Source organism: Myxocyprinus asiaticus, chromosome 21 (genome assembly GCF_019703515.2).
Source record: "Myxocyprinus asiaticus isolate MX2 ecotype Aquarium Trade chromosome 21, UBuf_Myxa_2, whole genome shotgun sequence".
NCBI lineage: Eukaryota > Metazoa > Chordata > Actinopteri > Cypriniformes > Catostomidae > Myxocyprinus > Myxocyprinus asiaticus.
This window is the reverse complement of record NC_059364.1, coordinates 22,747,577-22,872,500: the sequence shown is the minus strand read 5'-3', so window position 1 is coordinate 22,872,500 and position 124,924 is coordinate 22,747,577. Positions and strand designations below refer to the sequence as shown.

General features: G+C 40.9%; 1 protein-coding gene across 5 annotated transcripts; it reads left to right on the top strand.

The window, feature by feature from the left end:
• The first annotated feature begins 3,626 nt into the window (after positions 1–3,626).
• LOC127412079 (B-cell lymphoma/leukemia 11A-like) lies at positions 3,627–66,893 on the top strand. Of its 5 annotated transcripts, none has more exons than XM_051648126.1 (3): positions 3,627–3,960; positions 7,540–7,875; positions 61,505–66,893. In XM_051648126.1, the coding sequence occupies exons 1-3, from the start codon at positions 3,906–3,908 to the stop codon at positions 63,565–63,567; spliced, it is 2,454 nt and encodes an 817-aa protein (XP_051504086.1). In that variant the 5' UTR covers positions 3,627–3,905; the 3' UTR covers positions 63,568–66,893. The 5 variants fall into 5 exon arrangements, with proteins under 5 accessions (XP_051504086.1, XP_051504085.1, XP_051504087.1 ...); XM_051648125.1 differs by lacking the exon at positions 3,627–3,960 and adding an exon at positions 4,119–4,320; XM_051648127.1 differs by lacking the exon at positions 3,627–3,960 and adding an exon at positions 4,601–4,767.
• The last annotated feature ends 58,031 nt before the right edge of the window (positions 66,894–124,924 follow it).

Below are 124,924 nucleotides of genomic sequence, written 5' to 3'. Positions count from 1 at the left end.
TGCGATTTGTGAACTACATTGGACGTAGCTTGGTTAAATGTTACGTAAATTATAATAGACAGATAATAATAAGTTATTAAGAACATTGTGGGAAAATACTTTGCAATAATAGCACACAAATAACTTTGACCGAATACTTTATTCATACATTATCTAGCAGGAAAATGCACAAAGTGTTTTCTCTGTTCTGCATATTGGTTTGTTTAACCAAAGCTCTAATGAACTCACATTGCATAGCTATTTGTGTTAGACCAAGTATTATGTGTACCAGACGCGCTGTTGAAGAAATTGCAATTAAAGAGCCGACAGGCGCTCTTTGATGTAGGCCTAGGCTAGTCAAAGCACGAAAACATTTGGCGAAAAAAGCTGGCATAAAATTGGCCAAATAATGTAATGCAACTGGAATAAATGCGGAAAGTTTTCGCGCTTTTATAAAGAAAGGAAAAACAAAAGTAGATACAAATAATGATCGTCTTCATATACCAGCACATACCAGCGACGTGTCTTTCAGTGCTAATCCTGCTGCTGGTAAAACCAAAAATGTCAATAAAACTCCTCTTTTAACATGACATCAGCGCTGGACAACAGTTGCAAGAAAACAGATCTGCTGATGAATTGCCAGAGCCAGCGGGAAAATGAAAGGAGTGAAGCATGAACAGGGCGTTGGGCGTTGATTTATTGCATAAGCCCTCGGTCATTTCCATATATTAAAATACGCCCAAGGGGCCAGTCAGTCAATTTCCTTGAGCCACTACCCATGGAAGGCATGACCAAGATACATTTCTTTCTTTCTTTCGATCGATCGATCAATAACTGTGTAAGAGTTCCCTCTGACATATGGCCCAATATTCATTTTCAGTGGCCATAATAACCTACTATTTACATGGTGGTAGCATTTTAATAAAGTGATAGAACCAGTGATCTTACAGCAACAGTCTTTGTATTTCAATAGGCTTGGTAATAAGGTTTTTGTGTCATCCACAGGGCCTCGCGCACTGAGCTGAAATGCTATTTTAAGCATGAATCTGTCAACGCACCTTCCCCTCACTCTCATTTCCAATTCCTTCTTCTATCTGTCACTCTCTCACACACAAAAAGCACTTTTTTTTCTGTTCGAGAGAGCGGCTGAAGCGTGCCTGACCGTGCATTGGAGAGATGGATATTGCAATGCATTTAACGTCTGGCTGATTTATGATGGGATCAGTCACATTGTCATTTGCATATTAAGATTCTGTTTGTAGGCTATACGCTGGGGTTTGCTGCTGCCTGATAGCTTACATTCCTAAAGGAGGTGTAAACGCTCGATTTGCTCCTATCAATGTCCGCCTATGGAGCAGAGACAGACTTTCAGGAAAGTAAAAATAAAAAAATAAAAAAAGAAAGAAAAACGTTGCACCAGCCAATAGGGTGAGTGGGTAGGGGACGTGGTTAGTGTCCTGTTATTGAAATGCATGAACATCACTCAAGATTTTACAGTGTTAATAAACATATATATATATATATATATATATATATATATATATATATATATATATATATATATATATATATATATATTCTTTTTTATTATTTTTATTTTTTTTCATAAAATGTAAGCGCAACTCACTGTTTATGAATTTACACATTTCGTTCAGTCAAAAGTCGCTCTTTCCCCAGTTTCGTCGTAATCTGATTACCAATAATTGCTATTCACGCATGGGGAAATACTTCGTCGGATTTTATAAGGACTGGTCCGTGCAAAACTGGTATATCCAAGTTTTCATAATGGATTCAGATTAGAATGCAAAACCAGAATGCATTTTATTTCGTTAAAAAATATTGTTACATACATGGAAATATTTCGAATGGCACATTTCTGCGGGGATAAATAGGGATGCGCGAATACAGAGCATAACCTCCTTCAAGAGGTCCTAATAGAATCAGTGGTTTAATTTTGTCTATTCTCCGCAAAATCTTAGAAACACTAACCCGCTGACTTTCCACACGCAACACTTAAAAGTGCTGTTAAATGTAGCTGGTTCGCAGCTGGCCATTCCCTTTGTGCATACAGAGAATAGTAAGAATTCTGTAGTGCGATACGTTGACGTTAAATGAATAGCTTGACATTGCCAAAACACATTTAAAATCGATGCGATGCTTTTCATTATATGCTCTGTTATATTATAATGACCTAAAACATCAGCACAGTTTTGTAGTCAAATCCATTTGCATTCCCAGACAGCGCAAAGCTGACCTTTTGCCCAGCGAAACCCAACTCACGAGCGTCTAACTTGCGCAAAAGACTTGACACATCACACTGAAAAAAAACATTCACCATCACATCGATCAGTCTTGCTCCAGAAATAAAGATGTCAGCGTATAGCCTGTAAACAGTTGCACTCACTCACTCACTGGTCACGAATTATCTCCAGCACTCGACTTCAATGTCCGATCTGTTTCTTACGGGTTCCCTATTGAATTGTGCCTTTCCAGCAGACTGCCACTTCTTCACGCATGCAGCCTCTGCTTTGAGTCTCTGGAGCAGTCGCTTAGTCTAGTCGTACTTTCACTTGTTCGCAGGGGTGTCTCTCTCTTCCTCCCACCTCATGCATGGAACTACGCTTGCCATCGGGCTTTGTTATACGGATGATGTCTCTGTGTCATTATTTCGAATGCATCTGCGCTGTTTACAGCATCTTTATATATTTCTAAATCCACGCGGTGCTTTACTGACACCCCCTCTCCTCCCCAGTCGCCATTCTTTATAATCTGAACACATCTGAAACTTATTACCCCGTCCCCTCTCTATAGTGGGCTGCTCCCGCGATCTATTCGTCAGTGTGTTGTTATATTTTTAAAATTACACTCTTGTAGTATTTAAGTCCCACCTACATCAGTCGCAAAGAGTTTGAGCTTGTATGTCATTTTTATGTGATGTCCCTCAGGCATTATTTGGACTTCTGGAGGAATGTGCCATCATCACGCGCCCTTGTGATCAGCGGCGCACGAGGCGGTTGAACCCTCATGCCCTATATAGCGCGGAACCTGTCTGTCCTGTTCATGCAACCCGATCGTCTTTCGCTTACTGTTCTGCTTCAGAAGCAACTTCACCCTATCAGCCCTCGCACTGCGTGTAGTAGGCTACCTCTGACTGTTTGACCAGGACTTGAGTGATTCAAGCACAGTGTCTTCTCCAGAAGCCCCGATCAATGTCCACTACGAAACCTTATATCTGGGGCTCCTCTCCCCCTCCCTTTGTATATATAGCATGTCCGGCCCCCTTGAATCTCCTGTCCATTGGCTTTTCGTGGTCTGTTTTACTGCGTCCACCCCCAGCACACACTCACACCGCACCGCACATTGCTTTCATTAAACAAATCTCTCTCTCTCTCTCTCTCTCTCTCTCTCTCTCTCTCTCTCTCTCTCTCTCTCTCTCTCTGTGTGTGTGTGTGAGTCTCTCTCTCTCGCCTCTTGTCCGGCCCCCTGATCTTTCTGTCCATTGGCTTCTTCGGGTCTATTTTTCATGTCCAGCCCCTAATGAGTGTCCATTGGTTTTGTTATTTCCACTCCCTCCTCCCACTCCACGGTTCTGCCCTGCCCATGTTCTGTATGTCTGTGTCCATCCATCTCCTGACGTTCAAGTTCGCAGGGACGTCACGTCCGCACTTGAACTTGCAGCTCAGGGGGGCTTTTGCCATTTTTTCATCTCTCTCTCTCTCTCTCTCTCTCTCTCTCTCTCTCTCTCTCTCTCTCTTTTCAAAAAAGCCATGACGGCTATCCCACAATCCATCTTCCCTGCGCCATCTTTGTATTATTTCTAATTTATTTTGGATGTCAAAGGCATTGATGAAGATATTTTCTCTGGAGTCTCCCTTCTAACCCGGCTCTCCCGATGTGAACCGAGCTGAAAGCCACCACCAACCACCATGTCTCGCCGCAAGCAAGGCAAACCCCAGCACTTAAGCAAACGGGATTTTTCGCGTAAGTAAAGACAAATATATTCTCTACCCTTTCCTTTACCTGTTTTTGGGTCCATTCTGTAGTACTGAGTTAACAGGAGAAAGCAGTGAAGAGGAGCGTAATTCTCAGAGAAGACACACACTGGACACAGCGCAGATCGTGGTCAAGTGGACTTTAGAGAAGAGAGTGTTCCCATCTATGAAATACCTTTACGCGCACCTTCCTCCGCTGCGATGCCAGAAAAGTTTGCTTTCCATTGCGATACTTTCCATGCAATGTGAAGAAGTTCATGCCAAATCGGTCTTTAGGCGCGTATGTCTTGGCTCTCGTGCCCTCGTCGCTTTGACCACTTAAGAGCAAGCGTTCAGATACCGGACTGTGGTGGGTACACGCTTTCATGCTTTAGCTCGGTTATTTAGACTCTCATCTCGTGGAATGTCCCGTAACGCTGCCTGTCTGTGATTCTGGGCAGGATTTCCCCCCTCTCGCACTATTTTTGGAAGATTTTCAAAGCGTGGAAGTGAATTTTGATTGGGAAAAATCTCGTGTCCGACTGTTTACAAGCGCCGCGTGCGCGTACTACCCACTGCCAGCAAACAGAGAAGGAAAGTCGCCTATCTGAGACTAACATTGCACAGAAAACTATCCACATATAAAATGTATTCGATACATTTGAATGTTAAACTCAAGCTTTTCTTGCATTTTAGGCTAAACGTAATTCTGGTCTACACTCGCGTGGGCTTTCGTTTAAGGCAATAGGAGAAGCTTTAAAGCAACACTGTTTACGCTTCGCGTGAATATACCAAACAAGGATAAAATCTATTTCAGGTAGGCCTGAATGTGTTTTAAATGTCGACGACAAAGGTAAGACAAATCCTAAATTCAATGCAAATATTTCGAGATAACTGTAGACTATCGAAACCAGTCATGTCTGTTCATGGATACAGTGTTATCTTTTCGAACTATTCCTCGAATATTTAGGTCGAGTTATTATTATAAATGTTTTTTATTTATTTATTTATTTATTTTTTTACTCTATGTGTCGTGAATGGTTGTGGTTAGTTGCCTTGTTGTAAATACAAGTCTATTTCGTATATTATGGATCGAAATGTTTTCAGGAGCAAGTGGGAACGAAAACATCATCTCTTAATCTCTTTTTGATATCCCATACTTCAAGCTCCACACAGTATTAGGCTACGTTTTATTAGATAAACATGTTTGACACAAATCCCGCGTTGTTGTAACATTGTCACGTATCGTGTAACATTACAGGGTTTCCACAAACAGGCTTTGGGTTCTCCGCGCGCGGGTTGCTTCGTGTGTTCGCCGCTGTACGTGTCAGAAGTCCGCCACTAGGGGGCAGAGTACGATCATAAACTGGACGTGAACCCGATCAGTTTCACCGCTATCTTTATCTATATTTGACCATATGTTAACAAGAGAGAAACGTATTGTAGGCGATATGAACTCGTAACTGTTTTTACCTCGTCCTTTTCCGACCTGGCATGAAATGTTGAATTTTTATGCCGTGTAGACTATATAGTAATAGCTCTTTTTAGTTCGAGTAAATCCTTGGAAAACTAGCAAAGGAGGTTCAGGCAATACAAATGGACTAATGTCGAGGGCAGTTATTTCGACAGTGAGAGAGATATTCGAACGAACTGTTTTTACTTACAGGTCCAGCTTTTATCCTTTTATTCAAAACCGGCTTCAATTGTTCGCCTTTATACAAAACAGAGACTTTTCAGAGGAGAACAATTAAAACATTTCATTTTCATTTTTTGGGGGTTTAATCTGCTTTTTATGTCAGACACAGTAGTCGATGTGAAATGCCAAAATATTTTCTAAATAAATGAAAATAAATGTCATATGCTCGTCTCGTCAGCGCTGAGTGCAGTGGGATTTTTAAAAGGATTGGGAAAACTCTTATGTCCAGTTTGCACTGTTTTTAGTTGTTTGAAACACGTAATCTGAGCCATCTTCATTTGTTTTTGTTTAATTCCCTGGATTATCGAATATTCTTTTGCAACATAATGATCGGACCTTCATTTATTTATACAAGGTCAATTGTATAGAGATTCTTTGATAGCTATAATTTAAAAATACGCTTGTATACTGTACGTGTGCGCTTATGTTAAGATGTCAGACGTGATAATAAAATATAAATGAATAATTATTGTAGCTAACTCAAGAGTTCAATCTAGACTATTGTTTTATGTGATGTAACCTTTTTTATTGTACCAAACATAAAAATCGAAATATCTGTTTTGCCAACATTATAAGTAGCTACTCGCTTGGTATTATTATTAAATCAAGACTGAAGTCTTGCGTTTATTGATTATCTCTGTGTTTCATCACAATCAAACATAATTGGAAGCTCTACAGCTGTTATCACTGGGAAACGATCACCACTGGTGCATAGAGAAGTGAAAATCAGAATCACTCTGTGTCTAGGAATCAAATGTAAAATAGTTTGTGTGGACTTTAAATCGGTTAGGCTCTCTTTTATTTATTTGCATGGAGCAGTTAAACTCGAAAAAATAAATAAATGCTGAAGCAGTGTAAAAGCAGAAAAGTGGATGTTTCACACCATAAATTTATATGGTATTTCAAGAGCACATCTGCCCCAGACTGGGCTGAAGCAAATTTAACCACGGTGCACATGATCCCAACACATTTTTAACAAAATCTGTACCAATCATCACCCACTAAAATTAAAATCTATTTTTTGATTCTCTGTGGTTTTAGGTTAATTAAAGCATGAAATTGGCAGCTTATAAAGAAGGTCAAGATGCCTAACCATCATCAGGAAGCTGACATAGTATTGTAAAAGATTTCACTAAACAATCATTAAAAAGAACAAAACAGTACACACGTCACTAGAGCAAAGTATGTGAACCTTATAGCTAACTTTATCATGAGGGCTATTGTGTGAAGCATTTATTGTTGCAGCTTTGAGCAGTAGTTTGTTATCAGGCAAATAATAGTCACTGTGTTGAGTTTGCTTGATATCTTGAGATCCGAATCTACACGTGTTGTCCATGCAGTCATTTCATGATCCAGATGTGTGTATGGTCAAGTGAAACAAAGAGTCAGAATCAGACAAATTTAGTTCAGACACAGATGTTAACTTTGCTAAATAAACATCTCGAAATTATGTTAGTTTTACTGATATTCTATGATATCATAATAATTCAAACACTAATAAGTTATTATGCCACTGCTATTACAGTTATGGAAATGTTATGTTGGTATTGTTAATTGAAGTTTAACCCACTCAGAAAGTTATTGATTTTTAAATTATTATTATTATTTTACTTTTAAGAGATTTATGGATCTGAAATGAAAACAAATAAGTATCTCTATGCCAGAAAATGCAAAGGTGACAGTTTGATGCGGAACAGCCAATTCACAAGTTAATATAGAGAAACAGTTTTGTCAAATGAAAATAGCAAAAGTATTCCTGTGTGAAGCAATGCATGCTTTTTTCCCTAGTATCTGCTTCCTCATCTTGGCTGCGTTCATTACAGCACCCAGTCTCTAATATTTCCTCTGCTTTTCATTCCCTCTGTGTCGCATATGGATTCTTTCCGCGTGCAGCCGAGCCCCTGTCAGCCGTGGTCTCGGAGGAGAGGCAGGAACAGCGCGGGCTGGTACAGGTAGCTCCAGAGGGAGACCAGGACCTGCTCACCTGTGGCCAATGTCAGATGAACTTCCCTTTGGGAGACATCCTTATTTTCATTGAGCACAAAAGGAAGCAGTGCAATGGCACTTTGTGCATGGACAAAGCAGTGGATAAGCCCCCCTCACCCTCGTGCAGTGAGCTAAGGAGAGCCTCCAACCCTGTGGAGGTGGGTGTCCAGGTCACACCGGAGGATGATGACTGCTTATCGACGTCTTCACCAGGAATCTGTCCCAAACAGGAAAACATTACAGGTAACCTCTTCCCAAAAGCCATTTGTTTATATAAAAATGATAGCAAGGCAGTATGTGTGTGTGCGTGTGAGTAGAACATTTGTGATGCCTTCTTTTAACTCTCATCGGAGCTGAGTTTTTGTGTGGGCCACATATCGTAGACACATGTCCTTTCTTTGTGGTGCGTCTCGTTCACGGCTCTGGAGACATATCAGAGTGCTGAATATTTAAAAGCTGTGGGGCAGGAAGGGGAAGGGGGTATATTCAATCAAAACTCAGAGTGAGAAGCCATTATGAAGACCAAAAGAGGATCTGGCATTACTTCACAGCAGGGCTCTGTTAGATTACAAAGATAAAAAAATAAAACAAAAAAACATTAAGTATCTAATTTAGTATCTAGAGATCATCGCTGTTTGGAATCAGTGACCCTGTGGGATAATTAAGCTCAGATTAGATCACACATTCCCACCACTGGCTGTATGCTTTGGTTTAGCACATTTGCATTAACATGAGGTTAAACTGGTTGTTATAGGATTCACTCTGGTTTAACGCAGTAGTCCCCCCCCCCCCCCACAGTAGTCGATTGAGGCCCGGTGTCAAAGTGGCACAGCTGACTTTGACTAAGTTGTTATTTTGTTACTGGCCGAAGTAGAGTGCAGCGGGTGTGTCTTTATGGCACAGAGGACTGCTCAGCTGTACAGGGAGAAAGAGAGAGTGAGAGGGGGAATTTTTGGCGCTGGAGGGGCGGTTTGAGGAGCCCTTGGTGTGACAGGAGAGGCCAGCCCCCTTGGTGTGTGTCCACAGGCTCATGGGAAATGCCTCTCTGTGCTGCACAACCTCTCTCATGTGGTCTCGACAGATGTATCTTGATTTCATTGTGGGTTTTCACACAGCCACATCTTATCCGTATAATGCACGCCTGCACATTTTCACTTCTGTCAAAAAAGGGAAAGGAAATGGAAGTTATTTTGGTTTGTCAAGGAACAATAACACAACGCTAATTATTTGTTTTAGTTTTGCGGATGTGCATTTTTATTAGGGTTAGCTTATAGTGGTTGACTTTGTGCACTAAATAAAACATGGGAAATAAATAAATAATAATAATTTAAAAAAAGCAAGATACTCCAGTGGGTAAACAACTTAAGAAAAATCTCAGGGATTTGAAAATGTTAAAATGCGACCTAATGTAGTCAGAAGCGTTAACTTAAATTCACTTCAAGTTCTCAGTGCAGTTATTAGATACGAGCACTCCGTCATGTCCATGTGTGTCTTGGGCTGGTTAGATGATTTAGACTGACTTTTTTTTAATGTAGAAAAATGTGAGAGTGAGACTTTCCAGTCTGTGTTTTTTTTTCTGCCCAGCCTTTAAATTTGGCCATTCTCTAGTCTGTCTCAAAGATCAGGTTCCAGGAAGCGTCTGGGTCCGGTTAGCCCCATCAACAGTCCTTTGGACTTGACCCATTGCTCTGGGCTAATTATTGACTGCTGAGTTCAAGTATCAAGTTGTTTTCCAAGACTTCTAACTTGCATTATGGAGACAGTACAATTTAAGAAAACAAAATATGAATCCTAGTTTATGTGCATATGTGCACATTATGTAAAAAATATCTAAAAGTATCACGTGGTCTGCAGTGGAACATATTGTTATGGTATTATACATTTAATCAGATATGAAGGCTGAACAAGGTCATTTGCATCTGCTTACCCTGTTTTTTAGTTTTAAGCATGTTCATACAGTTTCAGGACAAATTATACTACCTTTATGCAAGCCGGCTATCTCTTGTTTCTGTCAGCCGCTAAACTGGTTTATTAAACTCATTTACATCATAATGGATCAGGGTTCAACTGATAGCGTTGGGTCATTGGTATTATGTGTGCTTGTTATTATTATTATTATTTTTAACAATTTTGTGGGAAGGACCATAATAGATTCTCAGCATGTTACTGAATCTGCTGCCATGGCAGGTCAGACAGGGAAGAGATATTAATTAGCCATATTATAGATGATTTTAGACATAACATCTTCAAGGATAGTTTTGACTGCAGATTACCATGAATATGTAAACTAAAATACTTAGTGATTATGCATGTGCATGTGTGTGTTTGCGTTAGAGATGGGCTAAAATGTCAAAAAGCTGCATTTCAAAGGGTGAAGAAAAGGTAATAGTTGAACAACAGGTTTTTGGAACAACATATATTATTATTATTATTAATTTTATAGGAATCATTAGGCTGTAGTTCTGAACACCAAATAAGGAAGTTTCTAAGTGTGATGTAACAAATCAGTTTCCATATAGAGTAGCACAGTGTGACGAAAGGCAGGACTTGCCACAGAGGAATGGACTTGCTGTGTGTGCATAGAAAAAGGTAATACAGATGTGTGTGTGTGTGTGGCTGTGTACTACCCCAAATAGTATGTATCCTGGTGAGTAAGTATCACCCTGACGGAGAGGATGGGGTAATTGAGAGCTCCGCTCCTCTCCTCTCCTCTCCTCTCTTTCATGTTATGTAGATACAGACAGTGATATAATAAAGACGCGAGTCCTTTAAAGCACATTGTAAGACATCTGCTGAAATGCAAAAATTATGCAGAGTAACATCTTATGATCTTCTGTTTTGCAATGTGTTGTCAAAAAACATGTTGATTGAACAGACTGAATTTGCTTTGGCTCATGATATGGGGCCATTTGGATAACTGAACTTATGAAGCGGTTTTGAAGACTCTGTCTTTTGCCACAGCAGCCCTTCAGAAGTTATGACTGCTCTCCAATAAATCGGCAGATTAGATCGGACTAACACTGCTGCCATGCAGAATGGGCCTCAATACAGATAATTGTTTTTTAAATGGCCTTTGCTGGGTGGGTTTTAATGCCTCTAACTCTCTAGCGCTCTCTCTCTCTCTCTCATCCATGTTGTCACTCTCTCCCTTTCTGCTATGCATATGTCTGTAGCAGTCAATGTAAATCAGGGGCATCCAATTAATATTGAATCAATTACACTGTGTGCGATTGTCTGGCATGTGAGGTGCCTGCAATTTTCTGTGCCAAAATGTGACCCAAATGAGTAGCTCAACAAAGACCCCAGCAATTTAAGCTTTTTTCTTCTTCTTTTTTTTTTCTATCTCCCTTTTAAACCACATATTATCTGGAGCTTGACGATCTGTCATGATCATAATTATCATTAAAAGCGCCTTTATGGAGTTCAGCGGTGAGGGAGAGAGTGTACTGACACTGATCGTTTTTTAAGAGGACTTGAAGTCTTTAGTAATGTGAGGAGCAGCATTAACTGAAGTTTGGTCATCACTGAGAGCTGATTGTACTATGATGTCTGTCTTCAGTTGTTTTTATTTTCTGAACCACCCTATGCTGCATGTGAGTGTGTGTGTTTACGTATTATTGTCAGAGTGTGTGCATGCTTTCTTGAGAAGCACATGTGGAAATTTTCATGTGTACAGAGGCAGCTCAAATCATTTTAATTGTGCAGTTCAGAGGTGTGTGTGTGTTCTCACAGCTTAATATGGGCCGACACCCATGCATTCTCCAATCTGTCCTGTTTTTGTTACAATCAGGAAAATGAATTATCAGGAAGCGACAAAGAGACGTGTCTTACCCGAGCAGTGATGGCACCCTGGAAGTGGCTCTTTATGAATATAAATTCAATTGGGGAGGGTTTCACCTCTAATTTTCAAAAGGTTTTTATTTCATTTCACAGGCAGGATTTCTTCACTCATCGGGGCTTCACAAACAAGACCTGTCCCCTTTTTCAAAGAACACCAAGCTATCACATGCTAGTGTATGCCCATGTGTGTTTGTGTAGGCATCTAGTCCCTGCTGTACCTGCGAATGTGTACTAACTTGTATCTGATTGTAGAAAAAATAGCAATTCCATGCATGTGTGAGAGGTGTGCAGAGCTTTCCACGGGGATGAGGTGTAATAATAGCTCAGAATGATATTTAATTCTCTTGGAGCTGTTAGCTGCATGCGGAGATGTGTCTCACAGCATCCCTCACAGAAACATTGTGAAATTCTGCATCCTCGGGCTTGATTTGCATGATACAGTCGGCTCAGTGCTGTGGGGGTGGACGGCTTCCTTTCATTCGCTATTCTCATCTAATGGGCTATAGCGCACACTTTTGTCGGATTGGGAATTTTGTGTTGCCTGGGAAAAAAAGAAATGCCTGTGCTCTTTATCCAAAAACAAAAGAAATGAGGAAAGCAGACTTGAGTCAGGACATATTTTTTTCGGTTGTGCTATAACCTTTTTTTTTTTTAATATTTGATTGAAATTACATTGAGGGATATTATTTGGAAAGATGTGTGCATTGCAAATATGTGGATTTATTTTAAAGGGATAGTTCACCCAAAAATGAACATTCTGTCATCATTTACTTACCCTCATATTGTTCCAAACCTGTATGATTTTCTTTATACTGTGGATCACAAAATTTAGGCAGAATGTTAGCCTCATTCATTCATGTTCATTGTACGGAAAGAACATTAAATGAAAGTGAATGGTGACTGAGGCTAACATTCTGCCTAACATCTCCTTTTGTGTTCCATGGAAGAATGAAAGTCTTGCAGGTCTGCAACAACAAGAGAATGAGTAGCCTAAATTATGACAGAATTTTCATTTTTGGGTGAACTATTCCTTTATGTCTTCAAAAAATCATGGACAAGTAAACGTTTTTACCTGTTTTTGCAGCAGAGCCAGCTTGCGGGAAACAAAGGTATTTAGCTGCCAGACGGGCACTGCCTGGCATGGTGCCACCCGCTCCGTCTCAGTTCTCCCACCCCCGCACCCTTTCATACGCTCTTAGCACCCAATAACGCTCTCACCCCCCCATGCCTCTCTCCTGCAGACATCACCTCCTCCATCACAAGAGGAGAAATATGCCTGTTCTCATCTCCATAGTGCCACCTGATCACGCGTCTAGTTGATGTAAAAACCACCGGGAGGAAGAGTTCTTGCTTTCCATAGATAAATATGCAGTTTCTGTTGTTACGTGCATGTAAATGCAGGTGTAAAAGGGTGTACTGTTTGAATTTGGGTCCGTGAGCAGTGCGATTATGCCTCTGGAGCCATTAACTGTTCTGTGGAGAGATTTCTCTTTATTTTACAGATATCTAAGATCCCCTCTCGTCTGATCTGCTTGTTTTATTTGTGCGAACATGCATGTGTTTGTATGTGAGTGGATTTGCATAGGCCCACTGGGTACTGTCATATTGCAGCTCACAAATTATGTCAGATGTTTTAAAAATGTGTCCATAAAAATGTTTATGTACTACAAAGCATATTTATAAGTCTCAGTGGATTACAGACTGGGCTTCTATAAACATGAGAGGAATGGTACAGAATTACTGGGCCGTGTGTGAGTGTGTTTGTGTGGCTGAGAGAGGCCCGTGCATTTGTTTTTGGTTTCCATGCATGTAAGGTGTGTGTGTACATGAAAGGGTGTGTGAGTTGGCAGTGGTGCTGCAGGACATCCCTCAGTGGTCAATGCCAAAGAGAAGTTGGCACAGTGAAGGGCTGGAGGCATCGGGTGGGCTTCAGGAGGGGTGTCCTCCACTACTCTGTTTACTTTCACTACACACACACACACACACACACACACACACACACACACACACACACACTTTGGAACAGCAGTCGCTGACTGTCAGATACATGCAATGGCCTCATCACTGCATGCTAGGCTGGTCTATTTCCATCATCCATTTTTTCACCTTTGTCTTCTCTCCGTCTTTTATTTTGCTCCATCTCTCCTGGTATCACCAGGCGGACACAACTCCACTATGAGGTCACCTTGACCAGCAATGCCCCTGCACCAGCCAGGGCGCTCAATACGATCAATTCATCTGGGCTCTAATGGTTACAGATGGCAGGACTTGAGTCTCTGCAGACACATTCAGTGCTCTGTTTTTTTCCTTTCTTCCCCTTTCTGTTTTTTTCTTTCCTGCTATCATTCTGTCTCTCCTAATCCCAGTACTCTCAGTGTCACGGATTGGGGTGTTTGAAGGAAGGACCCAAGCGCAGATAGGCAACAATGAGCTTTTATTAAATAAAACAGAAAACATACAAAACCAAAACTCTCACGATGGAGAAAACAAAACAAAACAAAACCAAACTAGAATAAACTAACAGGGAAGGTAGACAGCGAACATGGACACACGATGACAGGAGCGAACGAATGAAGTGAAACAATCCAGCACAGGACAGCATACACAAGAAGCTAATAAACTGAAACAGGTTAACACGGGACAGGTGAAACCAATGAACTAATAATGAGGAGACAAGGAGGCGGGGTGTGACGCAAGACTGAAAGACACGTGGCAATACAGAAACAAAACAAAGCCACGCGCTCTCACAGACACAAACACCCAAATGACACAAGTGCATATCGCCAGAGACAAAGGCAACATGCGCTCATGCCAAACGACAGACAAGACAGGGACATTTGTGCGAGGGTGACAACATGACAACTGATCACGACCCGGATGCACAACGCAAAACGAGTGCAACGCGAAGCGCGCCCGAAGTCGCAAGAGACAATTGACATGAGTGCATGCCGCAAGGATGACGTAAGAGCAGTGCACTCGTTCGAATATCCAACAAGACAAGAGAATGCATGACAACGCCAAAAGGGCGAGCCATGCATTCTCACATAGACTAGACAAAACTCTAAACAGGGGAGTCAGAGCCCAGCCACAAAGACAATAAAAACACAACCAACATAAGTGGCTGAACTCTGATACTCAGATAGAGATCCACCGATATTGTTTTTTTTAATGACGATTCAAATACTGATTATTTTTGTGTTAAGTTTCTGATAACCGATATGCATAACCAGTTTTTAATTATTGCTTGAATTTAGCTTTTAGGCACAATCACAACTTATTCATTGATCACTAACCTCTGAGGGTGAACAGTCTGCTTAATGAGATTAATATAGCGTACAGTCTACAAATAAATAATGTAACACCTTTTATTTGTAATATACACTTGTTCAAGGCTCCTTAATTAAATTATTATAAAAAAATGTAGTCTTGTGTCAAACTTTACTGGTGAACCCAATATTAAAGAACTGATAACTGATTAAAGGAATTTAATCAGTAATTATACAAGTTAAGCTCAATTTCGACTCGTCCCTCCTTTTCTTAAAACATTGAGGTTACAGTGAGGCACTTACAGCGGAAGTAAATGGGGCCAATGTTTGGAGGGTTTAAAGGCAGAAATGTGAAGCTTATAATTTTATGAAAGCTCTTGCATTAATTCTTCTGTTAAAACTCATGTATTATTTGAGCTACAAAGTTGTTTAAGTCATTATTTTTAGAGTCATATTAGGGTATGTTGACATTACATCATCTTGGCAACAAAGCTGTAAAATTGGTTATAATTTTATACAGAAAAAGATAGTAAGCAATTTTATCACACTAAAATCATGTTAACTTGCATATTGTTTATGTCTTGTGGCTATATGTTTGAAACAGTGAGTATTTAAATGTTCACAGATTGGCCCCATTTACTTCCATTGCCTCACTGGAACCAAGATTTTTGCTTTTTTTTTTAAAGAAAAGGAGGGGCAAGTCGAAATTAATTTTTGTGGTAATCAATATGTCACAAATTCTGTCGACTGAGCTTAACTTGTATTGAACCCAGAATATTCCTTAAAGTGTAAATATCGGTTATAAATATGAGTTGAACCGATTGGTCAATCTCTATGCTCAGATTTTTCACTCAGGTGGAGACAGGTACATGATTTCACTGATCTGGTTATGTAAAATAAAAACATAAAAAGACACAAAGACAGGTAGTCTCTTGCCAACACATCAGTGAACCTGGTGGTTTAGTGGATCTATGTTAAAAACTTTCACTCAGACCAAGACAGGGTTTTTACTTGAGGTCAATCCTCACCTGTCACCAATGTGAAGTCATCGAGAGCGTGCGTGCCGCGACTGGAGCTGATGTCCATAACTCCTTGTCCGTGTTTGTGTGTAATTTGGGTGGTTGCCTGCTCTGTTCATGTTGGTATTGGGCGCCTGCCTAGTTTTAGTGGGCTGTAGTGTGTGTGCGGGTGTGTTTGCATGTGTGTTTGTGTGCGTGTATGTGGTTAAACTCTGCAGCAGTGATGGTATGCAGACATGATGCGTGACGAGGGCTCGGATCTTTCAAAGAAAGAGAGAAAAATGATGGTAGATAAATGATGGTAGATAACACAAAGGAAATTTCGAAGATTTGTTTTTGTTCATAATTTTATGAACTCTCCCTAGTGACATTTCTGCAAATATCTGTTAGATATATATGTTAAGTTGAGCAGATGAAAACATTAGTAGATTAACAATAGATTAAATAATATAAAAATATTGTAAATGTTTTTTCAGGTAGCTCAAAAATATGCTTCATGTGCTAACATCTAAATTAACTCAAAATAGCATTTTAATATGACTGAATTAACCTAACCACCTTAGGTTATTAGTAGATCTAGTAGAATCAACCACTTAAGATAAAAACAGCATGTATCTGCTTTTTATGGTGAGATAAATAGTTTGTTTTGTTTATATGATTTTTTTTATTGTTGCTGTACATATGGACTCCTGGATATTCAAATAGTGCAATAAGCTCACCGTGGCCGTGTATGCCTGTATGTGTGTTTGCGTTTGTGTGTATACTGTATATAGATTTCATGTGAATGTGCAGAAATGTCTTGAACAGTCAGATCCGTGAGGATGAGTGGTGACTATGCTCTGTATCTTTTTACTGCAGTAGAGACCTGTGTGGGTCACAACCCCTCACCCAGAGCAGGACAGCCTGTCACACTGCATGGCAATAGTTGTAGATGATACCTGTCAGTTCAAATAAGAATAATTCAGTTTCTCTTTTCAGATATGGCTACTTGTAGGTCTTGAATAGGTTTAATTGTATTGTGCTTAATAACCTAGCTGTATTTAGCCATTTGTATTCAGTGTTGGAATCAGAGATTGTTTTCCCCCTCTCTTCACTCTTCTTTTGCACAAAAGATGTCTTATGATAAATTCAGTTGTCTTGTATTTATTTATTGCTTTGATTTATCATATAATAACTTGAATTACATATGCACACATATCTGCTTGAACTGATTTGAACATATCATTGCAGCTGTAGTTGTTGGTAAATCATTACAAAGCTATTTTAACAAATTATTATGTCTGCACTATATCTAGTTCTACTATTACTTCTTTCACTGTTCAACCTCTGGCATCTCCTCAGACATCTAAAACCACAATTATTGAATTCCTTTTCCAATGATCATTTACTCATTATCTCCAAACTGGCAATTAAACATTTCATAATTTTTTTTTTATGAATGAACTGAACTGATCTGAATAAAAGAGGAGGAAGGAAGACAAATAAAGATTCAGAATATCTTTATGTTGAGTTAAGCCGAGACCCAGCTTTGTTAACCAGCCATTATTGTGTTGATTGGTCTCTTAGCTCACACCTAGACACCTAGAGCCTTTGCCAGACCCGTAGGGCCTATTGAGCTCTCTCTTTTGCTCTTTCTCTCTAACACACACACACACACACACACAACACACACACACACACACACACACACACACACACACACACACACACACACACACACACACACACACAAAGCCTCTACTTCCTGACTGAATCTTATTGATATTTTGCTCAGGCTCATTTGAATTTTAAGCACTTCTTTAATCTTCAAAGCCTAAATTGCTTTATGAATATGCATGGTGTGGGCAGACTTTAGTTCATTACCTAGTTGTAAATTCTAATGACCATTAGGTTTTCTCAGTAATTGCCAATTGTTTTGCATTTTTGATTGGCCTATTACCATACGCATTCTGAACACATCAGCACGGCCTGTCAGACCTTCTGCAGGGAGCTGCGTACGAGAAAGCGAGAGCGTGTGTGTGTGCATGCTTACACAGGGGAGGGGGTCCTGTGAAAAAACCCTGCAAAGGTATAAATTGCTTCTGTGGTTTGCTTTTTTTCATCCTGGATTTTAAGGGTGAAATGGAGGATGTAAATGAAAGCAACGTTTTGTATGTGAAGATTGAAAGTTCACCGGGAGATTTGACATATTTAATTTACTTGATGACTCCGCACACCCTCATTAATGCACTTTGCATACAGCAGTGTACTTAATCACTGTTGATCAGACCCGGCTCAGCCTGAACGCTGTAACACACTGCAGAGATAGTGGAGAAAGCCGCATCTAACCACTCAAATTATGCACACACGCACACATGCGCTCACTCACACACACACACACACACACACACACACACACACACACACACACACACAGAGGATGACTGTGCCCTGTGCATTTTAATGATTTTCTCAGGCTGGTACATGTGCGCAACTCAGCAGACTGCCCTGGCATTTTTTATGTTCCAAGCCCTCTGTAAACCCCTTTTCCCAACAAGCAAGCAGATGTTGAACACCTACTCCCAAACACACACCAACACACACAAACACTTTTGCTGGGATTCTACTGCTAGTGCCACTTTCTGTGAGTGATTTGTCTTACTAAGTGAGGCTCTGTGTTAACATGCTGAGGGAAATTAATTAAATCTTTGAGCACGTTGCGTGTGTCCCTCTGCATGTGGACATGTGGCTGTAATGATTCCAGATCTCAAACATGCGCTTGTAGAGTTGGACCCATATGGAAACACATACGTAGAAACACACACACACACACACACACACACACACACACACACACACACTTGCCCCATATTAATGTGTGCATTTCCCAAAAGAGAGGGACTGTCATATGTAATTGATTCAGAAAGAGAATGAGAGTAGGCTTCTGAAAAAAATGTCAATCAAATAAATTAATACAGATATTATAATGAGATCAGACAATTAGATAAATAGAGCTGAAACAAAAAATAAATAAAAATAAAACAAAAATAAAACAAAAAGCAAACAAACAAAAATTTTACAAAACAAACAAACAAACAAACAAACAAACCCACGAGTTTTTCCCTCTTTTGGTTCTCTGTTGTTGTTTTTTCCCCCTTCTCTTCTAGCCAGTTTTCACCAAAAATGCTTCAAGGGAGCGCTGAAACCTACATTGTGATAAAAAAGAAATCTTAATCAGGGAAAAAGTAAGTTGCATATGGCACTGAGCAGCACAGTTCGCTCCTTGAACGGACATGCTGGTTTCAGGAGAGGAGAGGAGGACAGGGGAGGGGTGAGGAGGAGAATGCATTGGCTGGTGGGACTCGAGCAGGCGCTGTTTTCCTCAGGACTCTTTTAGCCCTACCCTGGTTGTGAGCACGCTTCAAAGTTGTTAATATTCAGCTGGGAAACCGTATCCAGAACACAAATAAATTATTAAGTGCATGAACTTTTTTGGCAGTAAGATGAACTGATGGGGCACATCTGTGAGATCCAGGGTCTTTTTATTTGTGTGTGTGTAGTGTGGTGTAGTATGGGTTTCTTTTGCATGTGTGTGTGTGTGTGTACGCACATATGTACAGAGTGGATCTGCCCTTTCCGACTTCCCAGCCTCTGGTCTCCGGCCAAGGGCATGCATAATTGATTCCACACGCGCTATCATTTTCTTGATGTAATTGCCTTTGTAAGATATGATGAAATTTAATGGATAATTTATAGTCTCAAAATGGGTTAAGAAAGACGGAAATGGTGGTGGATGTTTAGGGGGTTTCAGACACAAACTGTGGGGGAAAGAGCGCTTGACTGTCATTTTGACTCTGTCCCTGCTTTGCCTCTCTGATCTCTATAATATGGGCTGATAGTCCTCTTTTCTCCGTAATTAGCAGACTTAAAAAGCAAACCACCTTTCATACACACTTTATCATTTTGTATCTCTGTCCTTAGGTTGTTTCATTGGCCAACTGTGTCTAATTCTGTCTTTCAGTCTTGTATTTATCTCTAAGCTTGTTTTCTCTGGGTCTTTCTTTCCTACCTGTTTTTGTATCTGTAGTAGAGAGAGTGTTGTCATCCTTTGGGATTTATAATGGCTGTTTTATTGAGATATCTTGCTTCAGACTGCTTGTAGTCAGCTTGTGTGATCTGTTGTATGCAGAATGCCCTTGCTTGTGTGTGTGTGTGTAAGTGAGAGATGAGATCCTGGCAGACGCTCTGGACTGTTTGTTTCACAGTGGGGGTTGTGAACCATGTCTGTTTGTGCTCTGAACAGGAACCTATCCCCGATGGGTGCTGCTGTCTCTAGTCTGTTGCCTGAGCTCATACAACACACACACATGCAAGCATCAACAAGCAGTGGGGCTTTACCTGCACATTTTCAAGGTGGATTTGGACCATGCATGATACATAGACCTGCTCATGTTGTGTCTGCTTTAATCCTTGTTTCAGTTATCAGCTGAAGCCATTGTAATGCCTTGTAAACTTGTGCCTGTTTCAGTGTGTAGCATTAGTCAATGTCTCTGGTTGTGAAGAGGCTTCTCTCTGTGGAAACTTCATATTTCCTTTACATAAGCCACATTATTTATCAAATGCATAGAGAAATGGACAATATGATAAATGTAAAACCCGACTGAGGAAAAGCATGAAAAGAATATATAATGCCGTCTGTGATTATGAGACAAAAAGTGAGTAAAATCGCCCTCTATTTCAAAATCCCCGCAAGCAAGGACTAAAATAAATTCTCTAAAATAAACCCTCTCCTGTGCTCTCTCTCTCTCTCTCTGCCTTCCTTGTTCTTTTATACTTTTCTTCCCTCTCTTGAGTTTCATTCTCTCAGTTGCATGTCATTTCAGGGAAAATCCAGGAAACGCATGTGTCTCGACACGTCTGAGACTAGTACTAACAATTCTTTTTATCTATCTATCTATCTATCATACACTTTTTTGTTTTCATTTCTAATTCTCCTGCTTCATCTCATGTCCTCTTTCCTCCTTATTTGCAGTATACATCAATCTGTATTAAACAGTAAACAGTTATTATACAATGGCCACAAAAATTATTTGGATGCTTAAGTCACACTTAAAGGAATATTCTAAGTTCAATACAAGTCAATCGACAGCATTTGTGGCATAATGATTACCACAAAAATTAATCTTTTACCCCAGCTTTTCTTTAAAAAAAATTTAAAAAATAAAAAAGAAGCAAAAATATGCATTACAGTGTGGCACTTACAATGGAAGTAAATGGAGCCAATCCGTAAACATTAAATACTCACTATTTCAAAAGTATAGCCACAAGACGTAAACAATATGCATGTTACCATGATTTTAGTGGGATAAAATTGCTAACTAACCTTTTCTATGTAAAGTTGTAGCCAATTTTACAGCTTTGTTGCAAGGACGATGTAATGTCTACAAACACTAAAACCTTAAAATGACTGTAAAAATGATGATTTAAACAACTTTACAGCTCAAATAATACATGAGTTTTAAAGGAATTAATGTAAGTACTTTTATAAAATTAGAAGCTTCACATTTCTGCCTTTAAACCCTTCAAAAATTGGCCCCGTTCACTTCCTTTGTAAATGCCCCACTGTAATATCAATGTTTGCTTTTTTTTTAAGAAAAGGATGGACGAGTCAAAATAATTATTTGTGGTAATCAACATTATGCCACAAGTGCTGTTGACTGAGCTTATCTTGTATTGAACCCGGAATATTCATTTAAAAAATGTAGCCTATGAATGTCATTGCATTACATATCAAATATCAAACCAAATGGTACAATAACTAACTTGAAAAAAAGAAAAAGGTAATTTGAATGGTATATGAAGTCAATTTCCTCATCACATTAACTATGGACTTGTTCCACAAAGTTAGACAACCAGAAAGTGTCCAAACACTTAATTTAGAAGAATATATCAATTGTTCTATAATTTTATATTTTTTTTCTTAAAAATGTTTTGGTTGAAAAGTGTGTTTGCACTATATTTCTTTAAAATAAATGCCATTGGGTTGATATTTTGTTATATAATACAGATTTTCATACATTTTAAGTTTGGATTAAGTGCCCAAATAATTTTCAAGGCCACAGTATATGTAATAATACAGAGGAAGGGGTTGATCCAGGTCTAAGAGGGACTGGTCAAGCACATCTGAGCCTGTGAGGGGGCATTGGAACAGGGGTGGCAGAACAGAGTGGGCTGCCACACAAAGACAAAATTGTCCAGTGGGTCTATTAGCCTCACTGGGCTAAGTGTGGTCAAACTGGCTCAGCCAGACAGGATGATAGATTGTTTTGTCAGAGTCCCAGGGTGAGCACTGAACCTCAAGTACTTTGTTTATCTCCACAAAAATGGGAAAGGCTTTGGAATAATCTACATTTATTTCTTTTTCAGAGAAAAAAGAGCGGGGAGGTGGTAAGGGAGGTGTTGGGTGCAGGAGGAGGGGTTTGGCCCTATGGTGATTGTCCATTAACAGATGAACTTGGCCGAGGTCCAGCTGTTTGATGAGACAGTGTCATAGCCCGCACTCACTGTAGCCTTTACTATTTCTCTCACCCTCCTCTCTTGCAGCCCTCTGTTGCTCTGTCTGCGTGTTTTTTTCCTTTCATTTCATCCCCACTTTCTCTCTTTCTCTCTATTTCTTTTCCTCTCTTACACTGTACTTGCTGAGGATACTTCAAATGCTTCCAGGTTCCTTTTTCGCTAAAGGCGAAAACAACGCAAATTTTCTCTTCACCAGCTACACCCCTGAAGGCCTTCAGAGCCATGTGTGCTTAGCTGGACAGGGTCACATATTGAGTAAACCAGAGCAAGGGCATTTCCTCAGTGGAGTCTGACACTGTCCACCCAGCTGCGCTGTGTCCGCCTGCCTGATCTCCACTTGCTAAGCAGCTTGCTGTACCCTGGGTCCCCTGATGTATGACCCACTTACCCTCTGCCAATGGAGGACACCATCGATTTGTCCCTCTTCTCTGAGAGATGGCCAGAGAACCCCAGGCCAACACTGACCAAGGGACAGCAATTCATCAGTTGGATTGTGCTTTATGACTCAGTATTTGCTTCCTAGTCTCAGACTTTGAGATTTGATTTGATACTCTGTTCTGTGATTGTTTTTGTCATGTCCTGTTTTCCTCTAGTAAACACATGAACCTCCTCTTGCCTTTTAATTAAGTTTGATGCTTTGACCTCTGTTGGAACTACACTCCCTGAGCACTTCATTGGGAACATCTTTACACCTACTTAGTCATGCGATTATCTAATCAGCCAATCGTGTGGCAGCAGTGCAATGCATAAAATCATGTAGATACAGGTCAGGAGCTTCAGTTAATGTTCACATCAACCATTAGTATGGGGAAAAAATGTGATCTCAGTGATTTCGATTGTTGGTGCCAGACGGGCTGGTTTGAGTATTTCTGTATCTCCTGGGATTTTCACAGTGTCTAGAGTTTACTCAGAATGGTCCCAAAAACAAAAAACATCCAGTGAGCGGCAGTTATTGTGTTCCTAATAAAGTATTGCTTATATTCACTCTTGCTTGGGTGTTATTGCTTAAAATCTTTCCTTCAAGAACGATATGTCATAAAAGTGTTTCCTCTTATCTTAACCACACCCCGTTTTCCTACCTTGTACTGGCTGCCATAACAAAGGTGAGCTTGGAGACAGGGAACAGAGGTCAGTGCTGGCCTGCAAACTGTGAATCAGCCATGCCACACACACACCTGCCTCATAGACTGGGCCTGTCTCTAAAACAGCTGCATCAGTTATCCAGTGGATCACACTGCTGGCTGCCAACTGTCAGTCACATTTTGGCTGAGGGTGTGAAGGATATTTAGTAAGAAGTGCTGATCTGTGCAGAGCATGGGTGCCACGATGGAGATGGCTCTAGCTTTGTGTTTTGATTCTTTTTGTTTAAATGACAGATGCCATAGGGTCTAATTCACCAATAATTGTTGTTAATTATGTGTGTGGAAAAGGACCTCATGCAGAATTTCCCCTGGATTCACAACAGGTGCTTGCACAGCACTTTCTTCTTACCCTCGTTCTAGTGTTGATGAATCAAAAAGACTCTTTGAATTTTGCATATGTGTGGTTGGAGATAGACAAAATGTAAGTGCAAACTTACTGATGAATAATGACACACAAATATGAGCGATCGCATAGTGTATGAACTTACAATTCTTTAGATTCTTCCAGACCAAGAAAATGAAATCTATTTTCCTTTTATAAAGCTTTGTTTGTGTGATTATTCACATATCACAAAACTATAATTTTCTGCTGTGCTCCTCATAGCATTCTGCATGTCACCATATGTTGATGACATAATCTCAAGTATTAATTTTTATGCATTTTTATTAACCTGTATCAGTTTTAGTGGAATGATTTCCTGGTGATTTTTTTTTTCTCTCAAAAATGTGCTTGCCGGAGGGCAGTCACAATTATTTGTGTGTGTGCATGTGTTTGTGTGGCTGACCTGAATAGTCAGTTTAGAAGTTCTGTTCAATTTATCCTTAGGAACCGGTTCTGTATTTCTCCACTTCTTCCCCTGAAGTTACAGGGACATGCAGACCAACAAATTTAAAACTGTGTTCTGTCAAATGTTGGATGTGTATGTGTGTGTTAGCTGTTTGTGTGCACTATTAGAAAACTACATTTTCATACCCATTTTTCTATTATTGAGCAAACCAACAGGCGTTCAGCACCCTAAGCAATGTTTTGGTGGCAGATACACAGGTCACAGTATGTGCGCCACATGAGGTGGCTAGCATTTCAGAGTGTGTTCATGATACTGCTCATGTATGAGTGTGGAAGAGATGGGCTGTGCTAAATGTAACTCGACGGGGGTCAGAAAACTGAACCCCAGATGTAACCACAGGCCGGATACAGCTCAACCCTGGACCAGACTGAAAGGCCGGCTGGACATAGAGAGGCCAGATCGCTACGTATAAGAGGACAGGCTCAACATATACATCATGGAATTCATTTCAACCTGCCCACAATCTTAGCTGGCTTGGATTTCTAAGGATAGATGTGATCTGGCTATGCATGTATTAAATGGCACAGAGCAAGCTCGATACTATTTCTTGCAACTTTGGCCAACAGGTTATTTATGGCCACGGTGAACATGCAGTCACACAAAGTCCAAAAGACTGCAAGCACGCATCTATCTCGTAATGTGCTTTATTTGATATTATCATTTCACTTCCTACACAAACAGGAGCCTTCAAAAACAAAATTCCCTTGACACCATCTGAAACAATAAACTCCTCTACTTCCTTCTCTGGCCTTTTAACTGTCTTTCCCTCCACACATTCACTTGTCTAGCGTTTATCATCACTCTTTTTTTTTTAAAGGAATAGTTCTCCCAAAAATGAAAATTCTGTCATCATTTACCCATTCAGATGATTCCAAATTTGTATGACTTTCAAACAACTTAAATTCCAGTCTGTTTCTCACACAAATATGAAAAGAGCAGTTACCAGTGCATTCTTTAAAATTTCTCCATTTGTGTTCCACAGAAGAAAGAAAGTCATACAGGTTTGGAATGACATGAGGGTAAGGGTAGTTCCTTTTTGGGTGAACTATCCCTTTTAACAAAAGCAGAAGATGCTGGGACACATGAGGATTTTAAAACTTGTCTTACCTACCCAGATTTTCATCCATGGCTCTGAAATTCAGCTGCTTCTGTTCACGTCATTGCAGAGAGAACAGGCTAATGGGGTCATTGGAGTTGGAGTTTGATGTATGGATTATTTACCGTGGCATATTTTGTTTGTGTGCGGGGGCCATAAGATTGGGCCGTGTGATGAATGGACATGCCCTCCAGATTCACATCAGCACCTGCGCACCCTTCTTTCCCTCCATCCTGAACATCGTAGCCAAAACTGCCCCCTCACACCCCCCATGCACCACCATTTATGGGGCTATAATTGGCTTGAATTAAAAAAAAAGTGACAAAGAGGCTGCAGCATTTTTTTTCTAAATTATGTTTATATAACCCGTTTCTGTTGTTTACTGTCAGTGCCATGAAAAGATATAGCAGTGTTTATCTTGGATACAGGTTCACCCACTGTTAGATGTTTCTTTTTAGTTATGCAAACGTGAAGTCTCTCTGCTTACAAGGGCCAGAGTATCTACGATGTTTGCTTTTGGGCTGTGCGGAGCCTTGTTAAAGTGCCTTTTATTAACAGTTCGCCTGAACAAGAGCTCTCTGGCACTAAGGCGGAGAGTGAAAGTGAGTGTGTGTGTGTGAGCAAGACAGAGAAAGAAAGAGAGAGAGAGAGAGAGAGAGAGAGAGAGAGAGAGAGAAGAGAGAGAGAGAATTTCCACAGCTATTACTTCTTCAGAAGGACCATCAAAAGCCACATCAGTGCTCTTAATGGGACCCAGTCCACATCTGATCACTTCAATGTGTCCAACAAAACTATAATCTTGAATACTGAAATAACCAGACAGTTTTATGTTCGTAATTCATTAGGATATTGAACATGGAATATATGGACCCTGCTAATTTCCATGCTGGTCTATGCTGGTTTAAGCTGGTTAGTGGTGGGTTAACTAGCTGAACCAGCAAGACATCTTTGGTCCGTGAGCTTCACCAGAAAGACCATGCTGGTTTACCCACATTTTTCTGCTAGAAAACAGCATAGCTAACATTCTGCCTAGCATTGTTTGGAACAACACAAGGGTGAGTTAACGATAACAGAATTTTCATTTTTGGGAGAACTATCCCTTTAAGAAGCCTTTTTGGGACACCAGCATCCCATGCCAGGGACCAGCATCTAAAACATAACTTATGCTGGTGACCAGCAATGCTGATCTTTTTAATAGGGGAGAAACTAATCTATGCAGTTGTAAAATGTGGGTGTTTTGTTTAAATTCTGAAATATGGTGGAGTTTTTGGCGCAGGCTCTGTGGTTTGCATAAGAGCAGAGGCCGGTGGTACTCTGTGTGGGGTGCAGAGGTGAGCATGTGAGTTTGATCTGCTCCATTGTCTTCTGTCTTCACAAACTGTTCTCCAGTGAGAAGTAATCAATAGCAGCAGTGGCTGACTCTCTGCCTTTGTCTGCGTCTCTCTACAGCTGCTGAGAGACAGTTCTGACATCTCGACATGCCGCGGGCAAACTCTTACCCTCTCTCTTTTTTTTATGTACACACACACAACATGCCAGCCCGGCTGCTCTTTGTTCACTCTTTTACGGCTCTGCCTTTCCGGCACACACAGGGGCTTGTGTAGGAGTGTATCTCTCTCTTTCTATCTCTCTCTTTTTTAAACATTCCATTTGTATAACTCTGCGCTGTTAAACACATTACACCGATTCCATAAGCCACACTGTTCTGCTCTGGAGAGCTGACGCTGTGCACTCTGACCTCTGCCAGACTTAATAGCCTTTTAACAAAAAGTTGTTAATGCCTTTGATAAGTTGCGGGTCGGCTGCATGTGCGAGAGAGCGTGCGTGGATGGGCCGTGGGGGAGGAGACTGTGTGTGACCTCACTGCTGGAGCTGAGGCTGTATCAATAGCCAGAGTCACTGGCTCTTCAGTTATTTTTAACAGTACAGTAGTTTTTGCACAGGAAAGGAGGGAGCTGTACTTGTAACTGCACTGTAAAAATGCAGTTTTACTCTGCTGTGATGAGACCGGGGTGGCTTGCATTTTGTGATTCTGGTGTTGCAGGTTCTTGTTGCTGATCAGTGCCTGGATGAATGTTTGTTTGAGTTGTTTGAGGCCAAATGTGGTGGGAGTGCAGATATTCTTTCATGTTTTTAAAGCTGAAGTTTGTAATTTTTTCTATGTTAAAATATTTTCTCCTTTTCTTGCTTAATATGCAGACACAATAGGGAACTATAACTACTAACTGTAAGTAAGCTATTTGTTGGTTGATTTCCTCAAAAACTGTAAACACCCTAAGGCAGTGGTTCTCAAACTTTTCAACTTGCGACCCCCAAAAGACATCGAAGTAAAGTTGCGACCCCCCCATAAAAAACAAAACAAAACACACACAAGCATATATATACACTATATTGCCAAAAGTATTCGCTCATCTGCCTTTAGACGCATATGAACTTAAGTGACATCCCATTCTTAATCCATAGGGTTTAATATGACGTCGGCCCACCCTTTGCAGCTATAACAGCTTCAACTCTTCTGGGAAGGCTTTCCACAAGGTTTAGGAGTGTGTTTATGGGAATTTTTGACCATTCTTCCAGAAGCGCATTTGTGAGGTCAGACACTGATGTTGGACGAGAAGGCCTGGCTCGCAGTCTTCGCTCTAATTCATCCCAAAGGTGCTCTATTGGGTTGAGGTCAGGACTCTGTGCAGGCCAGTCAAGTTCTTCCACACCAAACTCGCTCATCCATGTCTTTATGGACCTTGCTTTGTGCACTGGTGTGCAGTCATGTTGGAACAGGAAGGGGCCATCCCCAAACTGTTCCCACAAAGTTGGGAGCATGGAATTGTCCAAAATCTCTTGGTATGCTGAAGCATTCAGAGTTCCTTTCACTGGAACTAAGGGGCCAAGCCCAGCTCCTGAAAAACAACCCCACACCATAATCCCCCCTCCACCAAACTTCAAAGTTGGCACAATGCAGTCAGACAAGTACCGTTCTCCTGGCAACTGCCAAACCCAGACTCGTCCATCAGATTGCCAGATGGAGAAGCGTGATTCGTCACTCCAGAGAACGCGTCTCCACTGCTTTAGAGTCCAGTGGCGGCGTGCTTTACACCACTGCATCCGACGCTTTGCATTGCACTTGGTGATGTATGGCTTGGATACAGCTGCTCGGCCATGGAAACCCATTCCATGAAGCTCTCTACGCACTGTTCTTGAGCTAATCTGAAGGCCACATGAACTTTGGAGGTCTGTAGCGATTGACTCTGCAGAAAGTTGGCGACCTCTGCGCACTATGTGCCTCAGCATCCGCTGACCCCGCTCTGTCATTTTATGTGGCCTACCACTTCGTGGCTGAGTTGCTGTCATTCCCAATCGCTTCCACTTTGTTATAATACCACTGACAGTTGACTGTGGAATATTTAGTAGCGAGGAAATTTCACAACTGGACTTGTTGCACAGGTGGCATCCTATCACAGTACCATGCTGGAATTCACTGAGCTCCTGAGAGCGGCCCATTCTTCCACAAATGTTTGTAGAAGCAGTCTGCATGCCTAGGTGCTTCATTTTATACACCTGTGGCCATGGAAGTGATTGGAACACCTGAATTCAATTATTTGGATGGGTGAGCGAATACTTTTGGCAATATAGTGTATATTATTATTTTCAATGCTTTATTTTAGCTACAGTCTTGCAACCCCTTCAAATCACCCCCCCGTGAGGTCCCCAAACCCCTGGTTTGAGAACACTGCTCTATAGCTCTATCAAAACATTCTTGCATTTGTTTAATTATCCCGACTAGCGAGACACAGCAACATTGGCTAATGTAGTGTTTAGTAGGGAAGTGCACAAGTAATCGATTAATCGAGTACTCGTTCAGCTTTAAATATTCGACCAATAACACTACTCGACATATTGCTATTTGATATTCCTTTGTGCTTTTGCCTGCCATGTGCAACATTGAAACTGCTTCTCTCACCTAAATCTTGCCATTTGTTCTCCAAAAAAGAATATTCAGCCATTATTTAAAGTGATTGTATTGCTTCAGAACACTTTGGAAGTATGTTTCTATGTGTGAGAGCAAAAAAAAAAATGTTAATATGCATAGTGCAAATTTTTTCATAAGAAAACAGGTTCAAATGTTGAAGGTTGAACTTAAATTCTAAATTTCAAGTAATCTATTACTTGTTTTTTTTGTGTTATAGTACTTGACTACAAAATTAATCGAATTGCCCATCCCTAGTGCCTAGGTGCAGAGAGTATACACTTCAGCATTAAAGGCTGACTCTCCAAGGCCTAAGTTTGTTCCAGACAGAGGGCTGAAAGACCTGCTGTGAGTGCAAGCTGCAATTGACACTAGTGTCCAAAAGCAGCTCCAACGGCAAGTCACAGAGCTTAAAATCTGACCCTCTTGCCTTGTTCGGTCTGTTAAGTGCATATTAATTTTTTCGAAGGGTTCATATTTAGTTTAATGCCCATGGGCTTTTGGGTTTTGTCTGTATTTGTATGACACACACTCAAGCAGGCAAACACATGCATAGATACACATCGCTTCACTCACACCTACAGCTGCACAGGATGCAGTACATGCTTGATTCATGATGACCGCTGGAATTTCACTCATCCTGTGTGCGTCTCTCTCTCTTTTTCTCTCTTGCTCTCTCCCCTGTTTTGTGTTCCTGTTTTCCTGTCTTGGCCCCTGTGACCAGACACAGATGTCTTTTTCTGCTTGACCAGACAGTGCTGTGTGAGACCTGTTAACAGTTAACAGTGGTGACCCCACTGCCCTGCAGACTAAACTGTGTACCAGTTCATCTGTCTTACATCCCCTTGTACCTTTTATTTATTTATATTTTACACTGAAAAAAAGAGGTTTACTCTCTGACACTGAGTGCTCACAGGCCCTGGTGGAGGTGAGTATTTAAAAGACAGAGAGAGAGTTAACTGTGCAGCATTTGTTGTCTTTTTTGTAGCGATTTACAAAATATTATTATTATTATTATTATTTTGCAAACTAATATAATAATAAATGCTGCTGTTTATTACGATGTATTCAATATGATGGATCAACTGTTTCCAATGTGATAAATCAATATCTGTGATCCATGTCCCCACTGACCTTCAGAGCTAGATGACCCCTCACACACAGATCTAACCAGGACAGCAGTCTGGCCAATCAGTCACAGAAAGACAACCCGGCCACTCCAAACACCTCTCAATAGACACACACATACAGTAGAGCCGTTATAGCCTCAAAGGACAGGCACAGTTCAGGATTGATTTTCTGTGGATATATGTGTGTGTTTGTAAGTTTGTGTGTTTATTTGAAAGAGTATTCTCCTGACCACATGAACGGCTGCATCTCTGCGCAGATACCCCGCTTTTTATTGGCTGTGCACTCTATGCATAATTTAGATGGAGACCTTAGCCACACAAATTAGATATGGGCCTCCGTTATCATTCATAATTCTCATCTGATAACCACTAATAACAGCCTTCTCCCTCCTCCGATGATGCTTGCTGCATAATGGACCTAACAGCCTTAACCAAATTACCTCCAATACGTAAATGCCACAAGGCTAATAAAGCAAAATAAATGGATCACAGGCTGGGTAGCCCAGTGCCTTGTAATGGACATAAATCCACACTGGCTGGCTCTCATTACCCTGTGTGTGTAGCGGAGGCTAAATCCTGCCTCTATCATGTCCTACTCCCCCAGTGACCACTAGCTGCCAAGTCAGGGAGGCAAGCTGCCAGTAATCAGTGCGTGATTCCCCTCGCTTGTCTGCGTGCGCCAAAGGGCCGCCACTGTCGTGGCCTAGTCCGAAGAGCAACGCTCTCAGTGGAGATGAGGGCGATTCATTTGCCTGACTGGTCACTTTCCCACCATCATGCTTACTGTACAAGAGCAAAACTCACTATATTTAAAACTGACACACACAGCACAGTTCTAATAATGTCACAGACTTCAGAACTTGGGGTTGTTTTTGGGTAGTTCTCATGAAACCGGTCAAGAAAATGTCCTGGTCTAATTTTTACAAATTAGAAACAAATTAGAAATTATACTTTGCATGAAAGCCATTTTTATGGCCTTTAAGATTTTAACATTTTGACATTATTTTCAGGACAGTTTAAAGCACATTTTACCCCCCAATTCTCACTATGGCAATGTACTGTACCACTGTAATACAGTAAAAAAGTTGTGTTGCAGTAATGATAATTATCATTGAAAATGATGGGAATAGTAAAAGTAAAATGTCTGGATATGATACGTTAATGAGAACTGGGGGGTCAAATATGCTTAAGTGTTCTAAAAATCATGTGATAATACAACAAATCTTAATGGTCCTAAAGGCTTCATGTAGTGACTTTATTTCATTTAGATACCTGGTGGAAATATCGGAATGAGAAAGGTGGGGTTTTTCAAAGACTATGGAAGTAATCACTTCAAGATCACAGGAAGACAGACTATAGGACCTCAGAAAGGTGGTTACTAAAGGCCATGGAAGTGGCCGTTTCAATATCATTGGGTGATCGACCTACAGAACCCAGGGGCACCTGTTCAGCGTTTCCACTCAAGGGGCGCCCTAACTAAGTTTTAAAGTCTTATGTCTTACTTTTTATTCATATTTTAATTTTATTGTTCTTTAGTGATTTTAAAATGAACTTTTATGTATAATTTCCATGTAAAGCACTTTGAGTTACCACTGTGTATGAAATGTGCTACATAAGGAAACTTGCCTTGCCTTGCCTGATATATGACCAGGATATTTGCTTGACAGGTTTTATGAAAATCACTCTTTGAAGTTTTGCAAAATTGATAAGTAACACACTGATTAATCAGCCAATGAGGACAATCTCATAACGCACAAATATTGTCCGATTAATCGGCCTGTCTTGGTTGATTTACAGAGTTAAAGAGTTAGCGATTTAAAGAGTTAGTTCCACCTTGTGTCATTTCCAAAAATCCATATCAGTTGACCACAAGAATGCAGTAGTTACATGAGGTGATGCAGTTGTTTCGTTTTGGGCACATGTGGACACAGTTAGGTGTGTTATTGTTTGTGTGTATATTTGGTGCAGAACATCTGGACATGACATGAATGCAGAAGTGACCCCCCCCTTTATGTCATTATCAGAGGTTGTGAGAGGCCCCCTGTCCACTCTTCTATTTTCTCTCTCTCTGTCCATCTCTCTCCAGCCTGTTTACGAGCATTTATAGATGCTTGTTGTGTCTGACTAAACTGTTTGCATCTAAACCTCATTAACGTAGTTTATTGGAACTTCAAACCCAAACCAATTCATTCCTCTGTAACTTCATTTCTGTTTTTTACCCTGTCTCTCTCTCTGGGGTGAGGTTTTCCTGTCACATGTGTCCACTCCAGACGGCTTCACCTCTCCACACCTGAGTAAAGGAGAGCAGAAAACAGGTAGTGAAAAACAAAACTGAGAGTGCAGTGTCTGAGAAGCCACTGAGCTGGAAAGCTTTTTTATGTTGCCTCCATTTTTTACAGTGAATCTGTTTATTTTTCAGTCAAAGGGTGTTTCCTACTCTCTATAAATACTGTGTATGAGAGAAAGAAAGAGGCATGATGTGTCCGTTGGGCTTTTGGCTCTTAAACACACACACACACACACACACACACACACATACACACACACACACAGTTGTTTCAGTGTGGCACTCTGTTGCTCCGATCTCAGCCCCTACCTGCCAGGCCCTGTCTCAGATTCCCATGAAGGGCGTGTTGAGAACTTGTGTAATGACACAGTAAAACAGAAGCTGCTCAACCTGTCCCCCCTTCTTCTCCTCCTCCAGTTTCCCCCTTATTCCATGCGCTAATCTTCTGCTCCTTGACCGGTTCCAAACTGTCACAGTTTGACGGACCTGAGACCGGAGAGTCAAGTCTCCATTCAAATAAATGGGGCTTAGGTTGAAAAGGGGACATTTTTATATCACCTATAAATCTTCTTGTCTCATTCTGTACCCCCCTCCCTCTTTCCTCTGCCCTCTCTTTCTATGTCTCATTCTCCGCTTTCACCTCCTTGCCTCTTACTTGTCCCCAGACTTTCAGACAAAAGCATGCAGGCCCATTGTTGTAGGGCTGAAAAAAGAGAAAGCGGGTCATTGGTGGGTTTAGAATTGGCTAATCAGGGCAAGGGAGGGTTGGAGTTTGATTGGGGTTGGGGGTATGCGTACTGGCTGGTTACGCTGGTGTGAGATGATCCCACCCATCAGGGGAGCTTGGAAGGTCCTCTCCCTTGTTTCCCAGGCACCCGGTGTCTTTCTACAGTTACACAAAATGTCTACCGTGGCTCCCCTGTTGCCAGGGTCTATTATTAGCAAGTGTCAGTCAGTTATCTGAGAGTAGTGCTTTTAGCTGCCATTTAAGTGGCTGACACTCAGGTTTTGCAGCAGATTAAATGAAATTTTAGGCGCAGTTTGGCTTGGCTGCGAGCGGACAAAGGAGGGAGCTGTTGTTGGAAATGTAATCGGGCACCAAAGGGAAAAGGGTGCCATAGCTGATGCTGCCCACCTCAATCTATTTGCTGCCTTATTTCCAACAGAGCCAAAAAAACAAAACAAAAAACAAAGTAGGCCCTCCATCTTCTTTAACCACCTTTAGCACATTGATTTGAAGAACCAGTGGTTTCTTTTCACTGTTTTTCTGTTTTTTCAGAATTGGACAAACTGTGAGTTACGACCCACACCCTGTTAATGAGTGATTCAGTCAAAACACATCTTTTTTTTTAATCTTTTCTTCTGAAAAGTTTAATATACCCATTTTTTATGCTCTCTTCTGTCAGTGTTCTTGTGTTTCCCTTAGATTAGGGGGTCACCCTTATGTTCAAGTGAGAAAGTGCAGACAGCAGAAGAAGCTTTGTGCCTTTATGAAAGTGTGTTTGTGTGTGTGTGTGTTTGTGTGTGTGTGTGTGTGTGTGTGTGTGTGTGTGGAGTACTGAAGGTCAGAGGGGATTTCCTGGTCTGCTTTACTGTACCGTGACTGTACCATACAATATCACCACACCCTGCCCAGAACTGCTTATCAAGTGGCATGCCAAAGTTTCTTGAAGCCTTGTTTTTCTTCAAGCTCTTTCTGTGTCTTTTTGCTGTCTTTGAGCACTTGATGTGTAAAATGTGTGTAAACGCACAAGTCAGAGTCAATATTGTTTACTATACATATAGCTCAGATGAATATAAAGAAATTGGACACTTTAGTTCCCTTAAGTCACACTTTTATAAATTGATAAATTTGTAAATTTGAATAAAATTTGTAAGACATTTTGTAATGGCTTTTAAGCAACAGGAGTCAAGGTGATTTTTAGTGGATATATGAAGTCAATTCACAGGTTCACATACACTCACTTAGCACTTTATTAGGAACAATTTATTCATGCGATTATCTAATCAGCCAATCGTGTGGCAGCAGTGTAGTGCATAAAATCAGGCAGATACGGGTCAGGAGCTTCAGTTAATGTTTACATCAACTATCAGAATGGGGAAAAAATTTGATCTTAGTGATTTTGACTATGACATTTTTGGTGCCAGACAGGCTGGTTTGAGTATTTCTGTAACTGCTGATCTCCTGGGATTTTCATGCACAACAGTCTCTAGAGTTTACACATAATAGTGCCAAAAACAAAAAACATCTAATGAGCGGCAGTTCTGGGGACGGAAATGCCTTGTTGATGAGAGAGGTCAACGGAAAATGGCCAGACTGGTTTGAGCTGACAGAAAGGCTATGGCTACTCAGATAACCAGTCTGTACAATTGTAGTGAGCAGAATAGCATTTCAGAATGCACAACACGTCGAACATTGAGGCAGATGGGCTACAACAGCAGAAGACCAAGTCGGGCACTTTATTAGGACCATAGTGTTGTAGGTAGCAAAGCAACCACAGGTGTAGTTCATCACTTTAACTATGGACATGTTCTACAAATGTTTGACAACCAGAAATTGTTCAAACATCTTTTGACTTAATTTTAAACACAATATTTTTTTTTTCTTTTTCTAAATGATAAAAAAAAACAACATAACAATCTTTTTTTGTTTTGCTTGAAAAGTGTGTTTGTGCTGTCTTTGTTTTAAATAAATGACACTTTCTTTGATATTTTGAAATATAATGCCTTAAGTGTCCAAATACTTTTTGGGGCCACTGTACGCGTGTATGTGCATGATTTTTGCGTGGGGCTGCGCTCTTATCATTGCAGCCCTGGCCTAGTCCAGCCCAAATGAAAAACGTGAAAAGTGACAGATGCATCAATTTTAGCCTGCCTCCTCACGCTTCTGCGGGGCAGAGAGTATTGATGTCAGCCGTTGTTTGAAGCCTGTCTGCGCTAAGTGCTCTGTTCTGTGACTGGAATCTGATTGTCTGTTTTTAATTAAATGGATTAGTTCCACTTGTCCACTGTGAAACAACATTATTTTGCACCATTCAAACTAACTTCTAAAATCAGCCTGAAACTGTACAGAGCTATAGTATTTACAAATACAGACCTAGTTTGTACCGCAGCCTGAATATACATTACCTGTTTGTCTGGTAGCCACAGAGGGCAGAAACTGTGCAGCCTGCACTTTGCTCTACTTACATACCATTATATAACTTTGTGTTCCATAATGCAACTTGGGGTCGAGGACCAAGCTGAGGAGTGCAAGGTTGGTAAAAATGTGGAAGATCATATGCACATAGAGAAGTGTCGCCTACACACTCATAAAGAGAGAGACCAGTGTCCTTTAGAATCAGAATCAGAATCAGAATGAGCTTTATTGCCAAGTATGCTTACATATACAAGGAATTTGTCTTGGTGACAGAAGCTTCCAGTACACAACAATACAAAACAGCAACAAGACTTTTAAAAAATTATAAAAAATTGAATAAAAAAAATTAATATTGAAAAGAAAAAAGTATATATAATACACACACATATACATACATACACATTCACACATACACACACACATACACATACGTAGTGGAAATCTAAACTACTGGAAAAAGCCTGTAGTCAAGGTCTCTTACTCAGATGGGTAGTGTTAGATTTTCAAGAAACGGTACATACATACATATATACATATACATACATACATACATACACACACACACATATATACACACACAGACACACACATACATACATACATACACACATACACATACGTAGTGCGAATCTAAACTACTGGAAAAAGCCTGTAGTCAAGATCTCTTGCTCAGATGGGTAGTGTTAGATAGATTTTCAAGAAACGGTAAACACACTGCATCATAATAAATATCAGAAGCACACACCTCTCTCTTTTCTAAAGGCGGTTTTAGAAAACGCTGTGGGTAAATTTTTTGGAAGTCCAGGCACTTGAGATAAGCATCTGAGATATGTTCCATCAACCCAAGTAACCTTACAGAAAGCTCTTCCCCCCTTCGCTCTCTTCTCTTCCTTGTACCCTGCTTCACGCCACCCCTATTAGATCTCTGATCTATAGGACCCCGGACACATTTTTGGCAGAGCACGCAGGTAATGTTCCAGCATGCTTTGAGTTGTGGCTCCTTGCCGTGTTAAAACCTGATTTATTGACTTTAGCCGTTGAAGAGGGCTTGCAGGTACAGCTGCGGTAATTAAGATTTTTATTTCAGTTGTGTAAGCGTCCCTGGCTAGAACAGGTCACATTTTTGCTTCATACATGAAAAGGCCCTCACGCTGAGCTCAAAGCTTTTGCTTTGTGTCCAACTCATACCACTAACTCTGTCTCCAAGCAGAAAAATGGACGGAGATGAAACAAATGGTAATATGTTCATTTCTGCTCGGACTGTGGCCGTACATTCTGGTTGTTAGAGGCCGTGTTTGCAGCCCCAGCGCTGAGCTGTCAGCAGTAACGTATGATGATATGGATTAGAACACTTGTATTAAATTATCTGTGGGACTGAGAATTAGACTGAGCTGCAAAAGCCACAGACCTGCATGCACAGCATCCATCTTACCGCCTCTTTATTGGTGGTAAATGTTATACTGTAGTATTAACTGCTTCTTTCCACAACGTACTAATGCATGTCCCCCGAACCCTTCAAACACACACACACACACACACACACACACACACACACACACACACACGTGTTGGTGCGGATATCCTTATGAGGACTTTCCATAGACATAATGATTTTTATATTATATGAACTATAGATTCTATCCCCTAACCCTAAACCTAACACTCACCAAAAACTTACATTTACATTTTCAAAAAAACATCGTTTAGTATATGTTTTAAGGGATTTGAATTATGGGGACACTAGAAATGTCCTCATAAACCACATTTATAGCATAATACCCTTGTATTTACCAGTTTGTAGCCTAAACAAAGTCCACGCCAACCACCCAAACTCACCCACCCACCCACCCACACACACACACACACACACACACACAAACACACACACAAACAGATACACACACAAAGAAATTATGTGAGAGACATACAGTATTTGCTGTGTTTTTTTTTAGACTGTCATATGTAGCAGACAAATGAGGGTGCAGGGTCAGAAATTAACCAGGGATTGGGCAAAAATGCCCCACAATATTTAACATTTGGGCGCTAAAATGCTGTTGTAGTAAATTCCTCTGTTTTTATAACATTTGATATATCTTAAAATATTCTATTTTAGGTCTATGTAGTTATCAATATTAAAAAATGCCCCTTAAGTGCATTCATCAGTTTATCTGGTATCAAACATTTTATATATTTCATAATACAAATAATATTTATTATTTTAGGTCTGTCTTGTTATGGGGTTAGTGCCTCTCCAGACACCTTAGTAACCTTTTGTCAGATATCTGTATTTGCTATTTCAGAGCCGAGTGTTTTAACCTCCTGAGACCCCCGCGTGACTGCTGTGTGCATTTTCCATTTTTCATTTCCCTTTTTGATTTGTAACTAGTAGCACCTAATAAACAAGCAAAACAATTTTTTTCATCAAATTGTTTATAATGTTTCCAGGAGTGTTGGTTATTCATGTTTTTGAGATGTTACTGACAGCTGATTTTCTGTAAAGCTGAATAAATCATTCTTATTCTACGTAATGTCCAGCATCATCCAATCACTGCCAACCATTTTAAAATAAAATATTGCATTATAAAATTGCATTATAAAAATCCACCCCCATGAAAATCAATTCCAGGGGCAAATATATCTCCTTAATAATAAAAAAAAGTTGATTTCTTACACTGTGGGGAAGGTTATCTGGTGTCAAAAAACCCTAAAGGTCTCTCTTTCTGTCTCTCTCTATCTCCTTTCCTTCTGTCTAGTCTTCTCTGTCTCTCTTTCTGCTAATGGCTGTGGCCTGCTAAAGGAAGCAGTGGAAGGGTCAACCTGAATTTTTTATCCTGATAAAGTGCAGGGCGGCAGAGTGGCTTTGAGTCATGCGCTCAGTCCTGCATGAATAACACACACTCACAAACACACACACACACACACACACACACACACACACACACACACACACACACACACACACACACACACACCATGGGCATCTGATGGGCCTTATCAGTGTATTGATGCATGGCTCAAATTGATTTATGAGGGTTTGGAAGATGTTTGTTTCCTGATTTGAGCTTTGATGTCTTTCTCATTATCATTTTCACACCCACCTCCTTGTCCCAGTTCTGCTTTCTTACTTTTATACACCTCTATGGCCTTGGCCCTTGGCACTGATGGACAAGCAAGTCAGCCCTATACCACCTCTCTAGCACTAACATGTACACGTACGCATGCTGTTAATGAGGATACTGAAAGCAAGTGAAGATTTCAAGCCCAAAGGTTAATGTGAAATGAGAGACAGAGAGATAGACATTGGGACACTGGTGTGGTTTAGATGGAGGCACACTTTCTCCTTCACTTTCATTTTATTTTATTATTTTATATTATTTTAAAATTAGTAGCATATTATATCCTGCTACTTTTTGTTTGTGTGTGTATATACATTGATGCTTTGGTAATATACTGTATGTGGAAAAAATCATTGCAATAAATTACTTTGAAATTGATAGACATAGAGAGGGAGATTATGGCAGGGTTATTCATTCATGCTCCACGAACTGTGCGAGAGGCTGGTCTACCTCGCTGCCACTCTGGACACTTGTATGTTATCCTAAATAACTCTATTTATGTGGTGCAGTTCACAGGGTATACCTCTTTGTCTTAAGATCAGGAAGCGATTTATTATAATTTCAGTTGTGGTGTATTTGTGAGAAGCTTTAAATGAACATGTAATTTGATGGTATTTGCTCCAATATTACCGTCCAGGCTGCCAAAACATGCATCTCAGGGCAGAGAGAGAGAGCGAGAGAGAAAGAGAGCAGACTTGGTGTGTACAAGTGATCGAGATGAGGGCAGGTCTGCAGGCCGTCTGCCATGCACCAGCCATAAGGAATGAGACAGCCCTGCCTTGACTGCTCTTGAAACAGTGATCTGTTTGTGTGTGGCCCCATGTCCCCCTGCGCTGGATAGAAATGCTGAGTGCTCTCTCTTAAAGGCACATGTCACATGTTCTCCCCAGATCCAGTGGACATGTCACACAGCTTGGGGCGGCAGTCAGGAGGATAGTGTGATGTATCAGGTCACTGGATTTCTGTAGGGTTTGGTGCTCTCTCTTAGACAGATGTACTATAGCTGTGAAGTGTTGAAGTTCAAAAGTGTAGGTGAGTTGTACATTTTCATCAATCATAAACCTTACAAATTATCTCATGAATATAAATTATATGACGTAACATTTGCCCCGTAATCCTAACTGATTTACTGAAAGGCAGGTAGGCTAAGTGGGTGCTAGCCAAAGTAGGATTACCACTTACCGTTTACACATTCTTTCAGTCCGGATCTTAAAGTGTGTAATTTTTTGTGCTAAGCAAAACGAAACTCTCAAAATATAATGATTATTTCACAAAAAGTATGGAGGGTGAACTTAAAGATTTCTAAAAATGGAGGACACGCCCCTCCAAGTTTTAATAGTTGTTATGTCCCTGATCTTGACCCTTCTTTACTCCAATCCACACATTTTTGAAATTAGTCACTGTGGTTTCTGTGCCAAATGTGAGGCATGTATGTTATGGCTACGCTGAGAGGTTTGAAGTGAACTGGGGTCTAGCTGAAGGGTGAGTCAAACAGTTCCTTTGGGAGTGAGATAGGGAGTGTTTGTTGAGTTTGACATGGTTGCTGGGTTTCGCTCTCTCTGGCCTTGGCTGACATTACCTCTAGTTCTTGCCCCGGCAGATCCAGCCTGTTTGTCCTGCCCGCCGCCCTCCTCCAGGCCTTAATGAAAGCAGAGAAGGCAAGAGCAACAAAGAAACCGAGATAGTGAACACTGAGGGGATTCTTGGAGTGTACTGTGGGGACGGCAAATACAAAAACAGGTTAGGAGAAATATGAGAACAGGAATCCCTGTGAAACCTTAAATCACTTTAACAGAAAAGTTCCGTCAACTGATGTTATTTATGCGATCATACTCGAGGCTATTTTCCAGAAGAGTGGCATCTTGCCGTAGCCTGTTTAGCAGCGATAGGCCACACACTATTAGCATCCTACCGGTATCTGAGGCCGGGTGAATTTATGTGAATAGCAATTTAATCTCCTGGTTTTAATGGGATATAAAAACCCCTTCCCGGACAACTGTCCTCTAATAGGTCTTAAAAGTTGTTTGTTGGTGTTGAGATGGGGGTAATTAGTGGACCCATAGCTTTGGGAGAGGGCGTCAGTGGTCGGGCCTTGGCTCTTCTGTGCGGCCGTACGATCTTTTGGGCCTGGCTAAAAGGCACTGGCCACTCCTTAAAGAGAAGCATTTGGAGGGCTTGTGACCACCGCACTCAAGGGGGTGGAAGGGAAATGAATGGCACAGCACTTAGAGTATCTCTGATGGGAGCATTAGCCACATTAGACTGCTCTCAAAACGCCCTAATGGAGCACTCACACTCAAAGCGCACACACACCACTAAAAAAAGCATTGCAAATAGTTTTCTGGAACTTTTTAATGTGTGATTTATATATTTTTGTAATTTGCCAGCTGCCCTATCCCTTCCCTAAAACTAAAACCAGGACAGCCAGGAAATTTCTCTGGATGAGAATGATGATAAGAGAAAGCAGTAAAGCTCTTCAACACCTCTCAATCGCCTTACATGCACAGTCTTTAAATCAACATAAAAAAACTCGATATGTAGGGGAGACCGGGGTGAGTTGTCATATGGGGAAGTTGTCACAAGGGCTATATCCCAATAACTTTAAGGTTTGAAGTACAAAGTCGATAATTGCATACTTTCTGGGATGAGTCAACTATAACGAAGTTAGATTTAAACTGAAAGTTTGTCATTTGTTTTCAGGGGTATTTTTCTAAAAATATCAAGTTGTTACATTATTATCAGGGCAAGTTGTCATGTTTTAAATGTTATGAATTTATACAATTTGTTAATTACAGTACTTGTTAACCAAAACAATCATTTGATATTTTTAATGTTACGTTTAATTTTTTTACTGTTTTTTTAATTGTTTTGTGTTTCATAATTGTTCACTCTCAGAAAAAAAAGGTACTGTATAAGGTACAAGGGCCGTCACTGGGGTGGTTCCCTCAAGGGGACCCTTTTTGTACTTATCACTCATTTTAGGTACATAATTGTACCTTAAGGACCTATTGTGTACCTTTAAAGGTACATTTATCTGTTTTGTTCCTCTGGGAACTAAAAACGTAGCTTTTTTTGTCTCCTTAAGGGTACAAATATATACAGTATGTACCCAAAACAAGGGTACCACACCAGTGGTGGCCTTGTACCTTAAATGGTACCATTTTTTTCAGAGGGTGTTTAACTGGTTAAATTCAGCTAAAAAAAGCCAATAATAGGCTGCTTTCAGGCAGGTTAAATTGTGAAAACATATCCCATATTAGGTGACAACATGCCATGCTATTGGTCAGTGTGTGTTAAATGAGCTGTATCTTTTTTACTGGGCAATAACAGTGGAAATGTTCAGTATCTTTTTTGTAGCCAAGACATTAATGTACTGGATGTGCTTATACAGAAACTGAACTTTAAAAATATATATACCCTGAACATTTTTCACTGGAGTATAAAGTGTGACAACTAGCCCCAGTGTTCTTACAGTAAAAATCTCACTGGCATCCGTTGCTTCCTCTTTTTTCTCTGTCTGCTTCTGATACAGCATGCAAGGAGCTACTCTGGGCTTCCTTTAAAGGCAGTGTCTGTGTGTATGTGTTTTGGGGGTGTTTGTTTGGTGCTAGTGGCGGGGTCTTGGTGTTTGTGTAAATGTCAGGGGCTGTGTCGTTATTGACTGCTCTGTAACGGCTGTGTGCCTCTGTGTTCTCCTACACAACTAGCCCCAGGCAGCCTGCTGCTGCAATACTGCCTTTCTTCTGACGTTCATCAAACTGCTACTTCTCTCTCTCTCTCTCTCTCTCTCTCTCTCTCTCTCGCTTTCTCCCGTTTTCTCCCTTTCAACCCCTGCCACCCCCTCTTTTACTCTCTCACTCTCTGGAAGTATTGTTTTTAGGGCAGTGCACAGAAGATGTGTGGTTGTCCACTCTGAATAATTTAGAGACATTTTTGTCCTCTTCTCAGAGACAGGCCTAGGCCATAAGGCAGAGTGAGTGATCTGCTGTATCTGTTTGGGTCTTTTCTCCTCCTTTTTCATTTTCAACAAGCCTTGCTTTCACAAACATCTCCCTGTGTTCTAACAGTCTCTGATGTTTTATTTTTATTGGTCACACTTATTACTGTTACAGTTCATGTTACTGTGTATTTACATAAGTGCTGTGTGTTATACTAATGAAGTACATGTACTCACAGTGTAATGATTTTTGTGGGGCTTCTGTGTAATTCCGCAGATTATTGTTACTGTAGTAATTAAATAGTAACATGTAATATGTGTAACAGGCAGTGTAAAATTAAGTGCTACCTTTTTATTTTTTATTTATTTATTTTGACAGGGAAAAGTCTGTATTATTCATAATTTTTTTATGTTTTTTATTGTGTGTGAAATGCATATATGGTACAACATTATTGCCACACATTTTGTTTGGCCCTTTCTATTAAATTAAGTAAACAATAGTTAGTTCTGGTCCACTAATTTGATTGGACAAGCAGCTGATGTTTCATAAAACAGCACTGGAATGTTGTATCAGTCTGCTTGTCCACTCAATCCTGATTCAGATTTTTCTCTTTTTTGTAACTATTTGCATTGGCAGAGCAAACTAAATAGCTGGCTTTCAGTATATATTGTAGCTTATGTATGGCATATTATACATGAAATTTCATTTACTCTATATGAACTTCTTGTTTCTAGAACTGTTTCAATCATGCAATGTCACTCTTGAAATCATCTTTATTTAAAATATTCAAGACTTGCAGGCAGTGACACATAGGCCTATTCTTAGAAATAATTTGCATAGCTCCATACAGAAATCTCCGTACAATGTTGGGTTTTCATGTTTTACGAGGACTCTCCATAAACATAATGGTTTTTATACTGTACAAATTTTATATTCTGTCCCCTAACCCTACCCCTAAACCTAACCCTCACAGAAAACGCATTTTTACATTTTCAAAAAAACATCGTTTAGTATGTTTGTTAAGCGATTTGAATCATGGGGACACTAGAATTGTCCTCATAAACCACATTTATAGCATAATACCCTTGTAATTACCAGTTTGTAACCTAAAAAAAGTCCTCGTAAACCACTTAAACCTGCCCACACACACACACACACACACACACACACACACACACACACACACACACACACACACACACACACACACACACACAATTCTCTCACCTCTCCCTGCATTTCTGTCAGTTCTTTTAGTACTAGGGTCAGTGGCTCCAGGAGGCAGTAAGAGGCAGTTATGTGAATAAACTTTTTTTATGACTCCCTCACCACCCTTATTGCCATCAGAATCATTGAGGGTATTTAACGGTTGACGGGGCAGCAGTTATACATCCATGTCAAAAATGTATTTTTATTGATTGTTGCTCGCAGTTAAATATATTTTAAGACTATTTTCTTATACAGAGGGAAACATGAGAGAGAGAGAGAGAGAGAGAGAGAGAGAAAGAGAGAAAGAGAAAAACAGGACGAAATGCTAGCAGACAACAGATGAAGTGGTGTAGCTGTCACTTGCCTTATCAGGCCATTGCTGCCTTGTCACTACATTCTGCACCTAATGATCATGTACATGGGTTTCAATGCCTTAAACTTTAAACTTAAACTTATTTTTCGTTTATCAGTATACGTTTTCTGGACATTGTTGTTGCAAATTCTGCATATTTACTGTAAATTATCTACCTGGCTTACATAGATGAGGTTTTGTTGAAATTGTGCGACTAACTTGTGATAGTCCTGGAAACATCAGTAAGAATGGGTTGAAAATTTTGAAAGAATTTATGATGTTTTGCATTGTATGCCATCTTTTTCCAGCAAAAGTGTGCTTATGAATATAGCTCTCATGGAGTTACATTATAGCTGTATAATCCCCAGCTATTATTGCAGATTAAAGACCTAGTAGTTAATTTAACATTTAAAGAAAATATTCACTTTTTGAAGAAAAAACATGAACTGGCCCAACTGGTCAGCCAGAAAATATTCAAACTGTTAAGCCCTGCTCTGGACTTTAGTGTTTAGTCTTTTCCAATCAGCATGTTTTCAACGCCACAAACTCTCACCCTCTTCACGTCCCTCCTATATTGCCACTTTCTCTCTTCAACTCTGGGCATCTGTGAGGTAGAAAGCAGCCTCTTGTTGAGGTGGAGGTGTGTGTTAAAGTGTGTGTGTGTTTGTGAGAGAGGGTCAGTCTTCCTAAGGTTTCTCTCCTAAAGTGCTTCTTCTCCTGAGACTGCAGAGCAAAAAGGGCTCTGAGTTACAGGCTTAGCTTTTCCTTTTGTTCTTTCATTTCTTTCTCTCTCATCAACTCCCCCCTCCACTCTGCCCCGTTCTGAGCCCCTGAGGTTGAGTCAGTGCAGACCTGCAGCCAGATAGTACAGAAAAAAAAATATTTCCAAAGATAGTCTGGGCCGGGAAAAACAAACACCTGAACAGCCCCCTGATGCTGATGGACAAATGAATGAGAGACAAAGAAAGAGAGCGATACACAGGCTGAGAAGCATGAACATGCTACATTGTCAGAAATATAATTTATTATTACATTTTTTTTAAATTAAGGGGCAAATTTTTCAAGGTAATTTTTTTTACCTTTATGAGGGCATTTAAAAATAAAATAAAAACACTTATACAATAAACCCTCTGCTAGGATACATTTTAAATAATTGTCCGATACATATGCTACATAATACAGCTTTTATTGTCTAGTGTCAGTAGATTTGTTTCAAATTTTGAGTTGTCTGGAAAGTGTCTACAGAGGCACTAAACCCATAACTAAATAGAACTAGAATAGAATATCATGAAATATTAGAAAATATTTTTTGCCCACACATTTTAAATATATGGGACAATTTTGTCACTCTCAGAGGCATTTTGCCCTGAGTCTTGTTTACTATGGCCTTGACATGGTCTTGCTCCCTATTGTGCATTGTGTTCTTAAAAACTTCAACTATAACAGAAAGAGACACATTGCAAAAAGATAAATATGTTAATTTTCTGGTGGAAAGTATTTATTTTGCATGTATGTGTGTCTTTCTGAGGGCGTGCAGCCAGTACTCAGTGTTTGTCAAGCTTTATGAAGGCACACAGTACTATAAGGCTGATGAGTGATCCTCTCTGGCCTACAGCTGCTGCTGGCTGCACTGGTGTGCATGTCCCTGCCCATCCCTACTCTCTCTCTCTCCCTCTCTCTCTGTCCTTGTATATGTGTGTGTCTGTGTTCATTGTGTGTTTGCTCGCAGGTGACCGCTGACCTATTGCGTGTGAAGCAAAAGAAAAAAATACCTCCCTGAATTTATTTTGACTCCTCTCATTTAAAGACTCACACAAGAGTCTACGTACAGTAGGGTCGAAGTGTCTTGGAAATAAACTGAAAGTTTTAGCATAAAAAAAACGTAGAACAAAGAAACAGTATGACTTAAAATGAGTAAGAAATATTAAGATTCTGCATTATTTCTACTGTAGGTCACTAATCAAATTAGCAAATTTTTGACATTGCCAATATTAACCCCCTTGTACAAAAGGTCTAATTTCCTTGCATCTTTTTGAAATTGAAATGTTCTCAGATCAAACTGGCATAACAAGGATCATCAGGTTTTGCACAAACTTGCGGAGTTCATGCCAGTTTGAGTGCACACTGTCATTAAATTGAATGTGAGCTTGTATGTATGATAAAATGACCTTAGAGATTTAAAGGGGTTTAATACACTATAAATGCAGTGCAGGGAAATGGGAGAGTTAGATACCTTGCAAAAAAGATCGAACCCTAATCACCAGCTCTTCCATACTGTACTTTGTATATACCACAGTGACAGAGGGGAAGGTAGCTGAATAATTAATGAAGTACAAGTGAACAGACTTCCAGCTGTTCTTCTACCGTAGGACATGCTATTCATGAATGTTTGAATGTCCTTTAAGAAAATATATTCAAATTGAAAAAGCACAAAAAAGCCTTAATAGAAATATGAATTGCCCAAGTTGAATACGATCGGGGACAGAAAGGGCGAAAACGCTGAGCGAAGTGCAATTATGTGAAAGCAAATGTTATGGAGCCTCAGAACTGGCTTTGGTCCTCTAATTAAAATGGCTGAAAATGTTTTGACAGTGTCTGAAGCCATGCCCCGGGCCCCAGCACTGCGCTGCTCCAATTTCTCTTCCTTACAGATGCAGTGATACATTTATGCAGAACGTGCTGTGAATATCTCACTCCTCTCTCCCCCCACCCCCCCAAGTTCATTCCCTGGTTCTCTCTCGCTCTGAGAGAGACAATAAAGAAAAAGAGGTCTCCATGATCTGTGCTTCAGAGGCTGTAGCTAAAGCCTTGGCCGTGTGCTGTTGTGCTGCATTGTTCATGCCATGTTCTCCCTGCTCTTTTATAACAATGATTGTGTATTTGGCTCTTATGTTAGCAAAACTCATCCCGTTTGGCGTTTGTGCTGGTTAAGAGAGTGGTAAGGCTTAATTAGTACTCAGCTACATTCTAATTTAATTCAAATCTAGTGTGGGATATTGGATAAAGCTAGCCTTATAAGTAGCAAGCATATAAAAAAAGTAGCTTTGTGCTTTATGAAAATCTTTGCAGATACCTCATATGAAAATCTATTTTATAACGATTATTCCAAAAATAATGACATTCATGCAGTAGGGTTGTGCAGTATACCTGTACTAACGATATATTCGTTAATACAGGTATACTGTTGCTAATTCTTGTTGCTAATTCTGGTACCTTACTACAGTATGTTGCTGTTAGTAAAATTTTACAGGATGTGAAATTTTTAACAATTTGACAATTAATCAAATTCAAATCTCAAAATGGCAGAGTGTGATTATTAAACAGCAAAAGAGAGTCATTTAATTATATAATATACAGTCTACATGAATGGACGAGAGGTGCTGCTGTGCTTTTTGTCACCTACTTTGTCATCCACGCGCGCACACACACACACACACACACACACACACACACACATATATATTGTGCATGATGCTCATAATGTGTAGTTTATGCGGCAGTGAACACTCACATAAACCGGGGAACTTGTACAAAACAAACATCAAAAACAGGAATAACTCAAAAGTCCACCAAAATAAAAGTTCCACCAAAATAAAAGCACTATTCAACTAGATGCATGAAATTGAAGACATTACAGCAGAAAAATAATACTGCTGTATAAAAATAATATTATTCATAGTCGTAGCAATAATACTGCTAATACCAATAATTTAATATGAACATATTGTATAATAATGGTTGTGTATATTGAATAATAATAATAATAATAACATGTAAGAAATATCACAAAAGCAAGTGTACTGAATATCAGCACACCATGAAGCGTGAACCCTGGGGAGCTCTGTTGTGCAGCATTTTATCTGAGCAAAAAGAAAATAACAATTTTCATTTGATAAAATACTGTTTTGATGTTAACATATACTTAAAACATGTAATACATAAAAAAATGAAAACAGAAAACACAGAATTTGTTACTGCAAGACTTTATGCAGTTCTATTTCATTTTCTGTTTAATTTCATCAGAAATCTGAAGCTATTTATTTATTGCCTATATATCGATTTAATACCGATACCAAGGTACCAGGGTTGGTATTGTACTGAAGCCAAAATGTTGGTATCGGAGCAACCCTATCACGCAGCAAAGATTTTGGGTCTTTCCCTTCATAGGAATTATAAGTAAGTGAATCTCGGTTTAATTAATTGATGCATTTGGAGCAGTGTAGTTTGCACAATGTTTAATTAGGCTATTTATGACAATGAATGTCATTCTCTCAGCTTCCCTTCTCTCCCTGTCTCTCCTCAACAGCCTAGACTCAAGATAATGGTCTTGTCCCCCTCTTTACTTGTCAATCTTTCACAAGTTCCACATATACAGTGGGGTTCTAGATTACAATCTCATTTAAATCTGAAATAAATAGAAAGATTTAACATTTTGACTATGACATTTTTTTTTAATGATTCTGCACTATTTCTTGGTCACTAATCAAATAGGCATATTTGTGACATTGACCATGTTAACTCATTTGTACAAAAGGGTAGATTTCCTTGCTGTCATTGAAGAACACAAGATACTCTTTGGAAAAACTGAATTAAATTAGAAAAATGCAAAATAGAAGCTTTTTCACAGCAACTTTTGGACCCCACTGTATGCGCATCTGGGTGCAGGTTAGTGTGTGGTATTTCTCTGAGCAGTTTTTGTTTTTCCTGTCTTAAAAAAAGGAAAAGATCAGAACGCACAAAGCTCATATGCTGTAATTTGTGCTCTCTATAATTTTGACATTTTGGTTTTGGGTTAAGAGTAGTCTACAGTTGCCACCATCAGCAGTGAGGTTCACTACTTGCAAGAGAATGAGGGAGAGAGAGACAGGATGGGAGGGGAAAAGAGATGCGCATATGTGGTTTTACGCTCTGACGGTTATATAAAGGTTTGGCCATTTAATTACAATCATAAACACAGTTTGGGAGGCTCTCGCTGTATTATTAAAATTATGTTTATGAGGTTATGTGGGAATTCATTTTTAAACAATCCTATCCAATGTCTATGGAAGCCATCAAACGATGGCACACACATTCACACACCCAAAGAACGGGCAGTTACATTAATCCGAATGACAGAACAACATGTTTGCTCATTGTTCAAGGGTTTCTCTGCCAAGAGTACTCCGTCTCTCCCTCTGGGGCTGCTACTCTCCAGACTTGTTCCCCAGTGGTACAGCATATCCCTAGCACAGCTCCTTGGTTGCTCTTTCATACAGTCATCAAGGCACACACACTCCTAACTTTCATATTCACATGTGCCTGGCATACTTCAGGGTTCCCATGGTCAGGGAAAACCTGGAAATATCTGGGAATTTTAAAATGTTTTTTTCTAGGCTTGGAAAAGTAATGTGATTTAAAAAGCTCTTAAAAGCCATGGCAATGTTTATGGTTAATATAATTCTTTAGGCTTTGATCAGATATATTTCATTGGCTAGATATTGCTCTTGTGCAGCATTAAGGCTTAAATATACTCTGCGTAAATATGTGAACTCAGACACTTCTAACTATAATTTTTATTCATTTAAATATCTGGTGGAAACATCTGAATGTAAAAGGTGGGGGACTACGAGAAGACTACGAGAGTGGTCGTTTCAAGATCTCGGGGTGAGAGACGTTAGGACCTCAGGAAGGTGGTTATTAAAGGTAATGGGGGTGGCCGCTTCAATTACACGGGGTGATCGACCTTAGGACTCCTGGGGCACCTGTTCAGCATTTCAAATCATACAAGGGGTGCTCAAGCTCATTGTTGAAATCTTTATTTTTATGCCTTGTTTTTACAAATTGCACTGTATTATTTTATTTCATTTAAATACCTAGTGGAAACATCTGAATGTGAAAGGAAAGGGGTTATTAAAGACTATGGGAGTGGTCGCTTTAAGATTACGGGGTGATAGGTGTTAGGACCTCAGGAAGGTGGTTATTAAAGGTCACGGAAGTTTCAATATCCCAGGGTGATTAACCTCATGTACCTGTTCCTGAAGGGGCACTCCGAACTCAGTTTTAATTTCTTAAGTCTTTTTAATTGTTATTTTTATTTTCTTGTTCTTAAGTGATTTTAAAATGAACCTTTTATTTTCTTTATCACTTCCATGTAAAGCACTTTGAATTACCACTGTGTATTAAATGTGCTATATAAAAAAAACTTGCCTTGCTTCTTGATTTTGTGCGTTCTGTGTTCCATAACATAACAGTGAACTCGTTGCATTCTCAACGATGCCACAAGGGGCGCTGTATTGGACATTAATGTATACTGTCAACTTCTACAGTGAGATATTTTAGTTAAATCGGATCGCGTGTTGGTAGTGTTGGCTAAGCACTCGTATCTGCATATGTGTACTTGCGTAAAGTATGTTTCTGGACTAAAACTTGTGCACAATGATGTCATAGTGATGTCTGATTTGGGATCAAATCTTTCTTTTCTGCTTCTCAAATAAGTCTAAATGATTATTTGTTAATCGGTCTGAATTGTAAGGTTTAAAAAAATCCGTATTCAGTGATACGACTGAAAAGCTCATGGAAAGGTCCTAGCAATTCATTAGTCAAAAAGTGTGGGAACCTTGATATTTAATACGGCAGTGCATTCTGTTGAATTACAGGAATATAACATATTTTGTGAATGTCACTTTTAAAGACTTCAAAGACAATGTGCTTCACTGTAGCCATATATCTTGAACATACTGTATATCTAGCACTTTTACAATAAACCTCCACTGTTCATGTGTGCTTGGGTGTATATATGTTTATTGAAAAGTGTATGTACAGTATATGTGGTGTGTGTGTTCTGTGTGAATGACCCAACATCAGTACCAAGGGGTGCCAGGGAACACAATATGGATCACAGTAGGGAAGCCGAACTCTGTGGAGCACCATATTGATATTTCTCCCCAACACAATCCTTTATTTCAAGTCAAACTGACTACGACATGCACACAAGTGCATACTCTCTTAGTGTGGCTCGCACATGCAAATATACATTTACACACACATAAAGTCCTGATTGGCCTCCTCGCCAAAACAATACCGCTTTCTATAAAAGCATTCTGGGGTAATTGTGTTTTGTCTTCGTTTTTGTGTGGTAGATTGTAGAGCAGCGCCTAATGACACACCAAGAGGATTGTGAAATTAGCCTCATTGTTGCTCTTAAATACTGAAATCAACTTCATGTATTCAGCAATAACAGAATATGCACTGATGTTACGCTTGGACTAGAATACAGCCGAGAGTTGATTTGACTGGCTTGAGAGGAAAATGTATGCCACATTCTGCGGTTATCATTAGCTGGGCAGACCCTGTTTAGCCATGTGTGTTTGTGATTGGAGAGGACACATTTCTCCGCGCAGTAATAATGATAAGGAGAGGGGAGTCAGGTGTGTGGAAATCTCTGCTGCACTTAATTGCACTCGCTGTCCGGCAGGCAGGCAGGCAAGCAATGTGATGGTGTATGTCAGAACTAGTTGATGCAGCAATTACTCGCATAATGTGGAAAGGGAATTCCTACAGGCTGGAGATCCTTTGTTAATTTCAACCTATTTTGTGCCCAGAATGTTTGACCTATTTTGTTGTTTAAAGTTTATGTTTCTCAGATCTGTTAACTCCACATGTGCATAAATTACTTTATCAGTCAATAATAGGCTTGTTTGAGATGAGCAAGTTCTGCGCAGAACCGATCACCGGTGATCACCGGCTAGGGCTGCAACAATGATTATTTTGATAATCGACCGCACTCTGTGACCGCACAGAGAAATGCCAGTTTCGGAGTTTGAGCTTATTTACACAACCGTTTACTTATTATTTGAACTTTAATAAAGGATGCATTTAAGATATAACGCCGGGGTGTTTCATTTTTAGACGCTTTGGCAGGTAAGTTTTGCTCAAGTGGAATGCCAGGTAAGGTTCAGCTTTATTTTACGTCAGGACGACACTGCTTCTGTATTTACTTATTTTGTATTTTTGTATTATAATTCCCTCATACTTTGCGATCTACATCACCTTTGCATCTGGACTGTGAGCTGTTTTCTTCCTCTCTTCATTCAGGAGCAAGTGGTAGTGCTGCTCTCGTGTGTCATCGTAAGTGTTTCAGATGATCTCATGTTGCACTAAATAAGATCAAACGACAATTCGACTATGAAAATATTGGTCGCCAATTTTTTATTGTCGATGTTGTCGATAACATCGACTAATCATTTCAGCCCTATCACCGGCAGGTGCATGCTGGCTAGAAATCTATCTGACTTGCTCTGATGTCATGGTGACATATGTCAAAAATACTCTCGTGAGAGTGAGGCGGCCACAGTTTTTAGAGGCAGGCTGTGCAGTTGCTATCTCCCAGTTGAGCAAACTGAAAGCACAACGGGAAAAGACTTGCTGACGACACAGCTTAAACAATCGTAATGTTTTTCTCTTCTAAAATGTTTTTATGTGTATAAATTATGTGTAAATATTCCCAAAACTCTGACAGTGTGATCTCTGAATGGGATATGTGATTGTTATCACAGTTTTAAAAAATCTAAAATAAGTGTCTTTATTAGACTAAAATAAAAATGAATGAAAAGATAGCTTTTGGGGGGAATTAAATAACAGGTACATTGGGTGACTCGTTCATCATATTTATTTTCATTTAAAAGCAACAAAATTGAATTACACCCACTTCGTCTGCAAAGCACATGAATCACTGCCTTTGATCTCGTAGGTGGCTGATCCACTACGAGAAGTGAGAACCGTCCGACTTGACAGTCCTTATTTCACTCCTTCCCTGACTGCAACCGCCTACACTCGTCTACTTTCAAGGCAACACGTTTGGCATCTCAAACGAGCCTAATGACCGTCTGTCTTTCTGTCTGTCTGGATGGCACTTCAGTTGGGCCACTGTGTCTGACTGTCCTGGTGAAGGACTGTCTTCTGTTCACTAGCCACTGACACAGTGTCCCTTAACTGAGCCCACCCTGTGAAAAATGTCCCAATTTTCACTCACACAAAAAAGGCTTCATTCATATGCTTCTTATCAGGGTTCAGGACAGTGAAAAGTTAATAAATATGAAGTCAGATTTTTGCCAGCCTGTCCAGTTAATTACTGACATGCTTCATCCCAGGAGCACCAGCCCCAGTTATCACCATATCTCTTTTAAGTGAGTTTTTTTTTTTTTTTACCCCCGATCCCCCCACCACTACCATGTCGGTTTGAATAAAAAAAGAAGTATTTAATGGGCACAATGCACTCCATTGTTTAGACATTAGTGTGTTTTTTTGGCACAGAGGATAAAAATGCATAATGTTTGGGTTTGGAGGGCACACAGTGTGAGAAGTGTCTCAGAGTCTTTTGCGGGATTTTTATGGCACTTCCTCTGTCCAGCTTTGTCCGTGAACAAGTGTTGGTCAAACAGGCCTTTGTTTGTGGCCAGTCACTCGGCACACCACAAAGAGTCTGGAACCGGACAAAGAGCTGTGTGTGTGAGAGTGCTGCTGGGCCGACCCAGCCAGACTGCTCCGAGGAATACTGTTACGAGCGAGAGACGCACATGACCCAAGCACTCACACACCTATCCACACATAGGCACTCATAAAAAGCTTGCAACCTGGATAGATTCAGCCAGTATTGTCATTCAGTGGCACTAATCAATGATGCTTGTATCCAGCAAATAATGTTTGTTTCTTAGTATATGGTTAGTTGACATTAAATTCTTTTGGGAAGTTGACATGTCCTGTAGTGAGACATGCTATAGTCCATCTAAAACTATTTTAAACACTATGTTGATTCACTGATATAAAGTATTATGCACATTATCTTTATATGGAATATTTGTATTTTATTAATTAATTTTTCACCACAGGATTATTTAAAATTAACATGAAAAATAAATGGTGGAAAAACTTACAAGAAATGGTACAGAGCCAAAAATTATAAACTAAATTAAAACTATATAGACATTTTATGCATCAGTGACCTATAAACATTCACATATAAACAGCCATACATGGCATTGATTGATTTATGAAATTTATTTTACTTTTTAAATATTTACAGGATTCATATCCAATTAATTTTATAACCATATTATATAAAAATTATAATACCATAAATCTGAGTCTTAAACTGAGACCTGAGGTGAAGGGACACATCAAACACAAATCTATGCAGAGGCTCTTGAAAGCATAAGCTGCTGGTAAAATTAAAAAATGATATTACGTGGCATTGTCCTTTCTCCCCCTGCATTCACTAATCCTGTTACTGCATTGTTGCATTACCTGAATTACCATTATCTCTGAGAGCTGTTAAATCTAAACACAATCGTCAAGGACAAAACAAAAGGAGCCGCAGTCTTCGCTAGTGACAGCAGTAAAGCTGTCGAGATGGAATGCCGATAGTACAGCTCGCAAAATGCCAGTACCCGTCCAAATGACCTGCACTTATGTAGGAGGTTTTGAATCAGTTCATGCAAGTGTATGTGTTGGTCCAGTGCTTTTGTGTGGCGTGGATGCCGTGTGTGTTTGAGTTAGGTGGGGGGGGGGGGTTCAGTGGTGGGAGGAAGATGAACAATGGATGAATCTGCATGTCGGGGATATTGGGCTGCCCGAGCTGTTTTAATCTGGCATTCATCTTAGTCTGCCAGTGCCATCGATCCAGACGGCACACACAGAAATGCACCCCACTCTCTTTACAAAGCCAACTGTAGACACTACTCTAAATATACACACTCTTCATATATATATGTCAGTCATGCGTGTCAGTCATACACACACTTACATACATGGAACAAGATACGTAAATCTGTTCAGAATGATTGTGTCTACACGAATACAAAGGTGCACACTCACATACAACATACACATTTACTTTATTTAATTTAACTGTATTTTAATGAAATTGGAATGACGATAAAATTATTTTTCATTTGTAAATGCGGTTGTGTAACTAGCATGATTACATGCAAATACTGACAAACAGGTTAAGGATTGCGTTTGTGTGATCTGTCCTGAGGCCCTGAGATTTTATCCTTTATTGAAGGTTAGTACTGGGAAAATATTTTATGCCCCAGACAAGCTGCCTGAAATTTGCAAGAGTCATAACTTTACACTTTTTTGTTATTTTTGCACTGTAAAGCTATCTGTATGCTGTGGTACAGTTTTCCTGAGTGAGTTGCACATCTCAGCAGGGTGGGTGGGGATGGGGGGGAGCTCACAACATACAGTATTTCCTTCCTCCAAGTCTCTGATTTCACCATGGGCACTACTCACTCTCTGCCAAGCCATCACCGCTCTGTAATACAGCCTCACTTTTTGTCAAGATCATTTAGTGTGGCTTTATCTAACTGCAGTTTAATGCGTGTGTGTGTGTGTGTGTGTGTGTGTGTGTGTGTGTGTGACGATTTAGCTGGATTAGTCGGTCCTGTGAGGATGTGGTTGGCAGTTTGGGGGTGGTTGTTGGATAGAAAGTGGGGGTGTTCTTGTTTTCCCGTGGCTCTGTGCTGTAACATTGCTCTGACATTTCCCTGTGTAAAAACTTCCAGCAATCCACTGAGTGCTTGCATTCGTCTGGAAGCAGTCGTGCCGCTGCCAGCTACCACAGACCAGTCCAACAACTGTCACCAACAGTCTCTGCCTCAAATGCCACGACTTTCCAGCTTGTCCGGAATGACCCGCTTTCACTGCAAATTGGAGAGCTTTCTAATTAACTGAGGAAAATTTGCATGAGGCTGCTTTTGACTTATCTTAAATGTGTCTCCAAGTGTCAAGCCACAGTTTATCATTACATTTAATGAACTTGTAGACCCAGCGGTAGCTGTGAGATTAGAGTGATGCAGAGAGGATGTCTTTCTCTCTTTCTGTCTCTCTGTTACACATATTAAACAGCTGTGAGTCCCTCTCCTGCTTTTACTGTTCATCCATCTCAAATGCTCAGCTCTCCAATTCTCCTCTCAAAAAGACAGTCAATGACACAAAGAATACTCTTTTAACTCTCTTGAGAAAATTAAAATTAGACTGAAAGGAGGGGGAGGCTAATTTCTTTGGCAGGCTGTTGCTTTTAATTCCTTCCAATAAAATCTTCAGAGTCTAATAGCAGATTATTGGAGCACCTGTCGGTGGCTTGCCGACTCCCATCATCGGAACAGATTGTGACAGTTTTGTCAGAAGAAGAACCTGGCTGCGAGCGTGCCAGGCACAATGGCCACATGGCACACATCGGTGTATGCGCAAGGCATGCCAGTCAATAATACTGCTGCATGTATGAAGCTATCAATTATTGCTGCAATTATTTGTCTAGTTGGATATTCAAAATGTCATGTGAAAAAGATGATTACATATTCCAGTGAGCATTGCCATGTGTAATGAAATGAAGTAGGGCCTTGTTAAACATGGCGATGCAGTAACCTGTTCTTCAGAGACCCCTGTAGATGGTGAGGAGACAAAAAAAAACAACAACGATTTTTTACCAGTATACAGTAAAGTCTGCTAACCTAATGTAGACCCTATTCTAAAAGCAAGCTTACATGTAAATGTTTGAGAAGAGACTGATTAAAAGGATAGATCAGGGGTGGTAGATGACTTTCTTTCTTCCGTGGAACACAGAAGGAGATGGGCAAATATGCAGAATATTAGCCTCAGTCACCATTCACTTTCATTGTATGGTAAAAAAAGATGCAAAAATGCAAAAATGGTGACAGATGGCTAATCTCCTTTTGTGTTCCACAGAGGAAAAAAAAAATAAAATCATATGGGTTTGGAACAACATTAGGGTGAGTAAATTATGATTCTTCATTTTTTGGTGAACTATCCCTTTAAATCTCTCTTCCAAAATAAACAACAAGAGATAACCATTACAGTTTTAGCTGTGTGACAGCATGCAAAATACCCTTTGCATGATAATACAAAAATGTAAACTAGGTTAAACCCTCTGCAGGTGGCAACAATTAAATGTAATTTCTGCAGATTGTAATGATCCATAATTTAGCTGGCCTTTGCATCAACCCCCTGATATCAAGTATTGTGCAGTCTTGATTTGGTGCAGGGCTTACAGCTGTTGGTCATGAGTGAGATTGTCAGGAGGTGGTTGTGGGTGGCAGGGCCACAAAACATCAATGTGCTATTATTTTTCTCTCTGTTCACAGCACCCGTCATCTCCGTCGCTCTCAGCTGATATCGTCACCACTGCTGTCTTGTTCAAGGACCTTGGTTTATTGTTTAAAAATATTCTTCAAATTTGATTTACATTCAATTTTGAAGTCTTAATGAAGCTGAGTCTTTAAATTCTTCCCATTTTCCCAAATTCTACCAGTGCCAGTTCTAACCTTTTGGGGGCCCTAAGCAAGATTTTGTGTGGGGGCCCTGTCAGTGGGTTTGTTACCCTCAAAACAATCCCCTCACACTTTAAGCCTTTTTCACAGAGCATTTTTGAAGTAAAACAACATACAGTGAGTCAATATTAAGTAACATTAGCAGTTAGTACTCTTTATTCGGACAATAAGCCAATGGCACCTAAGGAGCCAAATTTCAATAAATAAAAGGAAAAGGAACATAAGGCCAGTCTGCAGGGTCAGATGGTAGGGCATTTGCTGACTGTACATCACTGAGGTCAAATAATAATAAAAAAAAAAAAAAACAGTTTGATTCTTTATTTGAAATGACCTAACACATCATTAATGACTTAATGATATCAGATATGTTTGCATTGCAAGTTTTTGCATTTTATTTTGACTTTTTATAAACTTTTATAATCTACATTATACACTTAGAAATTAAACATAAAACAGAGCAAACAATAAAACAATGAACAAGAGTAAATGAATACAGGCTTAAAGACAAATAGAAACATATTAAAATGTCAGTGAGACAAATGAACTGTGAAATAAATGAAATAAAATTTTGTTTGTCAGCTAAAAGCTTGCCAAAAATTAGGCTCTAGTACCACCTAGCTTTCTGAAAAATTGTAACGCACCTATGAGAGAGTTTCACAGCTGAATGCTTTTCTGTATGCATAATTAACCGGAAAGCATGAACAATTTTTTTTTCTCAAGAAATATGAAACATGAGAATCCATAAATATTTCTCTAAATGTGAAAACTTTGGACTGAAAGTTCTAATAGATATTGTTTATTGAAGCACTGAACATGACATTCAGCAGAGCTTGCATGATTGAACAGGTATGTGCTTCTTTATTATGTTATAAAACAAATAGTATGTCATGTTTTGATTTTGCATGCTTTGATGTGTAAGTCATTTTTATTTGTATAGTGCTTTTCACAATACATATCGTTTTAAAGCAGCTTTACAGAAAATTATGCTACAATGTCTGTAATGTCTTAAAATACTTGTTGAGCAGTTTCATAAAAATAAAAAAAACAAACATTTAAAAGTAAAACAATATATTAAAATAGCCTTAAAAATAGTACATTCCTTCATGCTCTCTCGTTTCACAATCCAGGTGCATTTTTCTCCTCCCCCCTCCAAGTTGAACCCTGACACAAGCCTAATAATACAGGGCTCCTTAAGGCTGATTAGTGAATTTGAAAATATGTAGATTTGGACATGCCTAATTATTTCATTCCTAAATGTCATTCCTAAACACCATCATCCGTTCGGTGTCTCTAGTCTTACACCTTGCTCATGTAGAGTGGGTGTATTTCTTTACTTGGCAAGGCAGAGACAAAATGATGACAGCACAATAGGGTGCAGCGATGTCCGGAGGTGGCTGTCTGCCTGCCACGGAGCCTTCCAGAACCACCCCCATTTGTGTGCATTTACAGGATTATCCCAGAAACCCACAGCGGCTCCGGCCTCCCTTCCCTCCTCTGAGCAGCAGAAAGTCCTTACCTCTTTACATGCTTTGCTGGCTATTGAAGACTTCAGAGAAAGCTCCTCTGAGGAAAACAAACGAGATGAAAGAGTGCATGCTGCCTGTTCATCTCCGTTCAACACCTCTTTTTGCCTTTCTTCCTGCCATCTCTCTCTCCATTTTTCAATTTCACTCTCTTCCCCTCTTTCTCCCGGAATAGTTGTAAACAGTGCATGAAAGCAGTTTAGAGACCTCTGGCTTGAGGGGGGAGTTAAATCTATCTCCCATGTCCATTTTCACTGTTTGTTGTTTGTGGTTCCTCTGTGAATGATGGCTCTTTTCCTGACCAATTGACCTTGCGCTTTTGGAAGCGTAGGTAGATATCTGTACCTGCGAAAAACGGTGTTGCATGTAACATCCCTTTTAGTGCTGGTAATTTTCAAAGTTCAAACTGTCACTCATTACCTCATGGAAATATCCATTTCATTGCCATTTGTAAGTTAATCGTGTGTTTTAAAAAAAAAAAATTTAACTAAGGGCATTCTGAACCTGCTGCTTGTTTACCTGTTGATGGAGTAAATGCCATTTGCAGCACTTTAATAATATTTATTTATTTATTTAGAATTTATTCAGTGTAATTATCAAAAATGGTTTAGTAGCTTTTGACAGCTTTCCATTTGGATCGCCTAGATGAAACATTTAGACTTAAGGATAGAGAGATGTATGCTCTTTTGCACATTTAATATTTATTAATATATATATATATATATATATATATATATATATATATATATATATAGGTATACTGTATATGCAGTATATATATGTAACAAGGTTAAAATGGAAAGGAGGAGGCGGGAACCATCAAAATAATGTTTAATGAGAAGAAAATGAGAGTGTGAATATGTGTCTTTGCGTCTATAATTGGGTGTCTGCTAGTTTATTTTTGAGGATACAGGCCCACTGTATCAACAGTTTATCAGTCCCTCCATAACTCAGTGAGAAAAAATCTTTCATAGATAGATAACAAAACATTAGCTTCAATGCAGCATGTTTAGTGTTGAAAGGCTCTTGTTTCAGCCTCCTTTATTATCTAATCTCCAAAATGAGGTGGTTAAGGAATCAGAAACATTAAAAGAGATTACAAACGCAATGGGAGGAAAATCATAGGTCATTGTTGTAGTGCCATTGAGAGTCAATTATTGTTTTAAATGTTTTAATTGTTTTAGTTTTTTATTTGTGCTTGTTGCTTTCTCTCCATTTGAAGCAACTGTTACTTGTGTGAGCATGCATTGGAATAGCAGCTAATTTATTAAACATAAATAAAATGTCAAAACACAAAGGATTGTTTTAAAGTGTTGTGCTGACATGAATGTAGAGATGCTTGAATCAGTTATCCTGGCTTTGCACTGGCTTAAACACACAGTTTGTACATTTTGACCTTTAACACACTTTAAGCAATGTGTGTGCTTCCTCTGTTACCCCTTCACAGGATCAATTACTGTAGTTCTTCCATAATTTGTTTATTCTTCCTGTTCATTTGTTTTTGTACATGGATAAAAGCATTCAGGTTGAGAGAACACTATTGTTTGCTTTTACAGTCCTGCTGAAAACTGCTGCAAGAAAAACCAGCTGAGCAGTGTGAAGCCCAAAGCAAGGGTTGAAGGTTTCTGATTCCACACCCCATGCGCAGACCTGAGAATAACCCTAACATGGTCCTTTTCTGCTGGACTGGTGCTTTGTCTAGGTCTTGTGAAAAGCTCTGCTTCATTGGGCTCTGGCCTGTAGTGCTGTTTGGGAGCATGTTTATAATAAGAGCTGTGTTTACTATTACATGATACTGCCTTAGCCTTCTGGTTACAGTGGCTACAGCTGATGGGAAAGTGTTAGTATATGGGGCTGCATAGGCCTAGGGTCTAGGCTAAAAATGAGGGATTTCATAAATGAATAAGCCCCAATCTGTAGTGTTTTTGTCAGACAGAAATGTACCAGGGATCAGCCGAGGAATGGAATTAGAGAGAACACATGGAACAGCTCTTGAGCGCAGATCTCTTTTAGCATGTATTAATGTATTAAACTAATGATCATCCTTTAAATTAGTTGCAGTGAAAGTCTTTGGTACAATTAGAGGACTAACTCTTAAATTCTCTGTTTTGTCTTTGCAGGTAAAGATGAGCCCAGCAGCTACACTTGCACAACCTGTAAGCAGCTGTTCAGCAGTGCCTGGTTCCTGCTGCAACATGCCCAGAACACTCATGGCTTCCGCATCTACCTTGAGAGTGAGCGCGGAAGCCCTCTCACGCCCCGTGTGGGCGCTCCTTCGGGAATGGCCGCAGATTGCTCCTCTCAGCCCCCCATGCACAGCATCCATCTCCCAGAGGGAAGCCCCTTCAATCTGCTGCGAATACCCAACTCCGGACGTGATGGACCCCCTCTCCGGGAGGGTCGGTTTCCCCCAACACCACCTCTCTTTAGCCCTCCACCTCGCCAACACTTAGACCCCCATCGCATGGAGCACCTAAGCCCAGAGGAGCTGGCCTTGGCCACCCACCACCCGAGTGCCTTTGACAGGGTGCTGCGCCTCAATCCCCTACCCCTGGATCCCCCAGCTATGGACTTCTCTCGTAGGCTGAGGGAGCTGGCTGGCAACACCTCAGGGTCAACTCCTCCCCTCTCACCCAACCGGCCCAGCCCTATGCAACGGCTACTACAACCATTCCAGTCGGGAACAAAGCCTCCCTTTCTGTCTACCCCTCCCCTACCTTCCATGCAGTCCCCTTCTGGCTCCCAGTCCACCCCAACCCCTCTTACCCAGCAGCCCAACACGCCCATGAAGACCAAGTCTTGTGAGTTCTGTGGGAAGACCTTCAAGTTCCAGAGTAATCTAATCGTGCATCGGCGCAGTCACACGGGCGAGAAACCCTACAAGTGCCACCTGTGCGACCACGCCTGTACCCAGGCCAGCAAGCTAAAGCGCCACATGAAGACACACATGAACAAGTCATCGCCTATGACAGTCAAATCCGATGATGGTCTGTCTACAGCCAGCTCCCCCGAACCAGGAACCAGCGACCTAGTGGGTAGTGCCAGTAATGCCCTCAAGTCTGTGGTAGCCAAATTCAAAACTGAAAATGACCGTCTGATCCCAGCGAATGGGGAAGAAGAAGAGGAAGAGGAGGAGGAGGAGGAGGAGGAAGAAGAAGAGGAAGAGGAAGAAGAGGAAGGAGAGGAGGAGGAGCTGGAGAGGGAAGGAGGTCGAAACAACTACCACTTTAGCCTCAATCTTGAGGCTGCACGGCACCATGAGAACAACAGTGGGCGTCTGGGTGCAGGTGAGGACGGTATCCCGCGCTCACTACCTGAGGTTATGCAGGGCATGGGCCTGGCTGCCAGCATGCAGCACTACAGTGAGGCTTTCCGACAACACAAGCGAGGAGCCCTAAACTCTGACAATGATGTACACCGGGACATGTGTGATGATGATTCAGCCCTGGAATCAGACAGAGTGGACGAGGGCTGTGGCTCAGCTATCAATGGTCGAGGCTTGTCCCCCAGCGAGTCTGCCTCTGTGGGTTTGTCCAAGAAGCTACTACTGGGCAGCCCCAGCTCACTTAGTCCTTTCTCCAAACGAATCAAGCTAGAGAAGGAGTTTGACCTCTCCACCCCTACAATCCCCAACACTGAGAACGTCTATTCCCAGTGGTTGGCTGGCTACGCTGCCTCTCGGCAGCTCAAGGACCCCTTTCTGAATTTCGGGGATTCCAGACAATCGCCTTTCGCCTCATCTTCAGAGCACTCCTCAGAGAACGGAAGCCTGCGCTTCTCAACGCCACCAGGGGACCTGGATGGTGGTGTCTCGGGCCGCAGTGGGACAGGCAGTGGCGGCAGTACGCCACATCTTGGGGGTCCCGGTCGACCCAGCTCAAAAGATAGCCGACGCAGCGACACCTGCGAGTTCTGCGGTAAAATTTTCAAAAACTGCAGCAACCTGACAGTGCACCGGCGCAGCCACACGGGTGAAAGGCCTTATAAGTGTGAGCTCTGCAATTATGCCTGCGCTCAGAGCAGCAAGCTAACGCGGCACATGAAAACGCATGGGCAAGTGGGCAAGGACGTTTACAAATGTGAAATCTGTCAGATGCCTTTTAGTGTGTACAGCACCCTTGAGAAACATATGAAAAAATGGCACAGTGACCGTGTATTGAACAATGAAATTAAAACTGAGTAGCGGTGGCATGTGGAGGCTCACTTGCCTGTTAACAGCGAATAACACCTAACCCCACCCTCATCCTTGTAGATTTCCCTGTTTCGCTAGTCCAGTGGCGGCTAAGACAACGTGCTTGGCACCACCAGCACACCCTTTTCATTTTATCGTTGAATGCATGATCTGTATCGGGGCAATACTATTGCATTGATGCAAACTTGGAGCCTTTCTCTTGTGCAATAATTTACATGTGTACTTTTTCTTTTTTCTTTCCCATTTTTGAAAATTTGGCAGCATGCATGATATGTTTTGACAAGTTTAAAAAAATTAATCGTCCCTGGTTGGTTAGTTGTTTAGTAAATGTGTTGTTGTTTTATTGTTCATTATTTTAAAAATGTTTTTTTATATATATATATTTTTATTTTATTTTACGATCTCAGAAAAAGAAAAGACAAGAAGAAAACAACCATGCTGCATACATTCTGTAATACATATCATGTACAGTTTTGTGTTGTAACATGGAGGACTACAGTCTATTGCTTAACCCTCTTTGGATGGGCTGGGTATCGCACTTAAACTAATCTTTCAAAAAGATGTTCTGTCCACATAGGGTTAAAATATTATTTGGCCCCTATTATGGAATAAAACTAACGACAACCTTTGAATTTCTTAAAAAAGGAAGAAAAACATTAAGATTTGAATTTGTACTATCATTTGGTAAAACAAACAAAAAGAGTGCCTTGGATATCTTGAAACTACATTGATTAATCTTCTCATCTGCTGTAATTCTGGAGTCTCAGATACAACAAAAGGATTTAATTGATCCTAAAAAGGTACTTGCATCAAGTACCTGACAGCTACAGTCAACTGTGACTTTAGAGAGAAATAAGAGTAATAATCAAAAATATAAGGACATTTCTAGTTAATCATCATTAGGTACCTATGTACAATGTATCCTTCCATTGTGGTTTATGTCCTGTGCATGGCACTTGCAGAATATAGTGTGGGGTTCAGCCTTGTTTACTTAATTGAAGGTACTTTACTCAGTGGTGCTCATTTTCAATCCACAATCATTTGATTTCTCTGTGTTTGTTACAGTCTTATCTTCAGTAGCACAAAGTTTTGACGTTTCTTTAAATTACCAGTGTTAGTGTGAACAAACATTGCGAAGGAATACCTGAGGGCATTTAGACCGAACTAATGCAATGCACATTTGAGAACTGGTTATCAACAAAACATTCAAATATTTGCAGCTGACAGTGATGATTAACTATGAATTGCCCAAAGGTGTGAGTCAAAATTTTATTTCTTTATTACTGCATATATCTGAGCTCCCTAAAAGACTAAATGAACCTGAAAGACCAAGTGAGACAAAGAAAGAGGGAAAAACCATACACATAATTTTTGTTCCTTTGTTTTATATTAATTTCACACAAAGTGTGGTATATGGTGGCATTCAAGGAGACTCTTTTTCATAATTTCATTATGACATCAATGACTTTAAACATGTTTGGTGTTTAGACAGCACCTGCCACTCTGCCCTTCTTTTTGTATTTGACAAGCTAATTAGAGATATAGTGGTTGAGTATTAATTAAGATTGCTCGCCTGTTGGACAACAAAGTGCACTGTTAAAGTTTCCCAGTTTACAGATATTCATAAGAGGGAAAACTTCCTAAATAAACGAACGTTGTGTCATTGTTTAATGTAAAGAAGCCAACTCCTAGACGAAGATGAAGCCCACCTCTCATATAATATTAACATGTCAAGGCACACAGTGCTTGATAAAGAAAGGACAATAGAAACTTGCTGCTTTCACCGCAAGAACTTTTTCTTTGTTTTGTACAAATAATTTGTTTTGTACAAATAATTTTTTTTTTAATTATTATTATTATGAAAATAAAATGACTTTTTTTCTTTTAAGTAACATTTCATTATCTTAGGGGAAACTGTATTTAAGTTTGTTGCTTCTCTTTTCCTCTTTGTCTTGGTGGTGTTCGAGACTTGATCACAATATATATAAAATGGGAAAAAATCTGTGATTTTTTTCTTTGTTTTTTTTTTTTCATCTTGGCTCTTCAAAGCTTTTCAGGTCAAAATCTTGCATTGGGGAAAGGTTTAAGATTATATATAAAATATATAATAGAGAAACATAAATATAGGAAAATGCACATCAATGTCAGTTCCTATTCTAAAACACATTTATGGTCTACTTTCTTCTGTATTTCTAGAATGGTATTTGAATTAAATGTTCACCTAGTGTAGGTACTACAGTATTTATATTGAGGCTTGTATTTTTAACTGTTGCTTGTTCTCTCAAAAGGTATTATTGTACCTTTTTTGGTAGTGGTAAAAAACAACAAGCTGCCACGGTATATTTTTTTAATTTGGCAGGATAATATAGTGCAAATTATTTGTATGTTTAAAAAAAAAAAAAATGAAAAAAAATAAATAAAATAAAATAAAATGAAAAAAAATAAATAAAATAAAATGAAAAAATTAAAGTATGTGGCATTGTACAAAGGAGGCCATTTAATGGTTTCTTCGAGGAGTCTTTTGAGAATGTCCACACTAGCTAAAACAGGTGGTTGTACATATCTTTTTCTGTTCTTCCTTTTTTTTTTAAATCTCCTCTGCTGCCATTCTGTATGCAGTACAGCAAGCTAATGTTGGGTTGTTCTGTTGTGTGCTTCTCTGTCTTTTCACTTGTCCACCTGAATACATTCCAGCATCTTAAAAAAGCAAACATCATATGCAGTAAAATACCAGTAAATAAACAAACAAAAATAATTTAAATAAATGAAATAAATAATCAGTGTTTTGCAGATGTTTTTTTTTTTTTCATTGCCAAATATTAAATGGTGCTTTATATTAAGATTGGGACAATTTTCATATGCAAAGCATATTTAAAAATGAAATGGAACTAAAGGAGCAGCCCACTTAAGTTCATACACTTTTGTAAATGGCAATGCGGAATATTTTGTTATCAGCCTTTTCTATTCCTGTTATGAGAGCTGTTTGTTGTAACTTGAACTTGAACTTTATCTTTTTCAATGGGAGTCACTATTTATTATTGCTTAAATACTCTGTTCAAAACAGAGACACAGAATGGATCATTTTTTCATTTGTTTTCTTTCTTTCTTTTTTTCTTTCTTTTTTTTGAAGAAAAGAATGACCAAAGGTCATTGATATTTGTTTTGTTGTTGTTGTTTTTGTTTCTGGTCTTATGTTAAGTTTTATTGGAGAAACCACTGTCTGTGTTTTCTGACAGTTGTCTACATTAACTTGTTCACCAACCAATTTTGTCCCTTTATTGAAAACAATTAATAAAAAAATTAAAGTATACATCTGTGTGTGGCGGCAACAATTTCTGTCTGTATTTTTTGTCTTAGATTACTCCAGCACAGTAGTATAGAGGAACATTTGCTTCTGCACAGCCACACACACACACACACACACACACACACACACACACACACACACTTACAGTAGGGAAATGAAACGCATCTCAGTGTATCATTCTAAAGCTGTGATGGTGTTTAACTCTCAATTGCTTAAACTCCACTGAGTGTATGCGTGTCAAATAATTAGGATGGCTGTCTTGAGCAGCTCTGCACTGGTGGCACCTCTCCCCTCCCCCATTCCCAGCTCCGCTACTGTGTGTGCATGTGCTTGTGTGTGTGGTTCGGCAGCAGCATGTTTAGCCCCTGGGTGTAGGAGGACCATCAGGCTGCCCTGCAGATCTCTGGGGTCATGTGACCAAGTGACATGAAAAGTGTTACCTTACCTGTTCCAATACGTTAGAGGAGCAGCTTAGCAGCTTTAACACACATTCAACATACTCTTTGTACACAGACACTGAATGAGGGCTCGTTGTCACACTTTTTATGAAATGTGAATATTTTTCATGGTAGCTTTATTTTTGAGAGGCAATTTCTGTATAGAGTTTTAGCTACAAAGGAAAAAAGTAGATTTTATAATGTACCCAAACCAAATCTATACACTCTAAACCCTAATGCTCAAAATAATTAATTGTTTTGAGCAGAGAAAAATTTAATTATACAAATAAGTTCAAATAAATGAACCTTTATGAGTATTTAGAACTTTCTCTTTAGTTCACAAAACTGATACCGTTTAAGTAACCTGAACTGTTTTTTTTGTTTGTTTTCAAGTTTAATGAATGTGTCTCTTTAAATTTACAGGAACTTATATTTAACTGAAACTGAGCAGGGGATTTCTATTTCCCAGCATGCTCTGCATGGCATTCCACATGGAGAGTAAGTGTAAAACTAAAGTATTATATAATGTGTCTTTGTGCAAGATTAATGTAAAGGGGGATACTTGTTAGTGTTTAATGTTTTATTTTTTTATTTTTTTATTTAGAAGAGTTTCTGTTTTGTTAAGGTTTGGGGGGGTTACCATTACGATGAATAGTGGAGCCTGAGCTTAAGTTGAGGAGTTCTATTACCTTAAACCTGGGAGTTTATTAACTTAAAATTTGATGTAACTGACTGCCCCAAATTTTTTTAGTTCCGCTTACTTATTAGGATTTACGGTGTAAAGTTGACTCTTGTAAAATGTATGCCACTGTGGTTTTATTGTATTTAAATCTTTACCCAAGAGCTATAAAAATAAAAACAAGGTGATATTGTAATATTAGTTAGGAGGTTTGAATAGGCTACACAAATATTATTCTAACTTAAGATGGTTTTGAACTAGGTGTTTGAAAGCAACATATAAAACCTCTGCTGGACAAAACAAGAAGACAAAGAAAGAGGGAAAAACCATACACATAATTTTTGTTCCTTTGTTTTATATTAATTTCACACAAAGTGTGGTATATGTTGGCATTCAAGGAGACTCTTTTTCATAATTTCATTATGACATCAATGACTTTAAACAACATGTTTGGTGTTTAGACAGCACCTGCCACTCTGCCCTTCTTTTTGTATTTGACAAGCTAATTAGAGATATAGTGGTTGAGTATTAATTAAGATTGCTCGCCTGTTGGACAACAAAGTGCACTGTTAAAGTTTCCCAGATATTCATAAGAGGGAAAACTTCCTAAATAAACGAACGTTGTGTCATTGTTTAATGTAAAGAAGCCAACTCCTAGACGAAGATGAAGCCCACCTCTCATATAATATTAACATGTCAAGGCTTAAGATGGTTTTGAACTAGGTGTTTGAAAGCAACATATAAAACCTCTGCTGGACAAAACAAGAAGACAAAGAAAGAGGGAAAAAGCTAGATAAGAGAGGACACTGGCAGCAGTTTATGCAAGCTGCTGTGCTCATGATGCTGTGCCATGTGGGCTTCTGTTGTGCCGTGCACAACGCGTTTTAGTTTATGAACAGATTTAGCGCTTATGACTTTCTTCTTCCCAAAAATTCAGAAATATTATGTATTTTTTTGTACTTTGTAATTGTGGTGAAAAATAACTGTAGCGAAGTACTTCATTTTTAATCAGCTCAAGTAAAAGTACTATTATTTATTTATACTTGAAAAAAGTAGAGAAATGTGAAAAATGTACTCAAGCACTGTAACGAGAGTAGTTGTAATTTGTTACTTTCCACCTCTGCTTAAAACCTTACAGTAACTGAGATATATCCTTATGACCACTTCCCAATGTGACAACTGGCCCCAATCTCCGCTATTTGTCACAGTCAAGATCGCAGTCATATCTTCTTTTTCTACACCTTTCCTTTCCCACTTGCAGGTTATCAAATTAAAATAATGACATATACAATTACCTGCAAAAATCTTTCAAACAAAGCAGCATAACAATCAACAGAAAGTTTTGAAAGTTGAATGAAGCTTTGACCACAAACCTCACTGACTATTGATCGCTGTTGCTTGCGATGCACACTCAAATTTTCTTCTTTGTCTAAAACCAAAATCCATAAAACCATGCAGAGTTGCTGTTTTTTAACATGCATCTTCAAACACAAAGAATAAAAAAGCCACTTGTATTTAAAGAGGCCTATTGTGTTTTGGCAGGTGGGAAAGACACTAAATTTCAAACCCTCCCTCACCAATCATTCCCATTTTATTCATCCGGCTCTTGAAGACAGTGTGTCACTCTAGTCAAACAATACTACACTCCAGAGAGACAAATAAAACAAATCAGTGACTTTTCTCTCCATGCCTGAATGAATGAACGCTCTCATAAACCCCTGAACTTCACAGGTTGCCTCAAGTTTACAAGGACTATATTGCTGTATGTATGGGCTTCATGCCAGTCACCCTGCTGAATAAAACAGCTTAAGATGGTTTGCTGGTCTTAGATGGTCTCCCAACCTGGGTACGCTTTGTCTGTTTGCTAGCTTTAGGGGAGTTTTGCGCACAGCTGGTCAAGCTGAAGATCAACCTGGCCAGGCAGGGAGACCAGTTAGACCAGCTTTACCAGCAAACAATCTGAGGCTTGTTTAAGTTTTCTTCTTCTTCTTTTTTTTTTTTTTTTTTTTTTTTTAGAAGGGCACTGTTAAAAAAATCAATACAAGTACAACCCAGAAATCCCCAGATTCTTCTGTTTGAATTTTCCCTTTTCCCACCATTTTGTAGTTCAGAATTCTCTGGCGACTTAGAAAATGTGAGTCTCAAAACACTGAAGTGCATGGTTTGTTTTAGTTTTGTGTCTGTGTGGACTTGGCTGTGCAGATTGGTCTCCTGATCAAAAGTTCCTTGTGTTTATGGCCCACTGGCAGGCATTCTTCTCTGGACATTTCAACACGGGGGTTGCCAAAGTGGACTGTACTGCTGTCTAAACAGAGGTTGACTTGGTTATTTAAATGTTACACATTGTCAACGTTCTCATCAGTTTAAAAGTTTGCGGTATTTGGTATATACAAATGCCTCATCGCCAGCGCCAGTCTGTATATTAAACTAGCCTTGCATCATTTCCTTTACTCCAACTTGGCTTTGCCCTATTAATAGTGCGGTGTGGGGTGGTGAATGGACACAAAGTAAGAGCATTTTAATGGACAATGACCACTCTCAAAGTATGTGGCAGTTAACCAAACTTAAATTCACAGCACATCATCTGCACCTGCTGAACATTAACTACTCTCACCGCTCTCATCGTACATGGCCATTGGCGGAACAAATTCGCCGAACACCACTCAAAACACTACACTTATCATCAGACCAGGTTGCTGAAAGCATTGAAGGTTTTGGTGAGAAACAACATAAAATATAAATAATTTTTCAGAGAAAATCTTGTTATCCGTGTTTTTAGCACAAAACATAACTCTTATGTGAACTATTGGATAATAGGTGAACTATTCCTTTACTGCTCTTTTTTAACAATGACAAAGATTAAATAATTTTTAGACTGCTAAAGTTAGTTTAAGCATGAACATGCAAATATTAAGTAAATTCTACATTTCTACTTAATTTAAACATGTAAAAATTAATGCTCTAGCTTATAAGTAAATATTATTTATGATTGTTTGTTATCTCAACAATGTGTTATCATGTATCAATTCTAAAGGAGAAAACCTTGTCATATTTATTTGCTAATTTGAGTAAATTTCACAGGTAAAAAAAATAAGTACATTTTACTTAACTTTTCGAAGCTGGTATTCCCAGCATGCACTGGGCTTGAGTTTGCATGGTTTCACTGTTTGGAAGTTGATTTACACAGTTTTATTGTTGATTTTGTTGTTACATTTGGTAACTTCTTGTTTTGTGAAGTCTGAAGTTCTTTTCTACTCAAAATGTCCTGTTCATGATCAAAATTGTAATCAAAATTACACTAATGACAGACGTCACTGTCTTCTCCTAACACAGAGTGGCTGCAAAAATGCATCTGGCATTTTTTGCCTCACATTTGCATGAAGTTGTGCATTTCTTAACTGTTTGATGGCCTTACACCATGTTTCACTCTGCTCTCAACCACACAATCCCCCTTGTGAGACTATTGCTCGGCTCTCAAAGAGAAAATGTTTGCTCACATCCACTCACTCAACTCCCAGTAAACACATCCTCTCCAGAACATGGCCTCCACATCAATTTGGCCATTAATCTCAACCAAGTCAAGAAGACACAAAAGATTGAAGATGATTTCTTACCCTTGGTAGAATGGGTGTGGTGAAGAGGTTATTGGGACTATTATTGGGGTTATTAGCACCAGTTCTTTTGTAACACCATCAAAGTTATCCGACTCACTGTGCTGTGACACTGAACTCAACCTTTGACCCAGACAGACCCCAGGTCCATGGGGTCAAGAGGTCAAGTGTTATTTTATCCTCATTCCAGTAAGCCATAGCCAACATGTTCTCTCTCTCTGTCTCATTTTCTTCAGTGGCAGCCTGTCAGGCTTCTGGAGTCATTAGAAATGGACACCTGCTTGCTGAATGGGGGTTGAGCAATGCCACAAAAACTTGTATCCTGACTCCAATCTCATTAAAGGTGGAATCAGTCTCCTCATTGTTGTTTTCCCCCCTCAAGCACAGGACAGCAGATAGATAGTTAGGGGCAACCATGTGTGTTCTATGATTAGATTTGTGAGAGATAATTAATCACAAATGGTGCAGGGGAGAAAAATACACACAGCACACACAAACAGCAGCAGCAGTGGAATCATTTGAATATGTTAGTGCTTTAATAAGCTAACTGATTGATCCCAGGTGAACACTTTGTTGTGGAGATTGCAATGCCCTTTAGGTTTGAATAAACAGAGCCTGCAGCCCATACAGAGCCCAGGATAACAGCCTGTTTGAATGAGGTGTGTTGAATTCTGAGGAGGTGTGTCACATGAACAGTCCATAAGTATGTCACATATGGACCATACTTGCTCTCTTTCTCTCGCCAGTGGTGTGAGGCCCTGGAGAGATGTGTCATTTTTAGAACATACTGTATATACAGATAGACTACCTCCTGTGTGCATTAATGAGCAGTTGTAGGTTCACATACTTAAGACGAATGTAAAATCACTTTTATTAAATTGTCACTGAGTTCATTAAACCCATCTGATTCATATTATACTGTAACAGTATAAAGGATGGGCAAGGAGGAGGCGGGAACTGGAAGAAACATCAAAGTAATATTTTAATGCACGCACACTCACACGCACGCACGCACACACAGCAGCTGCATGTGGCTCTCTCTCTCTCGAACTGCTACAGCCGGCTGCCTTTATCCCTCTCCTCGGCTGATTAGCCCGACTGGGGCCCGGGCGTGCATAGTCACGGTCTGGCCCTGCCCTCCTACTCGTCACAAATACTTTTAAAGAAGCCAATAGGTTGTGTGCATGTCTAGGCTGAATGTGCAGAACTTTTTCTCATATTTGGGGAAAATCTGCGTAATTCTGTGGAGTGGATTTAAATATTGTAAAGTGTGTTAATCTTATTTGTAGTCAAATGATCAGATTAGCCAAATTATTTGATAAAAGAACACTTAAGGGACTGTTTCACTTAACTCCTCAAAAGTTGAGCCTCTGCCATTCGATGTTGGAGTTGGAAGTTTTGTGACTTACCTGAGTGCCACGCCCTTGGTCATGGTCAACAGTGTGAGCAGTCATTACCATAGATCTATCAGTATCTTCCTCTCTCTCTCTCTCTCTCTCTCTCTCTGTCTTTCTCGCTCACTCTCTCTCTGTCCTCTTTAAGCACCCCTAGGACATGTTGAACTAATGGCTGGCCTTGTTCTCACCCTTGCTGTTTGCTGAGCTGGGAAGGCTAAAGTCTATAGATAGACAAGAGACTTGGAATGCAAGGTGTGGACAACCGAGATAAAGTTTAGACTGTGTGAATGGAAGGGCAGGGTGTGTGTATGTGTGTGTGTTTGGATGGTCTGGAGTTTAAAGGTCAGAGTCAAGTTCACTCCCCAAGGTAAAACATTTTTGCTCAGTATTTGTGTGTGGGTACTGTAGTTGTGTCTGTATGCCAGTGTATTAATCTATTTTTCAGTATCAGACTGCTTGTCTGTGCTGATAGCTTGCAGTTCCTCTCACACCCACATATACAACATACACTGCTCACACACACACTTGAGAATATAACTGTGGGTTTATCATCAGACATTTACAAAACATAGAAATTTCAGCTTTCCTGTCCTCTCCTCTCCTCTCCTTAGGGCATCTGGGGCAGGCCTTAATCCCAGAGTTGCCCGATGGTTGAGAGCGAGGCAGTGTGACCAGGCAGACTGGAGCTAATCTGCTGTAGAAAAAAAAACCTGCCTGTACTTCCTGCTCAACTCTGGGAGCTGTGCGGTGTGACCTAGGTTAATTGCAGCTGCAGAGATGAACAGCCTGGGTCACCTTCGCTACCAAAGAGACAGGAAAAAAATGAGGTAATCATAGAGGACAGCTGAAGTTGAATCACTGAGATTTTCAGGACAGTTCCTAATGGCTAGTAGAGGGGAGAGGGGAGGGGAGTATGTGACAGTCATGAGAGTGTGGCTCTGTTTACACCTGGTATTAACGTGTAGTCTCAAGTGATCTGATCACAAGTGGTCAGCCCTTAATACAGGTGTAAACTCCAAAATCCATTCGTCCGCATGCAGATCTCAGGACATTTTACTTACTTAGACAAAAAACATTTGTACACGAAATGTATGCTTAATTAAATCTAAAATTTTTTATAGGGGCCATGACATACAATTTTATTATCTTCCCTGAGCTCCACTTATAGTGTTAGTAAAGTTCTTTTGCACCAAACAGTCATAATTTAGTCATATTACAATTTTCCACCTCTGACCTCTGTCTGAAAAGCTTGGTTATAAGCTGTCTGGCCCTTTAAGACTTCAGTGTAAATGCCCACTGTTGTGATTGGCTAACATCATGCAGCACTTACAATACAGCCATTTTTTTAAACTAAATCTGACAAACACAACACAACATTATAATACTACATTTCAGGGTTAATACATAACATACACCCAACACATTTCATCTGAATGTATCAAACTGTTCACTCAAGCAGCACCATAAACTATCATACAGTCATGATATATGAAATATTTATGAATGAAAATGGTTACTTACAGTTTTTCATCCAATAGTCCAATTTTAACTGCCCCATCTTTCAATAACAGTTCCTTTGCAAAGCTTGAATCATATTGTGACTGTTTCACAAGTAATTCACACTGAATACACAAACACAGTGATGTTGGGTAATACAATACACGGTGATGCTGGGTGCTTCAGCCGGCTTCAACAGGTCAAAGCAGAGATGCTGGTCTTCACATCTCACATCTTCCATGTTTGTTTACACACAGGACTGCATGTGTTTCTCCCAGTCAGTGGCAACAGCAGAATGAGAGGCGTTTTAAAAGTTGCACTTTTAAAACGTGACGCACATTGCCGGAAATGCATCAAAAGACATCACTGATTACAAAAGACCAACAATTAAAAATAGTACAGATGGGTGCAAAAATGGGCCAGGATGCCTTCAAAACAGCACAATAGCAAGACAGCGCAGCTGAATGAAACACAATGGGGGTCTCCATTTTAGAGTTATAACTTGATATTGCATCTTTTAAAAGCAGCACGAGATGTATAATAACAGTCAAAGCCATGCACGTTTATGTAGAAAACATTTAAATCCAGATAGCCACATGAAGGTGTCCAGTGTAAGTTGACTTTGGATGAATCTCCCATGACAGGCCCATCTCTCTCCTCTTCACCTGTGTGACTGACTAAGCACCACTGGGCAGGGCCAAGGGTGCAATGATGAAAAATAGGCGTTGATGTCTTGCTGAAGAGATCCGTCACAAGTTCCACAAAATCAAAACAAGCTGTTTTTGCAGCTTGTTTTAAATAAATGCTCTTTTTCTATTAAGGAGGATGACTCCTTTAAGGGTTAGACCTACGATACAAATGGAAATCGGCCCTTGCAATCTCCAGAAATAAAAAAAAAAATCCATATGCAGTAATCACAAACGACTGTGATTGGTGCATTTAATTATTTATTTGTTTTGGATTTTATCCCCTTTTCTCTCCAATTTGGCAAGCCCAAATTCAAATGTGTTCTAATTCCTCATGGTGGCACAGTGACTTGCCTCGATCCGGGTGATGGAGGACAAATCTCAGTTGCCTCCGCTTCTGAGACCATTAGCTCGCGCATCTTATCACGTGGCTTGCTGAGTGCGTTACCTCAGAGACTTAGCATGTGTGGAGGCTCACGCTATTCACTATGGCATCCACGCACAACTCACCACGCACCCCACAGAGAGCAAGAACCACCTTATAGTGAACGTAGATATCTATATGTAGATACATTATTAGCAGCTGTTTCTATGGTCTACGTTACGTTGGCACGTCCGCCATATTGGATAGGTCAAGAGCCATCTGTCAACACATGAATGTAAATTGACAGATACATTCTGCAAAAGTCTATTGTTTTTTCCAGCCAGCAATCAGATAATCTAATTTTCCATAAACACTGAGCAATATTTTAGATGATATAAGAAAATCCTGACTTCACTTCCAAAACAGCACCCCCTCCCCCACGTAGCAAACTGCAAATAAAGTCCTCTACAAATGAATACTGTATATGATGGCAAACATACTGAAAATTAGTACCCAGTCAGTTAGTTCATCATATGATGAACTGTTTACACACAAAAGCAGTTTATGCAGCAGTCTGAGGCTTCTTCTCCATTCACTTACATTCAAACAGCTCCTCTTGTTGACTGTTCCAAGATGGTGCCGCATTTGATGTATCCGAACCAGCCATCTATGTATGTATATCTATGATAGCGACCACGAGTATGGTAACCCACGTGACTCTAACCACCCTAGAAACTGGGCCAATTGGTTGCTTTGGAGGCCTGGCTGGAGTCACTCAGCACACCCTGAATTTGAACTTGCGATTCCAGGGGTGGTAGTCAGTGTCTTTGCTTGCTGAGCTACCCAGGGTACCCAAGGATTGGTGCATTCTGAACAGTGCTGAGAAAAGTAACAGGTGACACATGACAATATAGTTATATATGGCTCCCAAAGCAGTCTGACAATAATTTACACATGAATAATTTGTTTTGCTTAAAATATTACATAAAATTGATTTTAAGTCATAAGTTTAAATTCATCCTATCAGCCGTTGTAGCCAAGTACATTCAAAATGTTTAATGAAATAAAAATCTAGTTAAAGATAATTAATGCATGTTTTCCAGATTTTCCACAATACAGTGATAAAAAAAGCAATATTTACCTACATATTTTTACAAACACTCTTTTTTCTTTATTTTTTATGAACAGGGTGTGCAAAACCTACTACTTAATAACATTTTGGAATTCAGTTATTATTTATTTATTATTATAATCCAACAATTATTTATTGTTGTCCAGTTTATCATTATAATGTTGTATACAATAGTAATATACAGTATTTACTTATTTACTTTACTTTCACCTGGAGCTTATATTCTGACACTGCATTGTATTGTTCACCGTGTTGCAAAAGGCTGTATTTTATATAAGCTTCGTAGGCAACATTCGTAACTGTATTGTAACAGTAAACCTACAAGGCACGGCGGCCCCTCAGCACACTAGAGTAGAAGAGGAAAAAAAACATTGCCGTTTATCAAGCACTGAAACTTTGCTTGGTGCAGAGCAATCTGGAATAGTGTTAAACATTGTAACAGTCACCTCTTTGCAACCTGCACTTGTTCAGAACATTAAATCTTTGCGACACCTGCGCTAAAAATAATCTAGACGCCGTTCACGCGCATCTGTGAGTGAGAGCGCAAGGGTGAAATAAGTTCGGAAGGCCTGTATATTTTTTTATAAATGACAAAAACAAACACAAAGTCCTACTTGAAAAACTGACCCGAACCCGGCGGACCTCTAACATGAACTGCTCTGAGAGCACTGACAACAGCATATTCGTTACATAGAACAGCATGTCACCCCTCAAGCAGTTTTTGCAGAGCTTTCCTACTGGGTTGGAGGGCCCCCTTGATGTCCGGGGCCCCACGCAATTGTGTGGTTTGCATGGTGGTTCAAACAACTACTGAGGATGTCTTGGAACTTCGGTTTGCATACTGTATCATCTACATGCAATGACACCGATCAAGTGAATCATGCACATCTGACATTGATATAGGAGTTTGACTAAGGCCATGTCCACACCAATACATTTATGTTTGAAAAAACATTTGTTTTGCTATATTTACACCTCTCATCCACACTAGTGGAATAACGAAAACGGATTACTGTAGATATGGCCTAAAATAATAAGTATTCTGCTCGAACCATTATGTTTGTGGTGAGATTTAAATTTTGAACCACGAGTGCTGACTTTTCGTGCAATTATTTTTTTTCCTTCATATTTGTGATTTATCAACATGAAGTAACACACTCAGTACCAGTCCGATTTTTGCAGAGTTGGACTACATAACCTAGATAATACGACTGTAGCTCAGTTTTGTCCAGCATGTATACATGTTAATAAGACCACAATCTGCCTTTTTCATTTTGCACATGCTCCGAAAGAGCACAGAGGTGACATGCAACATTTATTTAACCCAGTGTATTTCACGTTCTTCCTTTAAATATTCAATTACGCATTGGGTAATGTATAATAGGACAGACAGATATAGACTGCAGCTCGAAAACGCAAAAACCTGCTGTAGCTCTATTCTAACAGCACATGTAAATGTACTGACATATTTAATTTCAAAATCAGAGATCCCTTCAAGAGCTGAACGAAAGTGGTAACAGGAAGTGTATTTGAGATGCATGTTTTTACCAATATGTTTTCTAACAATCTGTCTAACCTGACCACTTGTGGTCAGATCACCCTAGACACCTGGTAATACCAGATGGAAACAAGGTTGGAAAAAAACAGTCTGGCCAGGATTGAGGCAGGGAATGCTGGATGTGTTTTACCTAGTGGTCCTAATGTTTTGTGTTAAAGTGACCCCAGTGCACACTGTCTACCAATTAACACTGTTTTGACGATCGCTTTCCTTTGTATTCCCTGAGTCACACACATAGACACACAAGCATAAACAAGCACACAGTGCAATATGCAAGGAACACACCGTTAACATTTCTCATGTGTTGTGAGGGATTCCAAAAGGGCATTCTGTCTTTATTTTACAACTTTATGGTCTCTCTGGTATGTTCTCCATGCCATTTTCCTCCGTCTAGCACTCTCTAAGCACTTTTTTCTCTCTTTCTTGCAGTCTTAAGACATTTGAGGTGAGAGGACATTATGACAAGGCTGCAGATTAAGTTTCACATGACTGAGCACCTTTGAGTGGGCGGCCCACTAGAAAGGAAGTCTTGCATGTTTGAGACTAAGAGAAGGATTGTGAAGCTCCTCCCCTCACATCCTGTGCTGAGATTGGGCATCATCGCAGCACGCCCTCCCCCAAGCCTCACCGAGCATGTTTGCTCGTCTGAGAGGGCTGATTTGAAATCTGTGTGCTACGCAATCTGGTTGATCTTCAGTGTCTCAGACCCTTTCATGCACAACAATACATCTGGCCTGACACAAGCTGCTGAATGAAAGGGGTGACCCAGTAAAGGTTGCACTTGAGATTGAAGTGATGTTCAGCCAATCAGCTTTGACCAATCCAATATCTAAAGTTCAAATGCTTTAATAAGGAAATTATACATATTTTGATTGTGAAGTCCACAAAAAGGTTTTTGAGACTGTTAAAGACTATTAACAAAAAATTAGACTAGTGAGATAACTCTCAGATTCTTTTGATTCACAATTAAGATGACAAATTATAGAATTTTTATTGTTTTCTTTTTCATTATTCTTACTCTTTTCATTTTTTTGAACATTGATGTTTTTAAGTACTTTTTCATAATATATTTTTATTAGGGCTATATAAAGTTAATTACACTGTATTATTAATTACAAATATTGTTGATTCTTTTACATCAAATAATCATAAGTTTATCAGATAAGCCTAATGGCCAACAGTCCACGGCAAAATTCAATTTTGCAGTTGAATTCTTCAATCTGTCCGAGTTAGACTTATTATAAGAGCTTTTCTAAGGATGCGTCTATGTATACGTACATGTGTCAGACATACCCTTTTGGAGCATTTCATTTTGGTTGTGGCGCATCATAAACAGCATTTTTAGGACACTGTGTCAAGTTAAGAGAACAGTTCACCCAAAAATGTCCTATTTGGAGCTTGTAAATTTGGTCACCATTCACTTGCATCGTATGGACAAACAGACATCATATCTTCATTAAGATATCATTGTTTGTGTTCCACTGAAGAAAGAAAGCCATAGGAGTTTGAGATGACATAAAGGTGAAATGACAAGATAAATATTATTTTTGGGTTAACTATTCCTTTAAATTAACTTTGAAACCTTTCAGAGTGAAAGGGTTGAAGGGTGTAGGACTCAAAAATATTGGTCATTCTGAAAGCATTTCAGCGTCATCTATCCAAGCCAAAGGAGCTGCTTATACTGTCGCACAAGGCTGACTGTAATGAACATCACCTAAACAGTAATACATGATTTTGCCTCACTATTAACTACTTTCAGAATGCAAACTGAAATGCTTTAAAACTTTTAGATTTAATGAAGAAATGTAAGCTTCATGTTTACATAATTGTAGTTTGTTTTAATAAAAAAAAAAATTAGCCAGTAAACAAATGTACAGTATATGTTCAATTATTAAATAAATAAAATGCCATGCTGTACACTTGTTTTATTTCAAATCTCTTAATAGAATAACAGATCGAGTGAATTTACAGTAAGATAACACAAGCAATAACCAGTTTAAAAAAAAAAAAAATCATTCTAATAACATGTCACATGTTTCTTTTTTAGAACCAGAGTCTTTGCAGTTGCGGCTGGTTTAATGTACATTACACTTAGCAAACTTGCAGATTTATGATGTATAGTTCGGTTCTAGTCCACTTGAAAGCAAAGTGTCCACCAGTTAAACCCTATGGAAATGTTTGTTTCAAAGGGTCACTTGTAGCAGTTATTTGTGAGCACTTCGATTTTGGAATGACCCTTCAACATGGCGGCCAGGATCGTTCTCCCTTCGAAGTGCCCTTCGGAGGCTGATTTATCCAGTTATGAATGCTTGTTCGTTTTCCAAACCACATTTTTGCGCCTATAGTGAATAAAGGAATATTCCGAGTTCAATACAAGTCAAGCTCAATCGACAACATTATTTGCCCCTCAAAAATCTGGCTTCCAGTGAGGCACTTAGAATGGAAGTGAATGGAGCCAATCAGTAAACGTTAAAATACTCACTGTTTTAAAAGTATAGTCACAAGATGTAAACAATATTTGTGTTAACATGTTTTTTATTTTTTTGTGTGTGTGATAAAATCGCTAACTAACCTTTTCAGTGTAAAGTTACAGCCAATTTTACAGCTTCGTTGCCATGACGATGTAATGTCAACAAACCCTAAAACGACTGTAAAAATGATTATTTAAACAACTTTACAGCTCAAATAATACATGAGTTCTAACAGAAGAATTAATGTAAGTGCTTTTATATAATTATAAGCTTCACATTTTTGCCTTTAAACCCTCCAAAAATTGGCCCCATTCACTTCCATTGTAAATGCCTCACTGCAACCTCCTGCTTTTTGTTTTGTTAAGAAAAGGAGCAACAAATCAAAATATTTTTGTGTGGTAATTAACATTATGCCACAAATGCTGTCTTCGTTGCTTATAAACATTACATTAACATGTGAACTCATGAAAAACCCTTAAATTAACTTGTCCAACTTAACTAATGTGACTAAACTATACATTGAATCTTGATGTCTGAAACCTGACTCTGTAGACTTTGCTTCATGAAGTGAGTGGATGAGGTTTGCTCTCTGTCTCCGTCTTGCCCACTTGGGTGAGGGATTTTCTGTTTACACATCCACACCAAAACTATTGGGCCATCAGGGCCGAATTAATTTGACCGATCGATACCTTCTTCATCAACATTTTCATTTCCTGCCTCTGCTGGAAGGGTGGGGGCCCATTAGTTGTGGTGTCTTCAGCAACTGACTGGTGTTTGTGAGGTTGTGTTTGAATACTGATGACACAGCCAAGGTCAGGTGGCCAGTGGCCAACTAGAGATCACAGTCTGACAGGTGAGAGATATTTATTTCACTGAAGACCCCTTCTCCTATGGCCCCTCATTCAACACACACACATACAGGTGGCAAACAATATTTTTTCCCCCTTCTTTTGGAATCAGAGACATCTTCCCTCTGAACATCCGTTTAAAACTCCTCTTAATGTGTTTATGTGCCTGTATAAGTATATTTGGGCCGCTGAGTCTGTGAGTATATAAGCTAAAGAATGAGTGCTTTTGTGTTTGTATGTTCCTTTGTACTTGCTGACCTCTGTACTTCGGCCCGAGAAAGCAGTGTTTGGAGTAACTGATCGTATCAGTCGTCTTGTCTTCTTGGCTCAGAGTGGAATGCTGTGGATGGCCACAGGTGCCCATTACTTATCATACTAAATGATTCGGGTCAGCTCGGTCAACATTCCGGAACTCTCGGAGACAAGACCATTCTGGAAAAGATCACCCTCTAAATCTCTCTTTATCTGATACCTTGCAATGGGCTTTCATTTGTAAGAAACTGGGTTTTAGCAATGAAATAATAGAAGTTTATGACCAGCAGACTGGAAGTGCTCAGAGCTCAAGTAGATTCTGCTCCTGCAGTGCCCGCTAATGTATGCCTCTTACCCACCCAGCAAGTGGCATTAGTCCAGTGCTGCTTAATTTCTGATCAGTACACATCAAGCCTCAATTGCCCAGCTTAACACGTTGCTTTTGGAGAGTTGTTAAACTAAAGCCCAGTGCACACAGTGTGATTTTTTTCATGATTCTTCTGTCTGCGACAAATTTCGAGATCGCAAAAGATTTCTATTTTCAGTGTAAAATCTGAAGTCTTTGATTAGAGTGATGTGAGCTGATTAATTGCCTTTGAAATGATTGTTGGCCTCTGACAAAGTTCAGATATTGTCTGGAATTTTGGGTGGTGTGACTGCTACTATGCCACCAGTATAATGAAAAACCAATTGACCCTTTTCACAGACTGAGATGTCATGTTTCCACCTTATTTAGCAGCGTTAGTCTAGAAAAACTATATCATATTTTAAATGTTTTAATTATTTAGTTGTGATGGGGTTTCAAATACTGAGGAAGCATCTCAGCTTTTCTTGTTGCAGTAATCCATCACTTGCTATTTCTTTCCTCGTAGAAAGTAGTGAAATCATTATAGGGGATTTTTCCTTTTGTTGTTGAAACAAATGGGTAAGCGGAAATAATCTTTGCCATGGTCTCCTATTCATTGCTATAGAAGTTTACCTGCAATAGATTACTTCCAAAAGCCGGAAATGTGAAAAGGGTCTATGAAAGCACAACAATTGATGACATAGGTGTGTGTGTGAGAGACGCTCAGTAAAAAATGTAATATTTTTCTATATGAAATGCAATATAAATATCTTGTTATTTAGTGTTATCTTCACTGTGTAATCATACTAACAAAATTGGCACAGACTATTTGCAAACAATGATAGATAAGTCTAAAAATGATACTATTTGCAATAAGCAACCAAAAGCAACTTCTTGGCACTAAGTGCAAATAGTGTTAGATTGTATTTACTCAATTTTTAAAAGGCATCTCAAAACCCTTGCATTCTATTTCATTCGTTGCACTGTCTAGCTTTTTTGTTTTGTTTTTTTTTTGTGCTGGTTTCACAAAGATTTGAAGTCCTGAAGAGGTTCAGGTAGCAAAGAGGACTACATGGAACTGTTACACATGATTCCAGATTGTTCTTCACCCAACAAAGTTTCAATGTGTGATAAACAGTCAATGTTTTTGATCCCTTTTTCTCGAGTGCTGAGGGGCTGCCGTGTCTCGTTAAAACTGTGCATGTTAACTGAATGTTGCCAATGATGCTTAAATAAAATACAGTGTATTCCAACAAATTTACTTGCTTGGATATGAAATGACAAAAAAGATCAGCGATGCGGCATATCATTTGACGATAGCCTACTTGCTGGGTCATCTCACACGGTCTTGTGTTTGGGCCTGGTTCGTGCTTCAACTTAATTTCCGTGCAGACCTTTACCGTTGATGACGCCTTGACATTTGTGCAGTCTGAGCATCCAACTTAGGGTCAGCCTTTTAGTCCTCTACTGTAAAATGTAAAAAAAAAAATTTGCAGGACTTGCATGTTCTAATAATTTTAGAATGTGTGGGGAGAATCTCTTCTTTCTTCCATTCTTTTCTCTCTCTTTCTCTTACATTATCAAGCGGGCTCTGTTATTGAGATCAGGCCTAGATTCCGGGCCCCTGAGGTGGGCTGTACTACTTTAAAGTGCCTATACAAACCCCACTCCTCTCAGCTCCTGTTAGCCTTCAGTCCCCTATTACAGACAACAGTATTTTGAATGCTCAGCTTTATGTAAATGATAAAAACTCCTACTCATACAATTATACCATATAGGTCATCTGAAGATGGGCATCAAATGTTGACGTTAATATAAAGGTTCATAACAGTTAGCGTTTTTTTTTATTTTAATGAGGTTATTTGTTGGTGTGTGCACTGCACAAGTTTGCTTTTGTCCCCTGTGGACACTAAAGGTTAACCTGAACATGAGCAAGAGACTCCTCTTTCATTTTTGTTTGTGAAACATGGAAAATGCCCGAAGGCTTGTGTGTGTGTGTGCAATGTATTTGTTCTTATCCTCTTCCCGCAGGCACACTTTGTATACCTTAAGTTGAATCTGCCCTGATTGGTCCTCCTTCCTCTTATCTCTCTCACGTTTTTCCCTGAAGCTTCGAGTTTCTCCACACCCTCTGCCCGCTGGCGCTGGTCACATGCTTGACCTGCTCAGCTGGCCTGGACCACACCCCTTCCTACATACCTGCTCCTCACCTGCACTATACTGACTGACACATTCGTAAGCACACACACATAGTGAACTTCAAGCAAGCCTCTGCAGGAACTGAGAGTTTGAGAGAGCAGGCAGCCCAGCCCAGTGGCCGTTTATTTGCTCTGCCATATGCATGTAGGCAGCACTGATGATTGGCTCCCCTGTCATTAGAGCACATTGCTGTTGTAGTTAAAGCTTCATCTGCTAGATTAAAACCGTGGCAAGCCCTTTAATGTTCATGAACTTGCACACTGGAAACAATTACCTAAAAATAACAAAATTATCATAACCCGAGCCCCTCTCTGCTAAGGCAAAGGGCAAATAATTAATGTGAGAAAGTGTGTTTTCATTGTGTAAACCTCACATGCAGTCTGTCCAATTTGCCAGTGTCTGTGTCTCATCTGGACAGTCAATAAACAGTAACTTGCTGAAATGCTTCCCTAGCAAATTATGCCTAGTTTTTTTCTGTATTAAATTTTCCACTATCGCCTACTATTTAATCCTTTCTTCTTTCTTCAAAAGCTCATTAAACACCAGTGGTAATGAACATTTAATGAGAACACTTTAAACCTGAAGCAAACCTGATTTTATTTATTTTTACTCCCGTCCTTGATTCCAAACATTCTTAGGAACGTGTGCGAAGGCAAAAGGGATAACAGTGAAAACTTCACAGTCCCAATCACTTTTAAAAAAGGCAGGGCTCTTGGAAGCTTTGCCGTCTCTTTCCATCACAACTTTCAGTTGTTGTGGAGAGATCTGTGTTTCTGAACTAATGCTAAATGAATGATGATAGTGATAATTATGTGATAATACAAATTAATGATTGTAAATACGAGTTTCCAACTTGAAGATAACACATGAACACCCCTCAAATAGTAGTTATGATTGGGAATTTCAGATAATTTTGATACTGTACCTGATTGGACCCTTTACACATTTCTGGGTTAGGAACAGAGATGTAAACTATACCAGGGTAAATGTCTGTAGATGTAAATTGGAGACTAAAGCAAAAAGTAACTGAAACCCCATTGCAGCAGTGGAGACTAGTTATTATTTTTTTAAACTAATACATAAATTAATACATTTTAATTAACAAAAATGATGTTATAAATTAAAAAATAAACAAAAAATGTATAGCACTTTAATACATTTGGGTAAATGTGTTAGGTATCAGGTATATATATACATATATACATATATATATATATATATATATATATATATATATATATATATATATATATATATATATATATATATGATTCCGATTCACAAGCTCTCGATTCGATTCGATTCTGATTTCGATTCAATATCGATTCATATGGGTATATTTCAGTTCCCTATCTGTCACTCACTCGATGTTGTGTCGATGTAGTGACACTAGGGGTCACTCTTGGGAGCCCGAGATACCTCTGGTCTTTGATAAAAGGCCAATGAAAATTGGCGAGTGGTATTTGCATGCCACTCCCCCGGACATACGGGCATAAAAGGAGCTGGTATGCAACTACTCATTCAGATTTTCTCTTCGGAGCCGAATGGTCATGCTCATTGAGCTGAATATTTCTGTTCATTCACCTCTGCTGGATCTGACGGCGCATTTCAGCGTCTTCTCCCTCCTCTACACTGGTGCACTGCAGAGAACGCCCCTGGGCGCTTCAGCAGAAAAACTAGAGAGTATATTTTCTGAAAGAGCATTTTTCCCCTATAAAAGAGTATATTTCTCTAAAAGAGCGCACACACGGAACGTCTTTTAAAAGACGCATCTTTTCAAAGATGCCTTTCCGATTGTGTGTTATTCCTGGTTGCGGTCGTTATCTCTTAACTTCGGATGGTCATGATCGCGTCTTTCGTGTCTGGGCGCGACCCACATGGAAGCAGCATTTGTGAATGGTTCATGTTCTCACTGCGAGAACATGACCATGGCAACGTTGTGGTCGTGGCTTGCATTCACGGTCCTTCTACCTACGGATATGAGGCCAGCGCGGTTAGCACTGTGGGCGATTTGGGGACACCAATGGGATCGTCTCTGCTGGGTTTCACCACGCGGACCTCCCATTCCCCAGCACGCTCGTCTGCCCCAATCGGGCTTCCGGATGAGTTCACCGGCGAGTCTCACGGCGAGTCTGGCTTCTTGTTCGGAGCTCGCGAAGATGATGAGCTCTCGAGCGCAGCATTGGAGAGCGGGCTTGTCCAGTCGGACGCAGAAGCCTCAGCTGGGCTTCCCCCTTCGGGGACGATCGCCCAGTCACAGGCTGATGCCGAAATGACGGACATGCTTTCCCGGGCGGCCGTGAGCGTCGGGTTAGAGTGAAACCCTCCACTCTCCCCTGAACCCTCGCGGCTTGATGATTGGTTTCTGGGCTCGTGGCGCCGCTCAAAGCAGCCGCACCCCACTCCAGTGCCATTCTTCCCGAAAGTGCATGAGGAGCTGATGAAGTCGTGGGAGGCACCTTTCACTGCCCGGCCCCGACTCCGCAGTTCCCCCCCTCTCACTACCCTCGATGGCAGGGCGGCCAAGGGTTATACGGCGGTTCCCCCGGTGGATAAGGCGCTCGCGGTGCACCTATGCCCACAGAGCGCCGCCACCTGGCGTGGACGCCCTAAGTTCCCATCCAAGCCTTGTAGGCTCACGTCATCCCTGACGGCTAAAGCCTACAGTGCTGCTGGACAAGCCGCCTCTGCCCTGCACGCTATGGCTGTCCTACAGGTCCACCAAGCCAAGGCGTTGAAAGAACTGCATGAGGGTAGTTCTGCCCCAGATTTGATGCAGGAACTGCGCTTGGCGACCGACCTCGCCCTCCGGGTGACGAAGGTCACGGCGCGGTCTCTCAGGCGGATGATGGTCACACTAGTGGTCCAGGAGCGCCACCTTTGGCTCAACCTGGTCGAGATGGGCGAGGCCGACAAGACACGGTTCCTTGCTAACCCCATTTCCCAGGCGGGCCTATTCGGTGACACCGTTGAGGACTTTGCCCAGCAGTTCTCGACGGTGAAGCAGCAGATGGAGGCAATCCGGCACATCCTGCCCCGGCGCGGCTCAAGATCCCGCACCCTGTCTGCTCATCACCAAGGGAGTCCCCCTGCGGTGACTGCACTGGCTCCACTGCAGCCCGCCCCTTCAGCCCGGCCCCGGCGTGGAGCCCACCCGTCTCACAGCCGGCGCCGAAGAACCCACGGAGGTCCTCGAAGTGCCCCTGAGACGGGCAACCCAGGGATGAGGGAACCCACTCACGTGGAGCTGGTAGGAAGACCACTCCATCCCCCGGTGGAGGGCTGGGTGGAAAATCTTTTGTTGCCTTTTTGTTTGATTTCGCCGCACGCCCAAGTTGCTGCGGTACCCAACAGTTCAGCAAAGGAGCGGCTTCCTTCCTCACTGGGTCATATACCCGGTGCGTACGGTCGTCACCACGACTACCGTCCCCGGGCTTTTTCTTGCAGGATTGATGCTTCAGCGGTGCCCTTTCTGTCCCTAAGTGCCCAGCTGTGGCACACAGCTGCCCCCGATGTGGCAGCCTCCACAGGTTACTAGGACAGGCCTCTTCCTCCCCCGTCCCAGGCTGTTCTGGGGGTGGTCACAAGGAGCCAGGTAAGTGCTTCGATGTCCCTAGACTCAGCACGGCCATGACGTGCTGTGGCACCTCGCGCTCCGCCCCGTCGCTCCGCCCCACCTGCCGGTACGTCCGACGACGTTGTCCCCTTGGTCCCCCTCTTACGGAATTTGGACGCGTGGCTCACGCTTTCCAATCCATCACGGTGGCTGATCTGGACCGTCCGACTCGGCTACGCGATTCAGTTCACCAGGCGCCCGCCCAGGTTCAGCGGTATTCACTTCACCTTGGTCAAGGACGAAAACACTGCCACCCTGCGTGGAGATCGCTACCCTCCTACGGAAGGACGCGATAGAAACTGTCCCTCCAACCGAGATGAAGAAAGGGTTTTACAGCCCCTACTTCATCGTACCGAAAAAAGGCGGTGGGTTGCGGCCAATCTTGGACCTGCGAGTACTGAACCGGGCTTTACACAGACTCCCGTTCAAGATGCTGATGCAAAGACGCATTGTGTTGCGTGCCACTACCTGGGATGAAACCGGTTCCACCCGGAGGTTGTAGAACCTTGCAAAGGTGTTGGGTGTTGCCCAGCCCGCTGCTCTGCAAAGGTCTGTTAGAGAGGCACCTCTGGCCAGGGCACAGGAAGCCTCTACACCTTGGGTAGAATGGGCTCGTAGCCCTACCAGGGGCGGTATGTTCTGGGTGAGATATGCCATAGTTATGCCACAACGCTGAACTTCCCGCTGAAATGGCCAGACCTTATATCGGCTCCTCAGCATAAAACCTGAATGAGTGGTTGCATAGCAGCTCCTTTTATACCTATATGTCCGGGGGAGTGGCATGCAAATACCACTCGCCAATTTTCATTGCCTTTTATCAAAGACCAGAGGTGTCTCGGGCTCCCAAGAGTAACCCCTAGTGTCACTACATCGACACAATGTCTTGTTCCCTCCATCAGGGAACGGAGGTTACACCAGTAACCATGACATTATAATTTCCCTTTTATATGAAAGAAATCCTCTCCCAGCTAATGCTGTTAATTATACAGAGGACCTTCTAACTAGGTACATTATGAAAATATTAATTTTACCAATTAATTTTTATTCGTTTTCCATCATTTTGGTCACATTTTAGCTTTTTAAAAATGAACAAATCCATGTATTCAGTCGATAAATATGATAATATATTGCATATATTATTTCTATGTTACAAGTTTATTGTTTAATTAAATAATTTGTACTATTTATAGGTATTAACATTGATGTGTTAAACACATATTAAAAACCGTTACTGTGTCTTTAAGGAAACTGATATTTCTGTAAAGAGCGTCTGTAAATGAGCGCATGTCAACGAGAGAGTACTTGAACAGCTTTATCTCATCTGTCCTATGCATGATTAAAATTAAATGTTTCTTTTTTTTTGTTTTTTTTTTTTGGTTTTTGATCAACTACTGACTGTAAACAACAGAAAGGGTATTAAAGGAATATTTCACCCAAAAATGAAAATTCTCTCATCATTTACTCACCCTTGCCATCCCGGATGTGTATGAATTTCTTTCTTCAGCAGAACACAAAATAAGATTTTTAGAAGAATATCTCAGCTCTTTTGATCCATCCAATGCAAGTGAATGGGTGCCAACATTTTGAAGCTCCAAATATCAAACAAGTCAACATAAAAGTAATCCATATGACTCCAGTGGTTAAATCAATGTCTTCAGAAGCAATATGGTGAAAAACAGATAAATATTTAAGTCCAAATTTACTATAAATTCTCCTCCCTGCTCAGTCAATCTCCACTTTTACTTTCACTTTCACATTCTTCATGCATATGCCCCCTACTGGGAAGAGAGAATAATTTCTAGCAAAAAATTATTTAAATATTGATCTGTTTCTCACCCACACCTATCTTATCGCTTCAGAAGATATAGATTTAACCACTGGAGTCGTATGGATTACTTTTATGATGGCTATATGTGCTTTTTGGAACGTCAAAATTTTGGCACCCATTCACTTGTATTATATGGGCCTACAGAGCTAAGATATTCTTCTAAAAATCTTAATTTGTGTTCTGCAGAAGAAAGAAAGTCATACACATCTGGGATGACATGAGGGTGAGTAAATAATGAGAGAATTTTCATTTTTGGGTGAACAATTCCTTTAAAAGCGACATTACTGAATGACAAATGGGTTGCGTGGATCTCGTCTTTGGACACACATATGCGATTTTTACTCTCAACACGCAGTGAAAGGAACTTGCTGCTAAATACTCCATCACAATCACTGGTAGTTTTACACTGGTAAATTTACAAGCCATTTGCCAATATACATTTTAGTTGCATAGCACAAAATTTGGTTGCTTATGTGAATGATTTTTCTCATTGTAGTAGAGGGTTGCGCATGGAGTAAAAGATCGATTTTGGGTTTAAGAAACAATATCGTTCAAACTGCATCAGAAAATCAATATTTTTACCCACCTCTATTAACTATTGTTAACTAATACAACCTTATTGTAAAGTTTTAACACTAATTGAAAATATAAATAAAGTTTGAAAGATTTACGCTGCTTAATAAAGCAAAACGTGCCATCACTGTCTGTGAAAAGGGACTGCAACCGAGTTGGGATGACCTGTAAATTTTCAACATTGTGGAGAATGGTTTCAGTTGTGTATGGTAGGTTATTGTAAATTTTTCCAAATACAGCTTCCTTATTAGCTGTTGCTGTTTCAGTCATATACATTTATTTACACTACTGGTCAAAAGTTTTGAAACACTTGACTGAAATGTTTCTCATGATCTTAAAAATCTTTTGATCTGAAGGCGTATGCTTAAATGTTTGAAATTAGTTTTATAGACAAAAATATAATTGTGCTACCATATTAATTTATTTCATTATAAAACTAAAATGTAATTAAAAAAAAAGTTTTTGAAATTGATGACTTGGACCAAATAATAAAGAAAAGCGGCCAATAAGTGCCCAACATAGATGGCATCCCAGGGTGATACCTCAAGAAGTTGGTTGAGAAAATGTCAAGAGTACATGTCTGCAAATTCTAGGCAAAGGGTGACTACTTTGAAGATGCTAAAATATAACACAGTTTTGATTTATTTTGGATTTTGTTTAGTCACAACATAATTCCCATAGTTCCATTTATGTTATACCATAGTTTTGATGACATTACTATTATTCTAAAATGTGAAAAAAATTATAATAAAGAATGAGTAAGTGTTTCAAAATTTTGACCGGTAGTATATATCTGTAACCATTTGTTGCATATTGTAAATTTTTTACATGTAGAAAAGTGCATGTTTTGTACAAAAATTCCATAATCATCCACCATGATTTCTATTCTCTCTGACCAAAAGCACTTGAACGGGACATACTTGTAATAACGAATTACAAGCTTCCGACCATCATGTGAAGGCAGTATCACTCCAGCTTACAGGTGTGGTAGTCACATTGCCCGGAAGACCATACTTCTTTGCAAGCACCTTTCTAACAGAGGGTATGGTGTTATGGCGGACGCCTGAGGATAGAGGAGTGATTGACAGGGGTGCATGGCGTGAAGGGGAGGGTCAGGGGCAGCAGTGGGGGCCTGGGTGACTGACGCAGCCTCTCTGTGTCCTCCGGGCTCAGGGATTGAATGTCAGTTTCTCTAATAACGGGTTATAGTGAAAAGGTCAGCTGCAGTCATCTGACCATGAGAATGGAAAGAGAGTGAGAGAGAGAGGGAGAGAAAAAGAGAGATGAACGCTATACCAGGGGTGGAAATTGATTGTCTGGCAGGGGGAAAGGAAATGAAGAGAAAAAGAAAAATGGAAGGCTGGTAAGTAAAGAAAGAGCGAGAGAGAGAGAGAGAGAGAGAGAGAGAGGTGGAGGACAGAGGGGTGTCATGGCCAGGCTCAGATATGCATGCGTGCTTTTTAAAATTACCATCAGCTCTTTATTACTCTCTCCTCTCTCTGTACCCTGTCTCTGACATCTACAGCACCTAAGAGAGGACTTCCTACTCACCCACCATCATCACTAAATCTCTGCAAAATAAAAGCAAGAACATTCAGTGAATACGAAATCAGCCATGGCCTCCTCCAGCAGAGCACCCATGGCACTAGCTGCTCTTCCATAATGGAGGCCTGTAATGTTTGACATTGTGGCGTTGTGGTTGTATATTCCTTCTCAAAAATTTAAAGTTTCGGGTGACACATTAGCTTTATTAGCGTCCATTAGTGTTCATTTAAAACCTCCAGGACGATGTCTCAGTTGGACAGTGGGCCCTTTGGATGGATTTGGCCCTTGGCATTTCTCCACTGGATCTTCCCTCTGCTGCAGCAGTTCCCTCAGAAACACAGCTCTGCTCTACAGTTTCAACCACAAGCAATGACTCACAGGGTGGGTCAAGTGCTCTGCCCAAGGTCATGGCGGGAGGGCAGGGGGGTTACTGGGGTAGTAGATGGAGGGGGACAACCTCCAGAGACCCATTCCCTATTAAGCCATGATGGGTTGCGAGGCACACAAACTGAGACATAAACTCTGTCATCATTTACTCAGTCTCGTATAATTTCAAACCCATATTACTTTCTTTTTTTTTAGTGGAATACAAAAGGAGATATTAGACAGAATAACAGCCACAGTCACCATTCAATTTCATTACATGGGACAAAGATGTCCTAAAGGGAGGGATTCTATAACACTCTTTAGTAGTTTGTAGAATGGTTGCTGAAAGAAATTGGTGTTTACGTTTTTTTTTTTTTTTTGTGGATTTATTTAATGGCCTTTTGCCTTTATAATACAGTACTGTATATGACAGTGGAAAATGTCATGGTTACTTGTGTAACCTCCATTCCCTGATGGAGGGAACGAGATGTTTTGTCGATGTAGTGACACTAGGGGTCACTCTTGGGAGCCCGAGACACCTCTGGTCTTTGATAAAAGGCCAATGAAAATTGGCGAGTGGTATTTGCATGCCACTCCCCCGGACATATGGATATAAAAGGAGCTGGTATGCAACCACTCATTCAGGTTTTATGCTGAGGAGCCGATATAAGGTCTGGCCATTTCAGCGGGTAGTTCAGCATTGTGGCAGGAGGGACACAACGTCTCATTCCCTCCATCAGGGAACGGAGGTTACACCAGTAACCATGACATTCCCTATCTGTCACTCACTCGACGTTGTGTCGATGTAGTGACACTAGGGGTCCCTATACAAAACGCCACAACTGGCTGAACTGTGTTACGTGAACTGGCAGTGTGTGGTGGGCAGACTACTGTGTGCCTCATAGCTAGCACACCAGGTCAACACGTAACCTCCCCCAACATAGTTATGAGTGTCGAACGGCCCTTTTTGGGGACAAGTCGACTACCCAAAGATAGACACAGGCTTAACCCAGTCATGGCCTCTTTTCCCCTTCTCTTTTTCCACTCCCTAAAAAAGAAGGGGTATTATCCGACTGGGCCACCAGGTCTAGTCAGGGGGTGTCCCTCCCAAGGGGAAGACACCGCGGAGACCACACCTCGCCCAAAGAGAGACGGGGGGGGGATATTTAAGTGGAAGAATACGTCACATGGTCTTTCCAACCATGTGGAGAGCCTTCAAGGTAGATCCTGCCCAACGGGGGAGGAGTTACTACAAACATGGAGACTGGGGCAGAGGGGTCCTGCCCAAGGAAGACGCAGTTTGCCAACAGGGAAACGAATTAGCGGAAGATATATATCGCATGGGGTTAGCCTTACAGGGAACCGCCACATGTGGAGCACCTACCCCAGAACAGGACTCTTAGTTAGCACATGTACTGGGCCGGCAGCGAGTCTCTCCGAACACTCAACTGCCACAGGGCTCGGAGGAAGTCAACCAGGGATAAAAGTTTGTGAACACTACTGGGAATTAATGGCGCATGTCTTCAGCTCAAAAGGAGGTGGAAGGGGCTATGTGCAAGCGATACACCCTGCTGGCTATCCCGGGCTTATCCGCTTGTATTGCGTGCCACTACCTGGGATGAAACCGGTTCCACCCGGAGGTTGTAGAACCTTGCAAAGGTGTTGGGTGTTGCCCAGTCTGCTGCTCTGCAAATGTCTGTTAGAGAGGCACCCCTGGCCAGGGCCCAGGAAGCCGCTACACCCCTGGTAGAATGAGCTTGTAGCCCTACCGGGGGCGGCATGTCCTGGGTGTGATATGTCATAGTTATGGCGTCAATGAGCCAGTGGGCGATCCTCTGCTTGGAGACAGCGCTTCCTTTCCGCTGTGCACCAAAGCAGACAAAGAGCTGCTCAGAGATCCTAAAGCTCTGCGTGCGATCCAAATAGATGCGTAAAGCGTGCACCGGACACAGCAACGACAGGGCTGGGTCTGCCTCCTCCTGGGGCAGTGCTTGCAGGTTCACTATCTGGTCCCTAAAAGGGGTGGTGGGAACCTTGGGCACATAGCCCGGTTGGGGTCTCAGGATCACGTGAGAGTAACCCGGACCCGCTGACAGAGAACGCTTACAGGTCTCCTACCCTCTTGATGGAAGTGAGCACAGTCAGGAGGGCAGTCTTCAAAGAGAGTGCCTTAAGCTCGGCTGACTGCAAAGGCTCAAAGAGGGCTCTCTGTAGACCCTGAAGAACTACAGAGAGGTCCCATGAGGGAACGAGACGCGGTCTGGAGGGATTCAGCCTCCTCGTGCCTCTTAGGAACCTGATGATCAGGTCCTGCTTCCCTAAGGACTTACCGTTGACTGCGTCGTGGTGTGCTGCTATGGTGGCAAAGTACACCTTCAAGGTGGAAGGGGACAGCCTCCCTTCCATCCTCTCCTGCAGGAAGGAAAGTACTGATCTAACTGCGCATCTCTGGGGGTCTTCTCGAACGGGAAGAACACCACTTAGCGAACAGATGCCACTTAAAGGCATACAGGCGCCTCGTAGAGGGGGCCCTAGCCTGAGTGATCGTGTCTACCACCGCAGGCTGGATTCCAGAGGTCTGGTCGCGGGTGCCAGAGGGTGCCCCGTCCCTGAGAAAAAGGTCCTTCCTCAGGGGAATTTGCTGGGTTGGGGGGGGCTGTCACGAGGAGAGTGAGGTCCGAGAACCTCGTCTGGGTGGGTCAGTAGGGTGCTACCAGGACGACCTGCTCCTCATCCTCCCTGACCTTGCACAGGGTCTGTGCAAGTAGGCTCACTGGAGGAAACACATATTTGCGCAGGCCAGGGGGCCAGCTGTATGCCAGCACGTCTATGCCGAGGGGAGCCTCGGTGAGCGTACCAGAGCGGGCAGTGGGAGGATTCTTGGGAGGAAAACAGGTCCACCTGTGCCCGTCCAAATCGACTCCAAATCAGCTGGACCACCTGAGGGTGGAGTCTCCACTCTCCCCTGAGGATAACCTGCCGTGACAGCGCGTCCGCTGTAGTGTTGAGGTTGCCCGGGATGTGAGTGGCTCGCAGCGACTTGAAGTGCTGCTGACTCCAGAGGAGGAGACGGCGGGCGAGTTGTGACATACAATGCGAGTGCAGACCGCCTTGGCGGTTGACATATGCTACCATTGCCGCATTATCTGTCCGAACTAACACATGCTTGCCCTGGATCAACGGCCAAAACCTCTGCATTGCGAGCAGAACTGCCAACAACTCGAGGCAGTTGATGTGCCAATGCAGTCATGGGCCCGTCCACAGGCCGGTGGCTGCGTGCCTATTGCAAGCGCCCCAGCCCATTTTGGAGGCATCTGTCGTGACCATGACGCGCCTGGAGACCAGTTCTAGAAGAACACCTGCCCGTAGAAACGAGAGGTCGGTCCAAGGGCTGAAAAGATGGTGACAGATCGGCGTGATGACCACGCAATGTGTCCCGTGGCGCCATGCCCATCTCGGGACTCGAGTCTGAAGCCAGTGCTTAAGCGGTCTCATATGCATCAACCCGAGCGGGGTGGCTACCGCTGAGGATGCCATATGCCCCAGGAGCCTCTGAAATAATTTCAGTGGAACCGCTGTTTTCTGTTTGAATGCCTTCAAACAGGCCAGCACCGACTGTGCGCGCTCATTCGTAAGGCGCGCCGTCAAAGAGACTGAGTCCAGCTCCAAACCGAGAAAAGAGATGCTCTGAACTGGGAGGAGCTTGCTCTTTTCCCAGTTGACCTGAAGCCCTAGTCGGCTGAGGTGTGAGAGCACCAAGTCCCTGTGTGCGCACAACATGTCTCGAGAGTGAGCAAGGATTAGCCAGTCGTCGAGATAGTCGAGAATGCGAATGCCCACCTCCCTTAACGGGGCAAGGGCAGCCTCTGCGACCTTCATGAAGATGCGAGGAGACAGGGACAGGCCAAAAGGGAGGACTTTGTACTGATACGCAAACTCGAATGCAAACCGCAGGAAGGGTCTGTGTCGAGGAAGGATCAAGACGTGGAAGTACGCATCCTTCAGGTCTACCGCCGCAAACCAATCTTGATGCTGGATGCTCACCAGAATGCGTTTTTGCGTCAGCATCTTGAACGGGAGTCTGTGTAAGGCCCGGTTCAGTACTCGCAGGTCCAAGATTGGCCGCAACCCACTGCCTTTTTTTTCTCGGTACGATGAAGTAGGGGCTGTAAAACCCCTTCTTCATCTCGGCTGGAGGGACAGGTTCTATTGCGCCCTTCCGTAGGAGGGTAGCGATCTCCGTGTGCAAGGTAGCAGCGTTTTCGTTCTTGACCAAGGTGAAGTGAATACCGCTGAACCTGGGCGGGTGCCTGGTGAACTAAATCGCGTAGCCGAGTCGGACGGTCCGGATCAGCCATCGCGATGGATTGGAAAGTGCAAGCCAAGGGGACCAAGGGGACAACGTCGTCGGACGTACCGGCAGGTGGGGCCTTGCGGCGGGGCGGATCTTGAGGTGCCACACCACGTCATGGCCGTGCTGAGTCTAGGGACATAGAAGCACTTACCTGGCTCCTTGTGACCACCCCCGGAACAGCCTGGGATGGGAGAGGAAGAGGCCTGGAGACTGCCACATCGGGGGTGGCTGTGTGCCACAGCTGGGCGCTCAGGGGCAGAAAGACCACCACTGGAGCGCCAATCCTGCAAGGAAAAACCCGTGGACAGTGGTCGTGATGATGACCGTGCACATCGGGTACGTGACCCAGGGAGGAAGGAAGCCGCTCTTTTGCTGAACTGCTGGGTACCGCAGCCACTTGGGCATGCGGCAAAATCAAACAAAAAGGCAACAAAAGATTTTCCACCCAGCCCTCCACTGGGGGATGGAGTGTCTTCTTACCAGCTCCAGGTGAGTGGGTTCCTTCGTCCTTGGGTCGCCCGTCTCAGGGGCACTTTGACAACCTCCGTGGGTTCTTAGGCGCCGACTGTGAGATGGGTGGCGTCTGCTTCCTGTGGTGGGCTCCACGCCGGGGCCGGGCCAAAGGGGCGGGCTGCGGCGGAGCCGGTGCAGTCACTGCAGGGGGACGCCCTTGGCAACGAGCAGACAGGATGTGGGATCTTGAGCTGTGCCGGGGCAGGATGTGCCGGATAGCCTCCGTCTGCTGCTTCAATGCCGAGAACTGCTGGACAAAGTCCTCGACAGTGTCACCGAATAGGCCAGCCTGGGAAATGGGGGCAGCAAGAAACCGTGTCTTGTCGGCCTCACCCATCTCGACCAGGTTGAGCCAAAGGTGGCACTCCTGGACAACTAATGTGGCCATCGTCCGCCCGAGAGACTGCGCCGTGACCTTCGTCGCTCGAGAGCGAGGTCGGTTTGCCGAGTGCATTTCCTGCATCAAATTTGGGGTGGAATTACCCTCATGAAGTTCTTTCAACACCTTGGCTTGGTGGACCTGCAGGAGAGCCATGGCGTGCAGGGCAGAGGCGGCTTGTCCAGCAGCGCTGTAGGCTTTAGCCTTCAGGGATGACGTGAGCCTACAGGGCTTGGATGGGAGCTTAGGGCATCCGCACCAGGTGGCCACCGGGGGAATTGCAGTATAGCCCCTGGCCGCCCCGCCATCGAAGGTAGTGAGAGCGGGGGAACTGCAGAATCGGGGCTGGGCAGTAAAAGGTGCCTCCCATGATTTCGTCAGCTCCTCGTGCACTTCCGGGAAGAAAGGCACTGGAGCAGGGCGTGACTGCTTTGAGCTGTGCCGCGAGCCCAGGAACCAATCATCAAGCCACGAGGGTTCAGGGGAGAGCGGAGGGTTCCACTCTAACCTGACGCTCACGGCCACCCTGGAAAGCATGTCCATCATCTCTGCATCAGCCTGTGACTGGGCAATCATCCCCGAGGGGGGGAGCCCAGCTGAGGCTTCAGCATCCGATTGGACAAGCTCGCTCTCCGAAGCTATGCTCGAGAGCTCATCATCTTCGTGGGCTCTGAACAAGAAGCCATCCAGAAGCCCGACTGGGGCAGACGAGCGTGTTGGGGAATGGATGATCCGCGGGGGGATACCCGGCGGAGGTGATCCCATTGGGGTCCCCAAATCGCCCCCAGTGCTAGCCACGCTGGCCTCATACCCGTAGGTAGAAGGACCGAGGTGGGGAGCCTTGGTTATGAAAGCAAGCCGCGACCGCAACGTTGCCATGGTCATGTTCTCGCAATGAGAACATGAACCAACCACAAATGCTGCCTCCATGTGGGTTGCGCCCAGACACGAAAGACAGCGATCATGACCATCCGAAGTTGAGAGATAATGACCGCAACCAGGAATAACATACAATCGGAAAGGCATCTTTAAAAAGATGCATCTTTAAAAAGACGTTCCGTGTGTGCTGCTCTTTTAGAGAAATATACTCTTTTAGAGGAAAAAAGCTCTTTCAGAAAATATACTCTCTTTGTTTTCTGCCGAAGCGCCCAGGGGCGTTCTCTGCAGTGCACCAGTGCAGAGGAGGGAGAATCCGCTGAAATGCACCGTCAGATCCAGCAGAGGTGAATGAACAGTAGAATTCAGCTCAATGAGCATGACCGTTCGAAGAGAAAATCTGAATGAGTGGTTGCATACCAGCTCCTTTTATACCCGTATGTCCAGGGTAGTGGCATGCAAATACCACTTGCCAATTTTCATTGGCCTTTTATCAAAGACCAGAGGTGTCTTAGGCTCCCAAGAGTGACCCCTAGTGTTACTACATCGACACAACGTCGAGTGAGTGACAGATAGGGAACTGACAGGAAAGTGGAGGAAGAGAGAGTGGGAATGGAATCGGGACATGCAATCGAGAGAATCCTAGCCAGATTTGAACTTGGGTCCCTGTGAGCACCACAATTTACAATAACCGACTAACAGCAGTTATCCTTGAGTACCCCTAGACTCAATCTTTGTTTAAAAACTGTAAACTACAGGAGAGTCTCAAATGTAGAGTGTAGAAAAACCACAGCTTTCTACGTTCACTAAAAATGTCCACTTCTCATTGACAACAACACTGTCTAATTTTGTCTGACAAGAAAAATAACAAATGACCAAGAGAAATAGAGTAAGAAAGAGAAACAGAAAAAGAGTGGAAGCAAAATTCAGAGTCTCTACCTCTCAGCACACAAAAACAAACACACACGTTTTTATATAATTGTGGGGACTCTCCATAGACTTCTATGAATTTTATGGATTTTATACAGATCTAACGATAATTTCTATCCCCTAACACTAACCATACCCCTAAACCTAACCCTCACAGAAACCTTTTTGCATTTTTACATTTACAAAAAAACATCGTTTAGTATGTTTACTAAGCCATTACCCTCGTGGGGACCGCTGGCTGGGCCCCACAATGTAGGTGATTTTCAGAAGCTCCAACACATATTGCTTTTCAGCATTACACTAACGACACTGACACACAGACACACAGCTTCCTGTGTCTCTCTCTCTCTCTCTCTCGTCTGCCGCTGTCTCCTCTCCTCAAATACTCCTGCCGCCCCTCACTGGAATGCGAGACCGGTGTGGCACACAGGTGGAGCTCATTCATCACTCATCTTCCCGTCCTCGCTCTGCCCAGACGCTGCTCGGCACCACCATCACCAAACTCAGGTCAGGGAATTCTCTGGCCTGTGACATACTCCCCCCTCCCCATTTCTAGGGAGGGAGCATTGATGCGTCATGATGTTCTCTGAATCCGACCTGCACGTGCCGGAACAGGATGAGGGAGAGGAGAGGGGGAGGGGGAGGGGGAGAATAGTGAGAGAGAGGAGAAAGCAGAGATGAGAGAGAGAGGAGAGAGAGACAGGCTCGCCGGCACCGGACACGTCGTCGACTGGACCTCAACTCGCTGTCGTGCTTCCGTCTGCGACACAGGGCGATGGCACTGGACCCCTCAGCTGTCCCTTTTGGTTGCTGGTTGATGCAGAGCTCCAGCGCCACCGGATCGAGCACTCCCTCGTCGTCGCGATCCTCAGTCAGCAGCGAGGACTCCTTGACGGCACATCCTTCCTCCTTCCTGGGTTTCGGCACCAGTGTAATATAGTTCACAAGATGGGCAAGGAGGAAGCTGGGACTGGCTTGAAAAACATGTAAGACACTTTAATGTGACACTTTTCAGTGGACATTAAACACTACAACACAGCATATTTTCAGCAGCTCCAACACATATTGCTTTTCAGCATTACACTAACAACACTGACACACAGACAGACAGCTTCGTGTGTGTCTCTCTCTCTCTCTCATTCCCGCCGCCCCTCACTGGAACGTGAGACCAGTGTGGCACACAAGTGGAGCTCATTCATCCCTTATCTTCCCGACCTCCCTCTGCCCAGATGCAGCTTGGCCCTGCCCTGCTCGCCACAATAGCATAAACATGTATACACACACACGCACACACACACACACACACACACACACGTTAGTAATAGGATATTAAAGGGGTGAAATAATTAAGCTAAAAAGTCAGCGAGCATGGCTAAGCTGTCTCAATTAGGTCCGATATCGATACGTTAGCTTGGAAGCTCAATGCATTTTGCATGGGGCCCTGGGAAAATTATTGATCAAGGCATAATAGAAGGCCCCACTCCTCTTCCACCATTAGCCGGGTCAAGCTGGCAGGCCAGTTTGTCTGGGCAGAGGTCAGAGCCGTGTTATAATAGCTCTGCTGTCATTACCACTGAGCCTGTTTAAAAGACTACCATTAATTAGCATTGCACAGCTTCACACACACACGCACACACACAGGCACATGCACAAACACACACACACACACACACACACACACACACACACACACACACTACTCATTCAGCTCTCATTGACTGCAGACTGGCCAGAGCTCTGGCCTTCTCTTTCAGTGCCAAACGCAGGCACACAGCCATCCTCTCATTTGGACAGATAGAAAGAGATGTGGGGAATTAAGGAGAGAGAGAAAGTGAAAGAGAGAGAGACCCAGGGTCTGACTGGCTGCCCGCTTGCTACTCCCATTGGTTTCACTGGCTAATTGAATTGGCTTGTCAACAAAGCCGTTGTCATTCAGTAAGTGAATTTGTTGTATTAATGCGCATCACAGCTGCTGCAAATTGTCTGCTATTTCCTGGAGGCAAAGGCAGCCCCATGCCCTGTCACAAAAAGCATGAGACACCGAACAAAACAAACAAAAAACAAACAATGAAAGTAAAAACGCTAAATGGCATAAACAGAAACAACAGAGGCGCCACAGATAGTGAGCGAGCAGAGGAAGATTGAGGAAGCAGGGCATCAGGCTGGTGTAATTGCAGCACTGTTGTTTCAGTTGGGATTCAAAGACAGAGCCCTCACTGGCACAATGGCTGTGCCCCTAGCACTGCTTCCAGGCCTGTCCATACCCTTATCCATTCAAAGAGCCAACTTTCTTTTTTCAATTTGTCTGTCTCTCAAATACACATACGCACACCCATATACAAAAGACCCACCCATAGAGCGCAGCAGTGCCCATCCACTTTTTCAGGCGCCTTGGTTTCGGAAGTATTTTTCCCATTCATTTTTTTCATAGGGATTTCATGAAAGAGTTCTAAGTCGTGAACCAAACAAACCAGCTCCAAGGTGAATAACAACATTACAAACTTTGATTTGAAGCAAAAAAAGTATTTTAAATTAGATAAAAAGACAAAGGTACAATGCTTCAGATGGCATGAACTACAATCCCATAAAGCATTGCGAATGATATAATCAAAATAAAAATAGTGGAAAAATATAAAACTATTGTTTTAAATTTGATTATAAGTAAATAATCTAGGGCTGTGAATCAATTAATAAAAATATAACTAATTAAGAGTTTTTTTTCAAACCATGTCTTTACACTTTGATAAACCTATAATAATGATATAATATTATAAATATTTTAGAGCTGTCGGGACGGATTTCGAGGGAAATTGCATACAAACGTCATTTGCCCGTGTGTGTTGACGTCATATCCGTACACAGAGAAAATAAGCTCCGACTACTGTAGCTTGTCACAACGAACGAGAAAAATTTACCATGGATCATTCAAAACGGCAAACCTCCGGGGAATCACTTTGTAAAAACAAAGAAACCCCAAACAGATCAGAGTCTACAAGCAAAAAGGGAAAGCAACAGTGTCAGCAATAAAACCAGAATCAACATCGGCATGGCTATTCAGAGGTGGCGACAACTCCGAGATCTGAAAGGATTTAAAAGTGACCCAGAGATGGATTTTTTCTTACCCAACAGGTAAGATATTTTATTGATATGGTTAATGTATAGTTGTGTAATCTCACACACACACACACACACACACACACACACACACACGTCTGTGTGTGTAGTGAAATACAATAATTATACTGTAATCGGTGCAGATCTTTTCACTTGCTAGCACACGTGTGTATTTTTCTTTATAACAGCAATCATTTATATAAATAAATCCTTTAGTCCTAGGCTTGTCAAGGATATGTGAGTCTTGAAATGATGTTGACCACTGGTTGGTAACAATGACAATCTATAAATTATTTACTACCGTGGTCTATTTGGACAGAATATCCTGCAGTTATACAAATTTTACAACGTTTGACTTTATCAGACTTGCAATCATTATGTCTAATGTTAACAAATGCTGCATAACTTTTGTAAAGTCATTTATTTCAAAACATCAATGTTTCCAATAAGTCAAAACAACAGCATAGGATATGGCACTTATCTGCTCAAATGACATGTTTTCAGATATCCATCTTTTCCTTTCTTTCGTTATTTATTTGTCCATTCGCTCTGATAAGATGTCCTGTATTCATGTGTACTCGAACCACATTCATCCGTGCAGAGGAGCAAAGCCGAACCACAACCAAAACAATGTCCTTCCTCAAGACACATGCAGTTTTATTTTTTAACCGCTAGAGGGCCAAAAGTTACATAGTGTCGCTTTAAATATGTCCATGTTAAAATGTTCAGTTTTTTAAATTTAAGTTAATGAGTTTATCATTTTAACATAAGCTGTGAGTTAATTAGACACATTTTTACAGATTTAAATTTTTGTTTACATACCATATGTTTACATGCCATAAAATCAGTGGACATGCTGTAATTAAAAGACAAAATATTATGGCAGTATTCAGTGGACTTTTTCAGTGGATAAAATGGGTAGATGCAGTTTATATCAATATCAATTTAAATCTTTATTGGTAAGATAAACTTGTGTTCATTGATAAATGCATTATAAGACACTATACATATAGATATAAAACAAATTGAATGCTGAAGTTTAATTTGCTGGGTCTCTCTCACACTGGTTCAGATGACAGTGAGTGAGTGTTTTCAGGCTATGCGAAGAGAAAGGCACGCAGCTTGCTCGGATCTCTCCCACACCTGGCTCACCACTTGTGGGTGAAGTTTCTATTCTCCAAACAGTAAATCAGCTCCTGTGTTTATTATGCCCAGGACATGCGTCGCGCGTAATGAATAAGCGTGCACTGGTCCACACAATCAGTTTTTGTGCTAGGATGTGCAGTTGAATTGAGCGTGGAAATTTCTATGACAATTTTAACCAAAGGAAGTGGTGAAAAACATTAGTGAACTTTCAGTAAGTGAAAAAAGAAATGGATTGCCTGCTGCATTAATTTAGTTAATTTTATTAACGCGTTAAACAGTCAACAATTAATCGCAGAAATGAGCATGTTAAATTTCCCATCCCCAATATAAACAATATATTTTTATTTTATAGCAGGATTGGGCTGTTTCTGCAGAGTTTGTTTGGCCAGCTATGTTTGCTTTGACTCTCTTGATTGGTGGATCTTTTGCCTTCAGGATCATGGGTAGTGTAGTTTTTACCGGAAATTCAGCTATTTTGTTAATTCTGTTTTTTAAAAATGAAGATGAAATAATGCAGACTGCTTCAGCAGAGGCATATACCATCGATTAACAACTTTAGAGCTCATGGTCTGTCTTTAAATGTTTATAAGTTATCCTTAAAAATCAATTCTCCAATTGAAATCATGAATGGGATTTTTACCTCCAGAACCAGACTGTTAAAGACTTGACTTTGGTTATTCATTCATACAGACAGTTTTTAAACCACTTCTGCAAGTTGTTGTATGAACAGAAATCCTTGACAATCACACCTGTTACAGTTGCCATTCCCAAACACTGACTGTCTGAAGATAGCCTTAGTCTGTTTCTCAGCTAAGCTAAAACCCAAAAGAGGGTGTGAGTGCAGATATGGGATGGTGTGGGTTGGATTTTGCAGGTTCACCTGGAGTGCCCTGTAAAACCACCATGGCCCAAGTGACCTGGGAATTTGGAGCCAAATTAGCCCTGTCCTGACCCAGCCTCTGTCAGTCTACACACCACCCACCTCATACTCTACCCTCAGCTCCACTGAGGGCATACAGCACTGGCATGCATGCACATGACCCTGCACTCATGTGTTTGCACTTGTTCCAGGCTACCCTTTAGGCCAATTTAATTGGCAGAGCAACTGATCTCTCTCGGATATTGCTTTTCTATTTGTGGGAAATGTGTCTTGGCTTACTGTACATATCCCTGCTGAAAAGACCAGCTTAGACCAATATGAATTTGCATGATGGTCCAGCTGGCTTTTGTTAGTTAATGCTGGCTTGGTGCTGGTCTAGTTGGTTGACCAGCATGGTCATGCTGTTTACCAGCAAACAAAAAACAAAAAAACAAAAAACAAAAAAACATCCATGTTGGTAGCACTTTATTTTACAGTACGTGTACTTACCAGGTACATGTGTAGTAGTTACAAATAAACAGTGTGTAATAACAGGTACTTACTTTGCATATTTGAAGTGTATGTACACAGTAACTATTATGAAACATTATAGTACTTTCCTGGTACATGTATGGTGCATGTGTAGTAGTTACAAATAAATATTGTGCACCAACAAATACTTACTATACAGAATGGAAGCGTACGTACACAGTAACTATTATGAAACATTATAGTACTTATCTAGTACATAAACGGAGCATGTGTATTTATATTTACTTAAAATAAATATTGTGCAACAACTGGTACTATTTCTTCAAATTGGAAATATACCTACAAAGTAACAATTATAAAACATTTTAGCACTTACCAAATACTTAAATAGATATATACTAAGTAGTTGCCGGTAGATAATTGTTTTTGGGATGTGATCCTACATAGTACCTACAGTAATAAACAATTAGGTGGCAACTATACAGTCCTTCATTGATGCAATATTTCATAAATACTGTATGTGCATGTGAGTTAAATAATCTGGAAGAAACTGATTAGGTACAAAGTAAAAACTGCATGTAATCTGATGATATTCGTAAATTGTCAGCAATTATCTGGGTAAGGATGGTAATATTACAGTATGTACGAAAGATGTATGAAAGTAATTGCTTAGTCTAAGGCTGTTGTGCACTTTGAATTATGAAAAGTACCATCTTCGTCCAATCTTTGTATAAGTATACAAAGTATAATTTATGTAATAAATATTTCTAGGTACATACACTAGTACATCCTTGGCAGCAATATCATGTAAATTGGACAATAAAATAAAGCACACTCTTGTACACAATAATTTAATAGGAATTACCTATTCTCTTTCTTGTGATGTGCAGTACATAGAGAACACTACTAGGTTCACTCACAAGTCCTTAGAAATGCCATGAAAACAGGACTTTAAAATAAAGTGCATTATTGTGCATTGCTATTTAACATGAACATATCTTGAGTTTGCAAGACAGACATTACAGGACTACTTAGTATCTAAATATTTGGTAAGTACTCTAACAGTAGTTACTTTGTACTTATACTTCCAATATGTAGAGAAATTACCTGTAATTACACCCTGCTAATTTGTAACCGTCATTTATGTACCAGAACAATACTATAATATTTCATAATATTTACTGTGTTTGTACACTTGCAATATGTAAAGTAAGTACCTTTTATTACACCCTATTTCTTTGTTACTACTTCACATGTACCTGGTGAGTACACGTTCTATAAAATAAAGTGCTACCTCTAGGTTTTATACATGGATTTTGGAACAGGTGCTTAAAATTAGATATAAGAGTAGGGCCCTATAAAATCTGTTATATATAAAAAAAAATTCGTCCAAATTCCGTTATATTTTTCCCCCAAATTCTGTGTTTTCCTGAATTCTGGATTTTAAAGATTCATTACATTTTATCATAAAGAAGAAGAAAAAAACAAAAACAAAAACAAACAAACAAAAAACAAACAAACAAACAAACAAACAAACAAACAAACAAAAAAACTGTATAATCAAATTAATTCAAAGAATTTTAATCAAATGAGAAAAGAGCAATTACTTGTCAGCATACCATTGCATACAGGTGCATCTCAATAAATTAGAATGTCGTGGAAAAGTTCATTTATTTCAGTAATTCAACTCAAATTGTGAAACTCGTGTATTAAATAAATTCAATGCACACAGACTGAAGTAGTTCAAGTCTTTGGTTCTTTTAATTGTGATGATTTTGGCTCACATTTAACAAAAACCCACCAATTCACTATCTCAAAAAATTAGAATATGGTGACATGCCAATCAGCTAATCAACTCAAAACACCTGCAAAGGTTTCCTGAGCCTTCAAAATGGTCTCTCAGTTTGGTTCACTAGGCTACACAATCATGGGGAAGACTGCTGATCTGACAGTTGTCCAGAAGACAATCATTGACACCCTTCACAAGGAGGGTAAGCCACAAACATTCATTGCCAAAGAAGCTGGCTGTTCACAGAGTGCTGTATCCAAGCATGTTAACAGAAAGTTGAGTGGAAGGAAAAAGTGTGGAAGAAAAAGATGCACAACCAACCGAGAGTAATCGCCTTACGATTGTCAAGCAAAATCGATTCAAGAATTTGGGTGAACTTCACAGGGAATGGACTGAGGCTGGGGTCAAGGCATCAAGAGCCACCACACACAGACATGTCAAGGAATTTGGCTACAGTTGTCGTATTCCTCTTGTTAAGCCACTCCTGAACCACAGACAACGTCAGAGGCGTCTTACCTGGGCTAAGGAGAAGAAGAACTGGACTGTTGCCCAGTGGTCCAAAGTCCTCTTTTCAGATGAGAGCAAGTTTTGTATTTCATTTGGAAACCAAGGCCCTAGAGTCTGGAGGAAGGGTGGAGAAGCTCATAGGCCAAGTTGCTTGAAGTCCAGTGTTAAGTTTCCACAGTCTGTGATGATTTGGGGTGCAATGTCATCTGCTGGTGTTGGTCCATTGTGTTTTTTGAAAACCAAAGTCACTGCACCCGTTTACCAAGTAATTTTGCTTCCTTCTGCTGACCAGCTTTTTAAAGATGCTGATTTCATTTTCCAGCAGGATTTGGCACCTGCCCACACTGCCAAAAGAACCAAAAGTTGGTTAAATGACCATGGTGTTGGTGTGCTTGACTGGCCAGCAAACTCACCAGACCTGAACTCCATAGAGAATCTATGGGGTCTTGTCAAGAGGAAAATGAGAAACAAGAGACCAAAAAATGCAGATGAGCTGGAGGCCACTGTCAAAGAAACCTGGGCTTCCATACCACCTCAGCAGTGCCACAAACTGATCACCTCCATGCCACGCCGAATTGAGGCAATAATTAAAGCAAAAGGAGCCCCTACCATGTATTAAGTACATATACAGTAAATGAACATACTTTCCAGAAGGCCAACAATTCACTAAAAATGTTTTTTTTATTGGTCTTATGATGTATTCTAATTTTTTGAGATAGTGAATTGGTGGGTTTTTGTTAAATGTGAGCCAAAATCATCACAATTAAAAGAACCAAAGACTTGAACTACTTCAGTCTGTGTGCATTGAATTTATTTAATACACGAGTTTCACAATTTGAGTTGAATTACTGAAATAAATGAACTTTTCCACGACATTCTAATTTATTGAGATGCACCTGTATATATATATATATATATTTATCAAATGAAGTGCTTCAATACTGATCCTCAAAGCATAATCCAAACCCAAAATTAGAGTTAATATATATATATATATTAGAACATCACAGTATTAATGCATGCAGTGATTAAACTCTTGCTTTTGAGATATTGCTTAAATATAATGTAATTATGATTGATATATTATTATTATAACTACTACTACTACATTGAAAATTACATTTTACTCTACGGAAGTAAAATATTTCGGTCACATTTTTTTAAATTTCACACATCTAGTTAGATTAAGCTTTTATTTTGGCATTTTAGAGGACAACCGGATGTTTTTGACGACTTCACTTCTTACCTCCGGAAATGCAGTTTGCTATATGGGCTTATGTGCTAATTAAACTGCAAAAGGCTATGATTTAATTATGTAAATATATAGCAGTGAATACATAGCTCAGCTCATTGTCATGTGATGTTAATGATGCAATACCACAGTTTTCCTTAGCAACCACTGGGTGGCGCCATTATGAATCTAATTACCTGTTTTCTGTTTCTGGTTTCGAGAGGCAATGTAAGGGTACGTTTACACGACAACGATGTACTAAAAACGGAAACGTTTTTCCTTTGCATTTTTGAAAAGTTTCATGTACAGACGACAACGTTGTCAAAACGATCCCCGTTCACATGGATCCGTGAAAAAGACTAAAAATGCTGTATCATACATGCCAGGCCAGTAGTTGTCGATGTCACTTTGTAAAGAAACACTATGCACCTGCGCACATAAGCGTTCTTCCACAGAGCGGTGAATACAAACAATGACGATGGCGAAAGCATCGAGCAATTTTGTCTGGACGGGTGATGAGGTTGCTTTATTACTACAATTACTTTGCTGGAGGAGCGTCAATAAACTCAAAATCTTGAGCAGCACAAACACAGTCCTGTAGTCCGCCACTGTAGTTTTGAATGTCTCGCGCGTTGTTTTGAAGTACTCGCGCGCATGCCTACAGACTGAACACGTAATACATGTGCGCATGACGTCATCGTTTTCACCAATTCGAGTTTTTGTATGTTTACACGGAGATGATAATGGCATTGTTTTCAAAAACTTGCACTCTGAAACCTGTTTTCAAAAGTTTGTGTTTTCAGGCCCCAAAACGCCGTTGTCGTGTAAACGAACAGCCAAATCGCATAAAAAGTTTTCCATTTTTAGTTGAAAAACCATGTAAGTGTTTTTTTGGAGTAAAAATGAATTTCACACTCAAATTGCGCAGTTGTTGGCTGTCATAACAACTCAAAGTAGTTAATGATGACAATGTAACTAACCTCGGATCATCGCCTCATGTCATCTACATACTCAGGTGAAGCACAGTAATAAATATAATAATAATAAAAAAAAAAAACGGTAATCTAATTTGATAATATTTTCAAATGAGCAAATATTATTATATTTATGTGCAATTTTTTTGTCATTTAGCATGTCCTTGCTCAGATTATGTTTGAAGCTGGGTGACCAAGGGAGCAGAGGCGGATCTAGAAATGTTTTTTTGGGGTGGCATGCAGACTATGAGGGGTGGCAACACCAAAGCAAGCGCCCATGCGTAGTTCTTATGGGTTAAGGCACCAAGCTTCATTGCAACAAGTAAGTACTATCAAATAACAAATGTCCATGGGTTTGCAATACAACTGCATTTCCACAGGAACCTCATAGTAACCATTTTGTTAATGATTTGCCAACATTACACTTTTTTTTTTCTTTTTTCTTTTATAATACAAAATAAGTAACAAAATGTATATCTCCAGAGCACCAAGACATTGTCTATTAAACACATCAACAAATTCTAAATGTTCCTTAGCTTGACATTTAGAACTGGTAATCCAGACTAAACATCACCCCTTATGCATGGTATAAGTGTACCATGGATGGAAAATGCATGCATTTCCCATGTTATTCTGCTAATGAAATCCTGTAGGTCTATCACCTTTGCAACAGCTGGAGTAATCCATTTGAAAGTGAAGATTAACACAAAGTTAGGCCTAAATAAAAATAAAAATAAAAACTTTATGGATAATTGTACTGTGGGGGGCAGAGCTGCGAAACTCATGAATATCAATTATGTTCTGCACAATATAAGATTATTTTAAATTACCTGTTTTTATCAACAATCATTCTTAATGACCAATTCAAGCACTCAAATAAATATTTCACATAATATGGTAATTTCATTTCTACATCTGCCACTATCAGTTTTGGGATATTGTTAGTCAGTAGATGAATACGTAGATCAGCACTTTGATTGAGAACATGACTTGATCTAGTGGTAACATTTTGCTTTTAGTTTTTAGAGGTTTTGGATTCTAATTCACCCAAATATCACTTTTTATTTAATAACGCAAGATTGCATCTGTACATCAGTGGATGGGTGTTACACTTTGAAAATAAAATGCAGTAAAAGATACGGGGAGACAAGAGTAGCGAAAACACAGACATATTTATAGACATTTCTGTATATGAAAAAACAGCTCCGAACTTCAGACAGCGACAACCACAAACTCTCCGCACCAGCAGCGGGAACCTGGAAAAAAGTCAGTAAGCACCTGAGCGCCCGTGAACGAGAAGGAACAGTTCACGAACAACCGTCTCCCATAGCACAGCCCAGCCATGGAACACTCAGTTTATATATGGAGAGAAACACACTGCGCACTGGTGCGTCCCATCAACAATCAGCTCACCTGGTTACCGCACACCTGAGAGCAATTAAGAGAGAGGGAGAGAAAGAGAAAAACAATACGGCCGAAAAGGCCATCACAATGGGGGACATGTAAAAGAGCACTAGCTGTGGGAAAACTGCCGACACTAAATGACACCGATAACAGCCGCAATGAACATTGTCTTATATCTCATCTCAACCCATAACTGATACCGATGTATCTAGTAATCATTCAGTTATACTTGGAAACAACTTTTTTCCATGTATCCAAACACTGTACACATGCGGCAATAGTAGGTACTTGAATGGTCGATCCTGTGATTGGCCGCTGCTGTAATCAATCATGCTATGGGTCGGTAGCCGTTTTTTGCGTTTGGTGAGAGTTTAGGCAGTTCGACATGAATAAACCCCTACACATTATCTATTATAATATACTTATATTTAATACATTTGGATACTCATGCTAGGGTGGCAGATGGGGTGGCAAAGCACATTTTTAACCCTTGTGGCCATCCCCTGCAAGAGAGGCTTGCTGATCTGTAGGGAAACCAGCATGCCAGCATCTAAAACCACAACATATGCTGGTGACCAGCAATGCTGGTCTTTTCTATATATATGTTTGTGTGCATTAATCAAGCACTGTGTATAAAATCACTGACTGCACGTATTGAGAATATGTAAGATGTTTGCTTGTTTCACACCCCTGAAGTTAGTTTGTTAGGTCGTATGTGTATGTCTGCATGTGTATTTATGTGTGGCCGAGGTGTCAGTTCAGCAGTCCACTCTGCCATGTTCACTTTCAGATGATCTGCTTCAAGAAGGCTTTAAAAAGAACTGTAAGGCCTCGGCCCAATTACTGGTCACTCACTTACTTAGCTGCTGAGGGTGGCCACATGACACTTCTTTCTCTCACTGTCCCTCCCCCTCTCCCCCTCATTTTTAGCCAGAGTACCTTTGCTCTGGCCTGACAAGGTTACAGCACGATGCTGTGAGTATCTATTGATTTCCACCATCAAAGATCTCTGCTGCCAGAGACAGATTTGCTGCTTCAGATAACACTCTGTCTTCTTTAACTACCTCTCTGTCACACACACATATTCACAAAACACCTTTGCTTTCTGTTTCAAACTTGTCTTAGTCTGCGTGATGCGTCTTGTCCAGTGTTGAGTGTTATTAGTTTGGTCTTAGGGACCGGCCACCTGGGGTCACATTAACACAGTCACTTTTCTCAAGTGCAGGTTTGTTTATCACTGTAAATGAGTTAGACTTTGAATGGCCAGTCAGTAAGCCTGAACTCATACAAAATTTTGGCGAGCATAATGGAAACACAGAGGAAAATTTTATTGCTCAGAGGTTGCTTTCTAATGCATTATCTTTGTCTCAGATGTTTCCTAAAATTCTTTAGGACAACTTAAAATGAACACAAATGAGATCACATCATCAGCAGAGTGCTTGAGCACTGAACGTGCGCAGTCCGATTTTTCTAACCGCACGTCTTTTAACACAGAGAATACGCATGTGCCTGGAATTATCTGCACAAATTAGTGGGTCCACAAGGTGGCAAAACTCAGATTTGAGCCATTGCTGTCATGAAGAAACACTAGAAGATGACGTAATCACCGGTAAACATCAGGAGACGAAGGTAAAACAACAACAGTGGATGTGCATGTCAAGGACGCGTGTATGATGAGGTCTGGGGATACCTGCATTTACAGTCGAAGTCAGAAGTTTACATACAGTACACCTTATCCAAATACATTTAAACTCAATTTTTCACAAGTCCTGACATTTAATCATAGAAAAATTGCCTGTCTTAGGTCAGTTAGGATCACTACTTTATTTTAAGAATGTGAAATGTCAGGATAATAGTAGAGAGAATTATTTATTTCAGCTTTTATTTCTTTCATCATATTCCCAGTGGGTAAGAAGTTTACTTGCACTTTGTTAGTATTTGGTAGCATTGCCTTTAAATTGTTTAACTTGGGTCAAACATTTTGGGTAGCCTTCCACAAGCTTCTCATAATTTGCTGGAATTTTGGCCCATTCCTCCAGACAGAACTGGTGTAACTGAGTCAGGTTTTTAGGCCTCCTTGCTCTCACATGCTTTTTCAGTTCTGCCCACAAATTTTGTATCGGATTGTGGTCAGGGCTTTGTGATGGCCACTCCAATACATTGACTTTATTGTCCTAAAGCAATTTTGCCACACCTTTGGAGATATGCTTGGGGTCATTGTCCATTTGATGTCTTGAGATGTTGCTTCAATATATCCACATAATTTTCCTTCCTCATGATTCCATCTATTTTGTGAAGTGCACCAGTCCCTCCTGCAACAAAGCATCCCCAAAACATGATGCTGCCACTCCCATGCTTCATGGTTGGGATGGTGTTCTTCAGCTTGCAAACCCCACCCTTTTTCCTCCAAACATAACGATGGTCATTATGGCCAAACAGTTAAATATTTGTTCCATCAGACCAGGGACATTTCTCCAAAAAGTAAGATATTTGTCCCCATGTGCACTTGCAAATGTGGATATAGATACTTGTCTACCTGTATCCTCCAGCATCTTCACAAGGTGCTTTGTAGTTGTTCTGGGATTGATTTGCACTTTTCGCACCAAACTACACTCATCTCTAAGAGATAGAATGCGTCTCCTTCCTGAGTGGTATGATGGCTGCATGGTCCCATGGTGTTTATACTTGCGTACTATTGTTTGTACAGATGAATGTGGTACCATAAGGCATTTGGAAATTGCTCCCAAGGATGATCCAGACTTGTGGAGGCCCACAATTTTTTTTTTTTTCTGAGGTCTTGGCTGATTTCTTTTGATTTTTCCATGGTGTCAAGCAAAGTGGCACTGAGTTTGAAGGTAGGCCTTAAAATACATCCACAGGTACACCTCCAATTGACTCCAATTAGCCTATCAGAAGCTAATTGGCTAACTGCCTAAAGGCTTGACATAATTTTCTGGAATTTTCCAAGCTGCTTAAAGGCACAGTTAATTTAGTGTATGTAAAGTTCTGACCCACTAGAATTGTGATATAGTCAATTAAAAATGAATCAATCTGTCTGTAAGCAATTGTTGGAAAAATTACTTGTGTCGTGCACAAAGTAGATGTTCTAAACAACTTGCCAAAACTATAGTTTGCTAATATGAAATCTGTGGAGTGGTTCAAAAATGAGTTTTAATGACTTCAACCTAAGTGTATGTAAACTTCTGACTTCAACTGTATATAACTTGAGTCTGAAGGAATATAAAACATCTTTATGGGTCTAAACTCCTGAAGAGAAATAGTCCAGTGTCTCATAGCAGTCGTAGCGTGCATGCACCAACCGCCTGTGTATAAGCTCACAGTTATATGGAGTATACTTTAACAGGCTCGCATTTGACTGTACGCAGATGCTGAGCATTCACATAAAAATGGAAGTATACATAAGGCTTAAGAGTATAGAGCTATACATTTAATATGGATAACTTTGCTCAGATAATTTAATCTTGGAAGAATTTGATGAGAAATGTTTCAATCTCAGACTTTGGCTTGCAAACTTTGGTATCTTGGCAAATCTGAGCAAAGTTTGAGACATGATGCAAGTTGGAGATCTCTTCTGAAACTCTAGTGTGAGGATACAGGCATCGTTTTCTCAGGAGAAAAAATTCTTAAAGGTATAGTTCACCCCAAAATGAAAATTATGTAATCATTTACATACCTTCATGTTGTTCCAAACCCATATGACTCTTTTTTTATTCTGTGGAACACAAAAGGAGACCATTTAATTACTTTAATTGCATAAAAAAAGAATGAAGAAAAAGAGCATTGGCTGTCGATAGAAAGTAAAAAGGTATACAGCAATGTCCAAAAAGCAGCACCATCCTTGTTTAGAGCTCACAAAGGGGAAAGTATGTTCAAATTTAGATTTAGAAATTATTCATAAGATTTTAAGTCATGGCATCATTTGCTTTTAGGAGGGAAAATGAGATTTTATTATGCGTTTGCTTATGAGCAACTCCCACCCCAGACAGAGGAATGAATGGCTTAATGCCAAGGCCAATTGAGAGACACTGTTGAGAGCCAGGGGGTAAATTTTCATAAATTATTCATCATTATACAAAATAATCCTTAGCAAGATTGCAAAGGGGGCTGAAGCAATGGTTGGGACTGGAAGCTGGGGGGTGGGGGCTGGGGAAGAGGATTAGACATAAATGTCTTTCATAGCATCCAAGTCCAAACAGTCTTCAATGAATTTATATTTTTATGGCTGTAATGTAATGGTTATGATGGCACTGTGAATAGTGAACATATCACGTGTAGATGTTGGGGTGTTCAAAGAGTGTGATGACCCAGCTGAGCTGAGCGCTCTTTCTGGGATGAGGTAGAGAGGGTGAGGTGCCCCCCACACCATTCCCTCCTTCTGGAGCCCCAAATTCAGACACTGTGCCTTAGAGACCAGACACTTCATCATGACCTGGTGTGAGACCAGACACACCCCGCCATACAATCACATGGACACAGACACTGAGACACACTCTAGGGCACACCCTCACATGCAATCTGGTACACACACACATGCAACACACAGACAGTGCAGACAAACCCCACACCCTTGCAAACATAGACTCAAGCAAATGAACATTTACGTGTATGCTTACACACAAAAGGCCTCATTCATGAAACATGAGCAGAACAAATTTTTGTGTAAACTGTTCGTAAAGCCGGTCTGACGTAAATATTCAGATTCATGAAAGTTTATGTATTTTCAAACCATTCGTTGGTACAAACAAAATTTACACCTGTTCCTGACTATGTGTAAATCGTGCATAAGATGACTGAACGTGTTGTGTTTTTTCAGACAAACTGCCATGACTACATTTTGATATAAGTAAAATTAAATAAGTAATAAAAAAATAATAAAAAATGTAATGAGTAAAATTAACCTTAAAAAGCTTGCGTTTAATTTTTCAAAGTATAGCTTTTTCCCAAAAGTTCTTAGTTCTTGACATGGGTTTGTGTTTGATTTTCTCAAGAAAAAGAATAATGCCCTCTAATGTGACTGCCTGGAAATTGTTTTGTATTTGATATAAGCAAAATTTGGTATAGGCATCGGTAAATCGTGTTCAGTTGATGGATGGTCAGTGGTAAAACCATAAAGGAACACATCGCGGGTAGGTGTGTAAACAATACAACAGGGGAAAAAAGACAATGCTAGCACACTGTCGTAGAATCTGGCGGAAAGTTTTTGGGAAGCTCCATTTTACGTGGAAATTACTCCCAATCTTTCGTAAATTTATGAAATTTTCATGAATGAGGCCCAAAGAGTGCAAGAGAGAGAAATAAAAGAGAGGGAGAGATTGGAGGGATAGATACAGAGAGAAAGAACTAAAGAGAGAGAGAGAGAGACCAGAGAGTACCAGTTGACTCCAAGGCCATCTGATATAAAGATATAAGTTAAATGGGGTATGCCTAACTGTAGTAAGGAAAACTCTTGTGGGGTGCAATGTTTCAGTGTTTTAATATGGAATCCTGGAGGATGTGAAAAAAAGCGTTCTCTGTATCTCAAGGACACAAACAAAAAGTTACTCTTATTAACACTGCAATGTAATTCAGTGTGTGAAGCCATCTGCTATTACCAGCATGCAAACCCACACAGATCCATCACCCGTTCCCTGAAGAATCCTCAAGTGGGAAAATGGGAATGTCCTTCAGTGACTCAGATGCTAATGGATGGTACACGTTATCAGTGCTGTTTAAAGAAAATCAGCAAACAAACCAATTAAAGGTATAGTTAATTAAAAATTTAAATCATTCTCTCACCATCCTGTCCCAGTCCAAACTTGCAGTGTTATATAGAAGTACCCAGTCATCATACTTAAGTAAAAGTAAAAGTGCCTTTATGGAAATTGACTTTGGCAAAAGTTTAAATAGCTAATGAGAAAAATGCTAATTAAGTATTACAGTAACTGTAATTGAATGTACTTGCGTATCAAAAGTACAAGTAAATGACATTGATTCGCAAATCGGTTAGCTAAAACAAATTGTTCAGAATTATATTTGTAACGAATTGACCGATTCAAAGAATTTAATTGATCAAAATATTAGATTCACATAATTAATTTGCAAATCAGACATCACTATCACAGAGCCACAAGCAGTTTATATTTGCAGCTGTTTTATTTTTTGTGCTGTTTATTCGCGAATGTAACAAGAGTCAACAGAAAGTCGGTATACTCAGGAAAAGTAGAAATATTAAAAAATTTACTTTAGTACAGTAATAAAGTATCTGTACTTCAGTACAGTACATCTCTGCAAAATTGTATTTCTTTCTTTCTTTCGTTCTTTCTTTCTTTCTTTCGTGGAACACCAAAGGAGAAGTTTAGCAGAATGTTAGAGCTGTTCTTTTCCATACACTGTAAGTGGATTGAAACAAGGGCTGTTAAGCTCCAAAAGTAAATGCCGTCCAGACAACTTGTGTGCAATATTCAAAGTTTTCTGAAGCCATTCAATAGCTTTTTGTGACTAAAAAATCAAATCAAATCAAAATCAAATCACTTTTATTGTCACACAACCATATACACAAGTGCAATAGTGTGTGAACTACTTGGGTGCAGTTCCGAGCAACATAGTAGTCGTGACAGTGATAAAGACATATACCAATTTACAATAAACATCAGATTTACAACACAATTTAAAATCTAATATACACATAATTACACACAACATAATATACAAATAATAACATACAATGTACAGTATACAATACACACAATATAGAATACACATTATACAATAAAAAAAGTATATATAGTATATACAGAATGTACAGTAGGTTGTATTGTACTGTATTAACATTCAGGCTGTCGGTTGATAGTAAGTTGTTAAGAGAGAATATAATATAATAATAATATAATTTATGACAGTCCGGTGTGAGATATAAGAGTAATAAAGTGCAGTGCTGATGTATTTGATCGTGGGAAATCAAGAGTTCAAAAGTCTGATTGCTTGGGGGAAGAAGCTGTCATGTAGTCGGCTGGTGTGGGTCCTGATGCTGCGATACCGCCTGCCTGATGGTAGCAGTGAGAACAGCCCATGGCTCGGGTGGCTGGAGTCTCTGATGATCCTCCGAGCTTTTTTCACACACCGCCTGGTATATATGTCCTGGAGGGAGGGAAGTTCACCTCCAATGATGTGTCTGGCAGTTCGCACCACCCTTTGCAGGGCTTTGCGGTTGTGGGCGGTGCTATTGCCGTACCAGGCGGAGATGCAGCCAGTCAGGATGCTCTCTACAGTACAGGTGTAGAACCGTGTGAGGATGTGGCGGTTCATTCCAAACTTCCTCAGCCGTCTCAGGAAGAAGAGGCGCTGATGAGCCTTCTTCACAACGGCTTCAGTATGGATGGACCATGTTAGTTCCTCAGTGATGTGGACACCCAGGAACTTGAAGCTGCTAACTCTCTCCACTGGTGCTACATTGATGGTGATGGGACTGTGTTCTCTATCTCTTCTCCTGAAGTCCACCACAAGCTCCTATGTCTTACTGACGTTGAGGGAGAGGTTGTGCTCTTGACACCAGTGTGTCAGAGTGTGCATCTCCTCTCTGTAGGCTGTTTCATCATTGTCAGCAAACTTAATGATGGCACTGGAGCTGTGTGTTGCCACACAGTCATGTGTGTACAGGGAATACAGGAGTGGGCTGAGAACACAGCCCTGTGGGGCTCCAGTGTTGAGGGTCAGTGATGAGGAGATGTTGCTGCCTATTCTAACCACCTGGCGTCTGCTTGACAGGAAGTCCAGGATCCAGCTGCACAGCGAGCTGTTTAAGCCCAGAGTTTCTCATCAAGCTTGGAGGGCACTATGGTGTTGAATGCTGAGCTGTAGCCTACAAACAGCATTCTCACATAAGTGTTCTTTTTTTCCAGATGGGAGAGAGCAGTGTGTATTGTAGATGCAATGGCATCATCAGTGGAGCGGTTGTTGCGGTAAGCAAACTGCAATGGGTCAAGTGAGGAAGGCAGCACAGAGTAGATGTAATCTCTGATTAGTTTTTCAAAGCATTTGCTGATGATGGGGGTCAGAGCAACAGGACACCAGTCATTTAAGCAAGATATTTTGAATTGCTTTGGAACAGGCACAATGGTGGATGTTTTAAAGCATGTGGGGACTACAGACAAAGAGAGGGAAAGGTTGAAAATATCCGTAAAAACACCAGCCAGTTGGTTCATGCACGCTCTGATGACACAGCCCGGAATGCCGTCTGGACCCGCGGCTTTGCGGATATTCACACGTCGGAAGGATTGTGTTACACCCTCTACAGAGACGGAGAGTGAACTAACCTCTGTAGCTTCGGCCGCGAGAGCTCTCTCTGCGAGGGCGGTGTTAGTTCCATCAAAACGAGCATAAAAAGTATTTAGCTCATCCGGGAGAGAGGCAGCGGTGTTCGTGGCGGAGTTTTTAAAGTCCGTGATGATGTTAATTCCCTGCCACATGCTTCTAGAGTTGGTGGTGTTAAACTGTCCTTCAATCTTGTTCCTGTACTGATGTTTTGCTGATCTGATAAACATAACTGTCTTGTTTATGCTCCTCCGCGTTCCCGGAATTAAAAGCGGAGGTCCGTGCATGAAGTGCCGCGCGAACATCGCTATTAATCCAAGGGTTCTGGTTCAGATAGATCCATATTGTTCTGGTCGGAACGACGTCCTCTACACACTTTCTGATGAAACACGTTACACTATCAGCATAAAGCTCAATGTCGTCATCAGAGGTGGACCGGAACATCTCCCAGTCTGCGTGATCAAAACAGGCTTGTAGCATAGAGTCTGATTGGTCCGACCAGCACTGGATCGTTCTGAGGGTGGGTGCTTCCTGTTTCAGTTTCTGCCTGTAAGCGGGCAGAAGCAAAATGGAAGAGTGGTTCGATTTGCCAAATGGTGGGTGGGGGAGGGATTTGTAGCCGTCCTGGAAGGGAGAGTAGCAATGGTCCAAAACCCTGTCTCCTCGTGTGTTAAAACTAATATGTTGGTGGTATTTTGGTGCGACTGATTTGAAACTGGCTTTATTAAAATCCCCGGTCACAATAAACGCGGCATCAGGGTGCGCAGTTTCCTGCTTGCTTATAATCCCATACAGTTCCTTGAGTGCCCGGTCTGTGTCAGCTTGTGGCAGGATGTACACAGCTGTGATAATGACCACTGTGAATTCCCTCGGTAGCCAGAATGGTCAAAACAGAAGCATGAGAAATTCCAGATCAGGAGAGCAGAAAGACTTGATAGAATGTATGTTCCTCTGATCACACCAGGATTTGTTGATCATAAAACATACACCACCACCTCTGCTTTTACCTGAGAGGTCTTTCGCTCTGTCCGCTCAGTGCACGGAGAACCCCGCGGGTTCAATGGCTGAATCTGGAATCTCAGCAGACATCCAAGTTTCTGTTAGGCAGATAATGCAGCAGTCCCTCGTCTCTCGTTGGAAAGAGATCCGCGCTTTCAGCTCGCAGAGCTTGTTATCCAGAGACTGAACATTTGCCAGTAGAATACTGGGTAGCGGGGGTCGATTTGCGTGGCGTCTTACTCTGATGAGAACGCCGGCTCTGTTTCCCCTTTTCCTCCTGCGTTTCCGCGGCTGGGCAGCCCAGACAAAGGGCTCTGCTGGCATGTTTGTAAACAGCGGGTCGGCATTGAGGAATTTGAAGTCCGGTTTGCGGTGTGTAATTGCTGAACCAATGTCCAAAAGTGTTTGTCTGTTGTAGACAACAAGGCAGACAACATCTAGTACAAAAAACATAAGAATTGTAAACAAAAACAAAACACTACAGTGCTGTGTCAGAGCTCACAACGCAGCAGCCATACTCGGCGCCATCTTGAGCAAAAAAAAAAAAAAAAAAACAATTATTAATTTGAAAATCTTGCCTTGAAAATGTTGCTTTACAGCCATGGTCACCATTCACTTTTATTTTATGGAAAAGAGCAGCTCTGACATAATGCTATGCATTCCTCAGTTTGTGTCCCAAGGAATAATGTAAGTCATACGGGTTTCAAAAGTCATGAGAGTAAGAAAATTATGACAGAATTGTTATTTTTTGGTGAACCAAGTGAGCTAGTTGAGACCAAGCAAAACTCTCTCTGTGGAGTCAATTTTGGAAAAATATTTTCTAAAAGAGGCCAGATCGTATAAAGTTTACTATCCTGTTACCATATCTATATATTTTTCTTATGATATATGAAATCGTGCCCTGAACTTTATGGGTCATCTGTAAAGGAGGATCTTTTAAAACCAGGTTCATCCTCATAACAAAAAAAAAAAAACAAAAAAAAAATCTTCCAGTTTCAGAGTCAGTTTGAAAGCCCCTCTGCTCAAATATTCATTAGTGTTCATCTCCATACAAGACTTTCAACATCTGGCACTAAATTACAGAAACATACACAAAAAAAAAAAAAAAAAATCAAGAACAATGTTCACTGATGGAGAATTTAGTGTTGGAGCCAGAGGGCAGTTTTTAGTCTTGAATCAGAGTGATAATTCTCCCCTGTCACCCATTGCACAGGGTTGTAATTACTGTCCCTCTTCTGTGAAAAGCCTTGGACTGATCAGTCTCCCCCCGTTGGCTCACCTCTTCTCTGTTACTGTGAACAAATGGCCTGAGAGAATCCAGAGCTCCTGTGGCCTGCTAAAGGGCCCTTGATTTATGAAATTACTGCAAACATGATTGAGGTAGTGGTGATGATTATTGTAATAATAGAGCCACTTGATGAAAAAGAGTCAGCGCTAAACTAGGCATACCTAATGAGGACTCCCAGACTGGGGGATGCTTGTGTGGAAAGTGCTTTACATGAGAATGAGTGTGTCAGTCTCTCTCCCTCTCTCTCGCATGGTAAGAAATTGGAAAGTAGTTTGGCTTGGGTGGATGGAATACATTGTGAGAACTACCAGCATTCCCAAACTATAGCCCTTCCCCCTTATTTTACCCCCTCCTTCCTGCCCCAAACCTTAATTTACTGCCAAATTCTGCTGCCCATCATCGCACCTTCATCAAAAAAATCACATTCAGCAAACATTTGAACTCAGCTCCAGTATATTCAAACGACATCATTATTATGAGAGCTGCGCCATGGCCTTCATCGAAAGTGTAGAAAAGTTCTGAAATGTCTCAGATGATGTATGTTAAAGAATACCAATTTTCTTCACATTAGAACTGAAACTCGAACCTATAGAGTTAGATATTTGAATTTCAGTCCCAAAAGTCTTCTAAAGTTGGAAACCAGGGTCTGTATTAGAAAAACATCCTATCTTAAGTCTTAACGCTAGTGTTCAATGTTCTAAATGAGATTCAGCAATCGCCATGCTTATTAATAGATGTTTCTGTAATATGACCCCCAAACTCCCCAAAAACCTGATGGATTTCATCCAAAAGGCTTGTCTGCACACTATCCTGCAACCTCCAGCACCCCCTCCTGCCCAGGCTTGCTGGACCTGGCAGAGCGGGAGTGTGTTATGAGCTATTGAATAATAGTGACCTTTAATAAAGAAGAGGATCCCCAGACTTCTTTCCCAGACACGCACTGACCTTTCAAACCAGACGAGGGCCAAGAAAGGAGGGGGCAGAGGGCAGGGTTCAGAAGGGGGTGGGGGTTCTCCAGAGTTTCAGACTGTGGACTTTGAACCGGCTAGTCCCCGCTGTCCTGTTGTGTGTTTCACTCTGCCAGGGATCTCTGTTATTCCTAGGGTGGCCAGACGTCCCGTTTTTTCCCGGGACAGTCCTGTATTTAAGCACTTTTCTAGTGTCCCAACTTATTCTGAAAAAATCGTGTTTTGTCCCGTATTTCCCCTCTCCTAAAATTTCTCTATTGCCTATGCGGCTTTCTCAGTCATGTGAGTATTCTAATCAAAGGGAGCCAAGGATACGGCTTGTAAAACCAATAAAATCACACCGTGTTATTTGAAGTACATAATTGGATTAAACTATACAATCACAATCCCCTATCAATAGACATACACAGATGAAATTGCGGCTGGAAAAATGTCAAGGAAGTGTTCATGTACATTTAATGAGGATCTTCATAGAGTTAAAATTTCTAAAAAAGGAGTCACAGACAGAGCCTAGTAAAGTGAGGTGTGAGATTTGTGGAGCTCGCTTTTCCATCACCCATGGAGGCCGCACCGACATCGCGCAGCATGTTCATACAAAAAAGCATGTGGATGCTGCTAAAAGTGTGCCACACCAAGAGTTAGCGATTTTTTTTTTGTGAAGCAAAGTTCCGAATCTGTCAAGGTGCACACAAGTGGCACGGCCATAGCTTTGCACATTCATGACCTGAGAAAAGACTTGCAGTCCAGGCTGGAGGAATCATTCATATCCTCTGACATTAAAAAGCAGTTGGATGCCCTGGTTGAAGCTGGTAACATGCGAGCAGATGATTTCTTTCTTGAGTGGGCCCTACTGAGAGACATCCCAGAGTGGAAAGACATTCAGACCAGCCTCGAACACTCCTACTCCAGAATCCCCACTCTCAGTTTGATTGATGAAACCATGCTCTTTGATGAGTGGGCTTGCACGAAAAATATTGTCACTCGTTGCATCACTGAGTGGAACATGAACAAGATGAGAGATGTCTTAGAGATGGACAGATGTTTTTCGTGAGCTGGAGAGCAAGACCATCAACTTCAGAGTCTTAACCAAGGTCATGGAGTTTGTTTTATGCCTGCCTGGGACATCTGCATCTGTGAATGTGTGTTCTCTTTAATGAACGCAGCATGGACGCCGGATAAATCTCGACTCAGTGTAGCAGTCATAAAGGCAATGCTTTTCGTATGTCTTAATTTTGGACTGGACTGCTCTGCATTTTACGATAAACTCTTGAAAGACAAGCACACACTGAGAAAAATTGCTGCCAGCGAAAAGTACAAGGTGACAACAGTTACAGATGTGGATGCACCCTCTACTTCGTATTGATCTGCGCTTAGGTAAGGATACGTCAATTTAATTTTTGCTGGGAGGGGGCTGTCCCATTTTGCACAAGCAGGAATCTAGTCACCCTACTTATTCCCCCCTCTTTCCCCCTGTTTTCATTGTGTGCAGGGAGTGTTCTGCATGCTGAGGTCTGAGCTACCAGGCCTGAACACTTGCTAATCAATTTTTCTGTGAAGACGAGTTCTGAGGCAGGAAAAAGAATGCAGCCCGCGCACTCTGACATCACTGGCTTTGACACTTGTGTCGTTTTAGACAATACTAAAAGATTACATCAAACAAGAAGAAAGGCGAGAAAGAAAAACAGTGCCAAAAATTGAAAGCCATTTTGTTTCAAGACAGCCCCTGCCCCATGAAAAATAAACAAGAAAAAATAAACAAAAAAATACATCACGGCCGACACCTGACACCGAATGCTAAACTGTCACTCCACCCTAGCCATTCATTTAAAAAATGCTGAAGTAGGTTGCCATGTCCCTTTGTTTCTCTCTCAGACAAAACAACCCTGTACACTGAACACTAGCCCTTAATGAATACCTATTGTCCAAACACTTCAGCTAACTCAAAGATCCCTTTAAGATGCCCATGAAAAACTGTGTTAGAGATAAAGACTCGGGTCTGCGTGACATTCCCTCCAAGAAAAGGAGGTAATCTCCTTAAGACTACGCAGACGTTGAAGGTCATGTGAATTTTCCTTTTCTTTCCCCACATATCATCACTTCGAAACAATAGCATGCTTATGAGAGCCAAGCAGAATGATCATGTTAGCACTAAACTAAGCAATGCTTTATTTAAATATCATTATTTGCTTTTGTTTTTCCTTTATAGCACATTGTCTGTATGTAGGCCTACACTTTCAATTTAAATAATATAAATGGATAGGCTGAAATGAGTCATCATGTGGCCATTAAAATAATTTAAAATATTTTGGAATATTTTAACAGGTGTGTTTGCATTGAGTGGAGAAGGGAAAGACTTTAAGAAAGACCGAAGAACAGTTAATACAAACTATGATAATTTTAGTCTTTTATCACACATTTTAGTATGTATAACATGACATGCACTGCACTTTATATATACTATTCATGACAGCTGGTATTTCTTTGTAGTTTTATTAATGTGTGT

Coding starts and splice junctions, on each gene's coding strand:
- LOC127412079 (XM_051648125.1), top strand. CDS start 4,254: ATGTCTTGGCTCTCGTGCCCTCGTCGCTTTGACCACTTAAGAGCAAGC. Junction 4,321..7,539: donor CGTTCAGATACCGGACTGTG/GTGGGTACACGC, acceptor TTCCGCGTGCAG/CCGAGCCCCTGTCAGCCGTG. Junction 7,876..61,504: donor CAAACAGGAAAACATTACAG/GTAACCTCTTCC, acceptor TTGTCTTTGCAG/GTAAAGATGAGCCCAGCAGC.